The 123,274-nt window shown below is 40.0% G+C and overlaps 2 protein-coding genes across 4 annotated transcripts; one reads left to right on the top strand and one right to left on the bottom strand.

Annotated features, from left to right (window-relative positions):
- Positions 1-15,162: 15,162 nt before the first annotated feature.
- On the bottom strand, positions 15,163-16,011 carry LOC125696674 (basic salivary proline-rich protein 2-like). Its single transcript, XM_048952677.1, has one exon. It carries the CDS (start codon positions 16,009-16,011, stop codon positions 15,163-15,165), a length of 849 nt encoding a protein of 282 aa, XP_048808634.1.
- On the top strand, positions 15,712-118,285 carry BMPR2 (bone morphogenetic protein receptor type 2). 3 transcript variants are annotated; one of them, XM_048953172.1, is made up of 14 exons: positions 15,712-16,265; positions 65,655-65,828; positions 67,073-67,252; positions 92,076-92,186; positions 92,691-92,782; positions 94,630-94,860; positions 98,736-98,850; positions 100,415-100,575; positions 101,998-102,145; positions 103,101-103,237; positions 106,676-106,848; positions 107,950-109,229; positions 110,638-110,718; positions 110,940-111,052. In XM_048953172.1, the coding sequence occupies exons 1-13, from the start codon at positions 16,184-16,186 to the stop codon at positions 110,685-110,687; spliced, it is 2,934 nt and encodes a 977-aa protein (XP_048809129.1). In that variant the 5' UTR covers positions 15,712-16,183; the 3' UTR covers positions 110,688-110,718; positions 110,940-111,052. The 3 variants fall into 3 exon arrangements, with proteins under 3 accessions (XP_048809129.1, XP_048809130.1, XP_048809128.1); XM_048953173.1 differs by having other exon boundaries at positions 110,943-111,034; XM_048953171.1 differs by lacking the exon at positions 110,638-110,718 and having other exon boundaries at positions 15,713-16,265; positions 110,940-118,285.
- Positions 118,286-123,274: the final 4,989 nt, after the last annotated feature.

The raw sequence follows: 123,274 nt of genomic DNA, 5'->3' as shown, positions 1-123,274 counted from the left end.
CTGTTCTCACCTATGTGAGATTCTTTGTACGCTATTTGTTTCTCAGGTGTGAGGTCATGCCTCTCATATACACAAGCATCTCCATATTCAGTGACTGTAATTCCAGTGGTATTAATTTGTGGCAGAAAGTGCAACAGATTCAAAGTGAATGTGGTGCAAAAATGCTCAGTCAGATCAGAGCTGGTTGGGTTTGCCATGTTTAATCTCTACTTTTTGTATTCCCCCTCTGAAAACTGAGCTAATGCTTCCCATCCAGCGAGTGTACAGAACTCACATTGCCTCACTGTTTATGAGACACAGTGAGAGTTCTGAATGGGACCCAATGTGGAAGTGTTGAGGTGAACTGGGAGGAAACCTGTCTGCCAATGCAGTACCTGCAGACAGGGTTGTCCAAGTCCATGATGAAACCCCTGACAGAACCGCAGATGCGTTAAAACCTTTCTCCTAGATGGAGCTGAAACCAGCTGTGTTTGTACACGTAACATCCTCCTGTCACACAGTGTCAAAGCCGAGGTTTGCTCCTGTAATGGTGTAGTATCACTTTGGAAGGTAGTTTGTTAAGACTGGTACTACTTGGTGAGAGAACACTGAAAGCTGAGCTCAGATGTTGTGGCAGTCTGCTGTGAGACCAGAGAGGCTGTGCAGAAGGGCAGCTACTCTGGATGAGAGGCAGACTCTCAGCAGTGCAGCACTCAATGCAACTCCCTGGTGCTGGAGATAGGGATACAAGAAAGATAATGTCCCATTACCCAACCGGTGTTATGCAATATGTTGAAGCAATACCACGCAGTGCTGTGGCAAGGGGATCATGCTTTCCCCTTTGTAGCCAGCCTGCTTGCATGGGGGTGGGCACGGCAGGAAACTGTGGAAACAGTTCTTGCCCTTTATTCATGTTCTGTTTTTTTGCTATGTTGGTAGCAGACAGTGCAGGAAGGGCAAGCGGCTGCCTCACCAGGTAGGGTGGGTACCACCAGCAGGGCTTCCTGTGCTGCTCAGTGTGGTGCTGGCTGCTTTCTCCAAGACCTCACTGTGTGGAGGTGACCCTCGTGCACCTCACAGGAACAGGGCTGATGTGTGGCATGCCGCTGATGTTGTGTCCTCAGGGAGCAGCTTGAGTGCCCATGAGCAGTGGCAGCTGGTTTTCCTTGTGGCTCTGTGCTGTCACTCCCCAACGGGTGCGTCAACACTTGCCTGTGCATTTCTACCCCAGGGGTATGGTACCTTTTGGTGGTAGTAGCTAAATCACCAGAGATGTGTAAACCAGCATGCATTGGATGTGTGAGTCTGTCACAGGTGAAAGAAAAATATAAAAATAGAAATCCCTTTCCCAGGACATCTAGTGTAGCATCTTTTTAAAAATAACAGCAACGACAAGCTGAGAAAGAAACCTTTGTCTAGACGCTTGTTTCCTAATGCTGAATGCCAGAAGTTATTTCTCTTTACCTTGCTGGAGACTTAGTGGCTGGAGAACATTCTCTTTCCAAAGGAAATCCTTTTAACTTTTAGCAGCTTGAGACTCTAATTGGATGAAATAATAGCTTGGCGCTCCCCCAAGTACTATGATTTTTATCTTTTTTGTTGTCTGCAAAAGTCTGGCTTGTTGCAGTGCTGTGAGTCATGGAGGGAATGTGGATGGCAGAGGTGCTGGTGTCCAGGGCCAGGCCCTGGGTGAGGCGGGCATGTGGCGCTCAGAGGGACGTGGCTGTGTCTGCCCCAATGCTGGGGTGGTGCTGCCTTCCCCACGGCCACTGTGGTCCTGATGCTGGCCTGGCTCTGGACAGCTTTGTTCACTTTGATACACAATAGGGATTTTCTTCAGTTGGCTACTGCTCTAGTTTCTCCAGGTGACTCATCTTCTAATAATCATGGATTCGTGCTTTGTCTCTGCTGAACGTTAACTGTTCATCAGCTTCAACTAGCATGTTTTTGGTGGAGCCTTAGATTTGGATGGTTTATTTAGTCCAGAAATAAGCCTGATAGAGTAAACACCAAAGCTTTGAACCCCTCAGGATTAAACAAACTGAAGCATCCAATGCAGCTCTCTCCCTTGCCTCAGAAAAAAAGCCTTAGGCTTTGGGGTGCACTGAATCAGCCATTGCCTTGGCTGTAGCACCTTGCCTTCCTGTGCTCCCAGAACCAGGTTGCCCTGGCCAGGAGGTTCCTGCATATGCCCAAAGCTCAAATGCCAGGGAGGACAACTTGCCTGGTGAGAACGATGCAAGGCACACCGAGCAAAGGTGGCTGAGGTGCAGCAGGAAGCTGCAGGTGATCTCTCAGTTCTCTGCTGACTTATTCATCATCAGATGTCTGAATGCTGGCAGGACTGGGTTGAACCTTCAGCTCTTGGGGCTCTGAAGGTTGGGCTGCACAGGACAAGCCTAAGCTGAACTGAAATGAGAATTGCTGTGTGCCCCCATGCTCTTCGCCAACAAGGAACCACCCATCTCCTGTGCCAGCATTGCTTCCCCGGGTGTTTTTTCCCCTTCTCTGTTTACCATCCTTACAGATTGTTTTCCTTCTGGCAGCTGCCTGCAACAAAGTGCTGGCAGACAATCTTATCTCGTGGCACAATCCGTCCTGCTCTGCTCTCTGCAGCATCGAGGTCCCCATGGGGCACTGCACAGGGGCAGCCGCAGAGCAGCTCGGCTGCAGGCAGGCATGTGGAGAGGTCCACATTGTGTTCACTGTATCTAGGAGGGTGGCAGAGTCTATTTCCCTCCTTCTTATTTGCTTGAGCCTTTTACAGTATGTCTTTTTTTTTTTTTTTTCCTTTGGTTTGTGGGTTTAGTATTTTGGTGGTCAGAATGGTTCTGCCCTGTGGCATCTGGGAGAGGGACTTCTGTGGCTTTCAGGAGAAGAGGCCTTAAAACTCCAGGGAATATAGGTCAAGAATTTTCATTGCTTGTGCTTTGAAGCCAACATGCCTGATCACTGAAAGCACCCAAAGCTATTAACGAAAGTACAAATAGCACGGGAACTGTTGAAAGAAAATGAACCATTTCTTTTGCTGAGTTCCACCTTGCCAACAAGAAAGTATCTCTTCTTATGCAAAAATTGGAAAGAAACAAGCCTGAAAGCCTCATGGCACCTGCTCAACTGCTAGAGCAGTACTGATGTGTTTCATGGAGCTGCTGGTGAAGATTTTTATTCTCCACAGGTTTTTGCTGTCTGTAGGAGGCGGAGAGCTGCTGGGCCTATTGCAGCAAGTGACAGTCTCCCATGTGCTTTCCAAGATGTTCTTCAATGGCCTATAGATGCTGTGTTGATGGGCACGGGCTCAGGATCACTTGTGTTGTAGGGAGGTGAGCTCTATGGTTAGAGTCTTGTTCAGCAGCCAGCCATCTGCGTTGTCAGACTGTTTACTTTGGTTTCCGAAGTCCAACATATGTGCATTGCTTCACTAAGGGCGAGCCTGAGGACCTGTTGTATGCCACTGCTTTTGGCTGGTTCCCCTTCATATGCATTTTGGAGTTTATTTCCTTTCTTTTAGCATAAAGTTGGGAAACTTGCTGACAAAAGCTGAAATGCCAATTTAATCACTTGAGTCTATAGTGCTGTCAAATGTATCAGCATGAAATTTGCAATAATTCTTTGGAACTGCAACGCTGCTGCTGACAGCTGAGCAACTACCATGTGCTGAGGTCACAGCTACAAAAAAGATATTTAAATGTACTTTTAACGTAAAGGAAAAGTCAGTGAAACAGGAGAACTTAGTGATGTTTCTGTGATTTCTCAATCAAATTTGCTCAATGTGTGATGTAAAATCCAAGTTTGCTGTCAGCTGTTGATCCCCTTCCCCTACGAAAGCCCTGACCTTTAGAAATAGCTGCAGCTGGTGGGTTTGTCCACCAGGAGCTGTGCTTCCCTACACCTGGGGAGGAAGGGGAAGAGAGTGTGAGTGTGGAGCCCTGCAGATCTGTTTTTGACCCCACCTGACCCCAGCAGGCACCTCTGCTCCATGCAGAGAGTGGGCTGGCCCCAACCCACGCATTTTTGGCTAGATTGGCTCTGCAAAGCAGAGCATCTGCACATTGCTGAGGAGTGCTGGTGCAAAGGGCTTGTGCAGCTTTGGGGTTGCACAGTCACTCTATGTTAGACATGGCCTTTGCCAGGTGTTGCGAGTCATCACAGGGTGATGCCTGCAGGAAAAAGGGACTAATTTGGTGATTTCTTCCTACAACTGCTGCCTAAAGAGGGACAAAAGTCTGACTTTCTCTGATGCATTTTTGGCTGTTCAGTTTGCACAGAGTAGTAGTTCTGCTGTTTTTCAGACTGTGGAGTCCGCAGTCTGCATCATATATGGAAGATGACATAAACCAAGGAGTACTTTTTTTTACACTCTAGGATGCCTATGGAAACCAACAGTAAAGAAGGCAGAATTGCTGCTGGAGCAGCTCCCCCACCACAAGCCATCCTGCCCAGCTATCACCTGGTGGGGGGGGGTCTCTATTGGGGACCAAGAACTCCAGCTGTGCCCATTTCTGTGGCTGCTGGCTACGTCGGAGCTCAGCTGTGGTAATTCTGGTGATGCAAGCTGCTTCCTCAGCCTTTCCAGACAGGAAGGGAAGGAGTTCTGTCTGATGTGAAAAGCAGAAACATCTGTGAAGGTCGGTCAGTGCTGAGTTCCTTCAGAATAAATCGGAGGATAGCAGTGATGGAGAGGTGTTTTTGGTTTTCATCCATCATTGCTTTCAACTGTGAATTCATTGATAAATATTTAATACTCAGTACGCAATTCCATTTTGATATGAAATCTCCAGGGACGTGTGGTTCTAATACAGAGGGGAAGAAGAACCGAACAAAGTTAAATTACTCCTTGTTCCACTCCAGGTATTCACATCAGTGTTTCCAGGTTCCTGTGGTCTCTTTGCATAGCTGAGGTGCTGCAGAGTGTCCTGCTGTGCTTTGGCAAGGGAGATTGCCACTGAGGTGTGCTGCAGTGCAGCTCTTTGTCTTGCTGAAGCCCCTTCCTGCAGCAATTCTCTATTAAAATATATGAATGTGTTTTCAGGGCATATCTCCCTTACATTCCTTTTCAGTTCTCCTTTTCTTGTTCATCTGAAGTAGCAGCATTACTGTTGTGCTATGGAAAACAAATGTTTGGCCTCAGTATTCTTGAAGCTGCCTGTGCTGCAGCAAACCTTCCAGAGCTGTCATGATGACAGGATGGCTGAACCAAAGGAAAAAGCTCAAGGGGCGTAGCAGCACCTCGTAAGCACGGAGCCAACCCAGGGCTGCTCCAGGCACTGTGGTCTGGGCTGGTGTTAGTTTGACAAAGCTGACAGCCAGGTGTTGTGATGCGCTGCCCTCAGCCATGGTGCATACAAACCTGGTCTGCTGCTGAGACAGAAGTGGCTTTAAGCCTTGTCTATCCATCTATCTCCTCCATCAGGTTTACTTTTGCCAGCTGGCACGAAAGGTGGTTTTATCTGAAACTGTTTCCAGCTATTTCTCCCTTCAGAAACCCCTGAGTGTTTATGTGCCCTGTAAAGAGTTATTCTCAGCATTTTGGCTGGAGAGCATTCCAGCTTCATACTTCATGGCAGGTATTTGAGCACGTTCCCTTTATCATCTTGCACAGGAAGGGCATGTCTCTTCCAAATACCCATTGTTGTCTCTTGTTTTGTTCAACACCCTTTCAGAAGCTACAGGCTGGCAGCATGCAGCTTCTGGTAATGGGCAGGGGCCCCTCATGTGCTCCACTGGTGCTGGGCTGTGGTGAGGAGCTGGGATCTGGCGCCTGCTGTGCTCTGCTCCCCGCCTGCCTGAGAAGCGCTTGGTGTGAAGTCAAGGCCACTGCTGTTGTGCAGTAGTTGGCCTGCTTTGAAAGATAATCTTCACTCTGTGTGTGTGCGGGGGGGAGGGGGGGTCCTTCTTTTCCCCAGATGTAGCAATTTGTGGCCAAATCACACAGTCTCGAGTGTTCTGGCAGAAGAAACTACTTCAGAATTTGACATAACCTAACTTTAAGATAAAAAGCCTTTATGTAATCACTGATTTGCAGTCATGGTTGCTTTGGTTTCTCTCATTGTCTAGAAGTTATTTCTTCATGCTGGGAGTTGGACTTTCCTGGCACTGCATCTGCTTTCAGTGATGTATACACACAACTGCTGACAGCTCGGAGCCTGATCCCATGTTCCTTGACCCTAGCCCTAGCTTGTTTTTGTTGGCATGGTAATAAAGCCTCCCATCTCTACTGATGACCAGTGGTGGCCCTTCAGCTGCCTGGGGAATGCCCAGTGCAGTCTCACAGTGCTCTGGCCTTTCTTGGTAGTGAAAGGGGATGGTCCTATTGCTGTTCATGTAGCAGCCTGCTGCTACGCGCTCCTTCTGTGCCCTCATTCAGCTCTCAGTGTGCTCTCTTTTCCCTGAAGCTTTATCTGAACCTCATGGTTCCGTCACAGCGTTATGGCATCTAGCATGATGCGTGTGTATCCTGTAGAGCTGCTGTGTGCTTTGAAGCACTCAACCTCCTCCATCCTGTGCTTATCTCCCAGGCACAGCATGAGGCTGGGCTTGCTTCTGCTGGCAGGCTGCTTTGAGATCCCTGATGAAAGGATTGCTGTAAACGCAAAGGATCATTGTTGTTGAGCAATCTCTTCTGTTCACAGCGAGCTATCAAGCAAGCTGCAGGACTGCAACATCCTACTAAACTGTGAGCTATGCCTGCTGGCAGCAGGTTGCTGTGCAGAGCAGGACTGGAGCAAGAGGATCACCCACACCCCATGCTCTCCTGCCCTTCACAGCCACCTCTCATAGCAACTCCTGCAGGAGGTGCCGGCCCATTGTTCAGTTGCAGTGTGGAGGAATGGCAGAGAAGTTCTCATATGGATGAGCTGAACTCCTGTCACTCCTTTTGTTTTGTTTAAAAACAAAGCGAGGCGTTGCTTGGAGCAATAGTTGGAGTAAGCAGAGCACACATCTGGCTCAGCTTCACTCAGCTTTTACAACGTTCTGCAGTCACAACAGCCTCATTTTTTTTGGACGTGGGTCACTGCTGCTGTTGGGCTGAATGAACTCAGTCAGGCATGGACCTCTGTGTGCCAGAGCACAGAAGCCCCTCAGTCTGGGGCGGGGGGGGAGTGGGAGGCTGGAGGTGCTGGAGAGACAGGCGGTACGTTTGGATATACACAAGGCAGCTTCTGTTCCCCTTAATTTTGGAACAGTCATTAAATTGTGACCTTCTGCACTCCAGGCAGCAGCCAGCAGTCCAGGGGCCTGCTTGTTTCTGGCCACATCTCGGGCGTGTGATGCCTTTGGCAATGCGGGCCTGCACCAGCCTGGAGACCTGGCTGTGGGGGTGCTTGGTGGCACGCTGCAGGGAGAGGCCTCAGCCTTCCAGGGGTGGGAGACCTGCATGGCTGGCTGCGTTCACTGCTTGCGCCTGTGGAGACCGCAGGAGGAGATCGTGTGGTAGCGGCAGCTGCCCCTGAAATTATTTGTGCACATGTTTAGTTCCAAAGGCTCCTGCACAGCTGGTTGGAGGTCACTGATAAGGATTTGCCAAGCAGTAAGAAGACAGGACAAGGTCAGGGGCTTTTCTGGTAGTGAGGCTGAGCGTGTTTAGCAAACACCATTATCTCCTGAATTGGGGTGAGAGATTTCATTGACAATACAGGGGAGGTCTGGATGCTAGCAGAGGGCAGGAGAAATTTGCTTTACTGCTTTTGGCTGAGTTGAGAGTAATGTGGGAATGGCTGCTTCCTGTAAAACTGAGGTCTTTCTTTGGGGAGCTGAGGGGCTGGGTGCAGAGGAACTGTGGGGCTTTTTCCTCTTGTGTTTGGTGACAGGGCTTCCCCGTCACTCCCAGGCTGTCGCTGATGCTCCGCTGTCCCCTCGCTGTGCAGCTGAAGGCAGCACGTGGCCTTCAGAGCTGTGCCTCACCTGGGAACTGTGACCATCGGTAGAAGCTGAGGGCAGGGCACCCTCGCATCAGACGCAGCTCTGAGTGCTACTTCTAGGAGCTCAGAGGACGGTGTTCCCCAAAATCTTTGTTACGGGACAAAGGGTTCCTGACAGGGACCGTGAGGGGTGCTGTCTCTGTAGTGACCTGTTTCTGCCTCTGGTCTCTGTCTGCCACTGCATGTACTGATCTTTAGTCCTTGCTGGCAGCAGCAACATGCTCACATCTGGGAAGTTCTGGAAGGTTTGAGGTGTTTGCTAATGCTCCGACTTTCAATTCCTGATGGCAGGAGCAGCAAAGCCCCTCACACTCCCTGCCAGGACAGAGATGGGAGCACTTCTGGGGAGGCAAACCAGCACCTCTGTCTGCATAGAGAGAGCAGGTCTGAGGATGCCTGCGTCTCTTCCAGGCCCATGGGTTCCTGCTCTGCTCTGCTCCCAGCTACTTGCACTGCTGGTGGAGCCAGTACTGTGAGCAGTGCATTAACGTGCAGATAGCTGCCTCCAGGCAAAATGCTAATGCCCAGAGAGGTTGTAGATATCAGAGGTCTGAATTTAGTATCACCCTTTTTGTTAAAACCGCAAGTGTAAATTTTGAATTGCTTAACTATTCCCATAACCCTTCCTCCTTCCCCTTCCAGGCTGCTCCCCCTCTTACCCACAGATTTCCTTCCCGTTTTTGCTCTGCTCTCACGTCAGGTGGCTGTGCTTCTATCTGCTCCCACTTTGCACCCCCCCCTCCTTCTACACCTTTGAGGAGGTGGAAGCTCTGGCAGGTCCTGGGGGAATGGTATAGGGACTATTTCTCCTCATGCTGAACACGTCTCTTCCAAGGTTATCAAGATGGCTAAAAGTGAATGAATACAAAAGTTAAACCAAAAAAAGAGGGGAAACCCCGCTTAGGCATAGGTTTTACTGAACTCAGTAAAGAAGAGTAGAAAAATTACTGACTCTTTGCTATAGAAACAGGACTGCCTTCCTTTAGCAGTCCCTGCCCACTTATGCCTCTTTGTACTCATTTATGCTGAGTGCTCTTACTTGTAAATTGCAGGTACAGGAAGAGGTTTTGTAGTGTCCAAGGGCTGCCTGAGTTCTCCAGGCCATACAGGCAGGGCTTGGTCAGCTCATTTTGGTCTGGAGATAACCTCTGGAGGCTGTTCCTCACTGGCAAATACAAGGTTTTTAGCTTTCTGAAGTATGGAATGATGAAGTCAGTCAGATGGGTTTTATTTTTCCTAATAGACCTGTGAGAGGCAGCCAGGCTGTGTAGAGACATTGACCCAGATTTTTGATCTGAAGGAGTGTTCTTTAGAGGTAAAGATGTTTCCAAATTGTGAGGCTGGTTTGCCGTTACAGTACTTCATTTTAAACAGTAAACAATGACTGTATTTTGTAGTCACTCTTTTAGGTGAACGGCTGGTGCTCGTCAAACTGGCATTGGTGTTCAAGGACGACCAGTAACGGACACATACACATTGCTTTCTCCAGGCACTTGCCACAGCAGAGGGAGTGTAGTTCCACCAAGGCTTCATGAGGTGCTCTTGTTTGTTGTCAAGGGGTATTTTTGTTAGCTTTCTGCTAGAAGCACTGCACTGGTCAGAGAAGTACTTTCAGGTCTAGCTGTCTGTGAGAGAATGAAGAGGAGCTGGCCTCTGAAAGCCAACCTGGCACTATCAAGTAGCTCATGTAGTGAGTAATTAAAAAAATAAAAATAAAAGCAGGAATGTTGGAGTAGGAGGAGAGTGTCGGAGATGCCGTGAGTGCTGCTCCTAGCCGCCTGTCGCGAGTGTGAGAAGGCGCAGGTAGCTCTCAGGAATGAAGCCCTGCAAGTCTGTGGCAATGACATACCCCCCTGCTAAGGATGAGAAGATGGTTCTGACAAGACTCCTCGTATCTCTGTTTCTGACTAAGTCCATTGTTGGTTTTAATGAATAAATAAGTTATGTTTCGAACTGATGAACACCCTGCGGTCGGTTTCCCAATTTATTTTGTGATAAGCGTGCTAAGGGATTTGGGCAAGCTGTAAAGGGCCTTCAGTGTACAATTTAAGGCGTAAGTTAAAGTGGGAGGCATTTTTCAGAACTAGCATAAAAGTTTCTCTCACCTCCACCCCCAAAACAGAGATAATGTCTCCACAGACTAAGCAGTGTTATCTCTAAAACAAGACGGTGACTGCTGCAAGCATGGCTGGTAGTTCATTATCACAGTGAGGTAGTGCATATTATGAAACATAAAAATGTCTGTTAACTGTTTCACTGCTAATCCTTCTGGAGACAAAATATTACTTTTGTGTTTGTCTATCCCACAACATACGATTTCCTCCTCCTCTTTGAACACTGAAAGCTTACTTGTCCCATGCCCACCTGCTTACACTTCCAGGCTTCAGCCTTACATCTTTTGTAAAGCAATTATGTGTTATGCAAAGGAGAGCATTTGCTATCCCCCAAATCAGGAAATGTGAGGCCAGCATACAAGAAGAGAAGATCAAGATCAAAATACTTCTTTCCAGGGATTGCCCGTAAAGCAGTGCAATTAATTTTTGTATTAAATTAACTAAAAATCTCCAGTTGAAAGGTAAACAAAATTTATCTACTGATACGGGGTGATGGCAAAGACCTTGGTGAGTTCATTGCAGAGTACGGTTTGTCTTGCAGTAGATGGAGTTGGGTTAAAAAAGGACGGAGTAGAATTAGAAAAATCCAGGACTAAAAGCCCTTATAAACCATCATGCAGAAAAACCTTTTTTTTCCCCCTCAAATACTGGACAGCTATTGCTATTTTCTGTGCTTCAGAGATGCAGAAAAAGGAAGCCGTAGTAGCCTTCAGACGGGCTTTTATGAGTCTAAAGGCCAAAAGTAATGTCTGGCACAGATTATTTCACTGGGCTAAAGGGGAAATAAATTCCCTCTGAGGCAAGGAATTCAATTTACCATTTCCTTAAAGCTCTTGGTGCAATCGTGAGAGTGAGAGCAAGCTCTGGTTTGTGGTGCTACAGAGGCTTTATCAGTCTCAGATCTTGGCAGGACAGACCAGACTGGTTGTCGATTGCAGGGGATAGTGCTTTTCCTGCCCATCAGAAAGAACAGAAAGGAATTGACTTTCCAGCACAAAGGACTTGCCTGAAGTTTCAGTCAGTCTTTTCTCTGTTCAAGTATGCGAGACTTGTGCTGTGATGCTTGTTGTCTATCTTTCCCTCTTTTGTGGAGGGAATGTCCCTCCATTTTCCTAAGATAAAGGTGATTGCTGGTTTCTGCTGGTTTTCCAGAACTCAATTCAGCTGAGATGTGAGTGACTCTGGTAGGTCAAGGGAAGACGTGCGAAGGGCCTCTTGCTGAAGAGAGGTACTTCAGGAGCCTCACTGCTAACATCACCAGAGGACTCACTATTTCTCTTTCTACACATTGTGTGCCCACTTCACTATAACAACGATCTTCCCACAGCTGCTCTCACTATTCTGACCTTTAACTCCTACTGAGCTCATGGGGGTGTATTAATGACTCCGTGTGACACCTCAGGTTTAACACTGATGGGAAAATCTGTAAAATAAGTAACTGAATGCTTCCAATGGTAACAGCTTCTGCATGTGATTACTTGTTTGGCTGCATTGGCAGAAGCTTTAGCTGCTAACTCAGCAGACTGTGAGTAGACAGTATCATCTTTTCAGTTCATTCTGGCTGCAGTTCAGGCTGTTAATAATAATCTAGAGGGCTATGTAAGGCTTGGATCCTGGCTATCAGGAACCTTGACATACAGGTACAGGTCTCTTGACATACAGGTACAGGAGATGAGATCATGGAGATTATCCTGCTGACAGCTCCCTAACGTAGCCATGAGTGGCAGGCATTTGCAGCAGAGACCAATACCAAATCCATTATTTATTAGGGCATTACTTAGGATTCAGAATGGGTGTATTTATTTGGAGTAAAGTGTGAACATCTTGATTACTATTTTAGCATGTTTAGTCATCAGAGTCAATGCTATGGGGATGCTTTGTTTTTAAAATGGGAACAAAATATTCCCTAAAACCTAAACATTGGGCTATGCTGTTATCCTTTTTCCTTAACACTTACGACAGCATTGAGAGAACGGTCTGGCCAAGCCGACAGGCAGCCAAGTATAATTTATGACTTATTTTAAACTGATTTGTTGACTTCTTGAAAGGCTCTGTCAAAAAGAACAGTCCCCCGAGTCCTAACAAATGATAACAGTTGTGTGGCGTCAGTGCTGAAAAACTCTTGGATAACAGTGAACCCGTCCTGAGAAATCCTTTTAAAGTGCCTGAAAATTGTGCTGTCTAAAAATAAATAGGGCTAATGCTATTGTTTGGTAGTTCATTTTGGTTTCCTTAATGCCTTGTACAATTTATTTTCCACTGATAGGAATATTCCCTTAGAAGCATGAAAACAAATCTCCATATGCCCAGTAATAAAAAAAACCACACAGCGTTCACATGAGATGCTGCTAACAAGGACATGTTCTGCCTCATCTATGTGCAATGTTGAATTTGCAAGTGACATCACTATGTCTGCATGTGCATCAGTGTGGCGGACAGCAGGAAAGACCCGAGATGTGTATCAGCTGTACTTCTCATTGCAGTGTCTCACTTAAGTACAGACATAGCATAAAGGGCAGCCTCAGTGCCCCGCCAGGGTCTGCGTCATTCAAAGCTTCCTCGCCCTAGGGCAAGGCAGACATGCCCTGCTGTTCACATTAGGCTGCTGCCTATGAGGAGCTTACAGCCACAGTGCCTTGGCTCTCCTGTCGCTGTCCTTGCACCTGCCCTGCAAATGCTTCCACGCTCATCCTTGTCTTTACTGTGAGAACAGTGAACAACAGCTGTAGAAGAGCATCTGTTTTCTCTCTATTTTTAACAGTAATTTAGTTATATTCAATACTTTTGTTTCACCGAGCTAAGTTTTTCCTGGTGGAAATACAGTGCTTCAGGCAGAATATTTTCCTCTAAAATCTTGGTAAGCTTTATAGGCTTTTTCTTATCTCTCCCTCAGCCTTTTTGGACCAACTTCCCTGATTTAGAGTGCTGCAGCTTTGCAGGTCTTTGTTGTCCTGGATGTTTTCCTGTTGGTCTTATTTGAAATTGCCAAATATTATGCTGGTGAAATTCTAGCTTACAGTTAAACAGATAAAACAATGTCACAGCACGAACTATAAATATGTCCTTGTCTGATCACATAACAATGAGTGAGTCTGTGAGTGACAGTTCAGATCTGGTTTCCTTCCACCACCGTGGGAAAAGGAAGCTGCTCCTGTGGTTGGGCAGCCATGATTGCTTCCTGCATCTGGGTGGTGGAGCAGGGCAAGCCCCTCCTTGGCCCTGCAGCATGGCATGGCTGCAGTGCCAGGGATTTCACACCCTGCCAGCCCCACTGGGCTAGAAGGGACCAGCCCCTGCTCGAGGCTTCTGCAGGATTAAAAATGTGGCAGGGAAGGAGGACAAACTCTTGCAAACTGCTGGGAATGCTTGTCCAGGAGGTCAGTCCAAGGTCCTGATACAAGCTCAAGCAAAGCATCTTCACATCCTTGGGGGTGCTTTTGCAGGCCTCTGTGGCCTTCACAAGGGTGTCTGCCAGAACATGGCTTGGGTATTTGTGAAAATGTGAGGGCATAATAGTATTAGAAACAGCATGACTCTTGTTTCTTCTTTCTAGGAAAAAAAAACCAACTCACCAAAAGAGAAAAAAACTCAACAAAAATCCAGTCCATTTTGATGCAAGAATAAAAGTGTTTTAAGGCAGAATATCTGTTTTATATGAATCCTTGTGGAGAACTCCTGATGTTAACTAATGAGCCAAGACTGGAACCATTAACACAAGCAGGACTTCTGTCATTTACTTCAGGCTGAGCAGGTTTTGATATACGTCATAATTACTGTAATTTTCTTTTACCATCTAAACAGTGAAAGTGCTGTGCAGCCCACACAGTTAGGTTCTTGTTTTCTGTGAGCAAAGCAGCTCCTGCTTATTTTATTGGTAGGTGCAGCTGGGTAGGAAGAATTTTGAGCGGTTAGACTTTACTAAAACAGAAAAAAACAATGGATTTTGGGCCCACAAAGAATAGTTAGTGTTGGTTTGCTTTTTTTTTTTTTTTTTTTCCTTTCCCCCTCTCTTAGAGGTAAAACTATTGTATTTTTTTTTTCTTCTTCTTCTCAGGGCTATTTCTTGTCAGTTCACATTCCACAACTAATAAGGAAGATATTATATTATATGTGTGGCTCTAAGAGAGTGGCAATACAAATTACAGTCTGGGAGTCTATATTTCATTGTCTCTCACCAATACCATGTTAGATCTGCATAGATTGGAAGTAAAAATATTGTAAAAAACTTTGAAAACATTCTTGTCATTACCAGCCCCACAAACTGAACTTGACCTTAGGGATGTCAAACCCTGTTTCTGGCCTAAGCATTTATAATGATAAAAATCCTATTAGAATTTAATGTCTTTTGGTGATGCAAGAATCAGTTCAAAGCTGTTTCACCTGTTACAGCTTGTGGAAGCAATGAAGTAATGTAGAGGCTCTTCATTATCATTAAAAACACTACTCTGATTTGCAGCTGCCATTTTATGGAGGAGTACTCAATACCTGGAGTTGTGGAATTGGGTTTTTGAACACGCATTCCTCCCTTGTTCCCTTATTACTGAAGCTGGCACAGAAGCACAGGCACAGGGAAGCATCTCCCATGACAACCCACTGGAAAAGCAGGGCTAGGAAGGCACTGGGCTCGCAGGGCACCCTCTGCACGCAGGATGTTTTTAAGCACCTTTTTCTAACCCGTACCCGGTTGAACTTGTTTGGAAGAGCCTCGCTGGGCCAGAACAGCAGCCTTCCAGTCAGCTGCTGGCCTTAATTATCTCCTCAGTTCTGCGTCATGTAGCAAAGGTTAAAGCATACCGACAGCTCATCAGATTGACTTTTTAATCTTTGTTTTGAAAACAAAAAATCTCTTTAATTTAAGCGGCAGATAATGGTTTTGTCAGGCGTGAGCGGGGCACATCTCACTCGGGTACCACCGCGCTGCTGGAGCTCGGCGGGGACCGCGGCAGGGCTCGTGGCGAGAGACTGGGCAGATCCGCGAGCGTTTGTTAAAGGGAAAACGTGAGGTTCGAGGCGGACGTAGAGCCTCAGCCCCTCACCGGCCTCACCCCCATCCCAACATGGCGGAGCCCCCAACGGCCCGCGCGCACAGCGCCGCCCCTCCTCGCGGCGGTGCCCCTCTTTACCTTCCCGGAGGCCCGCCTCTATGGTCAGGGGCGCGGCGGGGGCGGGGCGCGAGGGGTGGCGCGCGGCGCCCCGGGCCGGCGGTTGGAGCGAAGTCCCCTTTGTGTCTGGCGCGAGGCGCGGCCGTCAGTGTCGACGGGCGGGAGGGGGCGCGAGCCGCGGCGGGCTCTGCGGCCCTCGGCCGGCGGAGGGCACGGGAAGGAGGCGGCGCGGGACCGCCCCTCGCTGGTCAGCCCGGCGTCGGGGAAGGCGCTGGCGGCGCGGAGGGACCGAGCCGCTCCCCGCCCCGCGGGCACGGCCGCGCCCGGCCCCGCTCGAAGCTGAGAGAGGCCGGCCGGGCCGGTGCTGAGGCGGCTCGCGGAGCGCTGAGGAGAAGGAAGAGGAGGAGAAGAGCCGTTCTCCGGCGCAGGGGAAGAACCTCCGCGGAACGCGGCCGGGCGCCGGGGCCACCGAGGAGGGGCCTCGCTCCCGCCGCCCCGCGCCCCACCTCCGTCAGGGCGGCCGGGGGTGGCGTCGCCGCGGGGGCCGGGCTGCGGAGCCGGCTGGCGGCGGGCGGATGGGCCGGGGGGCGGCCGTAGCCCCCGCGCACGGAGCGCAGCCGGTCTCGTCCCTGGGCGCGTGAAGACGGCGGGGCCCTCCGCCGGGCGGCGGCCGGCTCTGCGCCCGCGGCCCTTGGAGCCGGGCGGCGTGAGGGGCTGCCGCGAGTGACAGCCGTCGCTTCCCGTCTGGATATGTTTCCTTCCCAACCCGGCTGCTTCTTCGATATCGTGAAGCTGCGTGGGAAATAAGCGCGTTCCCGAGGCGGGCGGCGGCGCGACGCCTTTCCCGGAGCCGGGCGGCGGCGGCCGGCGTCCTCCCCGGCGCCGCGGAGCCATGCGGACGGGCCGCCGCGAGGGAGTAGCAGCGCAGCCGGCGCCCCTCACCTGCCGTCCGCCCTCGCGGACCGAGCCGTGAGCCGAGAGCTCGCCGCGGCCGCCGGAAAACGGAGGAAATCGCTCTCGTCGGTGTCTTTATTTCCCGCTCCGCCTCGACCCCCGCGCCCCCAGGATGACGGCCTCGCTGCGGCGCCTCGTGCCGCTGCTCCCGCTCCTGCTCGCCGCCGCCGCCCCGCAGCCCGGCGCTGCGGCCGGTAAGTACCGTGCACGGCGTTCGGGCGCGGCGGGGCGCGGTCCGGCGGCGGCTCCGTGCGGGGTCCGTGCCGGGCACCCGGGGAGGGCCGCGTGTCGGGGCGGCCGGCAGCGTGAATCTGCTTTATTTCTGCTTTATTGTGTAAATGAACCATTCGCGGTAGGGGTGCGCGTTCTGCGCGACTCCGCTTCTCTCGGCTTCTCGCTTCGGTATTTTTCCAAAATTGAAATAATCATCTCGTTTTGCATGCCGCGCCCTCGGTAAGGCAATGCGGGCGTTTTTAATATATATTTTAATCGCCGGCGGAGCTGCGCCGGTTGTGCTGTGAGATCCCTGGGCACAGCCATTTTTAATTTTATCGGCATCGGTGCTCTTAGGGCCTGGAGCGTGTGCTGCAGCCCCGTGACAGACCGATCACTAGGTACGTTTGTTTCCTGGGGGCGATCTGAAGCAAACTGGCTGCTCCTATTGTCACTCGCTGTTGTAGGCCGGCACCACAAAGCGCTGATGAGGAACGCTGGAAGATCTCGAAGAGAACTCTTGTTTTAAACAAGGAGGTGGAAGCGCTGTCCTTAGGCATATTTTTGGGCGCTCGGACCTGTTTTTAACTTTGCTCGGAGGCTTCGTGTTTGATACCTGAGATGTTTAATCCCGATATTGGAAGAGAGGTGCATTGGTCTCCCACTTTTGGCTCTGCCCTGGTGACAGCTGAGCTCCTCAAGTGCTCAGTGGGCACCGACATCAATGCCCTCAGAACCGGTAGTGTCTGTATTTCCCAGCTATTCTGGGGGACTCCTGCAACTTTCCTGTCATTTTACTAATCAGAATCCAATTTTGCAGGGCTCGGTGCTTCTCATGCTGTTTTCATAGCCTGTTTGTAGTTCACAAATGAATCCTTCCTCATAAGAAAATCATGTTGGATAGGCAATTGGTTCATTGCTCTTACTGGACAGCCCCAGATTTCTTTGCTTCCTCTTCTTAAGAGGTCTCTTTCAGAAGGATACTAGCTTGAAAAAACTGATGTTACCAGCATCATCCCTACCTATGACTGTTCTTATTTTAGATTGATCTCTGTAGTGTCTGTGTTAGTTTTTTTGGGAGTGATTTTTCTTCAGGAAGAAGGGACCTCTGAAGGTCAGATGTCTTGGTATTTAAAGCACGCAGGAATCAAGAGTGCCCACTACCTAACCTTTCAAATGTAATAGCAGTGATTGAAAGAAGGGCAGGATTTCCCCCCCCCCTTGTCACGAACGCTTGGGCAGGCTGCTCACTGCTTTGCCGTGGTGAGGAAGAAGGGCGGTGAAGGAGCAAGCACGGCTCTGAGGCAGGCCCAGGGCTGGGCAGGTGCGGTACGAGCCTGTCCGCATGGTTCTGCCGGTTCACCTCCGTCGTTACCTGGCAGCAGTGTTCCTACATTTCAGTTCTGGTCTTGCCTTGTTATGAGGGTATTAACGATGTCCGCTTGTTTGGCTGTTTTTAAATAGAGACCCATTTTCCCATTGTGATTTATTCCTTAATTATGAAATTTTAACAATCCACATTATACAGAGTTCGGTCGTAATCCTCTGTAAGAGTAATTGCACCAATGATTTGAGCTTTACTTAAAGTAACTAATGGTTGATTTTAGGTTTACACTGCATTTCAGGGAAAAAATGTCTATACATGGGGAAGCTACACTAATGTGTAATTCTGCCCTTTTATGTTCATGAAAGAGCCAACATTATTTCTTCTCTTCCCCTCCCCCCGGAGCATGAACTGTATGCTCACATCAATGACAGTGCTGGTTCTGGCCTGGGAACCCTTTATTAATTGGGTCTTCCGATGGGTACCGTATCTTCACAGTACTTGGAACTGAGTGTTTATAAGTGCAAAATCATGACATCAGAAGGAAAGCATTTCTGTAATAGGTTTGTAGCTTTCTGCCTTGAGAAAATGTAGATCTCCTTCGGGAGAGCTTAGTGAAGACCTGAGCTTAGTGTGGTAGTCCTTCCTTCGCACTGCTAGATAAGCATATAATGAAGAAGTAGATTCAGGTGGGGTTCTTTGCTTCTTTTTTTTCCTTTGGATGTTATTAGGAGAAAAATGCTGCTGGCTTTCTCTAGAAAATCCAGATCCTAACAAGCACCTGGTAGCTTTGTATTTAGATTATGTATTTTTCACTGCAGCCATTCTCTTAAAAAGGAATGCATTTTACTTACACTAGTTTTAGATAAAAGACTGAGGGATTTTAAACTATGTTGAGGAAAAAAAAAAAAAAAGAAAGATTTGCACCACTTGATTCTTCATTTATCGAGTTACTTGAAATCCCTCTTTCTAAATCTGTTGTTTAGAGCTGTGAGACTTATTTATGCTCCCTTATATTAAGGAGGGTTTGGATGCATTAATTGTGAGGGTTGTGCCTAAGAGGTGGCTGGTGAACCTTTGAACTGTTCCACAATAGTGCTGAAGAATTTCATCTGGGTGTTCATATGAACTAGATATTAATCTTGTTCCATTTGCTTGCCTTATGTGATACACAGTACTAAACCACTATTCCTTCATTCTACATAGCCACACTAGACAGCATTCCTTTGTCTAATGTGTAAATGACTTGTGGAAAACATGAAGTAAGAATTAAAGCAAGTAGAATGTCTTTTTATCTTTGTGGGTCTTTCCCTTGTGCTTGTATATGTGTGGATCAAGATTTTCAGAGTGAAAAGAATTGCATAGATCGAAGGGGTGGTTTTTTTTTTCCCCGGATGATTGTTTTAATTATTAATTAAAATGAGTGAACCAAAGCTGCTTTATCCTGTTCTGTCTTGCCAGTTGGAGCTACTGTAGTGTATCAACATAATTTGTTTGAAATATGAATTGTGTGACATGAGAAAGAATTCCTTTTGGCCATTCAACTCAGTTACTTTATCAGTGCTTTGAATTAGTAACTGACTTATCTTGCATATTAAACAGTTTTCTTAAATCTATCTGTTCTGCACTGTCTACTTCTTGACTAGTGCTATAGCCATCATTAATGGCTCAGTCAGTTGTAATCTGAAAATCTTATTTACTTTTCTGTTTGGTTTGGGAGTTTTCTCAGAAGTCCTAGCATAGCAGCTGGACATGGGCTGTCAAAGTGAAGGACACAAGTAGTGTGCTTGTTGGAGGCACACAGGCAGAGCCTGTGTGGCAGATTGGGGCTTCATAACTCTCCAGTTGTGTCGCTGTGTAAGCGCGGAATCGTGCGTGAACCCCTTCACCCCTCTGAGAAGAGCCTTTTTTCATTAGGCAAATCAGCCTGCGTGAACCTCTTTGAATATTTCAGCTACGCTGCCTCCAGTTCCTGGTCAAACCTGGGTATTTCTGTACCGTGCTGTGTGGTGTAGGTGTATCCTGTAAGGAAATGGGAGATACGCTGGCCAGATTGCTCAGGAGCCCAAATTTCAAGCCCTGAACCATTACACAAATATTTCAGTGCGGATGTTTTACCCTCAAAGAAACCTTGTGTAAACGCTGGCTGAATTGTCTGCCTGTTCTCTGATGCAGGAGGACAAGCTTTATTTTACAAGGGACAAAGATGGAAGTATTTCCAATAAGAAATACTCTCATAGTGAAGTGGCTGTTTTGATGACCCTTCTTTAGCACATATTGCAAACTTCTCTTTAAAAAAATAATAAAATCATCTGTTGATTTTTACATTGCTTTTTCGTATCTCAGAATGTATTTGTCAGCAGTCTCAGTAGTTGCTGTCATAGTCTTCTTGGCAGATGTTCCCTTCCCTTGCATTTCTCACCAGAGGGAAGAGAGAGGTGATCTGTTAGGTTCTTCACAAATGCTTTATTCCCACCACAGAGTGATGGTTTCCTGTCGCAGGAGTTATATTGTGTTTGGGCTCAAAGTCCAGCCATGCCATGAGCGTGTGCTTTCATTTTCTGAGCAGACTGTGCGTAAGCAGGGCACAAAGTTCCATTCAGGACAGAATGTTTATGTCTGAATAAAACAGTCCTGATGATGCTGTGCATTCACTAGGACAGGAATCTGTGTGTAGCTTGCATGTAGTTGTGTTAATTTTATTAAGCTTGTAGACTTGGTGATGCTACTGACTGCTTCAATTTCAACTGAAAAATAATGCAATCAATTTCAACTGAAAAATAATGCAATAGAAGAACAGTTCTCCAAAGCAGAAGAGCACTTTGAGTACTGAATGTGGTTTAGTTGTTTTTTATGCCTTTGAAATGAGCCCACAGAAGTGTAAGGCTGGAAACAACTCTTGTATCCTACATGGTCTGGATGCATTGGTATAGATAACATTTGTCTAACTAGCATCTTCACTGAAGAGGGATTGCACAGACTGTCTTATTACTGTACTTGGTTGCCACGTGTTTTGTAATGCAACGGTAGTAGTTCCTCTTCCCTGCTCTGATAGAAGATTTTTAAAGATAGGTGATGTACCTGAACCTGCAGCATGCTGTACGCATGCGGGCAGTCAATTGCCAGAGAACAGCAGAGACCTGGTAAGTTGTTCATATGTCAAAGTGTAGTGTCTCAGAGTTAATTCTCATGGTCTGCAGAACTGGGAGCTGGGCTGAGCACTGGTGGGATCTGCTCAGGCAGGTCAGTTGGTGTGAGTGAAAGGAAGGAGCAGGTGGCAGGGCTGCAGAGGTTTGAAAGGATGAAAGGCTGAATTCGTTTTGCAACAGATGAGAACCAAGGTGTATCGGACAGAGATGCCTTGCATCTCTGCATTTGTCAAACTTGCTGGGAGAACGCATGCCTGCAGTTGTGTAGGGGAAGGAAGTTTTTGCCCTGGGGAGAGGGAAAGAAAGCATAGTTGTAGGTAGCAGTTTTGAAGGCTTCTGGTGGCTGTTGAGAGAATGAATGAGACTTAGTCATTTAGATGCTGTCTTTATCCTCTTACCCTTCCCTCAACCTCATAAGCTTGGAAACCACAAGGTGTCTGGGAGGTGATTTTGTTCCAAGTCACTAGGGGCTTTCTGTTTTGTTCATTGCCTCCTTGGGTTTGTAGCAAATCACATGTTGTGTTTGAGTTGTGAAGGTGTCCGTGCTCTGCATCTCTCAGTACTCTGTGTTTTTCTTTTGTCTTTTATTTCTCTGGAGACAGGAAGGGAAAAACTGGCAGTGTAGACACTGAAGACTCCTTTTCACGTCACTGCCATCTGCAGTCCCTTCTATTTCAATCAAACTCCTGAATCTGCTGGCCAGTTTCAACTGTATGTGGAAGACGCAAATAGTCTCTCAAGAGATTAATTTACTCCTGCTTTCACAAAAATTAGGGACTGAATCGAGGAAAGAACTTCAAGACAGAACTTTCCCAAGGGAGAGGTTGGGCAGCACTGAGCCCCTGCAAGTCTGTTTGCTTAAAGTTGGCTGTCCAGTCCAGCGCAGCGATGCCACACACCTGGTGATGCTGTGCTTTGCAGCCGTTGCTGCACGCTTGGTCTTCCCTTGGGGTGCCGCAGGGGGACTGAGGGGCAGCTGGCAGTCGCTTCTGTGGGAGGGGTGCGTTGGGTAAGAAATGTGGAAGAAAGGGCGTGTTTTTAGAAGTTAGATGTCTTTGGTCTACAGCTAGCAGAACGAGTTGTGTTTGGGACACTGTGTACTCAGCACTTTAAGTAAACTTCCAAAACAATGCCCAAATCACTTTACTGCATGATTGTCATCCATTTATGACTTCATGGTGTGTGTGAGTAACTTGCAGTTTATTGTGTGCATTGTTTTTCACCCTTTTAGTACTAGATTTGATTATCCTGTGTATACAGTCCTGTGTATACAGAACCCTTGTTTCAGACATTCCATGCATTAAATGTACTACAGTTTCTTATTATGACATCTTTTCAGTGTTACTGTAATATATTTTTCCTGCAGACCCCTTGGATGCTTTTGTTATGTATTATACTTACTTGAATCTGTGAAGAGCATTAGAAATAGTTGTATTATTTGTGTTAAGCAGATGTACTTGAAAGACATTTAGTGTGACATGCACGATTGGAGTAAATGGCAAATGGTGACAAAACCAGTGGTACTGTGATCCTTTGCTCCAGGGTACTGACTGTCCTGGTCAAGTGGGCTATGTGACGCTAGCACATTGCTGGTGCATTTAGCCGAACACTGGGACTGCATTTATTCTCTCTATTCTATACATGCTTATTCTATTTGAAGTTGCAAGATATTTTTTTTTTTAGATGACTGAAAGTATAATCATAGGTCATATATATTAATTGGGTTCATTAAGTTATATATTAGAGAATGCAGCACTTAATTGGTATTGCGGTGTTGGGGATTGGCAGTGTGGCGGTGTCACCTGAGAAGCTGCTCGTTCTTGGCCTTGAGTGAACTTCAGTCTGCTTGTCATAAAGGTCAGGTTCACCTGGCCTGAGCAGCCTTGGCATAGTTCAGTTACCAGAGGACTGAGTAGACGTGCTCTGTTGCTTCTACTTTATCAGATTCCCTGTTTGACTCTGTTTCTCTTAAAAATAAAACATTCTATTTGTGCCACCAAGGCAGCGTGGGTCTGGATACTTGGAACAAAACTCGTGGACCATTATGGAACCCTAATTAGATTTTCCAATAATTTCCAAGATTTTCCAGAAAATGTAGCTGGTCGTGTTATTGCTCAACTGTTTTATTTATTAATGAATGTATTAAGTAATTCCAATATTAGAGAGTTTTACTTACATATTGTTATAGATACTTTAAAAAAATCTTCTTTTTATGAGTCAAGTTTTTTTTTCTTTTAGGCATCTCAGTTTGGAAGCTCTTGTGTCCTAGTAACTTCTAAGTTGTGATAATCTTGGTGCAGGCCTAGCATGTATCTAGAGCACATACCCTGTGCTGCGAGCCTTACCAGTCATTTATTTAAACCTGAATCCTAGAAGTAACTTCTCTATATCTATTTGCAGACAAGGGACTTCATACTTGAAGGTTATTTATTCATTATTACTGGTTCTCAAATATAAATTTTAATTATATTTAGTTGAGATTTGAAAGATTGGTAGAGCCAGTACTTGTAAGCTGAGGAAAGCTGAGATTGTAGCAGGAGAATTGTAGCACGTATCACTTTAGTTACGCTGTGGCACTGAAATATGTACGCAAAGCAGGCACTTAGACCAGGAGCAATCTTTCCACATTAAAATAATTCTAGTTACAGAGAAGGATAAAAGGAACCCTATAATGAAGCTTGTCTAGATGCCATCACAGTGTGGGTTTCTTCTGCTTGCATGTTTAAAATTTTTTCTTCATTTCCAGCGGTAATCACCCAGGCCAGGGATCTGTAGCTGGAGCAGCTGCCATGATTGAAATAGACATACGTGCTCAGGTCTGCCATCTGAAGCGGGAGCCAAAGGCCTGCTGCCGTGCACGCGCGCCTGCCTCGCAGCGCTCGCTGCTGGGACTTCAGCAGGAGGCAGCTGAGAAGTGGAAGAACGTGTTCCAGTGCTCTGTGCTTCAGGGGCTGGGATGAGAGTCCGTGAATCTCAAGTGAAAAAGATGAGAAAAGAGTTTAATTTCTCTTAAACTGGGGGAAATTGTTTCTGATGCCCTGCGGCAGTATTTGAGTCTCTCTGTAAACTTTTTCTGCACGATGCATAAGAATGGCTGTTGGTAGTGTGTGTTCCCCCTATGCCATGAATGTGCACGTGTGTGTTTAGCATGTGTATATATGTTCTTAAGTACTCCATATGCTGTCAAATTTCCAATCCTCTTCACTGCTCAAAACTAGTAGTTTAATATTAGTAAATCAACTGTTTGCTTGATATTGCTAATTTCCAAAAATTCCTTAAAAGCAGTTTGTTCTGTGTGACTGTCTGGTAAACTTCACACTTAATAATTGCATCCAAGTTCTGTACAAGGGTCTGTTAAATAATTTCTCTTTTACTTCAAAAATGAATCTGGCTTAATTAAGTTTTAGTGAAATTTAGCTTGCAATAGTTAATGATGTTGCAGCTGAGCACAGTTATTTGGCCATGATTGTTTACATTAGTTAATCGTTTAAAATCTCACAGTGAATGTTTTTATTCCTTCATTTTTTTTCTGTACAAATATAGGAATAAGTGAGGAGTAGACTTTCTTCATTCCTATTATTTCCTGTCAGAGAAGTAGTTCTGCTGTTGAAGCTGTCAGCAAATCTTGCTTCCCTTATTGTAAGAAGTAGTGGTGTGGAATGTTGGTGTGCAAAATAAAGAGAATTCTGGTTATTGTTTTATTTCCCTGGCTGCGGACTATATGATACCACTTAAAGTTGAAGATGTAGCCTTAGGGCAGAGGGATATGGAATCCAAACATGACACAACTGACTAAATGAATCTTAAAAACAAGATGTGCAAGATAGAAATAATGGTACAAAAATATGTGAAAAGTTTCATAGTTGCACATTGGGAGTGCACAGATATGTTCTCCTCCCTTACCTGCATGCAAAAAACAAAAAAACAGTGAGATGCTAAAATATTAAGGCACTTCTCATTATGGATATACTGGACTTGCAAGTGTATTTTGAGCAGGAGATGCTTCAATGAAGATATCAGAGGTAATGCGTTACAAGAGATATTGAATTAGATCCCCCAGTCTTCTGGCAATATATTCACACATGATGCAAAATATAAATCAAACAGTGTCAACAGCCTTCAGCAAGGCTCCTATTTAAGCCAGTTAAGGTAATAAGAAATACTGACCTTTACTCTGTCAGCCAGCTTGTCTGATGGATCTGATTACTGAAGGAAAAATGAAAATCTGCATCTGAGTTCTACATTTACTCAGAAATTTATATATATGTTGCTCTTTTTATGCTCTAGTAATGTCAGTTAAGAACCTTTCAACTTTTTTTTTGGACTTTTTTGCGTTCCTGCTGATAAGCAGAATCACTTTGGGACAGTGCAGTTCAGAAACATTGATTTCTGTTTTTGGATGCTGAAGATGCTGAGGTAATCCCACCCACTTTTTCAGGATTGCACTAAATACTTTCCTCGTTTATATTTGCCACTTGTCCTTTGGACTTGAAAGGAGTTTTGGAGACCAGGCACTCTAGTGCAGCTATTAGGAAACTCTGAGAAGTAAAGCTATTGCTGTATCCTTGCTTCTCCAGATAAAACCAGGCATGAGTCCTAACTGGATGTTTAATGGCATTATTCCAGGACAAGGTCCATGGTTTTGATGTTATTTTCCTAAATTTGCCCACTCTTCCCTGCCCCCAGTGTTTTTATTGTCTTTTTGTTTGTTTTTTTTTAAGGTAGATAGAATGAGCATATAGGGGTATATACCTTTATGTTACTGATGTTACTACATTGCAACTAAATAGTTTTAAATAATTTAGGAGTGCCACATGCAAATAGTTACCACTTTGAGCTGAAGTACATAAATGAGAAATGAGTGAGGTATGCAATGGAATCTGATAGTAAATTCCTTTGTGGCAATTACATAAAGCTGTTACTTGCAGCATTTAATTGATAACACCAGAGCTTGCTTCACTTCTGTTGAGGTGTGGGAATACGAGGTACAGAGAGAGGTAACTGCATTCCATCAAGTTTCAGTCTAGACAGGCATGAGGGCATCGTTCATTCTGTACCAAACAAGGAAAAGTAATAACCTTTAAAAAGTGACCTTGCAGCTAAAGAATGTGTGATGGTGGGTATGTGGAAAGGCAAGATTTCTGTGTGATCACCAGAAGTGTTCTTCCTGCAGTTAAGGATCTTGACTTGAAAAGATGATATTTGGATTGTAATCTGTTGGTTTCTTGCCATTTCATAGAGCTGGTGGTTTTTGCAATAAGTGATTTAATGAAGTGCTGCAGAGTTAATTATATTCCATTGAAGGGAAAGGTTGATATCTAGTTGGGTGGCAGGAAGTTCACAGTACAATGTTATAGCTAAAGGTATCAGGAAACAGTATTAGAGATTCATTTCCCTCTTGTAATTGAAGAGTAGTAGAGTGAACTTTGACTTTTTATAACAAGATTTCTAAGGAAATGGCTTTTTTTTTTTTTTTTATAGGATGCATATAAACTTCTAAGACATATCAAAACTGGGAGGTAAGATGTGATGCAGCACAGAGCTGAACCCAGTTTAATTAGTTCTGTTGGACTTGTTAACTTGACTCCTATATAGAACCTATTACTGGGGAGGACTCTTGGGAAAGGAGCGTAGTGGAGCTATGAGGAAAGTGTGGAAAGACATTGCCTGGTGATATTTAGGCATCCAGTGAGCAGCAGATGCCCTGGTCTGGTATTAGATATGGAGGTTGGTGGCTCTGCCTGCTGCAGGGGGGTTGAAGCTTGATGATCTTTGATGAGGTCCCTTCCAACCCAACCCAAGTATGATAACTAAGGAGGCATGAGCTGTGGGATTCACCTTGTCAGTCTGAGAACAAATGTTAAGAGGTTGTGAGCAAAGAGTTGTCAAGGAATGGGATCAGTTAAGATGGAAGCAAAATAATTTGCCAGATGCTTTGCTTTGATCACCTCTGTACACACTCCTGATTTGTAGTACGTGAAAGAAGTTGTAGGTGTGCGTGTGCGAAGTTGCTGCAGAATACTTGATATACTGCAAATACCCACTGGAATTTAATGTTTTATCTTATCTGGTGTGGAACGTATTGTTTGTTCTCCCTTGTCAGTTGTTTTGCTGGAATAAAGGTTATTATATAACAAAGATAATTCCCCTGCAATTTAAGGTGCAAGTGTAGCACTTAAGGAAGGGGAGTGGTAAATACTGTATTTAGAACAGGAAAAACATCACTCTATAGTTTGTTTTCAGTAGCAAAACCTTAATTACTTAGAAGCAGTGCTTTAAAAACAAACGAGCTCAATCATAAAGAAGTAGTTATTAGAACTATCTGTCTAGCCTTAATTCAGCTGCATGATGCGTGTGATACGTTCTATGAAATGTTTTTCTCTATGGGTCCTCTGCCTCATTTGGTGGGAAAAGAAGTAATTTTAGGTTCCTGCAGAGAATTAATGTCTTGTAGTTATAGACCTTGCTTGTCTGTTACCCGTGGATGCTATTTCCCCCAGTTTGGAGGTGATTCTTTACATGTGCTTCTTCCCTGGTATTCTCCTTTCTTCATTTTCACTTATTCCCCTTATTTCAATTATTTTGAAAGACATTTTAAAAATTGAACATTGCTGTTTTATGCTTTTCTTTGCTGCAATGAAAAGAAACAAGCTGTATCATGTTACTAAAAAGAGATCTTTGATAAGTGCTCAGGTCAACAGGGATGCATAAAGGAAGTGCAAAAGACTGAAGTTTGTTCTTCCCCTAAGGAATGCTCAGCTTCCTTGACTCTTCTGGTACGCTTTCTAAAAGTGGGTCATTCTCTTTCTCTGTCTTTTTTTATTATCTAGCAGAGCGCAAACTATGAGAATCTTGATTAGCAGATAACACAGATAACAGATCCTCTGTGAATGCGTTGTTTGCTGGGGGGAGATGCGGTGGGGTGATCTGCAGAAAAGAAGGTAGATGAGAGGCAGCATAGGACAGTCGTTGCCTAAGTTAACTTGGCTCGTATCTTTTGAGAGGTGGCTCATCTACTGAACTTTAAAGGTGCATGTGCTTGAGTAAGTGATTGAGGAAGTGCTCTCAGATGCATATATTTAAGTAATGATTTCAAAAGAATCACGTGAAGCTTAGGTTAGGATTGCAGGAGGAGGAAGGGAGCCAGCTGGGATAAAAATTTTTGAAGCGCTCTTCAGATCATTAGGAATTGTAAGGGTTCTGTGCCATAGAATTCCTAACAATTTCTCCTGCAGTGCATTAATCAGAACATTCAAGGATACTTGAAAGGCAAGCTGATAGTTTTTTTCTGCTATATGTAGGGGAAAAAAAAGTGTTTTTAACAACTGAATATGTGGGAGAAATAGGGTGACAGTTCCAGAAAAAAGAGCGTAATTATCCTGTTTTGGAGATGGTCTACTCGTGAATGAGGTGGCAGATTGAAATGGCACTGGATATCTTTCCTTCATAGTTCTGCTAAAATCATTTTGAGTTCTCATCTTTGTCTTCACATGTGTATTGTGTAAGACTAATGAGATCAAGCTTTGGAAGCTAGCTTAGAACTGGAGCAGCCTTTGCTTGCTCTGCCCTTCCTATCCTTCCGGTTTCTATTCACCAAATGTATACAAATGTGAACACAAAGACCCTCTTCATCTCACAAGTCTTTGTTTGAAGACAAAGATAGAATTCCATAGACATTCTTTCTCCCCTCCATACCTGCCACACACTAGCATTTACCCAGCTCTGTTCAGAAGTGAGGAAAACTTGTTTTAGTTCATGACAATAAAATTTACTGACGCTAAAATAAATGGTCGGCATTAACTAGGTTTCTTGCAATGATATTCACAGAGAAAAGCTTTTGGATTCCTCTTTCATGATGGACAAAATATTTGGCTTTGATTATCAACTGATAAGTCGTATTGCTTATGACTTGTGTATGATGGTGCATACAGATTCTCATGTTTGAGTTGACTTGTCTCAAGTGTAAGAGATCACACCAAGTGGCAATGCTTAGGCAAAGGGTAGAAATGTTTGTGTGAGGTCTGTACCTCCTTTGTTCATACTGGTAGGAGCAGTGGCAGTGTGAGTCTGTCAGGAGCTGACTGGCCTGGTGGTTCATGCTCAGGCCTTCCCTAATTCAGGATTGCTATTTCTGTATGGAACAGAAATAGATGCATTCAAAAGTAAAGCTGACTGCTGCCCTTTAAGGCAGAAGTTGGTTTTCAGGTAGTATTCAGCTTTTGCAATGGGTTGTTGCCAGCAAGCCCAGATTCTTTGTAAAAGCAGAGGGAAAAGGAAATAGTAGCCAGATGAAGAGAGGAAATGGGAGCCTCCCTCAAGTGTAGCCACCAAGCTAAAGAGTTAAAAATAACTTCTTTTATTTTGTAAGCAATTGTCTACGTTACATAAACATTGTTGTTTCTTGGAAGTTGGAGGTGACTCTCCTTCCCTGAATTTTCTTTTCTGAAATGCCAGTTGTGTTTTGAGAACTTGTTCTGCACATACCACCAACTATTGCAGTACAGATATAGGTATGTATTAAGCACTGAGGCTCAACTGTCACTGTAATGAGAAAAAGCAGCAGAGTGCTTAAAAAGAATATGGATAAAGGTGGAAGGAGGAGCACAGTCAGATGAAGTACCTATCTGATAAGCATTCTGCAGGGACATATCTTGGGTTTGCTGGCTACTGCTCCCCTGTCATCTACGTCACCATTTGGGATTTCTTTAATTATGATCCCAAACTGGTGGTTGTTTTTGATACTTCTCATAACTGAAAGTCAATTGTGAAAAATTACTTACTACAACTACAGCTATGGAGAGAAGTGAAAAGCTGTAAAACATTCAACCTCTAGAGATACCAACTTCAAATGAAACTTTGGCTTTAGAGATTTTGCAACCACGCTTATTAATTTCTTACCACTGTTAACTACTCTGTTTCTATTCTATACACATAGTTCAAAACCAGAAAATGTTTTCATTTGAAATATATTGTTTTATGTTACTGCTCTTTGAATTCTGCTGTTAAACTGAAGTTGTCATGATCATTCCTGACCTCTCAATTTTATCTACTTGTAATTCCAAGCAGTCCACAGAATCCAAATATCTGTTGTTTTCTATAATCCATTTATTTTCTGTCAACTGAGCTGTTCCCATGAAGTTTAGTAAACAACTGAACAAATGACCAAGTAGTTTTCTTGGTAGTGTGTGCAGTTGTCCAATTCTGTAACTATATTTAATGATGCAGCAAAAAAGGTGTATATTTGGAAGGCACGTGGTAGATGTTCCTTATTTTAGATGAAAGTGAATTTCTAATATTGAGCTGCTTCTCTTTCTAAATTGGGAAATCTAAGTGTCTGTACTCAGACGTGCTTTCGTTTCTCTGTTCTCAAAGCTACAGTAAGCTGAGAAAGTTACTGTGTATTCTTTTATTTGCTTTCCTTTTGATACTGAGTATCCTTGGTTTTCATTGCAAGTGTAACAAAGAAGGGTAGGGATGTGCACACTTAGCTGAAAATTCATTACTCTTATTTCCTTTCTTCATCTTTTTATATTACCATTATGTTTCTTCCCTTTTTTTCCAGTCAGATGTTCTTCAAGTGCCTGTTCTGTCTGTAGGAGAGTGAAGTGGTAACCTGAGCCTCAGCGTCCTTCAATTATGGTGCTAGAATGTTTTGGTGTCTAATACTGGTACATGTGCAGTATGTCTTCAGTGAAGTTGTTAGGAGATGCCTAGGCACAAACAACTTTTCAACAAGCATACAAAACCCTGAGAACATTTTGTTAAGCTGTTCATTTTTCACATCTGAAGTAGTGAATCGTTTATTGTGTGAGAGTCTGGTGGGCTTCAATGTATATGTTGTAGAACTCATTTGTAAGTATTGGTGTTGTATTACTTAGTGAAAAATATTAATGAAGAACAGCTGTGAACTTGAGGAATCAATGAGATTTTTGTTGCTTGCACTTCTTTTCCTTCCTTCTTTTCTCCCTTAGCTCTTCCCCATTGCTATTCTGCATTGTGTCTGTCCTCTGACAAAGAAAGGTAAGCCCTAGAGACAAGCAGTGTTTCAGTTCAAGGTGGCAGTTAACCAACAGTAAACGGTGAGCTTGTCCTGCTTTTGGAAGAGTCTTGGCATGCATTAGGTATTTCTCCACTTGAAATGCTCTGATTTGCCACACTCCGATGACAGTGCGTAATACCAACTCTCCTTAATGGACCATCTGATACTTAGTAATTTTCTTCTGGTGACTGTGTTAATAAACACACTGTTAACATTTGTTGGGTGAGAATCAATAAAACTAGATTACATGGGTTTACTCAGATTTTGCCATTTTTCATTTGAAAGATAAAGCCCTGCTGAGGATAGGCACTTTATTTTAAAGAAGTGTCTGTAAACTTTTGTCTTCTTTAAAACAAATATTTCTTGCTACTTCTATCCCCGTGAATGCGGAAGAATAGTAAAGTTCTTAGTCTGAATTATTCTGAGTGTCAGACAACTTGCAGTGGTGATATGCCAGTGAGATAGGGCTGTGTTATCTTCTTATTTTTCTGATTAGGAACAAAGGCACAGAAGGTAGCTTGCCTCAAATCACCTTTGGTTGTCTTTGGTGGAACACTGACTTGAGTTCTGTGCTTGTGCTCAACTACTGTAACTATTGGGTAGTTCTTATATTCCTGGGCTCCGCCCAAATGATTTCACTCTATGGGACAAGAATTTCTTTTGGTTCCAGTTTGAAAAATGCTGTTGATCTTGATGGGAGATTGGTTCTGTAAATGTGCACTGCTGGAAACTTCAGAGTCCACGTGCATTTTCACAGCCTTTTTCTCTGCACCTTCTCTGTAATGCTGATTCTCCATAGATCACGTTGAATACTTCATCGGTATCTTTGGATGAATTAGAGGAGCCTTTGAGGTTTTTAAAGTTTTGAGACTTAATACTGCTCAGTACTGAGAAAGAACCCACAAAGGGTCTGAAGGAAGATGAATAAAAATACTATGAAGTCAGTTTTACAGGCTTTCTTTCTTCCAAGTACCATGGTGAGAGCTGCCTTCAATAAGGGTGTGGAAGCAATTAATTTAAAAAGAGTAGGGGGAAAACAAAGAGCCTTATGTTGAAAACTAGCTATCATTAAATGGAAAACAAACAAACAGCAACAAAAAGCTGTCTTGCATGTTTTGAACCTAGCTGTTTATTTCTTACCATTTCTTAATGTAATATTTATTTTATTTACAACATTTATTTTCCTGAGCAGAATGTTATGGCCAGAATCATATCTGTGCCTTCTCTCTTTTTCACTTGCCTCCCTTACTTGAGCCTGCTTCTTTGAGCAGTAGCACCACTGCTGCTTTCTCCCTTGGCTGTCTTCTCTCTGGTTTCCACATATCAGTATTCTTAATGTTTTCGTTTCTTTCTATTTTGTGTGCTTCCTTAGCAAGAGCAAGGAACATAGGAGAGAATCTTGTTTTTATTCCAGTTTTACCAGAGTAGGTGCTTGGCTGTGGGAGGAGGGCCTGAAAGATGAGTTCATCTCATCTTGTTTGTAATGCAGCTGAGCATATTTTTACCTGCTATGGAAGCAGCGTGTGCACAACTGAAAGGCTGTAAAGCATGTCCAGTGCTGCCGGTTTGTGAAAAATTGGGTTTCCAAACTGACAGCATCTTCTGAAGTTTTTCAGAGGCCTATAATTTTGGTACTTGGTGAAGAAAGTGAGCAATCCTCCCTCTGTTCCCCTTCCACTTCCCCCAAAGAAAAAAAGAGCCAGCCACAAACCAACCAGAGGCCACACCCTTGGGATGAGGCGGCCTGTCTGCCACATCTTAAATTCTGCTCCAGCTCTTCCAGTTTTAGAATCTGTCAACAAAATACTTGCAACAAGTATTTTAATACGGACTTCACAAGCTATTTTTTTCTAGCCTTGCTCTAGCAGACGTGACAGAAGCATTTTAACTGAATCTGTTTTGGACTTTTAAGTAAAATAAGAGCAAAACACCTGCTGTGTGCAATCGTTGACCACAATGATAATTTAGTAAATGTCTTAAGCAACTGAAAAATAGAGTTCTTCGAAGATGTGTCAGAAACCTCAATTACAGGTGGAGTTCCAGGCTTGGTTATAATAAATATTCTCCCCTCTCAATTTAAATTTAAAAGTAAGTGAATGTAAATAAAATCAATCCAACTGTCCTTCAATGCCATCGTTAGTTGGCTAATATTAAAAAGATGGTTAATAGCACAATTAGTTTAGAAGAGATGCTAAAACTTGAATTTCAGGTTATGTATACAAACATTCTGAGATGAAATAAAGTGAAGATGAACTGGAACAGGAATACCTGTGGTGATGGTCAGTTTAAGAAAACCAAATCATGATAAAAAACCAACAACAAATCATTTGTTATTGCAAATATTCATAAACTGTTCAACCTGAATGCCTTCTGGTGTTTTGCAGTTTTGGTGAAAACACTCTTTCTGTTCGAATTTGTTTTTGAAATGATATAAAAGTAATTAAAAATACAGCATTTGGTAAAACGATTTCACTGGGATTGCAGGGAAAAATCACTAACTCCTGCAAAGTGTTTGTGAAGATGATGAGCGCTGGCATTACTTAAAGAGGCTGAATTCATGGCACGCTTGCTCTGCAGTTTGCTCCCGCTTTGGACATTCTCAGAAGCTGCTGGCTGGGGACGTTTGTATCCCAGTGGCTGTGCCCCACCTTACTTTCTCCTCTGTAGGCGGAGAGATTTCTACTCTCTGAATGTTTTTAATGGATCCATTCACGTGCAGAGCATGGATTTCTTCAGAGCTGCAGTGCTCTGGGTCTTTGGGGGACACTTTCAAATAACAAAAACTTACATCCCTGTGGAGAGTTTGTATCCTCTCTCTGGAACTGCCCGGATGATACACATTCTGTGTTTGACAAGTAGTTTTGCACATGAAAGATTGTTCCAAAGGCATTGCAGGATGCATGGGATTGCCATCGTTCCTCTTGTGGAGACAATGGTGCAGTTCTTAACTAGTTCAACCAGGTGAGGTGGTACCCTTGGCCAGCTTGAGTGCTTGTCGCTCCACATTCTTAAGACCCTGCATGAGGCAGTTTATTTTAAGGGAGCCAGAAAGAGGCTTTATGCTTATTAATTGACTTTGACTGTTTTTTTCTGAGTATGAGGCATAACAGGTCTTATAAGGAATGTGAGAGACTGGCTCCAAGACACAGAGGTGAAAACCAAACACTATTGTGAACTAAGAGGGGAAAAAAACACCAAAACAAGTGAGAGTGCCTCTCATCCTCTCTTAACCAACATTTGAAGCTTACAGTGGCTGTAAGTTACCCTTCTTGGCATGGTGTTTCATCCCTATGTGTGTTGATGAGCTGATTCGCTGTGGTTCTTTGAAGCCACTGCTGTGGGCTGCTGGTGGGGCTCGGGGCGCCGTTAGGCATGTACTTTGACACTCATATTTGAAATTCCAGAATGCAGTTTCTGTCACTGCATATGATGAAATCATGTAACTAGTAAATGATTTACAGAGGCAGGGCTAGATTGGCAGAGATGCCCTTATTGTGAAGTGAAAGCTCCCTAAAGCAGTGAAACAATAGAGAGTAGAATTAGAGCGGAATTTAAATGAAGGAAAGATTTTGTGGCAGGCAGCCAGAAGGCCAGATCGGGTTGTCTGAGGTACTGCCGGCATTTGTTTCCATGATCTGATGCTGCAGCCCTGGAAGCTTGTGGAGCTTTCTGGTTTTGTTTATAAGGTGGCTGAAATGTATGATTGCCATTGCATCTTCTAATAATTGGTCTGACATTTTTGCTTATCAAGAATGTGCAAGTGATTCACAGATCCTCTCTGGCTGAGTGTTGCCAGCAAGCCTGGCGAGTTGAGGTCGGTTCAAATCAAACTCATTTAGAAAATATGGATATAGATTTTTCTGTTCCACCTCCCTCCTGCTCCTTGCTCTGTATTCCATCCTTTACTTTGTACTCATTCTGAACTCTTCATTAAGCAACTTTAAGTCACTAACCTGACAGAAATGTAAGTAGTGTGTTTGTGGGACTACTGGCCTGTTTTTGCTAGACTTGCAAATTATAACAGCCCGTGGGGCTCCTGCTGTGGTGTGGGTCAGCTTGCTAAACAATGGGAGTGTGCAGCAGCAGGGGAAAGAGGGGCTGGGGGCCAGACATGATTGCTGCTTTGAGGGACACCTTCAGTTTTCTTCTGTAACTCTTGTGTGGGTCTTGACCTAAGCTTCAGCATTCAATGCTTTCAGTATCTTAGTAAAGTACAAGATTTTATGGGATACTTAGCACATGAAACAAAGAAGTTGAAACTGCAATGAAAATTTCAGAGTACCAGAGAGAATTTCTGGTACAGTCAGTGCTGAAGCTTACCTAAAAGCTTTCAGTGTTTGAAGGAAGACGATACTTTGAGCCTAAAAAATTCACGTGATGTGCAATCTGTATAATATCCTGTTTTAACAGGCAATGACTCAACTGGAGACAAATCTGACTCCTACACCTGAAGTTTGTTACAGGCTTAGGACAGCATAACAGCAAGATCTTTTTATTTTGAGCTTAGCTTTGTTGAAAATTGATTTCTTTGGTTGCTAAATTTAACAAAAGTGTACATTAAATGTTACCATTGGTTAGTGTTATCCCACATAGGATTCATTGGCTTTTAGTAACAAAGGAAGCTTCTACCCTGCTTGAGGAACTCTGCACTGTTTCAGGTTTTGTGTGCTATCTGAAGGATTATTACCAATTCAGATATGAAATAGTGCCATGAAATCTACTGTTAGGAATGCTGGCTGTGCTAACAAATTGTGTTGTTCTCGGAAATAAAGATGGGATCTGAATTTATTGCATTGTTGGGAAGAGAGGAAAAAGGATGATGGCACCTTGGTTTTAGTGTTTAAAGGATGCTGACTCTGGTAAAATTTACTGTGGGAAGGAAAAGAAAGTGGTTGCTCTTTCCAGTAAAACAGGAAGTTCGTTAGTTCTGAAGCTGAGCTCTGGCAATTAATGAATTGATACAGTAAAAAAGCCTATATCCCTAATGTTCTTGCTTTAAAAGCTTTAATATTACTGGCAATTATTCTGAGAAGGAAATTTAGTTCTGCCTGCTTGCTGTTTTTCATAGAAACATAGAATGTTTTGCATTGGAAGAGACCTTTGAAGATCACCTAGTCCAACTCCCTGCAATGGGCAGGGACATCCTTCCCCTAGGTCAGATTGCTGCCTCTGTGCTGGCCTGAAACTCCTCCAGGGATGGGGCATCTGCAACAGTTCCACAACAGGGCAACCTGTTCCAGTGCCTCACCACTCTATGAACAAAGAATTTCCTCCTTACATCTCCCCTGTATTTACTCGTGAGCTCCACGATTATTGGTATTAGAACCATATCTGTGCATGTACTTACATTATGTGAGTGGCTAGGTGTCTTAATAATACACATCTGAAACCTGTTTTAAATTTCAAGAGCCTATGACACTTTCCTCTGCAGCAGGATGAATTGCATAACTTAGTTCTCATTCTCAGCCAAAATTTCATAGCTGGCTACCTGAACTTGCACTGTAAAACACAAGTGCTTCAGACTGATGGACATAATTTGAGTCTGTTTTAAAGTGTGATCCTACTGACGAGCTGAACAACTGTAGCATTACAGAATTAGGTGGCAGTATAACAAAGAAGAAATTTAATACTTACGTTGTAGAATAGAGTGTTGTAGAATAATAAAGAATTTGTATGATGTGAAAAATAGTTCATGCGTTATAAGATACCAGAAATGCTTGGTAATGCTTAGTATGACCTGGGTGATTAATTGGTTAAGCTCATAAGATACACATTTTTAAGACTTAACAGGAAAAAGAAGAGTGTAGGTAGCTGTGTATTTTTTCCGGTAGTTGGCCTGTTTGTTTGTTTGTTTTCATATTTTCATAACCATTCACATTATGTAGACTGATTTCAACAATTAACATTATGTTGAGTGATGAAACACATTTTATCTTCTATTGTTGTCAGAATTAATTCCCATAAAACTAGTTTAGACTCCCTTTGTTGCATGATGCTGTAGTAATCTATCTTCATGTGTCAGCTCTGTGTGAAACTCTCCCTCTTTTTACCTTATCTTAGGGGAAGACATGAGATGTTTGCACTGGAATACAGTGCAAACTTGTCTTGAATTTCATGGATGCTTGTGTATAAGGAAAAGTAACACTTGATGTTCTAATACCCACTGGTGTTTGCCCAGATCATTAAGAGTGAAGTTACTTGGGGTCAGTATAAAGAGGAAAGAGACGGATTTACTACTAAGAAATGTCTCGGAAATGCCTTTGCAAGGTAATGGCATGCAGGAAACTCTTTGGAAATAGGAAGTCTGAAAAGGCCAGAACCAAAGAGTTTTAAGATCTGGGGAGAATCCAGACACCTGTTGCTAGCAGGCCCTCTGCTGATTCTTTGAGTGATTATTGCCCAATGATCTAGGTCAGGTTTTTTGTATTTTTTTGTGTGGTTGTTTTATGTTTGTTTGGTTTTTCCCCCTGCAAGTTTTCGGTTTAAAACACAACTGTTTAAGATTTCATTACTTTTTAATTGGTTTCCAAAGGTTTCTAATGGCTTGTCGGAGATGAGCGTGAAATGTTTTTTAGGAAGGAAATAACACTACCAATAAAATAATCCAATTGTATTTCAATACAGAGGTTATATTTCATCTCTTATTTGTCTGGGACAGCTTCTATAATCTGCACTTGCTGAAATGATGACTGTTTTCTCTGTAGTTTATATAAAGGGATCTTCAGAGAACCTCTTTGCATATTTCGTCAAAATATATGCAAACTGACTTCCCCCAGGTCCATTCACTGAGCTATCAGAAATGTATTGAAATAGTTTATATGAGTTGAACCAAGTAAAGATTTTGTGTTGTGAAGTGATATCAGATTCTAACTATTTTCATTTCTTCATAAAAAGGAAATTTGGCATTTCTTCATCTACTGGTGGCTGTACTTAGTAGTGGGTTGCTATAAACAAGGAGGAGTAGACTTTCAACTGGACTGAAGCTGAGAAAGAAGTCCTTTGCATTGTTCTGTACTGAGGTTTTATATTTTATTAGTCCTACAATTCTATACAATGACTACACAATATAGGACAGTATTACAGGTTGAACTTCAATAAGATTCCCATAAAACTACTCTAACATTTGAGTTGATGGATGATTTAAGAATAATTTCCATTAAAAGATGTTCTTCAGAGTTAGTTGAAGTATGCATGACATCACATAGCGGGACACTGAAACAATCAGCTGATGTGTACTGCTCGTTGTTTGCAAACACCTCTTGCAACACTCTCTGGTCAGTGTTTGGTAAGTGCAGGTTTTGATTTTTGTGATCTGACGGGTGACTGTAAGATATTGATTACTTTGCAATTGTAGCACTGCTATACATTGGTTTGCTTTTGAAGGAAGCAGTGAAGATGAGGGTGCACTGCAGTTCTGTGAGAGCTGAAGCTGATCTCAACCTGTGTGCACCTGCCAGATACCACCTTGCTTCCCATCACCTGCTTCCCGTGTGCTCCATAAGTGGTTTGACTCACCTTCTCTCACATGCAGGCATCTGTGCTTCAGTGTGCAGAGCTGACCTTTGAAAACTTAGCTTTCCCTGCTCCTCCAGCTTGTTTTTCCCCAGATCATCTCTGAATTGGTTCACTGTGCAGTTGTATGTCAAGGCTGGCTCAAGAAACAGCAGTAAGTTTGAGGGGGGAGGGGGAGGGAGGAAGGGGGCGAGGGAGACAAAATTGGGCTAATCCCACTTTAGGTTGGTTTAAGAGGCAGCCTAATGGCCCTGAGAGAAAGAGGGTATTATTCTTGGATTACTGAATAACAGGGTTGTCTAGAGTTATTGAACAGTTGATGAGAAAAAATCTTTGTCTAACCAGAGCTGGGTCTGTGCAGTGTGAGACAGTGAGTAGTGTAACACCATATGAAACAATTCAAAACTGCATTGCCTCAATTAGAAGCTCAGTTTTAAGAGCTGATGTTTGGGTAAATTCTTGTCTGAAGATAAAAAGCTCTTTCTTTCATCCTCTGTTCCCATTGGTCTTGTCCTTGATTTATAGGAGGAGGAGGCTCACTTGGGACTTGGCTATATTGTGCCTTGTAGTGAGCTTTGGGGTGGCCCTTCTCTGCAGTGCAAAGGGAGCAGAATGGCTTTGAGCTTGTTGTGTTCGATACACTGACTTTCATTATCTTTTTGAATTTCTGCAGTGATTTATTTATATTTTTAACTCTTTCAGTTACTGCATAAGCAGCAAGTGGTGGGAATGTGTAAGTGGGGAGTTTCTGTTTTTCTTTTACTTGAGAAGCACTGCTTTGTGGTGCTTCCCAGCTCTCCTCTTTTGTTTCATGGGGCCTCTGTAGAATACTTAAATATGTTAATCCCTGGCAGCAGGAGGATAAGAGCATTTTAAACTTTTTGGTTTTGTGTGCCTTTGGTTGCTTAAGATAATAAGAAAATGTAAATAATAAAGATAAGTAAATGATGTGCATAATCATTTGCCAAGAAGCTTATGGCAGACCTCGTTTGCTTTTAAAATACTCCTAGAATAAAGTGGAGGAGATACGAGGATACATTTGAATAGCCAACTTACAAAGCTCTAAGGAACTGCTTCTAGCTCTACTGCTGAATCACATTTGATGTCTTCTAAATTGACAGGTGATGAAAGGAGTTAATACTGTTACAGATTCTTAAAAACAAAACAAAAACACCCTACTTACTTAAAACAAATGATCAATACAATTCTTTGCACTACAAATAAACTGTAAACCTCTATAGATTTCCTACTGATCAATCGATAGGAGGCTTTTTTCCTCCTCCATTTCATCTTTTGTTCCTTCTTGGATTATTTTGCAAGGGGATAACTGCCTAATGGACACAAGCTGCTACTCCAGTTTTGTGTATGTACTGGCTGTGAACATCACACAAAAAAAGAATCTGCAAGTAATTTTTTTTTCTTTTTTTTTTTTACATTTATGGAAAAATAATAGGAGACTGATACAAACAGACAGCTCTGCAGTTTGAGAGATACTAGTGTCAGGGAAATAAAATAAAGGCTTGGTTTTATCACAGTGTATTTGTGATCTGCTGCAGTTGTAATGAATATTAGTTTCAAAATCATAATTCCTTGAGGCACATGCAGTGGTAAATTAATGAATCCATATTATTATGCTCAAAACTGAGAACATAAGGATGTTCTGTTGAATACTGGTTTTGAATGTTAAGCCAAACCAAGACATTTATCTTCTATTCATAATAAGTGGATAATAATAAGGCTTGGATTTACAGCAAGTTGGACTTTTCTTGGTGTTAATTGCTTAATAAAGTAATGTTTTATAACTAGTTTTATACAGTTGGATAATTCTTTTATTATTATTATATTTTTATGTGACCTGGTAAACAAATGTTTTTAGTAGCAAAAGCTTACACATACTGGGGCTGTTTGCTTCTTCCAACCCTAGGGAAAGATGTAAGTCATTTCAAGATTGAAAGAGATCACTGCTAACAAAATGTGGTGTTTTTAATGCAAGCTATTTTATGCCATTTCCTTCCTGAAGAGAAAGCTGATTAATGATATTAAAAAGTACTGAATTGCACTTCAGATCTCACATTTGCATTTCAGCTCAGTAAATGCTGTGAAAAGTAAATCCTTTCATAGTTTTTTTTTCTGTGCAAGTTGTGATTTGATACAGATGGTTTGTTTAAGATACACATGTGCAGAATAGAATACAATGGTAAAAAGGAGAAACATTCAATATATACCTTTTTAAACAAAAAGCTTGGAGATTCCTAAGCTGCAGATGGTTTGAGGCCAGTAAACTACACTGGGAAACATCATATATTTGTGTCTAACATATGAAACCAGTCAGTATTGGAAATCATCCAAAATACATATGCACTGTAAGTTTAGGATTTAAAAAAATACTGTCACTGGCATGGAGCAACTAGCTGGGGGGGAATTAATGTAACAGTCAGCTAGCTCAGATGTCTTTTAGCCAGCTGCATAATAATGCTTGTAAAAGATGTGCATTAGGTAAATAGGAAGAATCTTTGAAAATATTGAAGAAACGGGTCTGTTATCTATGGGAAAATCATTCCTGTTTGTTATGAATGCTGAGGAGTCGGCATCGTGAGATTTTTCCATCTTGTTTGTGTTGGCGCTACGGAAGGGTGGTGGTACAAATAAGTAAGGAGTGCATCTTCCAGAAGCATGCCATCACCTTGTGAAGAGGGAGCGCATGCGGAAGGCCTTCCCCAGCAGTCACTGTGCAGTGCAGCAAGCCCAGCAGGGTCATGTAGGTGCTGGGTGCCCTCCTGCTTCATTGGGCGAGATCCAGACTCTGCAGATCATTGCTCTACTGCTGCTGATCCTGCTGTTTTCTGCTTTGTTACCTTGATGTGTGCATTGCTGGTGCCTTTTCGTTCTCAGGCCCTTGGTCTGATTTAAAGCCTGCTCAAGTTTATCTAAAGGAAAAGGTCTTCCACCTCCTTCTCTCTCAAAATACAGTCTGCATTGCAAATATTAGCTGGTGTGATTATGGAACTGTATTTGACTGCACCGTTACAAGGCAGATTTAAATGAAATCCAGACTAAAATTTTTGTCGAGTTTGGCAAGAAAATATTAAATAGAAAAACAGGTTTTTCATGATAACAGCCTGCTAAATTACAGGTTGCTGTATGTTGTTAAGAAGAGCAAACATTTCCGTCTCCTCCATGCTGTTAATTATGCAGAATTGGTGTCTCTTCTTGGAGATGCTAACTTATAAGTCCTTATTTTTGCATTTCATAGGTGTTCATTTGTATGTATTTTATAGTCTGAAATTACCAAAGTGGCGTGGTGATGTTTGTGCAAACCTTTTCTTCAGTACCTGTAGGTTGCTAATTGAATTTAAAACGAGTGATACCTAATATGTAAAGTCATTATTTTGGTGAAAATGTAGTTTCTTATTTGAGTTGGTAGCAGTGGTGTGCACAAATTGAAGTATGATTTGTGATTGCTATGACAACTTCATTTCTACTTCAGTGGTAGCCAGGGCAGAGCTTTACAATTTATGGGGCAGAAATGGACTTATCTGCCATCTTCTGGCATTTTTTTCTCTTGACCTTTATGCCCTCCCTTCACGTGTCCTTTCCCTTATTTGGTTTTCAGATTTCCCATGCTTTCCCAGCACTTAACTCCTGTATTTAATTAAATGTTTACCTTTGCAGAATTATCCAGGTGTAGAGCTTCCTTGAACAACATGCCATGAAACGCCCTTCATAGGAGGCAAAGCCTTCCTGTCAAGTGTCAGCTGGAGGGGCCTGCACTGCCCTTCCGCCTCTCCCTGCAGCAGGGTGTTGTTAGGTCAAGAGCATTTATTATGACTTGGTTTTGTGCTTATTAAAGCTTATCCTCGTGTTTTATTAGGTACAGTTTCATATTTATGTAATAACAATGTGAAACATAGGAATCTGGTTCCCATGTTCAGTCATACGTGATCAAGCAGTAACCTTCCTCCTTACCTTTGGAAGAACTTGCTCCATCTGAACGGAGCTTGTCTGGGTAGAAAGAGCAAATGTGTCTTGAGGGCAGTGCTGGTCCTAACCCATGTTTTGCTTGGTATGTTCATTAGGCATTGCAAACAGAGTGTGGCTCTGTCTTTTAATGTAAGCTTTGAAGAGCAAGTGCTCTTGCTAAATAATGTATGCTTACTGTATGTATGTAATTTGTATGCGTAAAACAAAGGACTTAGGCTGAGAACTGCTCTCAAAATGAGATACTGGTCGAGTATTGATGGTAGAGGAAGTAAACTTCCTGCATGTTACTTCAGAGCTCAGACAGCACCAGCGCAGAGCCCAAGGAGGCTGGGTTGTCCTGGGTTCTCTGCTGCTGAGGTACTGAGTTACACTTTGCAGCTGGGGCCTGGCTGCCAGTGGGATCTGAACATACGGCTTCATGCAACGTGTCTCTGTGTGAGCAGCCTTCTTGAAAGGAAATGTTCTGGGCTTTGTTAGCAGGGATTTAGCTTATACTCTGTAACGTGATAGCAGGTCAAAACCAATTAAATGATAATTTTAATAAGAGTTTGCAAATTACTGCAGAAAAAAAACTGGTATTTATTTCCAAAGAGTAAATCCCTGACCTAAACAGGAAAAATCTTCAATAACCAGATAAGAGAAAGCACTTTGTGTGCGTGGTTCATAATATCCTTAGTCATTTTTTGAAATCTGAAACTGGATGCTGATGCAGCTGGAACCAAAGAAACTGCTATCTGTGGTATAGCTGGGTTGTGCTGTGAGCTCTCTTTAATCAAACTTGTAGTCAGTCATAAAGGGAGATTATCTAAAATAGGGATAGAAGCATGAATATTAATTATTGTAATTTAACAAGTGGCACTATGAGTGGAGTTTGGAATGAGTTAGATTGGTGTCACTGCTGCTTTGCTTGTTAGCTGAGAAGAACACAACTGGTTTAAGAAAAGAATCTCCTCTATGAAAGGTGGTTTCCATTTCCGCAACTTGCCCTATCAGTCATGCCTACTTTAAAAAATTCATCAGAACTAGTCGAGTTACTTTTTTCTTCTCTTTTTTTCGTTTCAATTATGAAATTTTTTAGTTATGTAGATTCCTAACATTTTAAGTTAGAAAGGTTTTTTTTCTGTCTACTCTGAGTTGACTTGTACAGCACTACTTGCAAATGTTAATTGCTGTAGCGTGTCAGCACCGGCTCGGCCTCCAGAAGTGCTGAGCCAACGTGGTTCCCCTGCTCGGTGGGCAGCCTGTGCCAAGTACGGCTCTGCTGGGAAGGAGAATCCCAGCTGTGGGGTGCAGCTTTGGCATGGTTGGTGCCTGCCTGGGGCTGGCTGCGGTGATACCCGGGAGGCATCTGTAGAGCTGGGAGCTGCAGGCCCTGGGTCAGGCTGCTGGGAGCACAGCCAGCCATTTGGGGCCATGGAGCACTGTGTTCTCTTCTGAGTGAAGAGAAGCCATTCCAAAAGGGAGGGGAAGAAAGAAATGTCTGCTGTGTGTTATTGTGCTAAAAGGGTTACTTCAATTCTTGGAAGTGAGCTTGTCCTGTAACTTTCTCAAGCTGTTGTGAAGTTGAATGCGTTCCCTCCTGTCCCTCTCCTTTTTCCTTTTGCGTTAGTGGGACAATAATTGCAACAGGATGTTCAAAGGTCTTCTGATATTCTTAGTAAAATGAACTTCTCTCGTGCCGTTTTCTGAATTAACTGAGAAACAGTGTATATTAAAGAGGTGAACATTGCTACCGTTGAAAAATAAGGAGACATGAATTGTTACCAGTACTCTAGTTTTCACGGTTCTCATTTATTGCAAGCTACAGATTCTTTCCTAAAAATAGATATTGTAATAAATTCCTGTTCTTAAACTGTGACTCAAATCCTAATTTCTGTAGAGCATAAAGCAAGTTTTTCTAATATTAAAAGGTTATTCTGCATATCAGTCACAAATATGGGGAAAAGCGACACATGATTTGTAACTTTTCTGAAATATTCAGTAAATGATACAAATGCATCTTGAGAGGTAAAAAAAAAGATTGCTTTCTGAAACGAGGTTCTGCAGTCATACCCAAAGGATTTGCAACTTTGCTGCCACTTTTTTTGTTCTGTATTTAACCATGATCTGGGTAAGACATAAGGCTTTCAAAAAACATGGTAGCTCTGGGTGATGCCAAAATAAAATGCTTTTCATTTAAGTACTATGCTGTTGGATGTTTTGAACAACTCAAATACAAAACTGCCCTCAGATATCAGTAGGAAGGCAACCCAGGGTAATTTAGTGTTCCAGTAGCTGAGCCATTATAATGTGAATGGCTTTAGCAGTGGATTGGATGAGTGTGTTACTTGGATGTGTCTGGATCAGTCTCTTTTGTCTCTTTTGTGTTTTTTTTTTTTATATACAAAAGTGCTCCCAAAGATGGGAGAGGAGGTATGGGGAAGCATGAAAATTAGTTACAACGTGGTTGCAGCCAGGACTGTCAGCTGTGTGAGGTACCACTACTTGCTCGTGTCAGCTGACTTGTGCTGCAAATTTGCAGAAAACAACTCTTTTCCAGAGCTCGCTTTAGAAATTAGGCTGTGTGTTGGTTTAATAATTTATCTAGGGAAATGATAGCATTCTCAGATCACATAGGGCAACTTTGTCCTTCAGAAATAAATTGTGACTTTTGTTGTTGGTTGTACCAAGTACATGCCAAAATTCGTAAAGTGTTGTTTTGAGAACAGAACCTGATAATGAGCCTGAATATTCATAAAACTAACACTTGGCTCCTTAAACTCCCCTAGCACTTGCAATTTCAGTCAAAAACCTTCTAGAGGTGCAGCAGAAAGACTGTCATGCACTTAATGAATGGATATTGCAGTTTTCTGTGTCAGGCCTATCTTTTTGCATAGTGAGGAGTATGTCTTGAAGGTGTTCGTAGCTGTTTTTCAGATGTTGGGCTTGTTTAGGCTTATGGAAGTGCTACTGAATGAGATAAATTATAGACAAGGAGCTTGTGGAATGATAAAATACTGCTGTTTATTCAGCTGCAGATCAGTTAATAGAGGCCTGCTGGGTTTTGTTGTTATTTTTTTTAATGCAAAGAACCAGACCAGAAAGGGAATCTGAATAGTCTTATATTGTCTGAAAATTGTGTGTGTCCTTAGCTGGGCTGATTATGGAAGAGAAAACATCCTGTCCCATACTATGCTGTTAATTGTTTTCTGGAAGAGGGGCAATGCAAGTTGCAGTCTTAATGAGTGGTTACAGTTAGTTTTTAAAGCATTTGTTTTTCAGTGCAGACAAATTTTCTGTGTTGTCTGAGAGAAAATGTGCTTCTTGTTCACCTTGTGAAAGCGACTTAGAGTTAGAAGAATTGTAACAAATTGATAGTAAGATTGTAAGAATTGCACAAATTGATTTTGAGTAAATGGAGTGTTACTGTCTTCTGTTCATACATCTTAGGAATATGGGAAGAAATAAGAATATAGAGAGATGTAGAGAGAGAGTATAGAGAGAGTAGTCATATGTCATCAGCATATGATACATTGAGCAGGGGGAATTGATACTGTCCTGTAGAACTAGTTTAATTTTAAGAGAGTTGCCAGCTTTAGAGCAGGAAGCCTGTACTTGTTTTCACAAGAAAAGCTAGTTCTGAAGATATCTAAAACAACATAGGAAAAAGATAAAAATTGGAAATATTGCTAGCCAAGCTGAAAACCTCAATTTTTTCCTCCCAGTCTAAAAAAATATATGCTATTTTGAATATTTACAATGTTAATACCACACAGAAGAAATGTTCAACAGTTATGGATAAAAATTTGTAGGAAAAATATCACTAACTGCAGCAGCTTGTTTACTAATGCTAGAATGGAAGATTGAGGGGAAAGAAGTACTTCACAAAATTTTAACTCACATTGATTGAAAAATGTGATGAAGTGCAGTCCTTTTTAATTGGTTACATCTTTGTCCAATGAATTTGGAATATTTCAAGGCCTGTTTTCCCTAAGAAGATATCTATTTGAATCAGAGTTTCTGATGTCTGTCTGAATTTTATTATAGAGCTAAATATACTCATTTTTTCCAGTATGATTGTTAAAAGCTCCTACGTCCAGATGCATTTTATAATCTGAAGTACAAAAAAAAAATTCAAAACATCCGCAAATTTTTTGGTTCTTCATCTTTTTCATAGCTTCAAAATAACATATATCCCTCGCATTTGATAGTTTAGAAGATTGTGGCTTTCCTTGAAGTTTTAAAGGTTCTGAATAGCTATGATCTGAATCATGTCTAGTTTAAATTAGCCAGACAAGTATATGTAGCATTTTTTTCTCTGCCTTGATGGTATGCCAGAAACATGTAATCAAATTTACATGTCTGGATTTGCATTCAGTAACTAAATTTCCATGTATGTAATTTAGAAAATGTTTTTTGTTTGGATATTTTGATTTAAAAATTTAGACAACATTTTAAGAAATGTTCTTGGTTAGTATTGCTATGAATCAGTCTCTTGTGATTGCTTTCAGATTAGATTTTGCTAATGCTAAGCTGTTTCTCAAACCTGAACTTCACGTTACAGGATATTCATTGGAAATTGCAGAAACATAATGAGTCAACCAAGGTGAATTTCAGTATTGAAGCCCAGAACTCTAGAAGGAAATACGTAGGTGTATTCCATTTAATATTTTTCAACTGTAACCATGATTGTGCTAATTAATTACTTGATCTGTATGATTTCCTCCAATATTTTTTGTACTGCTCCCATTTTTCCTATTCTTGAATTCCTTATTAGGCTTGCCGAGGAAGTTCCAAGTATTTGGGGACGTGCTAGTTAAAAATTTTGCCTCAACTCTAAGTAACTGAACCATCTCAGCTGGAACAGAAATTTGAGATAAGAAGAAAATTTTCCATGAGAAGAACTTATTTCATTTCTGTGAAATAGGGGAGGAAGTGCTGAAACTTCGGAGCATAAACATATTGCTAGCACACAACCATATTCCTATTTGAAAAGTGAGGCTTGCAAAAGTCATGTAAAACTCTGGCATCTGTTCCTGCTGTGAGTGATGGTAGATGGTTCCTCACTCTTCATACCATACTCCCACCACTTAATTCAGGCCGCGTGCTAAAAAGAAAGGAAATTTAAAAAGAAAAAAAGATTTTTTTTAAATTAAACATTTTTTAAAGGTGCATAAATACTAGAAATTCATGTTGGAACTGTGAGATGGCTTCTACAAGCAGAGAACCGAATGTACGTCTTGCTAATTATTTTTCAGGTTAGAATGCCAAGCCATGAAATCGGTCACAAATTTTCATTGTTTTTTTCATGTGTTTTTTGCAGTGGGAGTAAAATGGAGAACTGATGCATTTTGGTGAAGTGCTCGTTTTTACTTGAATATTGTAATAGCAGTTATAGTTTGTAGTAGTACAAAGATCTTTAGGTTGTTCTTGCTCCCATCATACCTAATTTCACTACTTTTTAAGGCTTTGATTCAATGATGCACAGCCATTTCTACAAATTACATCCAAGTAGTTAGGCAGAGCTCATAGGCAGCAGGCATTGTGAAGCACTAGGAAGTATTTAGAAGGCAGTTCTGTGAGTTAGAGAGCTGGGCTACTGCAGAAATTTCATGTGAAGGCTGCAATTCTGGTTCCGTTGAAATATGTGGCAAAACTGCCACTGACTTTAACGAGGTCAGCAACTCTTTGGTTGTAAAGGGACTTGAATAAATACCCTTTGTAATTCTTTCCTTGTTTTAGAGGCACTTCATGCTGGCATTTGGGTGCAAATGTCACGATATTGTATTTTTGTTTCACTACTGTGAAAATAGGTGAATATATTTGAGTCTGTGTGGTCTTTGCAAGAGAAAATTCTGCACCAGCTGTCTCTGCTAGTCTTTGGAGGCTTTGCAGGAGAGAGAGACACCTTATAAAAAGCAAGATAGACATGGCATTTTGTTCCATCTGGAATCTGAGAGCACTGCATCAAGGAGACTTCAAGAGCTAGTTGCTATAGTAATTGCAGTGATGTTTTTCAGAACTTATTTTCTTTGAACACATATTAAAAGTAAAGATTAAGAAAATAAAAGTTGACAGCCTAGGACTCATTTAGCTTTAAACCGTGGCTTGTGTGGAATCTTTTAAATCAATATATGCATATCGGGGAAACTGTATAAAATGGAAAGAATGTTCTGTTTCTCCTGCTGCCAAAAGCAAGTTCTTTTTAATAAAAAAAAAATAAAAATAAAAATCTAGATTCCTTTAAGATACTACTAGTGCTGGAGTAGGATTAGTTTATGCTTCAGAAGAAGGTGTTAGGGGTGTGTGCGTAGATCCCAAGGGAATTCAATTGTTTGTAATGCTTTATAAACAGGCACTGCTACAAGGAGCTTATTTCCTATTTTAGATTACAGCATGGCAAGACATTTCATGCTCTTCTTCTTCCATTTCCTCTCTTGTTCCCCTGTCCAAATGGTCTCTGTTGCAACTCCAGCATGGCTGCTCCAAAAAGGAGCGGAATGTCGCAGTGTTTCCCAGTGTCTGCCCTGACGTTATCTGACTGTAACACTGGTATTTGGCACTTGACTGGAATTAAATAACTTCAGTACGGTCTAAGCTAAGTGTAAATGTTGAAGTGTGTATACTAAAATGTTGTATGGTGAGAAATGTGGATTAAATCTGGTGATGGGAGGAGCTTTGCCAGGGTTCTGTATGGCCTGCTTGCCAGGGCTCCTCTGAAAGCCCTTGTGCTGTACTGAATAGGAGGCACCTAGAGGTAATCTTCCTTTCCCCTGAAGAGTCTCTGCTGTCAGCTGGAGCGGTTGTGCTGCCTTTTACCTTCACTCATTTCTCTTTAGAAATTAGTATCCAGGAGGTCTTAATTTTTTTTGTCAAACAAGTTGAAAATAGCAACTGTGCTATACTTTTCTGTGTGACTGAGCATAAAAAAAGTATTTTTTTCTCTCACCATCTGAGCTACAGAGCAGATATGGTTAAAGAGGGGGTTGTTGCATTTCGGTGCAGGTAGGAACAAACCAATGTGGGAGAAATCTCCATGGGTGGATGTGCAGCACTGTGCTCATTTGGTGAATACTTGCAGGCCCTGATTCTTATCGTACTTTCCCTGATTTTGAAGATACAGAAGTGTTACTCATGAAATGAGAGAACAATAGGGACTGATAAACACTTCTTAGTAATAGGCAATGTAATGATAAAAGGACATTTCTGAACTGTCTCCCATTTTCAGTGCATTCTCATTTGAAACCATGAATTGATCCCTGTCCCAGTTTTTCTACTCAGAGTAATGACCAGGGGCAGTAATGCCCAAATGGGGATGTGAGGTCTCAGGCTGAAGAATGCCAAAGCCACTAACACAGAAGCTGTGTTCAGTTTAACACACATCAGCATGGGGGCTTTGTTGATGCTTTTTCTTTGATGGCTAGAAAAGGGAGTGAACTCATTTCCACATGATAGATATAAGTTGTGGTAGAATTGAATGAAAGGTATCGAGAGACTTGGCGATTTGGCAGTCAGTCTTAGAAACCATACTGTACATGCAGAGAGTGACCTATAAAAGGTGACTTGTGGGAGAAACTGGCAGCTGCTGTCAAATGCATCATAGGGGAACAGTAAGGAAATGACAGATGGAAAAACAAGTGAGAGACTGAATGTGGTAGGGCTTTGAAAGCAAAGATGGAAGTATGATGAAAAAATGAGACCTGTTCAGAAGGAAAATGGTAGATGGCATATTTTGGGGAGACAGAAAAAATGCTATGAGGTAATAATTAATAATAAGATAAGAACTTTTGTTTTGACTGTTTGGATCAAGATGTTCTTTTTCCCATTATGTATGATTGACAAGATGGAGAGGAGACCTTACTGTTCAAAGGCTTTGAAGGCAAAATAGAAGGGAACATAATAATGAACTCTGCACTGGAGAGGAGAATGTACATTTAAATATTATGAGACAGATCCTGCACTCATGTTTTCAGTAGCATTCAAAGTCCAAATACTGCTCTGATGGTATGCTATGAGTGTATTCAGAGATTGCTGAGTTTTGTTGCACTTCATTTATATTGTCTGTATCTTTTCAGTTACAAATCAGTAATTTTGCAAAATCTGTGAGCTGTCATGTTTGGTGAACATTCTTCTGTAATGTTGAAAATATCCTCAAACTTGATTTTGATATAGAAAAATTGATTTTTGTTTAGGACTTTATTTACCTTCTCTCTTTTTTCTCCCCCTCCCCCCCCCTTATTTAGCTTAATAGTGGATTGAGAAGAATTCAGCTGAAGGGAATGGTGGCTTTCTGCTGAAAGACTTTCTGTAGTTTATGTACTCTTTAGCTGTGTAGAGAAATTGCAGCCAGTACTGAACAGAATTCCTTGTGTTTTGTCCATGAGATGCTCCTGTTTCCCTGTAAGTGGCATTCACGCCTTCTGTCACAGATGAGAATGGTTGCACCCTAAACATGACCTATGTTTTTTTTCTTGTTTTGTGTTCTATTCTTCCTTTTACAGAGAACAGATTTACTTGTTTGCCAATATTTTCATTATTTTACTTCCAATTTTGCATCAGCACCCATGTCATACGCACTTCACAGTTCAGTGTTCTCAAAGGGAACTTGCGTCACGCTAATTAGGAAAAAATAATGAAGCTGAGTTTGAGATGCTTTTTCTTCTTTCGGAAATCAAGCTAACTTTGTTGTTGTGAGTTTCTTCATTTCAACTTCTGTTAGTATTTTCTGGTCCCTGAAAAATACAGTGACTAGGTAACATTACAACCCACATGAATCAAATTATTTCCTGTTTACTTGTCTTCATTGTCCTCACTGACATGCAACTATGATTTAGAAGAATAAAAAACAGAAGTAAAATAGCTTATAAAAGTGGAGTTGCTAATGAAGCTCAGAATTAAGTCTTTTGTAGACCCTGTTGGCAATCTTTACTTGTATAGATGGATCAAGACAAAGGGTTCCAAAAGCTTTTACATAGGAGTTTTAAAAAAAAAAAAAAAAATTCAAGCTTGAAAGATTTACCTTTTAAATAGCATAAAGACAACAATAAGACTTAGAGAAATAACTTTTATCCTCAGCTGTTTTTACTTAAAAAAAAAAAAAATAAATCTCTGGTAAGCTTCTTTCGACTACCCTACTTCATTGAGGCAGAGCACTTACAAACTGTGAATGGCAGTTGTTTCATCTCCTGGGAAGATGTTTAAAGACTTTTAAATCTCTAGAAGGTGAGGGAAAGAAGACAAGCTAGAGAAGAAACAAGGAAGGGAAGAATAAGCTATCTAATCTAAGAGATTTCTGGAAAACCATACTTTGAATAAGTAACTGGTGCATATTTATACTCCTGCAGTTACCCAAGGCTGTCAATTTTTTCTCATCTGACTGTGAAATTATGACTTTAGCTGCTTCTTTTGAGATATGAGGGCCATATCCATATCAACAGGTAGAAATATGATCAAGATGACTTTGTTTTTCCCCCTGGAGTCCTAGGATTCAGTATCTCATTCCAAATGATGTAGACCGAGCCAGTGTTAGTCAAAGCAAACCATGCACAGCAAAAAAAATAGCACATTTATATTTCTGATAGCAAGATACAGTTTTATGGTCCATTAAAATTACCTACCGGAGGCATTAATTCAATTGGTTCTTGGTCTTGGGTTTGCTTTGGCATCATCTGAAAGGGGGGAAGTTACCGGACAAATGAATCACTAATGTAATTTCCTTTCACATCTGAATTTTCTTTATAGTTAATAAATTGTAAATTTCCTTTATAGTTATATCAAGTTGGAGTGATGCAATCATTCTGCTATTGCCAGTGTTGCAACTCATAAAGATAATGTTGAAAGAAGATGACACTGAAGCGTAAGATGTTAGCAGGAAATCTAAAGATGTTTCCTGTTTTTTGTTAGCAGTGCTGTAAACACCTGAGTATCTTAAATGCTGGATTCTGCTGCTTTCCTGGTCACCAGCAGCACAGTCTCCTGGCAGAACAATAATTAGTTCTCATAACCTTAAGGGGTGTTTGGGCATTAAGGTGCTGTCGTAGTATTTGAACAGTTCTTAATATTAAAGATACTTCGTTTGTTGAGGGGTACTGGGAGTTTAATTTTTTTTTTTTTTTTTTAATTTTACCATTTTTTCTGCACTTGAACTGAAAAACCATTTGAGAACATTTTGAATACAAATCTGCATCTTCCAAATAGTACAGTTTTAGTCTTTCCATTATTGTATCCTAGAGTCTCCTAGCATGTAGGAGTTTGGCATTGGTTTTATTTTTTGTGAGATTTGGGGAAAAGATTGAGAAGTCAAGCCTTAACTGTGCAGCCTGCCAGTTCAGTATTTCTCTTCGCTTGTTCGTTTTGTCAGCTTTCGCTGTAAATGCAGTTCATAACACTTTCTAAAAGTGCACGTAATTTATATTCTTAAAGTTCCTTTTTTAATGTATAATCAAAGAGTTAGTGTAATATTGTTCTGATGTACCCATTTCTCAACAATGGGGTATTTGTGAAAACACTTTCCAAATGAGGCAGCCATCTATAGTCTATGATAATCAGCTGTGATGGGACGGAGGCAGCTGGTTTCTTAATACTTTGATTGCAGTATTAGTTTGTCTCAGATTCTGAAAACCTGTCTGATCCTGTTAATGTGTTTGGTGAAGTTAGTGGAATAAATTAGTTGTTGTCTTAAGACTCTAAAATGTTCAGGTTATGAGCTGTTTATTTTCACTGTGCTTGTGGATATTTTTTTAATGCCTTGTTCTAAAAATGTAAAAAAAAAAAAAAAAGAAAGGACTTAAATTCATTTAACATTGGAAGGATTTGTAACTTAATCACCAGAAATAGTTCTTATCTGGCTAATCACCATGTCAAGTAACTCAGACTCAGATCAGGATCTATTAGTTAGATGTTGCAAATAGGATTTCCGTTATACAAATGATGCTTATATTAGAGTATTAATGTTTCTTCATAAACAAAATAGTTGAACAGAAAAATACATGTGAAAGCATGTTTTGCCATGTTATGCTCTAATTTTCAGAGTAGAGCCAGCTTGCTCAAAAGAAAGTATAGGAATTAATAAGTCTGATCTGAATTTCTTAAGCTGCTGTTTAAAGGTTTGTTGCAAGTTACATTGCTTTCTAATGTTTTTACTTCAAATTAAATATAAAAGTTTGTCTTACTCAGTTCATAAACTATTAATATTGTTCGTAGTGGCTGACAACATTTTCGATTGTAGTTTTCTTTCTAGAGCCATCTAAACCAAACAAGTAATACTTGTCCAGTGTTCCTGTATACCAGAAGGCTAAGGTCTTTCAAAAAAGCCAAAAGTTTGGAAGCGAAAAATATGTGTTTTTTTCTGTTAGATAAGGTTTGTCTTTGTTGCTTCCTTCTTCTTCCTATAGCCGAGATGCTATTTGTGCTTATTTCCTGCCAGTAGACCACATCTAGTTCAGAACGTGTGTGAACTCCAGAGGTCATGGACAAGTGCTCCCTGTGCAAGTGGCAGGGAGCTGGGCGGTGTGTGGGGCAGCCCCTACGAGGGGTCTCTGTGCTCACCACCTGTGCATTCTGGGCTGTGGCCTCACTTGCTAATGGCCTCAAAAACTTGATGTTTGCTGCTCTTATATCTTGCAAGATGTTTTAACCCATGCTATCTGAGCGGGGTGTGGGCTTAGGATGGTCTTGAGAGCATAATTGTAGTCACCGTTCTCATGTGTGTAATAGAAAATGTGAAACAGATGGATCGCAGCCTTCTCTTTAGGTGTCTGTGTTTTGGAGGACTCTCTCTTCCATGTTACATGCCATTAGCCTGGGAATACTGGTACGGGGGGCAGTTGTGCCAGGCATCAAGCCATCAGCTGAGGGCAAGGACCTTCAAATGGAAGAAAACTGAAATGACAGAACAGTCAACTAGGATCATTGAAAGCAAACTTATCTTTGTGAAAAATTAGTGGCTTTTTTTGTTTTGTTTCCTTCTGCCCTGAAGTTTGTTTCTGTGGTGTGAGCCACAGTACTTCAGTTCCACAGACAGGAAATCCTTGAAATGAGTTTGTTCAGCACTGCTTTGTCTGCATGTACCAGCTGTTCCCTTTTTAACTACATAGCTTTAGAAGCCAGAAATTAAGGAAAAGCTTGTTTTTACTTGATGCTGACTTTTATCTCTGTGGAACGTTTGCTAAAGTTGGCTTTTATCATCCTCTTGGCTGATGTAGTTATTGGTATAAGGAAGATTTAAATATGAAACAATGCATAAAGAAAATACATGAATCTATTTTAAATAGTTTAGTACTGTGGCCATGAATTTCTAACACCATAACGTAACATCAAGAAATATATGAACGATGCCTCTGTTCAGAGGGCTGGTAACTTTGGGGTTTATCAGAGGTCACTGTTTTCTGGTTTTGCCCATTTCAACAAACACATAAAGATACATAAGTATCTTGAGCTCGCAGTTCTTTCCGTACCTCCTGTCAGGTGAGGAAGGTGGTGCAGAAATGTTTGAAGTGGGTCCCAGTTCTTGCAGCAGCCTGCAGCCTTAGTCCTCATTAGTGCTCTGTAAGTCAGCTTTCATCTTACGTTGGCTATGTCTAAGGGACCTGGGGAGTAGTTGTGCTGTATTGTTGGTTTGTGGGATGTTCTGTGGCACACCAACAAATTATCTTGAAGGTAAGGGCTTGAGAGTTTTTGAACTGGCAGGTATATTTTTGTGGAATTCCAAAAAAACTGAGAGCCTTGGCACACTTGGAAAGCAGAGCAGCATGAAAGCTTGTTTCTGCCTTCTGCTCTCTTGTCATTTGTCTCAGGGTTTAAGACTTCAGAGGCAAATAGACTACATTTCTGTAGTCAGCCAAAAGGTAACGTAATGTGTATTACTGAGGACAAAATACAATTACTTTTTTGGATCTTAATTTCATTGTACCTTCAAATCACAGAAAGTTTCCCTGTTTTCAGATGTTTCAATATATCACCAGTAGTGTAAACTTCCTACAAATGCTATAAGGAGAACTTTTGTAACATACTGTGAAGGACAGACAGTAGGGATATTATCTTGCTCCAAATTGAAGATACTGAAAAGTATTCTAGAGAATCTTTGTCATAATATACCCAGAGGAAAAGGCATCTGAGCTTACAAAGAAAGTGAATGTAGCCACATGGCCATAAGCAATACCCAGTAACAGACTTTTTTCAGTGCAATTTGAAATAGACTTTAAAATAATGGATTTTGCTCTGGAAAGTTTGTTACATCTTATTTTGGGGAGAAATACCACATCATTAGTTTGCTTTACTGTTGCTTTTGCTGCAGAGTTTCCTGTGTTATTCCATGCAAATATTTCAGTTTGACAGCCCAGATAAACAGAAGCCAGACACTCATACCCAGAAAAAATCCCTGAACTCCAGTCTAGGGCAAAGATAAAAAATCCAGGCTCTTTCAGCTCTGTGAGTAGACATTGACCAGTGGACAAGATTATGTGTGTCTAAGGCTGTGATGTTTTCTGTTCTGACTTAATTGCTTAACAGAAACATTAATATTCTTACTTTTCTCTGAATACAGACATAGTTATTTAGGAAATGAATAATATTAAAAAGAAAGGAAAAAAGATGAGGAAAAAATGCTAGGTTTGTTTAAATCCTGTAACGTGCTGTTTCACGCTTTCAGAAGATTAATGTAGGCTGGGATTTTTCCAGGAGGCCTGGAGGAGTTGGATGTCTAAAATCCCATGGAGTCAGTGAAAGCCAGCTACTTACTTCCCCATTTTTTCCGCAAATCTAGGCTTAAATGGCCTTGAGTCTGTGTGGTAAGACCTACTTACATAATGTTGAAGTTATGTATTAAAGCTGGCTTACAAAACCTTTTTTTGTTTTTTACTTATACCATTTTCTTTCGACCAACACAGTGAGCGCTTGAGTAGATTCTTTCTGAGCTGATTGATGTACATGCGCAGACTACGATTCCTATCAGCTCATAAGATAAGCAACTGTTTCATCTTGAGATAAGGTGATGGGAGAGCAGAAGGCTGTGCAGATTGGACAATTCGATGTGAAAACATCTGATTTGAACACCTCCCAGCAAATCTGCTTCTTCAAATTCGGTTAAAGCTCTAAGACTGTTGCAAAAAGCAAGCAGTAGGACTCCAGAGCAATTTCTTTTTGTGTTGTCCTCCACTAATATATTTAGTCTCTCTCAGAAGTGAGTGTTAAACTTATTCCCTGATTTGATACTTCCACAGTATCTAATAGCCTAACCATTTAAGTTTTGTAGTTTCCAATATTGTAAGATTTGACAACTTCTCAAAAGGCTGTTTGAGTAGTCTTGGATCCATGCATTGACACACAGGATGTGCTGGCTGAATGTGCTTTAATAGGGAATGAGAAGTTTTTTGGAAATTGTTGTAAGCTGCCTGTAAGTTGCAATCTGAGTATTTTGAGGCAATGAAAGCGAATGTTAACATGTTATGGTTTTTATTTTATTTCTTAAACACTGCAAAAAATAAATAAAAAAAGTATGAAAGAAAAACTGAACAAATACATGCAAATACATGCAAAGCCTCTAAGTGAAAAACTGTGATTGAACGTTGTCAGTATTGTGTCATCATTGAGCCAAGATTGCGTTATCTTTTTTAGCATGCCAGCTTTTCACTGCTAGCCACTGATACACTAGGAATTTCACGTTGGTCAGACTGATGGCATTCCTCCACTACCTGTTTGTTGCATGCACTTCCTTTTCATTGGCTTGTGAAAAAGTGATGGTAAGTTAGCATAGGGAAAGAAGATGGAAGGGGGAACCTACTGAGCTAAACAGACTTACAGTAAAAATGTATGTCCTCAGTGTATACCAGCAGTGCATAACAACAGAAGCTTAAAGAATCATCTAGGACTGTAGCTTCTTGTTCAGACATGTATTTTCTGGAAGAAGTTGTGAAGGGAGGTAGGGCAAAGTAGAGGTAATAGAAGGACACGTTGATAGGGCTGTCATTTAGACTTTAGGATACTTAATTTTAATTCTCTAGTGTATCCTCCTGTGACCCTGGCTGAGTCAATGTGATATCTCTTTGTTAGATTCAGCTTGATCTCGTTCTTGTGCCAAATGAAAAATGCCAAAACCTCATGATGTAAACCACGAACCAGTATTAACTCTGCTGCTGCTTCAAATTTGCTTAAGGTGATTGATTTTTGCCTCATCAGTTTTTGTGCTGGAACACAGGTATCGTTAGCTTTCTTGCGACTGTTGTGTAGGCAGTTTAATCACTGTATCCTGTGTTCATGCTAGGTGGATCAAAACAAATTTTGTGGCAGTTCATGACTCACATGGGGTTTGCACGGCAAAGTGGTCTGGTTGTCCTCTGAAGCATTTAGAAAGTTGAGGAAAAAATGCACTGAAAGAGTGCATGGACAGTAAGCTCAGCTACCTGCTGCTTAAAGTCTGCCGATGTATGTGGACTGCTTAATGTCAGCTGCTAGCAGTAAATCTCTTCTGTCCTGTCTCTCTCCCTCAGGGCTGCTCTCACTTAAGCTGGGATCTTCTAAGGTAGCGCTTCCTTTTAGAGTAAATTTGAGGGAAGGGAGAGCAAGGCCTTCATTGAAGAACTTGAATTATGTACTTTTTGGCCAATCCATGCTTCCCTACTTATGTCAGTTGTAATTCATGAAATCCCTTGTATGGTGAATGCGGGCTGCAAAGAGAATGTGTGTTGGGGGCAGGCTGGCGGTGAGGCTCTTTGCTCTGGGTCAGCCCAGTTCAAGAGGAGGCCACGATTCGTGTGCTGCCGTGATGGTGCCTGAGTGGGAAACAAGCTGTGAAGCTTGTATGCATTATGCTGCCAAGTGACCTGGTTCTGTTTTATTCCTTTAGTCACCTGAAGGCAGCAGACTGCCGGTACTTCTGAATGCAGTTGATACACCAGTTTGTGCAAGGACTGATTAAGAATACAGCAGGGAAAAGTTGGCATCGCTGTTGTTGCTGATAGTGTTTATCAGCAGACAACACTGTGCTAGGAAGCAACTAAAGGGAAAAGAGATTTTAAAATTGCTTACTTTCTTAAAGACTAGATTGAGGAAAATGAAAGACCAAAGTGCAGAAAAAAAGGCACTGGAATTTTCTAGTGTCAAATGATTTTAATAGAAAAGGGTCTTACAACAAGCATAAATGATTTAATCATATGTGTGCTCAGTTACTTCATCACTTGAAAATGGATATCAGTGCTAGCAGTCATTTTAGTTTTGGCACCAGTCCTCAATCAAAGCCTGGCTTCATGTAATTGCCAGCATTTGAAACTGATATGTTGTACAGCAAAAGCAGAGAAAACCAAAATAACTTTTGTCAATGAGGACTAGGAACGTGCAATATTGTGAATAGATTATTCCAGATTCTAACGTTAAGTATAAACTGTCAGGGGTTTGTTGTCATAATGTATTTTTCAGTGTATCTTGAGGTACATACTATGTCCTGTAAGACATTGGAGGAAATTGTAATGATTGTGATGTTTATTTCCTCACATTTTTAGAAGGAGACAAAAGTTTGTAACTGCAAGTGTAACTTTCTGAGGCACCTTTACTTTCCTGCTTCCCTCCTGGGATTTCCTTCTGTATTTTCTCCTCCCAAGTTTCCCTTCTTTCTTACTGCTTCTCTTTAGAATATGAATACAGCATTTGTGTTTATGGAGCCTATGATGAGAGCCTCTAGAACAGATCTTCCCCATAAGTCAGTGGTCTGTGCTTTTCTGGCTGGGTGTTACATGGTGCTGCTTATGACCTCTTACTCAAAAAGTCCCCAGGCCATTTATGTTGGTTTTAGACCTTTACGCTCACATTCCTAGCTCTCAAGCAGGAAACTTGCTTCCCTTCCTGACCAGTCAATCCTGAATTCTATGGCATATTCAGACAAATGTGCTACAAAACAGTATTTTGGAAGCGTTAATTATGGGGAAGATCACAATCAATTCAGTTTTTTTCATCCCAGTTCATGAGTATTAAAGATGGTGTGCAGAAGAACGTCTAGTTTCAAAAGAAGTCTGCATGTGACATTTTCCTGCAAGTGTGTACACGTTCAGATTTATTTGTAGTTAGAGTCTCTCTAAGGAGAAAAAGATGAAAAAGGCATTAGTGAAGAACATGCTTGGTAATGATTTCTTCAAGGTTCTTTTTCTCCCTACATCACATAAGAACACAGCTGTCAGTAGTTGAAAAGACATTCTCAAAGGAGCCTCCTGATATACTTTCAGGTGGTATTTTAATCACCTTTGTTTTGCTAGCTTGCATTCTGAGGACACGTGCTATCTCTTAACCCAGCCTCTAGGGTGAAGATGCTGCCCCGGATTGTACACATAAAAGAACTTCACAGAGAGCTGGCAGGATCGAAATAAAAGAACTTGTATGTCTTGGCCCTTCTGATTAAAATCTCACTAATTACAAGGACAACTTACAGGAAAAAAATCTTAATCATTTCAAAAAATCTGTTGCAGCCTAATGAGGTTCCCAGTTGAATGCATAGTGGCCTATATTTAAAGAAATCCTATTAAAGGCAAGCAAATGTTCAGAATCCTTTTCCTTTTTTTTTTTTTTTTTTTTTTTTTTTGAATTTCCAATTCCACACCTACATGGTCACGACTGCAGTTGGACTTAATTAACAAAATGGCATCTATATGTCTCTGATGGCAGCAAATCTGTTTGCCAAGGTTATGTGCAAATCTATCTGCTGATAACAAGCTCAGATTCTTTAATTCATGATTTCTACATCATGAAATGCATTGGCTGACATTGATTGTAGAGCTGAAAATTCTGGTGTTTATCCTGACAATTAGAACAGAGAGTAAAATAATTCTCTGTAGCATTTCCTTCCTTTCCCCTTCCCTCTACACTTGATGCAAGTTCCATATACAGCACTGAATAGATGTAAGGACAGGAAAGGTTGATTAAATACTAATGGAACCGGCTTCCTATGCTATTAATAAAAACATGAGTCATGTTTCAAGGATTTGCAGTTGGATGCCTGTAACTGTTGGTATTTCTGCTGTAATTGTTTTCAGTAATTATGTTCTCCAAAATCACAGAAGTATGAGCGTATTAGTATATTATAAGCAGTAGCAACATATACATCTGCATAAATTCATTGTAGTGTAGATGAATCATACTCACAGCATGTAAGATTTCTGACACAGTAGATACACTAGTAAATTCATTTTTATTTTATTTTTTCAACTCTTTGCTGTCCAGAATTATGTCCCTCTACAGAACATAGTGGGAGTAAAAGAATGGTCCAGGGAAACTACTGTTAATTCTTACTTCCTTCAGGAACTTAGGGAAATAGTTTAACTTGGTCTGATTCCCCATTCTTCTGTCAGAATATGGCAGTAAGGTTTTGGTGTCTTCGAAAAGTCTGTTACAGTGTGTGTGATCATCAGGTGCAGCAGGAACAACACCAGACAAGAAAGCTGAGTGCACGTAGTGTTCCTTAGGTTACTTACTTGAGCACCTGGTTTAATGCTGCTCATGTTTTAAACATGAAACTTTGAAACTAGCTTTGTGAAGTTCATTTTTGCATGAAATAGAAATGTAAAATGGGCTGGGAAAACCAACTTTTTTCTTTTTTTTTTTTTCCTTTCTGTGATAAGGAGGTAAAGAGCTTGCTCCACTTTTTGGGAATGGTGCCTCTCATTCTTGTTTTGGTTGGAAATCCCTGCTGGATGAGAGAACTGAATTTTGAGCTAACTTCATTATTTTTATTAAATTATTTTGTTATAGTTTGGCACACAAGTTCAAGGAGAATGGAAAACAGGCATTTCAAATCTTTTTTACTAGTTGTTCAAATTTTACTCTTTTGTCCCTTTCATCATTAGCCCCATCTATTTCCAGTTGTCTGAAATGGCAAATTTTTCAGTGGTTTATGACATGTAAGCGCTCCCTTGTCATTTGTTTGAAAATCTCACTGCATGTGTTATTGAAAGTGAATTAGAAAAGATCTGAATGTATGAGTTCTGTGTGACAAAAAAATCACATTTTTTAAATGACAATGAAAGCCTTAAAAATCCTTCTTCTTACATACTTTAAAAAAAGTGTTTTTTTCCCATTTTGGCAGTAGCGTTTAATGTGACTTCTTCCTTTTCTTTGTAATTTCAGAAACATGGAAATTATTACTTTTATTGCATACTGATTGATCAGATAGTTTTGATTTAAGTACAGTGAACGCTCTCCAGAGGACTCTTCCCCGCCACCCCACTTTCTCAACCAAAAAAGGTTGTTCATTTGATCCAGTAGGTGTGGAATCTTTGGAAGAACATACACATAGTTGGCATTTTTTTCTCTGTTATGTTTTAGCCCTAGCGATGAAAGAGTTGTTATAGACTTCCACATTAATTAGAGCAACTGCAGTCCAGATGAATGGTTTTAGTGCAGTTGTTTTCATGATGCTTAGCTTGTGCAGGAACAAAAAGATGAAGGGGGCTGTGACAGGGTTGCTACGGGATATCTCTTAATAAGAGGAGAGCTCTGAAAAATGGCTTCAGCAGTGCTACCGACACCTTGAAAACGTGTTCCACTGCTTGCCCTGGTGCTAGGTGTCGGGTTTGTTAGCAGAGAGCAGTGCTGGGCATTTCCAGTCTGAGGAGATGCTTAGCTTAACCTGTAAATGGCCTCTTTGTTTCACTGGTTTGAAGATGCAGAGAGGTGTCTGAGGCCCAGCTCAGCCTGCACCTGGCTCGACTCTTGGCCCCTGAGCAGACTGAAGCTGACAGAAAAGGTCGGCTACGAGGAGCAGGCCTACAGGCAGAGGAGCAGCAGCTTTGTGCATGAAGACTGAGAGTTCTGTTGAAATACAACTCAGAACAGACACCCCAGCACCCTCGTGTTTTGTCATAGTGGCATCTCCATTTTTGGTGAAGGAAGGTTTTAGGCAAACTCATGTAGGCTAGTGACTGCTTCCAGGGCCTGGCTTCAGGTTTTCCGATACTAAAAGTTTTTGGAACTGACTTGTTCCACTGACTGGCAGAGTGAAACTGTATTACCAGATTCCCAGAGCAGGAATGTGCAGAAACCGTGCAAGGAAATTGAAGTGACTCATCTATTCTGTGGTTCTTCCGGATGGTTTCTCGAGATCTGAATGTCCCACCCAATTCTCCTTGGCATTAGAACTGCAACAATGAACCTACACAGACCATAGAAAAAACTCCTGCTCCCCAGATGTTCCAAGCCATCAGGGAAGGGGCAGAGTTCAGCAGAGTGTTGCTGTGGGTACTGCTCCCATAGGGGCTGTGCTACTCTCAGTTATAATCGATGCATGAATGTGCAGAGGTCAGGGTGAAAACTCTAGTTCTTGGGTATGTAACCTTTATTAGCATTGGAAAAGTTTCCCGCTGAGATCATCTGGCATTAAACTGTGGCAAGTGAACTTGCATTTTTATTGGCATGCTAGAAAACTGATAAAGACAGGCACTTATATGCTGTTGTTTTCTCATGCTTACCTCTTCCTTACCTCTGCAGATGTTGTTGTACATTTTCTTCTAATCAGAAAAACCTTTGGTAGTGATGATTGTTTTCTGTAGTGTGCAGTTGGACAGCATCAAGCACAACTGTTAACAACTTGTGTTTTTACAAGTGGCTTCGGCAAGCCCTTGCCTCTCAAACGTGATGCTAATAGGTAGCTAGAAAAGTGGAAAAGTGAAGAGTCCAGAAAAATAGTAGTTGAAGTGGTCTATGCCTCAGGACATGCTGTACCGTATAAATTTGTTTGTGGAAAATAAAATAATAATAATGATAACAACAGCAATAATTCCCCACTCCCTCCTGCTTAGTTCTGAGACAAAGCCTTTTTTTTTTTTGTTTTTTTCTTTTTTTTTTTTAATCAATTGAGGTATTATGAAACTGGTCTTTTCTTGGAATTCCATGGAGTTTTAGTTTTCCCCCCAAAAAATTATAATTAAAACAAACAAACAAACAAACCCATAAAATAAGACAGATTTTTGATAACCAAATCTGCCTGATTTTGATAATCAAATCTGTTTTGTACATTCAGTTCTTTTTAATCTATTTTTCCCAATAAGGGCAAATCATGGAAGCTCATCCTGTAGCAATTTGAGCAGTCAGTAAACAAGCAACAACACGAGTGACCTTCGTCCCATTCTGCTATTGCACTCAACTGATTTAAAAACCTTCATAGTATCCCTTGGAGCAGATGCATCATGTTTCATAAGAACCTGTGGTTCTGTCCTATTCCCTTCTTGAAAATTATATGTCAATGGTAATCTTTTTCCTTTCTGATTTCCAAAGTTAGACAGCTCCTGTTCTCTTGCAGTAGTGGATTGCTACCCTTTCCTGCATTATTTCTTGTCCAGCCCTGAGTCATGGAGCAGGGAATGTAGGACAGATGCTTCACGCCTGGCATACTCAGCTGTTCCTGAGAATACAAGTACTGCGTGCTACTGGCAAGGGCTGCTTGAGGCAGCACATACTGGATCTTAAAATATGACCTTCTTGTCCTCAGTAACTCAATTAATTCTACTCGTTTAGAAAGAAAGAGTTAGATCTGAAATTTGTGCAACTGAGTTTCTCAATGTACAGCTCCTGCTTTTAATGAATGAATGCCTCAAAGCTCAGGTTGCAGATGTAAAGGATAAATTGTACACTGATCGGTGCATAGGAAGGCAGATGAATAGCGTAGCCTAGGTTAGTGCTGTGTGTGGAGCTGATTGAATTACAGTGGAATTAAGAAGTTCCTGTCACGTCCACTGAGAGTTGTACTGCTACTAAACTGACCTGCTCAACTGATCTTATACACCCCACCAGACCATTAAAAAGCACACTAAGTTGTGCTGTTTTAATTACTGCTGCTGCAGAATGAGCTAGGAGTCGCTGTCAGATGGCTTCTCTCGATAGTATAGCTATTTATAGTTGCCTCAGCAAAAGAGAATATTGAGTTTTGACTCTTCAATGAATAGCAGCAGCTTTACAAGTGAGACGCATATCTGAATCTAGATCTCGTTTTGTCTTTCTGTTACCAAATCATCTGCACCAATAGTACAATGAAACAGCATTTTTGCAGTAAGTCTGCCTTGCTGAAACTCAGCAAGGAGTTTCATCTTTGGAGTTGATGCTGCAAAATGACAAAACAGATTCTCAATGAGGAACTATTTTGCAGGTAGCCAGTACCTTTAGTAATTAACAATAATATTCTACAATTTTATTTGAAGTTCAGAATCACTTTTCCCAAAATACCACTTGTTACCTACTCAACCTTGTATTTTTCTGCTCCCAATGCTTTCACGTGAGTTTACGAGCAGGATGAAGTCTACTCATTGAGATGCATAGTGCATCTGAGATGGGGTCTTTGCAGAGCTGTACTTCTGAATAACATTTATTGTGTTACATCTGATTTTCCAAGCATTTTATAAAATCATATCCTAGTGAAGAATGAAAATAGTCTAAATAACATATTCACTACAAATGTAGGATTTATTTTTTTTGGACTTGTTTTTCTAAAGACTTTGTTATTTGAATGTGTTTTTTCTCCCTAGAGAAAAGATGATAGAGGCCTATCAACTTGGTTGAGTCCTTTACTGAAGGCAACATAAACAAAAATTCCCACAGTAATTTTGTGTAAAACATCTGACTTTTTAGGATACTCAATTTTTGAAGCTTGTCAATCAAATATTCTTAAAATCAGTGTGCTCTCTGTGATTTTTTTTTTTTTTTTAATTAAATAAAAAACTCAGGGATTTTCTCAGGTGATCATGTGTATTAACTTCTGTGCTCTTTTGGTACATAAGGTCTTCCTGCTGGATGTTCTGTGGGGATAGCCTTTGTACAGCTTTGCTCTTACATACACTCAGTGTTCCACAGATTCATTGGTTGGAGTGTATAGATTTCACTCAGCTGTTTGTCTTTCTGCTGGTGGTTATAAATGTTGTGTGAAATAGCCCAAATTAGTGGGCTGCTGAGGAAAAAGAAGTCAGTGCAACAGATGGAAAAAATGTGGGAAAAAAATAGCGATCAGTGAAGGGAGAACATGACACTGTGATAAGGTAGCACTGGGTTGGATGGCACTCTGAACAAGGTTGGCTTAGTTTACAACCTGGGAAGAATTAAGTAACTCGTGTTTGCAGAAGAAACCAGCTAACAGTTGCGTAACTTACTCTTGTGAACAAATGATGCAGGCTGTGCAATGAAATTTTCTTCAAACATTTGCAGATCTATTTTGAAACAGCGTCTGAGGTTTTTCTGACCTCTTTATAGAAGTAACTTCAGGATTTTTATCCTGAAGTTGGAGTACAGTTTAAAGAATGAAAATTTGTAGTCCATGATGTTGTGAAACATAGGTTTCCAGAAGACAGTAGTCTTCCTGTAATTAAAGCTGGAATTTTATGAATGAAGTTAGTGACAAAAAATATTTTTCTTTCTTTGTCTAAAGCTGCGCAGAGTGAGGAGCGGCTGTGTGCATTTAAGGACCCGTATCAGCAGGACCATGGAATCAGTGAGAGCCGAATCTCCCAAGAGAATGGCACCATTTTGTGCATGAAAGGCAGTACCTGCTATGGACTTTGGGAAAAAACACGGGAAGGAGACATACATCTGGTAAAGCAAGGTATGTGACGTTTTGTGGTAAGTGCGCTAGTTTTTGCTACTCTTCAGCTTTTTGTGATGCAGCAAATAAATCTGAGGATGCTCTTCTGCAAAATTGGTTGTTTTGTTTGTGCAATGTAATTAGACTTCCCATTTAGCAATTTTGAAAATGAACAGGAAGTTTTTTGAAATAAGCTATTTCTGAAAGAGATTAAAGAGCACGGTATACAGTTAAAGGAAATAAAACACATATCACTCGTTTAGGACGTCCAGAGGAAGATAACTGTCTTGAGTGTACTTTAATATACTTATTGATATTATGATAAATTCAAAAGTGAATGTCTTTTTAAAAACGTACATTCGGGTTGATTGGATGTTTGTTAACAAAGGGAACTGCAGCTCTAGAACAGAACTGTGCCATACTGTTTCTTAATTCATTATTCTTTTGTTGAGAGCATGATGGCAGGAAGGGGTGGAATGTCATGCAGTTGCTGAAGGTGAGCTTTGATTTCCATTTTCAGGGACTCTGCTAGGTTATTTGGGTACAAGTTAATGTAGTATAACGTATGAACAGAATGAAAACCAGTGACCAAACATGTGCAGTTCAGTTTGGTTGCTTGCTTCTGCCCCTACTCTGCCTTCTTCTGTTCCAGGCACTTGTTCATAAACAATGCTTAACTGTCATTGGCTGTATTTGAGAAGGGACAATTGCTGTAGGAAAACAAAGCCTGCACTAAGCAGGAAATAAGTTGTGGTAGAAGATTCCAGTAAGATTCCAGTTGACAATGAGAAGGACGGAATTGTTAGAAGTTGTGCCAGAAGCACCAAATTATTGATGTGGTCTTGTTTTCTAGCTGTAAGAAGACAACTAAGTTACAGTTTTGTCTTGGCTGTGGATCAGATGGTAGTGGTATTGTCTTGGTATCAGAGAAGTGGGGAATAGGATATATCTGCTTAGAATGCTCAAGAACTCAGGTTTTGTCATACTGGGGTAAACACCTTTAATGTTGATCTGTACCACTGCCTCTGTTTCTTCTCCTTGTCTATCACAGATTCTGAAAGAAATTATCAGTTGTTGTTTTAAAAGATAGTAGTGAAATCATGATACAACTTATGATAACTGTTTCCACTCCATTGCATCATATAATTCAGTATTATATGGTACTGATTTTTATAGGTGTGCTTAAATTGTCCATGAAATAAAATTAATTTAATTAATTTAATGCCCCCTATCCAAGAATAATTATAATTTACCTCTGTTTACAGGATGCTGGTCTCATATAGGAGACCCACAGGAGTGTCACTTTGAGGAGTGCATAGTTACAACCACCCCTTCCTTGATTCAGAATGGAACATATCGGTTCTGCTGTTGTAGCACTGACTTATGTAATGTCAACTTCACTGAAAACTTCCCACCTCCTGACCCAACTGATACAACACCTTACAGTAAGTCAGAGGTTTCAGTTTCTGTCATTTCATGGTTGAAGTCATTTAGAGAATGATTTTTCTTTTATGCACTGTAAAATATGAAACGTGACCTTTCTAACGCAGCAGAAATGCCAAACAGATCTTTTCCATGTGAAGTTTAATGTGTTTATTTATTCCATGGTGCTCTGCAAAGAATGAGTTAAATGCTTACAAGTATTTGTTTAGGAAACTGCTGAATGCATATTATGTTTACTAAAGTGCTCTCTAATCTTGGGTGCTTGGGTGTTTGGGTGCCTAACTGCAGAAGCCTGTGGGAATATTCAGAAGAATTCAGACTTGACTTAAAAACGAGCTAGGAAGTTCATTAAAATTATGGCACATTTGAAAAGTCTGCCACATCTATTCAGTTCTGTTTCATGGAACAGTCCTAAGAGAAAGTGATCAGGCCGCATAGATTCTAAGTCTTACAGTCCTTTGAAATCTGACTTTTCTTTTGTATACCTTGAGATTAACTTTGACTTAACAATCAAAGAGTTCTAGTTTGAGCAATTTAGTTTTCATTCAAATTAGATTATCTATATTTTTATTTATTATAAAGTGAACATAGTGCATTGATCCAAATCAGTATATTATCCAAATCAGTATATTAACCCCGAAACCTCATATTTCAGAATGAGGGTCATGACTTACAGACGCTCTGTGATGCTGCCTTCCAAGCATTAAGAAACACAGTTGTTTAACCTAATGTAAACTTCTGGATAGCCTTTTCTAAATACAAACTGTGAAGGAGAAATTGAATAGTGGCAGGCTTGTAAATGGTAATGCAATTGCTTCAGCATATTGAAAGTTCTTTGTCATAGGAAAGTGGTTTGTGAAATGAAGATGACTTTAATGGGATGGTATTTACAGCAAGAAAAAAGCAGTTTGTATTTAGGAATGATAATTCAAAGAATGTGCATAGTGATGATGTTGATGCCTTCAAAAGTAGATGTAGGATAGAGTTTTTATAAGCAATTTTGGGCAAAATGAGGGCCTGGCATGTTAATGAGAAAAAAAAAGAGAAGTAACCTTTTATTGGGAAAATGCACCAGGTAAAGTGAGCTGGCAAGATGTATGGCACCTTTTGTCTGATAATACTATTTGTACAGTAAGCATCACTGTTTGGAACTTCTGTCAGAGCTCAGTACTGCACAGAACAAGACATTGCTTGACTCTGGTAATAGCTGTGTGATAGAGCTTCTCAAATATGACTGGTGTTACTGCTGTGCAGGAAATTCAGATAGGAAGGAAAAAAAGCATGTAGTTCCTTTTCCCTATCTATTCTCCACAGTAGGGAGATAAAGTTTTTATAAAACAACTTGTGTTTGTGCTTCTCTAAGGGTAAAAATTACGGTCTGAATTAATTTATTTCATGATAACATTTCCAAATAATTTTTAGATTGAACTTCTAATACTAAAAAAAATCTAGCCTGACTTGCAAAGTGAGAGGAAAAACATATTAAATGTGTAACACAGTCCTCAATTCACCCAGCTGCAATTGAGTGTTGCAGCATACGTTTCTGCTGACTGAAACTGTTTTATGTTATTGTGTTGCCTCCCATTTTCATAATATGCAAATTTTGTTTTAGACATAAGCAAAGTAGGTTGCTTTCTGACACAGTTGTTTGCCTGTGTTAGCTGTGCTAGAGATGGAGATTGGCTGTTCCAGCACAAAGGATGGCCTTATTTACTATTCTGATACTTTATTTATAAAACTCTACTGCTGCATTTGTTGGAGACTGGGCTGCTTCTGGCAGTGTAAATTCCATACGCGCTCAGCACTGTGGAGGCAGATGTTCTAAAAAGTTAGAAGTATGAGCAAGGAAAAAGGCTTCCCTATAAACTCCTGCAGTTTCTCTGAACTGGAGTTTGACTGTACCTTTCCCAGCCCTCTTAACTCTTTCTAAAACCCATTTTGATGCTGTCCTCAATACTGAGGACAAAATTATTGCACAAGTCCTATGGAAAATCTTCTCGTTATTTCAGTATAACCTCTGAGTTATACATATTCACCTATATTTCTTTAATAAAATATTAAAAATATTGCATGTGGAAAAGATCTTCAATGACAGAAAATAAGCTTCTTGGACTGATAGAACTGTATTTATCTTGATGATGCTATAAATTTCAAGGCATGTTTGAATAGTATGTGGTTAATTGTATGAAGCCTAATGATTTCAGCCAACAGTCAATCTGTAGGATCTGTGCAAACTGTTAAACTCTTGAGATAAAGCTATCCCCCCAAAAAGAATAAAATACGAATTTGTATGATCACTTGGTTGTTACATAGGACAAATAACAGTAGCTCGTTGAAAGATGTAGCTAGAGTATAGATGTTTCAAGACTAGAAGTTAATTAGAATTTTTAGACATGTTAAATACAACAAACCATTGTTCTCAGAAAATTCACAAAGTCTTCTCACGAAAATTACGCTTAATTTTTATGTCTTTTAGGATATTAAAAAAATTTGTATCATAACCATATCTTCATGGAATGGAGTACGTTCTTTTTGTGTAGGTTAGTTCTCATTTTGTCAGAACACAAATACGGAAGATCCATCCTATCTTGTAAGAAAACACTTATAAACATGACAAATAAGGTCGAGGTCAAACTGGTTTTTGAAGCCTTAATTTTAATCCTTTCCGCTTCTTAATTTGCAGGTGGTAGGCAGTCATACATTTGAGTAGTCATAATATTATTTTGTTCTATCTTAAAAGTAATCTGGAAAGATTCAAGTAGTTATTAGTTGAGTGGCTGTCCCTCCAGATAGAATTTTGCAAATGCTGTAGGATGCTGTGTAGTCTAGAGACCACAGTCTTGAGATATTAAAAATGAAAAGATTCGGTTAGCTGATTCCTGAATTAGCAGAAGCAGCCTGGTATTCATTTCAGATCTGAAGATTTTACCTGTGTAGTTTAGGGCTACTTAAATGCAGAAGTTTCAGAATTAGCTTGCATCCTCAGCTCTCACTTTTCAGTCAGAGTGGGTGGAAGTACTTTCTCGTGCTTTGAGAAATTACCCCAGGTAGATTCATTATTCTTACATCTGTTTTCACAAAAAGAGCTCCACCATCTTACGTTCAGTAAGTATCTGTATATACCCTCTAACTCCATTTTAAAAGGGCCAGCTATTTCTTTGGGTAAATGTTTTGAAATTTATTTACTCTATTGTCTTTGTCCAGCATTTATTTTGAGACTCTTGTAAGCTACCTGCCCCTTGTGTCTACAGAATACTTTCCAAATTCTGAGTTAATTTGAAGGTAACTTCATTCATTTGTAATGACCATTTAAACAGAGGTAAGTGTTCTTCCTCATGGGTCATAGATATATTGTTGTAATTAATCATTGAAGTTAAAATAACATCAGGATCAAACAAACAAAGCCATTTTTAATTATGGTTTCTTTTTTTCCTCAAGGCTGCTTTCCTGGCACTGTGCATAAATTAATCTCACAGCAAGTGGGTGTTAAGTATACATCTTTGCATGGCGAGTAATGCATTTGCAGGATGCATGGGAAAATTCCCTGGCAACAAGAGCTGAGCATTGCTGGTTCATACTGTTGTTGAAACAATGTAGGTGTTTTTTTCCTCTTAACAACAAATGGTGGCTGTGCTTTTAAAGAACCTAAAAACTTATATTAGGTAAGAGCACTGAAATTTGGTTACAAAGAAGCTGCTGCCTCATGCAATAAAAGAAGCTGGTGTTTCTTTATTCTAAACCACTGATAGATTGATTTATCTTCTCACTGTACCATCTTGGCCTTTCTTGGCCAGCTTCTTGCTACATATGTGTCTGGTTTTAAGTGCTCATTGAATTCTGTGGAAATTTAGCTTAGGAAAGCTACCATTTTTAAATCATGTAATTATTAAAGTGCATGACTGGGTCAGGTTAATTAAGGTAGTAATAGAAAGTTTTGATTCAGCTACTACTTTTGAGAGGTAGCAGTTAGACTCATGTTGCTGTGGGCATGTGGCCCAACCTAGCTCTACTGAAGTTGAATTAGATCACGTCATGCTAATTTTGCAAAGTCGTAACACTGTTCTCTCTCAGTTCTTATCTTGGATTGCTTGTTCTGAGAGAGTAACATCCAATATTAATTTGTAGTTGAAATGCCTTTTCTTTCAGCTGGATTTTTCTTGGCAAGTGCAGAGCTTGGTCAGCAAAGTTTTTAGCAGTTGTATGAGCAGTTCTTCCATTTCTGCGTCATGTAAGAAAACACTGTAAATGAACATTCTCCCCTATTTGTGTAATACTTGTCCTTCTGATGATTTTGATCTATGGGAAATGGAAAATTACAAACCCTTGCAATATATCTGACTTTCTATTTTGAAAATGGAGGCAGGAATGATCCACATGAGGAGTAACATTTACACCCTTGAAATAGTGGGAAGTAAATCAAACACATCTTACACAGCTAAGGGTTACAATGCTGTATGTCATCTTTGTATCTTCGCTATGTTATGAGGCAGGGAAATATATGTGGGAAAGTAGCAGTAAATATTAAGGCAGTAGTTAAGGGCCTAGCTTTATTGTGAGTAGGAGGACAATAATATGCCTTCTAGGAAGTTATTTTACTGGGACATTGTAGAAAATGGAGTTACAAGGTGAGAAAAAGTAGAAGTGAGAGTTGCTATGGGAACAAACAAGAAGTATTATAGCAATTAGTAATCTTTCTAGATGGTTATGTAGAATTTCAAGCGAAAGCCTTAGTTTCTGTACAATCAGTAGAAGGTTTCACAAGTCACTCAAGATAACAGGTAATGCTTGTTGAGTAACTTCAGTGATTCTCATTACAAACAGCTATATCAAAAGCAGAATCTCTTACAGATTGCTGTTAGCTGCACTGAATGTTTTAACTTCTAAGACATCATATTCTTTTGAGATTAAACTGGCGTCTTTACTGAATTTAAAATTAAAGCTTTGATGTACAATTGGAACTTGAATATGAAGGCAAAGTCTACTTAGAAAAGCTGTACATGTAAATTTTTTTCTCTTACAGAAGCATTTAATCAGGAAGGTGAAATGGGAATGTTTATGCTGAGATTTAAATATTTTGGAAATGTTTGGAAATGTTGCAAAGCTTTTACTATGCACCACAAAGCTACAAAACACTGAAAACTGTGCTAAATAAATGTTTGTTCTTATTTTAAATTAGAGAAACATTTCAAGTATTATTTTTACTGCCAGAAAACCCATAAGTTTTATACTGTATTTCCTGTTGCTTTATCAGTCTGCACCAGGTAGGAAAGCTGGACAAGGTAACTTCAGAGCTGTGCTAACACAAACCATTTTATGACCAGGAGTTTCAAGAACAAGAGCTTCTGCAAACTTCTTTTAAAAATATGTTAGAAACTAAAAAAACCACAACTTTTATCTTGAAATATTGCAATAATAGTGCATATTACACAATTGTGCTGATGTGTTAGTGAAGTGCTGCACTATAGCTGCACTTTGTTTCAGAGGGCTTAAAGCATTGTACTTCAGAATCCATAGAGAGCTCAACTCTTCAAGTACATGTGGGCATAACTTAAAATCGTCTGAACAGCATTGTAGTCATCTTTGACATTTCCTGTATATTTCTAGTACCACATGGCAAATATTTTATTTGAGTTTCAGACCCAGAATGAAGACAAGAAGCATCAGGTTTTCTGAAGGGTAGCTAGTGATCTTGTGCCTTCTTCAGAATCAGTGAAAGCATGTGTAGTAGACTAGTGTCTGTAAATAGGTGACTCACATTTCTTGCATTGTGCAGTTCTTGAGTTCTTCATTTGCATCTCTACTGGAAATCAGCTGCTTAGAGTTGGTATGTTTTATGCACTTCTCAAAGTTTAAAGATACGCAAATATCTTTGGAATACAAACATTGTAATGTGTTCCAATTTTTTTGAAATGCTGAAATTTTGAAATGCTATTTTCTGACTTCCATATTGATATTAATAATATGACTTAATTAACCTATATCTGTTGTGACAATGCATTTTGGAGCTTTATTGTGAATACTTTATAGATGCAAGATACAAATAGATAAGACTGACAAGAGTGGAACTCAACATGTAAATAACAGAGACTAGAAAAAGGTAGTAGTATTTTTACTTCTCTCTCCTTAAAGTTAGAAGAGGAGCAAGCAAGATTGCTATACTTTTAGTCTTTATTCAGATGCTACAGTATACAGTAAACATAATTCTAAACAAACCATGCACTGCCCGTATGTCTTGAGGGTGAATGAGAGCTCACTGGAAGGTGAATGGACATAGCAGGATTCTTTTTGCAGATGTTTGTGATCGGTGGGTTTTCTGATATAGTAGCAATAGTAGATTTCTAATAAATGCTTTCTCCGCAATGATTAAGTATTAATAATGAATACTTACTGATTTCTAGCTCTTTTATTTCTGCACCCCTAAAATTTTAAGACTGCATGCTGTGAATCTTAAAAGATCAGAATGAGTTACATATGATTATAATTCAGTCAGGAGTAGTCATATCTGGTGTATTTAATGCGAAGGTATGAGATAATTGTTTATTACCTTGAAGTTTGAGTACAAAGCATGAGAAAGCATCAGTGACAAGTTCAGCAGTTTGCTGTTCCAGTCTTCTGTGTTTTTAAGTTGATGACACTGCACTCAGTGAAACGTTACCAGAGTGGGCTGCCCTAGCCAGTTGTATCGACTTAACTAGCAAGATATCGTACTCTGTTGGCATTACTCAGTAAAAGGTTATGTTAGACTGGGTTGCATTCCTCATACTTGATTTATTTATTAATTTCAACCATGGTTCTACTCTGTTGTTCTTTTTTTAAAGGTTGAAATTAATGGAGTTTAGATGAAAAGGAACAAGAGCTCAGCAAAGCTCAGTTACAAAGCATGCTAGGTGCTGCCAGCAGCATCTGATAAATTCCCACCCCCAGTTTTGTCTGCTCCTGATAGATTGCTAGTGAGAAAGGTTTGTGACTGCAGGCTGCTAGAATAGTGGGAGGCAGGCTTGGGAGTGGGAATGTTAAGCACAAAACTGAACATTGCTTATAAATACTAAGTCTATTGTTGGCTGTTCAGTACTAATAAAATTATCTGTGTGGTTTAATATTTCGATCACAAAAAGCCTTCTATGTATTTTTCTTACTCCTTAATTGGACCTTTTCTCTAAGCCTTGCTTATTACTGTACTATATGCTCAGTTGGCTGACAAAAGTATCTAATCCTGTGTCATGGTTCTGTCTAAGACAATTTACACTCTCGATCCTGGAACTGATGCAGTTTTGAAAGAAAGCTTTAGGAGTTTGGCACATGCAGTGTGACTGGAACAGTCCTCTGTGAGCTCAGCTGCCTTGCAGGCTCTCTTGCACTACATGCATACATTGGCACCAGGGAGCTCAGTCCCCTGTGGAGAGACAGGTTTGCAGGGTGGGTACAGGGGGATGTGGGCTCTGCAGAACTGGTCTTTTATCACTGGTCTTTTGTGGGCCTTTTTTGGTCAATTTCTTTATCTGACAAATATGGTGAACCTGAGAATTCTATATGTGTTATTTTCTAGCTCCTGTCTTTATGAAATGATGTGCAGTGACTCTTCAAATGGGAGATTACCAGGAGGTAAACCAGCAGTGGTGTTTTAGAGTCTAGTAAATAAATCCTCTAGGTTTTTAATAACATAGTAAGCTGCTTGTAGGAGCATTTGAATTGTTTTTAGACCAAGTGTTCTTAAAACAGCTTGAATTCAGTCAGTCAGATGTCAGTGGGCTCCTGCAGAGGCAGGCATGGAGCAGGCCGCCTTCCTGCCAGAGGCTGGGGGCACTGTGTCCAGGCCCCCAAAGTCTTCTGTTGGGAGTATAACCAAGGGTAGGAGCTGTATTTCATGGAAGCTAGAGTTTGTCTTCTTCCGTCTTGTCAGGCAAAATCTCTTTATGTGGAAGGATACCGAGAATCAGGATTTTATTCATTTATTTATTTATTCCTTATGAAGAAGGGCTTACATCCTTTTCATTAATGAAGTGAATGGCAAATTCCAGTGAGTGCCTCAGGTACTGAATTGTGAATGAGCGACTGGCTGTACAATTAGAATGTGGAGTTTTATAACTGGGTGTCTAGCTCCTGAAAAGGTGCATGTGTCATCCTGACTACAGGCATCTCCGTTTTGTTCTTAGGAACTGAGCTGTCTGGAATATTCTGAAGACACAGACCTGAGGTGTTCTGTTGCCTTTCTGGCTAACAGGAACCATGGGCTCAAAAGAACAGACAGAAGATCATAGAGCAACCAGGGGAGGCCACACAGACAGGAAAGCATCATGTCAGTGTGCTCCTGAATTTTCAGTTCAGTGCTGTTGTTTTGTTGCTATCTAAACAGGAGATGATGACATTGAAATCTTCACAGAGCACCAGTGGATGCAATTATGCTGTTGAAAGAGATTCAAGATGATAATAAAAACCTATTTGTGTTGGTTTTATAAACAGGAATGCTGACTGTTGCTAGTAGAGTAAATTAGAGTGAAGGAAATTCATTAAAGTGCATGTAGTAGACATGTATGAAATACGAAGAATACAGTTCCTCTATCTGTAATTTTTTCTGTATACTGTATGTGTACTGAAACTTTCTGTGTTCCTTTTGTTTTGAAGTATTTGTGTGCATTACTCTTTCCTGACACATTGCAGTTGGGATGTTACTTCTGTGTTTTTTGAAATCGTTGTTGATATATACTATGCATTATTATCTTCACTGCTTCATATTTAATAAATAAAATGAACAGTGCCCCGTTATAATGGACACTGGTTCCTCAACATGAGGGAATCAACAACTCCTGTTTTAGTGTAATCTGCAACTTTGCTAAGTGTGCATTCGAGTCCTCTATTGAGATCATTTATATAACCACTAGAAAACTGGGCCTAACATGAAGTCAGAGGAACTCAACCAGTGGCTGGCCACCAGCCTGTTGTAGCTCCGTTTATTCTAGTTATTGGAGCCCAGCCCATCATCCAGTTGTTCATCCATCGTGTTGTCTATTTGTCTACATTTTGTCCAGAAGGATTGTGTGAGAAACAGTATTGAAATTCAAAAAGATTTCATCAGCTGGCTTTTCTTGGTTGCCAAAGTGCGTAACCTTGTCATAAAAGGGAATTACATTTGTTAAACAGGGCGTTTCCATTGTGAACCCATGTTGTCAGTGACCAGTGTCTGTGTTGTCTTTCAGGTGTTTTTCAGTAACTCCCACAATAATCCTCTACATAATTTTGGTACACCAAAATGAAATATGTTTCCTCACCCTTGCAGGTGTACCCTATCCATGTAGGTGTTCAAGGTCAGGTTGGATGAGGCTTCAAGCAGCCTAACGTATTGTTTGGTAACCCTACTCGGCTCATGGAAGGGGGGTGTGTGACTAGATGATCGTTAGAGTCCTTCCGCCGCAAGCCATTCTATGATTGCATGTGAGTGGGACGATGGTGTATGTTTGTGTGTGTGAAGCACTTTCCTTTGTTGCAATTCTCATTGTGACTGAATTTCTGAGAGGAGATAAAGTTTTAAATGTCAGCTGTTGGGGGCTGCGGAATGTGTGATTTTGGCTTTCACACTTTCCATGTCAGAATAGGTATGGATCTTTTGAATAGTGAGTGTAATCAGATTTCTGTAGAAAGTTTATATATCTCTTTTGATCGTCTGTGTTTTCATTTGGGACATTAAGATATTTATTCTGCAACATGGGATAGTTTGAACTGAATATGTTAGTCTTAGAATCTAACTTAAATTCTAGTTTATTTCAGTTAATTTGGGTATTACATTTTTGTATGTTAGTTGTGCAGATATGTCTAAAGGAGGGAAGTTAGAAATTCTGTTTGAAAGGGCAAGTGAATTGTGAAGAGGGAAGTGTGAAGACTTAACATTGCTGTAGCTTTTTTATTTTAGCATCAAAGGTGAGATTTGGCATTTTCAGAGGCAAGAGGGAGGTCTTAATTTTCTAAGACATGATACAAAAATGCATTGAGACTGAACTGAAGCATTTAATAATTTTGAATACCTTTGAAGATTCCACTAAGATTGTTTCAGTAGGACTGTTTTATGCATCTTAAAGCTTAATCCTAGTAACTATTGCATGTATCCTTCTTGGTGCCAGAATAGCTATTTCATGAAAATTTCTAAAGTATGTATGGATAATATTACACAGCTTTTTATTTTGGCCTGGATTTTGGCTTCCTTTAGGTTGGTAGCATGAAGCTCATTTAGAAGTGTCTGCAAGCCTGTAAATATTTTCCTAGGCTAGCAAAAAAATTCCTTGTTCCAGACATCTGTATTGACTTTAAACTAAATATACTCTGAGCAAGGGTGAGGGATCATTGCAGACTGCACAAAAGCATATTTCACTATAGTAACACTTGGAACAGAAATAAGAGTGCTAGATGACCCTTTCCTATGCAGAACCAAAATCTTCCCATGTATCACTGAGTGGTGACTCATAGCCATGTATGTTGAAGCAAGATGTGTGTGTCTGAGGAATACATGGTGCTCTAGCTAGCCCTAGCCAGACCTTCTGTGTGGAGCCGTTGAGATCACTGTTGATTTGTCATAGTTCTGTTTCTCCCATTAACGAAGCAACTCACCATAAGAGTAGTTAGAAAAGTAGTTTTAAAACTCAGCAAATTAGTATGAATGTTATAAAACATAAACATAAGCACGAACTTCTGGAAGGTAGTTATCTAAGCTGCAGTGCATGCTAAGTGATTATACTTCAAGTGTTGTTCTTTTTCCCTCCATTTCTGTTCTCCATGGATATAATTGCAGCAAGTAAGGCAAAATGGATGGTGCTGGTTGAGCTATTGTGAATTACATGTAGCAGTGTTCTTCCTCTGAGTGTAGGTTGAGACACTGCTGTCTCCAAGATGGCATGGGGAAGCAGAGAAAGCTTGGTTAAAAAATATTGCAAAATAAAACACAGAAAAACACCAGCAGTCATGGCTAGATGAACACGTAGAAAATATCTTAATTGTTTTTTGAACAAGTTTTTTAATGACTCTGCAGAGTAACTCAAGCTTCCCTGCCTTTGCGGACACTGACAGCAGATCAATCACACACTTGCAAGCAGTGCAAATGGGAAACATTCACCACCACGTGTAGGTTTGGGTGTGTGGAACACTGCACACACCCACATTGGACACTCCCAGCTGCAGAGCCATTCATAGCATCTTCGGAGCAAACTAAAAATGTGTGTGGGTGAAATAAATACACATTGTAAACCAGAAGTGTTGCGCATCTCCTGAAAGCGGTGCCAGGAGCTCGGGGAGGCATGCTGTCCTCAGGCCTTGCAGCTCTTGCAGAGTTCTTGTACAGGCACACTCAGTGACAGGGTGCCGTGAAAGACGTGCTCAGCTTTGGAAATAGGAGGCTTCTTACATCCTGCCCTAAATAGAGAGTACTTAGTGTGTAATGGCAGTAGGAGAGTCTGCATCAAGGAATTGTTTTTACACTTGAGATTTTCTGTAGCTCAGACGTTTGTTTTTCTTATTTTGATACAGATCAGTTAGATGTGATTTTTAATTTTTTTTGTTTTTACAGAGACCACCAAGCTCTGCTGAGGGGAGGAAGTTTTCATAGTAGGCTCAGAGTGTTAAATATCTGTTACAAAGACAGTAATGTTTAAATTTTGCTACTGGAGGAAAACTCATCAATTGTAAATCGTATATATTTTACTGACTGTTCCAGAATAGACAAGTGAGTTAAGGTACCAAGATATGTCTGTACAGCGACTCCCAACTTTGCTGGACTTGGTCCAGCACTGAATTATTGTGTGGTTTTAGAGGCTGTAGTAGACTCTGCAGAGCAGGGAACAGAAGCGTGTACAGTCCTGCATTCAGTAAGAGTCCAGCTGGGTGGTCATCACGTTATACATGCTAAGGAATAGAAGTTTCCAATAGCAGGGGATGTGCTGAGCTAAATATTTAATTAGCGTGCTAGGATCATTTATGTGTTTATCAAAGTCATGCTCATTTTATGACTGCTTGCTTGCTTGCTAACTTGTCAGATGGAAGGCGAGCATAAACTGCTAAGTTTTGAGATTTTTTTAGCAGTCTGTGTAAGAATTCAAGAATCCATGTAGTTTAGTGATTTACAGTTGTTACTCAAGCAGGACTTAAAGCATATCCACTATCACAGTGATGTCAAAAGCACACCATGTGATTGTTCTCTGTGATATTGGTATTTGTAATTGCTGTTGTGTTATGTCAGTAGCAGTGTCTTATTCCCAAAAGTGCTATTGATACAGTGAAGTTCTGTTATGATGGAGCTCTTGAATTTGATAGGTAAGCTTTTCCATTCTTTCAAGATTATGATACAGCCAAACAGTAACAAGTGCTGCTAACTGCAATTTTTTACTTATTGTGAAGCAAATATAATGACTTTTGAAGTTTCGGTGTCTACTTACTGCTGAAATGTAGCTATATTTGTTTTGTTTAGAACATAGTCTCTATACATGTTCTTGGTAGCTAGCCAGTTATACAACGTAGAAACAGTAACTTCCCTAACTTCAAAGGACATTATAGCAGCGCTCTTAGATTTCTCACAAACCTGTGGATTTGAAGTTTGAAGCAAAGAGTTGTTTTAGAAAGAAAAATAAATAAATAAATAAAGTGCAAGCTGAAAGTGTGAAGTCTATTAAAGTCCCCCGTTTCAATTGACAGTCAGTTAGTGGGGATTATAGAGTTACATATTGCTAAATCTGATTTAAGACTAGTGTGAGAATGGTGGGCAAAAAAAATTTACAAGCCTATTGTCTTAATTTTGGGTGACAAATACGTATTAAAAGTGGGCAAATTTCATAGTGACTTTGAAATCTGAAAGTCCTTTGGTGCCCAGCTGGGAACCAAATGAGTCATATCAAAACCTTGGCTATGGCTGCTTGTGATGTGTTAAAGCAAGCACACCTGTCAGGAAGGAGTCATTCTCAAGTTTAAATTAGTTTTGTTTGACAAAAAAGATTTCTATTCATTTTGTGGGACTTCAGTTTTTTGCCATTCATTTAACAGGATTTCATGGTATGTTCAGGACTTGAGTAAATTAGATTGACAGAAGCCTGCTTTATATTCATTTTTAAAGAGGCTGTTTCCCATTCTAATTTCTACCGTTTGAAGCAAGCATTTGTATAAACATATCTTCTGAAGTTACCAATCTTAAAATTTAATTGTACAATGTCATTAAAACAGTTAAAATCTGTATACAGGGCTGTGTCAACATCAGGGTTTGATTTAAGAATTCTTTTAATTGCATTGAAAGCATATTTAAAACAGAAGAGCTACAGATACGGTATAGTTCAGTATGCAGAAGGGTTTTGTTCGGTCTCTGAAAAGAATCTAGAAATCACACAGATTCCAACACTGCTAAAAAAAAAAAAATCAGTTCCATAGGATAGTTCAGTATCTCCACATTACCTATTTGAATTTGTGTTGAAATATTTATTGCTGGTTTGAAACAAGCTTGTTACTGTGGGGCAGACGGAGCATGTTATACAAGTAAGGCCAGCTGTATTTCTCATATGCCCACGGTGTAACACAAATTGATGGTTTTGATAGCCGCCTTCGCACTGGATTGATGTGCATTTGCTTTGGCAGGGGTGCTGCCTTCCAGATATTCCTTCCATCCAGCTCCTCATGATCTCCCTGCTGGCTTTCTCACCCAGCTCACTGCTTAACATAACTGTGGTTGTGCTGTGCAGCTGGTGGCACTGCTGGGGTGGAACATGCACCTGGAGCAGGAGGCAGGGAGCAAAGCTTGAGCTGGCACTCATGCTGGAAGAAATGAACATCAAACAATGTCTGCATTTCATCTGAAGTCAAGTACCTAGATCTGTAGAAGAATTTTTGCATAAGTGCAAACTAAAGATTGCTATTTATCATTATGGCCTTTTTCATCTTCATGTTATTTTAAAATAATCAGAATGTCCTTTGAAGTTAGGGAAGTTACTGTTTCTACGTTGTATAACTGGCTAAACTAAAGCACAGAGAAACAAAGTAACCTACCTAAGATCAGGTTATTCAGTATCAAAACCAGCTTTATAGTTCAAGTTCTGGAAAGTGCTTCCTTCCTTGAAGAGGAAAAAATTGCATTGACAAATACATAACGTGCACTTGTGTGCCCTCTTATGAGCTGTAGTTATGTATTTGAAGGAGGACACTTCAGCCAACACCTTGGAAACAGAAGCTGAGTGTCAGTGGAGACTACTGATGTTGCTGGGGTCTGCCTGAGGGAAAGGCCGTTCCTTCACTGTGTCCTTGTACCCATTGCCTTTTTGCCCGCTGTTTGGTGGATATGCCTTTGCCTAGTTCTGCCATGCTCTGTTGTGTTTGCAGGTTTCCGCATCCTCTTCTGTTCTTCTCTTAGTTTCCTTCTACTTAAGGATGTCCCCAAATACCTGTCATCTCTTGTATGTGAAATGTCTTTGAGAAGGTGGTTCTTTCTGACAGGAGTTGGCTGAATTTCAGTGTTAACCAAAGGTGGGATTGGAGGGAAATAGCCCTTGTGAAGGTCTCTTAGCTGGGGAAAATACATCCTTCAGCAGTAACTTCGGAGGTTCAGTGGGTCGTTGGCCACAGGCACACAGGCGTAGACATGGATGATGCCAGTGTCTGGATGACAGCAGAATGAGGAATGGGAATAAAAGAGGGATGAAGAATGTACTGATGCTGACTGAGAATGCCTATGTCTCAAGTAAAGGAGGAGAAGAGAATGTTCATTGCATTTCTCAAGGATCTTAGAACAAGGAGGAGAGGGAGTTGGGGCTTTCTGTTTCGTTGCTCAATAGCTTCCAAAAGGAATTTCATCTGGGAAACATGAAAGGGAATCTGGTGAATATTAGGAATTATTTGGCCCTACAGAGAAGACAACGGGGAAAAACAGGGAGTATGAGTAAGGATTAGGGGGAAGACGGAGCACACGCTTTCCTCTAGACTTTGTCCTCCTACGTCATGATAGGAGAAGCTGGAGCAGATGCATGCTATGAAATACCATGTGGCGTTTGGGTTGGCATTAGCCAGACAAACGCTATCTTTAGTAACTGTTGCTGAAATATCAGACAGGTTTACCTCACTCCTTTTGACAGGTACTTCAGAATCTAAAGTTACAGAACCATGTGCACACAAAAATGTGCACTGTACCAAAAGTACAGAAAAATGTTCTGGAGTCAGAAGATCTAAGTTTTAATACCAAAATACTGACTAAACTTAAGGATTACAACATTAAGCTGATTTAGGACACTAATTCCAAAAGACTGGGGCAGAAACCAGAAGTGTTATGAAGGGTTTTGTCAAACTTATTATCATATCATTTTGTGTAGATCTTGGTTTTTCTGTTGAACAGATTAGCTGCCTACAATTGTGCCCTAATTAAGATTTTGGTGCACGGTTGGGGCAGTGATTTTTGAAACACCACACCACGCAGTCATGTCTGACAAATCGGTTCAGTTCCCATTGTGTGTTACAAAAGCTGACAGAGGAAAAACATCCCGACTCCTCGCTCAGTGGTGCCCAGCTCCAGTACCAGGCCGGGAGCCCCACAAGCAGGGCAGGAGCAGCTGCGCAAGCAGCACGGCCTTGCTCTCAGTGGCAGCCCCAGACAAAGCAAGCATTGCACGGAAGCAGACAGTGTGCCTCCAGCCTCCGCCGCGGCCTGGCTCCACGCTCTGTAAACAGCAACATCCGAGGCTCCGGCGTGGCAGGCAGTGGCTGCCTGACTGGTGTGCATGCAGGAAGCGCCTGCTTGTACAGGCCCGGCTACTCTGCTCAGCCCTGGCACGGCCCTCCTGCCAGCAGCCCCAGGCTGACGGAGCAAGGCAGCACCTCCAGCTCGGGGATGGCCATCCTGTGCTCACAGCAATCAAAGACGCAGAACGTGCGGGCGTGCTGGATTGCAGCTGCCTCCTTTAAAGGAATTTGTGGTTTTGGGTTCACATGCTCATATGAAAATACACATTCAGTGTTTTGATGTCATTTTTGTGCTTTATTTTTAGTAGAGCAATATGCTTGGGAACATTAAGAATATGAAATATGTAGCTATTGAGCCAGCTGGATTTCAAATAACTTTAAAGAGAGTTTATGAAGCACGCTTTTTTCTCTGTTGCAGCACATGCGTTTTTTTGTTCCAGTTTCTACAGACCGTGGCTCAGTGCCATTATGTTGCTGCCACTGTTAGCACATGATGTGATGAGGAGGAAGGCTGTCAGGTTCACAAGTCTTAGAAGGGGATAATGTAGATGTTTTTTCAGCCATTTTATTATTGAAAAAAATCACGGCTATTTTATTTTTTTTCATGGAGGATGTTTCTAGTACATGATTTATTGTCCAAGTCAGCATTTGGTTAAGCTTGAATGCAGGGTTCAGATCTGTAGTGAAGTGCCTTTTGCTTGAAGTAAGATATTTCTTTTCTTTCTTTAGTTAGTGAATGCTTAACTGTGTCTAGGACACTACAGAAAGGTAATCTGAATCTGGGATTGGTTTTGAATTGCTATTAAATCTACCTACGTCATTATTCAAAGAGTATTCAAGCAGTGTTAGAAATGGCACTGAAAACTCATGGAAGAAAACACAAAGAAGTTGGGTTGAGTTTTTATCTACTCAGGAGTTATTTCTCCAGGAAGGTGACAGGCTGTTAATTTGTGTCTCTGTATCTACTCATCAAAGGAAGAGCCGTTAGAGATTGCATAACCCACTTCTCTGCCAAAGAAATTACCACACATACTTAATTCTTAAATTTCATGTATCTGTGCAGCCCTCAGTTTTCAAAACAAAGACAATGAATCCAATATGTGCTGCCTGGACTGTTAGATGCTCCTGCAGAAGAGGATGGGGACTCGGGAAGGGAATCTACCTTTGACCACTCAGGTACAGGGAGCTCCCTTTGAGAAAAGGCTCAGGGAACTCCCATCTGACCTGCAGACTGACCGCAGGTTTCCAAAGATGTCTGCCTGACTTTAGCTTTAGCCGACTTCCTTTGGAGCATGCTATGGAAAATTATACAGCTTAAGCTGTAAATTCTGTATGTTCAGGCATTCTCTGAGGAGCTCAGGGGATCTGTGATGCGTTGTTGCCAGGTCAGGATATTACTGCGGCACTTATAGGGATCTGGTGATTACTGAAAGCCCAGGGAGTGGATGTCTGATTCTGTTCACCTCTGAAATACAAATAGAAATGTTAGGTATCCAGAGTGGAGAAAAACACAAAAAGATGCCGTAATGGACACTTCATAACAGTATAATGATGATTTTATATAAAAATATGATATTGAATGCAAACTGGAAAGATACTGGTGACTGCTTAAACATTTTCTTCAAATAATGAGATGACTGGAAATAGTGCAAACTTTATGCTCTAACTGAGCTTTTCAGTCTGCAGTAGAAACCAAGTTTCTCAAGTGCTCTTGAGTCTGGGCGAGTAACATTCATTTTCAGTTTTGAAATAAAATCGCCTTAGGTTTACTGCTGGGCAGGGTTGTTTTGCTAAGGAATTTCGCACCATCTCACACAAAAATACTCTTCCCATTGTGCTTTTCATCTGTGCCAGCACCACATGCTCACTCATCTTCCACAGAAGTTTCTTTGCTAACCTCAGCCATTGTGTACTCAGACACTTGGATATAAAATAGTGCTTCCTGCTTGAATCTTGCTTTGATTTTTGATGGCGGTCACGGTGATTTGTATTATATGTTTTATTATATTTTACACTGTCTTAGATTATTATGGTTATTATATTGATGTTATATACTATATTGATGGTTATATATATATTGACTTAATTTTATTAATAATTTGTCAAGTGCATACAGAAGGATACTGTCTCACCTCAAATTTACAGATGCTTAAAACAGAAATAAGGTAATAGTTGTTTTAAAGCATGTACCTGTAAAAGTTTAGGTGCATGGCAAAAATTTGTAGGGAAAGAAAAGCTTAGGAAATGCTGTTATTTTTCCTTTGATTATTCACAGCCGGCCATATGGGCAGCAAGGTTTGCCTTGGGGGACCCAGCCTGTGGCAGGTGGGTTGGAACTTCCAATCTCAGCTGTTCTGTGATTGGATATTTTTATGGAAAACTGGAAATAGCTCCTGCTGGAGTTCAGTGTGGAGATCTGTGGAGAGTGACTTAAGAGAAGTATTGAAGCCTTGTGGTATCAGCTTAACTGAGAATGTGGGTTTGAATGCATTTAGTTGTGTGACTGGGTTTCTTCTTTGTGTGTTGAAAAGCCTACCATAATATCTAAAAGGCCACTAATGTATGTTTCTTTCTTACAAGTTCTCTGCTTAATTTTTTTTCTTCTACATGTTCTTCCCTGAACTAAATTTAAGATTCACTTAAGTAATTTGAGTCGTTTTGATATGTTGTTTATATCGGAGGTTTTCTTGTTATTTACTCTGACATGCTGAAGACTGAGCTCTCACATTGCAGGATGGTGGATCAGCAATGAGGTGGTGCTCGGTGAAAAATGGTTGGCCTGGCTTGCGTAGTAAGGTCCATTTCATATAACTATATGTAGGCTGAGCAGACAAACAGATCATTCTTTATACATTATGCACAGAAATTTTGTAAGCAACCACAAAGTATTTAAATTATTAAAAAAATTGATAATCATGTAAGTACAAATAAGTATTTTTTTCTTTTTTTTAATACAGAAAGTGGGAAATAAAGCATGTTTGCCAAGACATTTTTAACCTGGCAGAAAATACAAAGAAATTTAAACCTATGTGCTTTTGGAATAGTTGATAATTGTATGCTTTTTCAAAAAGCTGAGACTTTGTTGTCATAAAAGTTATACACAGCGACTGAGAGAAAAAATGAAACTTGAAACACAAGTAGAATTAATCATGCTTAGAGTCCCTTTTGCAATTTGCAGAGTAAGTTTGCAGTCATCTGCAGCCAAAGGCCATACTGTCTACATGCTTCAGCCTTTCCTCGTGGGTTGTGTTTATGATTTAAATGTAAGGCTTCCTTCATGCTTCTGATCTCATCCTTAATATCATTATCATTCCTAAATAGAAAAGCAACTTCTGTAACAGACTGGCAATGAACATACTGAATTGATCACATCAAAGAAATAGTTGTAGGATGGCGTTAAGCCTCCACTTCTTTTTAAAGCGATTTGCATGGGCAGATCTCCGAGTCCCTGTGTAATTGTGCTGACTTTGATCAGAGCCCAGGCAGCTGGAGTTGTTTTGAAGAATCAGATGTTACAATGCTGTGAAGGTTGAAGGATGGTGTTCTCCTTATATTTTGGTGACTACCAGAACTTGGTAATTACTTGGTGTTAAGATAGTTTAATATTTTGGTACCAACTGGAATGCTACTTGGCCTCTGCAGCGTGTTGATACCAGAAATTCAGTGGGAACACAGGTAAATTTTTAAAAACTGGTTTTCATTATAGACAGTAATTGTAGTGTTTCTCTAACATGCTGTTACATAATACTTATCTAAACTTACACACATGTATTTACTAGAATTATTTACTACGATGTGACAAACACACAGCTGTGAGTCATTTACTTGAAAAGTGGGCAGCTGATTTTTAAAAATTTGAATGAAAAACTTTAATAGCAATACAAGGGTCTGGCAGAAAGTGGTTTCATGTGCAACCATCGTGTATTATGTGGAAACCTCCATTTCCAAATTACAGTTACCAGAATAAAAATTTCTCCAGGTATTTGGGGTTGTTTTCATACTACATATGTAGATACTCATATATAGTGTACGTGTGTGTGTACATCTCTATACTTAACGTGCAAAAATTTCAAAGTCTAGAGTTTTATATTCAATCATCTAAAGAGTAGGAAACAATGTAATTGCTTTTGTCGTTCTAAGGGCATCTCCTTGTTTAGCTTTGTGTGATTCAGTCTTATTTACATAACCAAATATTTCCCCATGGGATTCCTGGCTTTTGAACATGGCAAACACTTGCTGTTCTTATAGCTTCCTGAAGATTTCTTATCCTAACAGCGATCTCTGCTGTGTCCCAGGTTTGATGTCCAGGGGATGAAGATCTTGCAGAAAGCAACAGCGAGCCCTTGGGCTACAGTGCTGTAGCAGCTTTGGTGCTTTCTTCTCCTGATTTTCCACTTGATATCTTGCACTTTCAGTAGTAGTTTTAGAGCCTGATGCACTATGAATTGGGAAATGTGGCAATTCTGTGTGGATTCCCGTGGTCCCAACCAAGACTGGAATGTTTTACCTTCGCACAGCACGGACTATGGCACTTGAACTGACAGTAACACAGACTGTGGTGGATAACGAAGGCTTTGTCATAGAAATGCTGGATTGTTTGAGTTGGAAGAGTCCCTTAAAGAGCATCTGGTCCAACTCCCCTGTACTGAACATGGACGCCTACAGCTAGATCAGGTTGCTCAGAACCCCATGCCTAAAGGGACGGGGCATCCACTGCCTCTTTGGGCACCCTGCTCCAGTGCCTCACTACCCTTAGTGTAATAAACTTCTTCTATATATCTGATCAATTTATCTGGAGGGATGGGCAAGGGCAGGGAGGGGACAGATGGCCAGAGGTGTCATGGTGTTTGCTGATGGGAAGGGAAGGCACAGGAATCCTGCACCTTTTTTCTGGCTCCAAAGGAAGGCTGCTGTGATGTTTACAGGCTCTTTTGCCACTGGCCATCATTACCTGATTTTGTCCCCATTTCCTTTTTTTCCTCAGAATGTTCTTTGGTAATATGATAAATGCTGATTTTTAAAATATGGAAACAGAAAGCATACAGAAGAGGCTTTCATTTTTGAAAGTTAAATTACAGAAAAATAAAAGAAGAAGCAATTTCAACCACAGACACATAGATCGCAATACTCCAGTACTGATTAATATTACAAGCTTATGTTTATAGTGGAAAAATTAATTGGAAGGAAAAATATTATTCCTCATGACGTCATTAGCACTGTCGGCATTTTTCTTTCATTGTCATTTCTGAGGAAAGCTAGGAAAGCAGCAGTAGGAAAATTGTGTGTGGCAATATGGAAGCTTAATTTTAAAATCTAATTTACCAAGGATATTGTAGCAGCGTTTGGCAGCTATTATGGCAGACATGTCTTAGGGAAGAAAGAGAAATGCCTAATGTGGTAGCAGTGCGCATAGGGAGTATCAGAAGTGCAGGGCCAGGTTCAGCCTAGCGACTCGTTTCTGACCAAGCACTGGAAGCACTGCTGAAATGCCTTATTGGTGAGTGCCTTTGACGAAATTCTCTCCCTACACAGGGTCTGTTGTATTTGGGGTTTGGAACACAGAAACAAGCTCTGTGCTGCTGGCAGGGTCGGCACACTGCTGGGAGCAGCGCTCTGCGGGTTACCAGCTGCTCCCCAGCCAGGAGGAGGGCATCTCTATTTTAATCACTTGTGCTGCTCCTTTTTTATTTTTTATTTTTTTGAAGGCTGCTGATACTATTTGCCATGATATTTCTTCATGATGTAATTGGTGCACTTCAGAAAATATTACATCAGAGTTACTGGTAGAATTTTTTCAAGACAGAAGAGCTGGATGCCTTCTAAGTAGCATAGGCATTGGTCACACTTTGTTTCTTTAAGCTGCTGCTTGAAGTCGCCCTGTTCTCCCTTTCCCACCCAAACAGGTTGGCTCTGGTGTCTTGGGCCTTACCGCAGCTTTTGGTGACTTATTCTTGTTTCAAGCAGTTCTGTTTTAGATTGGAAGCTGAAATAGGAATTTTTTCATTCTCTATAAAGAATGCTCAGTAGAAACAAAAATTTCACAATGAAGAAGCACTTGAGGGAGTTTTGCTGATATTTTGTGTACAAGTGTGGGTAGACTTGTGCTCCGTAATCAACTCTGCAGTCATTACATTTCCTACAGACTGCAGTTCATCCTCTCAGCATATCATCCTATAAACTTGGACTGTCATTTTTTTAAGCAATACAATGGTTTGGGAATAATATTGGGATATCAATATTCTTGGTCTGAAATTTGAAGATAGTGTCAAAAAAGTTGATGCAGTTCCTTCCGTTTATCACTGAAGAAATACCCAAATATCGATGATGATCCCGAAAGATTGAATCAGATTATTGAGCAGCAGTTATGCATGTTCAAAGCAGTGTTTTACCCACCCGTATTAAGTTGAACTGCATATTACTAATCAGTTGAAATGTTTGGTTACCATCATTAAGAAATTTAAGGATAATTTGTAAAAGGTGCTTGACAGCCCAGCAGTAGTAATTCCTACTGTAGGACTGACTGTGACTACATGAATAGTTGACAACGTTGTTTTAAAGTGTTTATAAGAAGTAAAAACTGGTTCAGGATAAGCCAGTTTTGTGTTTTGTTAAGAAACAACTCTGCTTTAAAAAAAAAAAAAAAGTTTATTTTCCTGTTGAGCTGCAGGAAAGTTCTTTACAGTTATTTGGCAAATGCAGAGATACCACTGAAGATAAAAAGTTTCCAGAGGGAATGGTCCATCAAGGACCAAGAATGCTGTGATCATTTTTCTCAACATGTTTTTCTACTACTGATCTCCACAAAACTGTTACTTGGGACTTTTTGTTGCTGCCAGGCCCCATAATACATTTACTCACATGCTTCTAATGAGAGAAAGCCAGTGCAGAAATGCTGCCAAACTCTCTAAGTAGTTGGTGCAGCTGAGAATAGCCTTCTCTGGCCTATGCTAGGAGTGGAGGAACAGCAAAATCCTGTTCCAGAAGGCAGCAGGATGGTGGATAGGGTTCTGCTGTCAGCCCTTGCATTGTAAGAGTGGCAAGAATGGAGCAATCAGACTTGGGCATTGGATAACGTTCAGGAAACAGTTGTGGACATGACTACTATATAGGCAGTAGGAAGTCTGTAAATGACTACACACCGATTATGTGGTCCAGGAAATACAGCAGAGGTTACAGCAGGAACCTCAGCCCCTCAAAACCTGCACTTTCTTAATATCAAGATGGTATCTAGCACCATCTTGGACTGATATAAAAGAAACCAAACAACATTATGTATATGCAAATATATGTGTGTGTTGGTGTCTGTATTTTTCTAGATAAGCAAAAAACATTGATTAAGCTATTCTATTCAAAAAATAGAATAGTCAAAATTACGATTTTCCTGCCAACAGTTACACATTTTCATACACTTATACAGTATTTTATATTGCTTTGTGTCATGTAAGGTTCTTTTATGCTGTGTTTTTTTAAATATATAGTATGTGATTGGGTGTGTATAGGTACATAGCTAGAATTCATAATCTAGGTGAAAACTGGAATCTCAGGTTTTTAGTCTCCAAATGATAGAAATCCCAACTATGATCGCATAGCACAACGCTCTGTGGCAGTAGTTTATTTTCCCTGTGAAACTCTCACCAAAACCATTGGTGGTGGTATTTCTTTTGACAGAACAACTTGAAATTTGATAGTGTCATGAGTACCATTTGAAGGCTTTCTCTGATATGTGCTGCATGTTATTTTTGAGGGGTAATTTTTCAGGTAAATAATCACATCTCAAATGCTTTTTTGTTTGCTTGTTTTGTTGTTTTGTTTGTTTTACCAACTTTTTAGTAGTTCTGCTTACCACTACAATTGTGTAAAAATGGAAGCTGATGTCTTTCACACTTGATTTCTTTCCTTATCTTTTTCTCCAGTGTTCATCCATGCTGGGAACTGGAATAAATGAATCGTGTTTAACTTACTGTAAATGCAGTTTGAGCAGTGAATTTGTCTGTTTATTCAGTTAGTGTAGACTGGGATAAATTTTATTTCAGTCTCACCTAAGAATTTACCCAATGTTTAAGCCTTGTGTGCATTATATGTTTTGTGGTTTTAGAATAGTTAGGTCTTGTTATGAGTCTTTTAAGGAGTACTTTTAGCAGTATATGAGACAAGTTTAAACATAGTTTGCAAACTTGGTTTTAAAGCCAAGGTAAATGAGGTCTTGTAATGCCACATTCCAGTGATTCTGACATCAGAGGAATATCTGCAGTAAGAAATTTCTCTGCTAAAGTGGCTGAATATTTACATACCTGAAAGAAACAAGATTGGGATCTGATGTGGAAAAGCAGTAAGGTAACCACTGAAGACAATAACAAACGTTTACATTAAAACTCTTTCCCCCTTCCTCAGAAAGCAGTGAGATGCATTTAAACCAAATTTGATTTTTGTTAAGAAAAAAAGTTTTTAAAAGGCTAAATTAAACCAGTCATTTAGTTTTCAGTGTTTTACTGTTGTTTCAAGTTGTTCGATGTTCCGCTGTTGTTTTTGGAAACATCAGTCTGGTTTACATAGTGAGAATCATGATAAAACTGATCTGAGCACTGACACAAATCAGAAAAAACAAAAGCACTTTGAAGCCCTAGCACAAAAGATCTTGCATCTAACGTACATATGGATGTTTGAATACAAAAGATTAATTATTCATCACATTGCAACATTATTGACCTTTTATTTTACTTTTTTACTGAGATTTTCATTCCAGTGTTGGAATAATAATAATAAAAAATAAGGTTAAGTTTATAAGCCTGATTTGTAACAGGAAACTTGATTAAGAAATTGTCTGCTGAGCAGGAGTGCATTAGTTTCACCTTGGATGCCTGTGCTGAGCTTTTGCAGATAGAAAGGAGATTCACTTTAAGGTTTCAGTGCCTCTCTGTTGTGCCCTTTGATGGCACTGAAGGAGTAGGAAAAGCTGCAAATCAGCTGGGCTTGAGATGATCGGCTACCCTGTCATCCTTTGATTTTAAGAAGAAAAAGAGTTTAGTGTAATGTCTTACAATCAAGTGTATGTTGGGTTTTTTTCCTCATTGTAATAACATGTTTTTACGAATGTGACTTTTTCAAATTTACAATTAGAGTCTTCATCTTGTTTTCTTTCAGATTCTTCTCATTCTTTTCATCGGGATGAGACGATAGTTATTGCCCTTGCATCTGTGTCTGTACTAGCTGTCTTGATTGCTGCTCTGTTCTTTGGATACAGAATGCTTGCAGGTAGAGTTGGCTGACCCTTTTTTTTAATGTTGTTCTTACTGTTAATACTGTTTCTCAAAATTATGCTTATGTTTAGTTTTCTTCCCTAGTCTCTCTTACAAGTTTGTATGTAATGCTCCCCTTTATCCTCTCCAGCATTTTTTGGTGATATTCCTTTCATAACAGTTCAGAGAGATTTATGATTCGTTTTCCAAGTTGGCATTTTGGGGCCTGCTTTTCCTCGACATATCCTCTACTCAGCACATAAGTGTTGTTGTAAACGTGTTTGACAGCTGCTACCAATGATATTTAATTATCAAAACAGTGTGTAGCAGGTTGCTTTAAGGTTGTAGCTGTCAGCACCTTCGCTGCTGATTTTACTAACTCAGAAGAATTCAGAGGGTTCCCTTCTATTTACCTACATTATGTGTTAGTGCCAAGTTCAAGGCAAGTTTGCATTTTCACTTACAGTTATGTCACAAAATCAGAAAGTGTCTGATTTCCTTTCCATCCCTTTCTGTACAGGAGACCGTAAACAAGGATTGCATAGTATGAACATGATGGAGGCAGCAGCATCAGAGCCCTCATTGGATCTAGACAATCTTAAGTTACTGGAGGTAAATGTTCAACTGTTTCTTAATCTTCTTTTTTTTCCAATGTAAGAAAAAAAATATGTTACAGCAGTTTTATTTTGCCTGGTTTTGTTAGCAGTATTGTATTAGCTAGAGCACATTCTATCTTGAAAAGAAAATATTAAACACTGGAAAATGATTAATGGGGATGAAGAGAATTTAAATGTGCTGCATTTCAGCACTGCATCAAACTCCTTTTCTTTAACTCAACTCTGGTCACTTTAAGTACAATATCCTACAATAGTCACTTGAAATGCTTTAGTAACACCTATTGGAGTATAGAATTTACTGCAGATAGGGCCATGTATTTCCATTGTAGTGCTTTTATGTATTGTCATTAATCACAGTGGAGCACTCTATTTCCATGGCAACTAGGGGCTAACTAGAACCTTCCACTGAGCTTAGTGTCAATGCATCGTCAGAAACCTGAAAAAGATTATACTTTCAATTGATATACTTAGTAGAACTTGTATAGAATTTGTAAAAGCTTTTTGCTAGAAAAATCAGTATAGTGGCTGTGAAAGAGATAGAGAGAGGTACTTTTCTTCCTGTTGCCCATCAGAAATCACAGTCAGAGATGCTGGCTGCAGGCATGGTATTCTCACTGCAGTGTGCTCCGGGCAATGGGGAAGCTAACCAGCAAAGAAACTTGGGTGCCCTCTGCCAACAAAAAGTATTGGAGGCAGAATTCACGAGAGTTCAAAGGCACGTATTGTAAAGGTGCGTAAAGCCTCAGATGAAATACTCATACTGATAGGTAGTCTTGTAAAAAGCATCAGCTTTGTTGGAGAAATCTACTGCAGGGTCTTCTGTCTTCTTTCTCAAGCATTAAGGAGTTGACATCTCACTTTCAGTCATAGGGTGTCACAGAACAAATTGTCTTCACCTGTGTTTGCTTTTCCACATCTCTGGTAGGGATGTGAACATACTGTGTGTTTGTACCTTGAACTGACTTTACAGTCCACTATGAGGACTCTCTGACGTTGGAGGACTGAGAAATGGAAAGTATTATCTGTTAAAAGATACTTTCTGCTAGACAATATTATCATTTTTAGAATCATTAGATTATAATGTATGTACTTCTAACAGTGAGAAGATACTTGCCTACCTGTAAACTATTTGAATGCAATAGACTTAAATTCTTATGTAGTTAGAGTGTTTTGAGCTTTACAAACTAGAACTCTTTTTGAAGGTGGTCCAGTGCTCTGGTTTAGAGCAGAGATTGCATCTTTCTTCAGTTGCCATGGAGATGGAAAAGGCTTTTCTGTAAAGGCAGTCTAACATTGTGGGAGCTAGAATAAAGATTTACAGGTAGCACAGAGTTGATTATGTCTTCCTATTAAAACCTGTTTATCTCCTTTGGAATCTGTGTTGCACTGCAAATGCATGTAGAGCATTATTAACCTAAAATGTACAGCTTGTAAAGCTATCCTAAAGGTAAAATGTATAGCTGGAGTTAATTAGAATTGATCATATAAAAGCTATAAACGTTTAGTAGTCAAAAGTTTAATCGGAGAATTATCAGCATAATGCGCTGGATTTATTAATGTTCTATATAAAATGGCTGAATAGGTTATTTACAATTTATTTAATGGGTATGCAGACTATAGGTCAATATAGTAATATAGATCTAAATAGGCCTATCCTAAGATTTCCAGCTTAAAAATGTTTTATGACAGTGTTCTAATTCTGGTCTTCAGTACAAAATATTTGCTATTTCCCACAGTGTAATTGAGTATTAAAGTTGGTATATAATCTTTGTTGAGTGAGAACTCTGATTTTTGCCTTTACTTATTTTTGAATGAACTAATTCTTTCCTGGTTTTTTTGCAGTTGATTGGCCGGGGACGATACGGAGCAGTGTACAAAGGCTCCTTGGATGAACGCCCCGTTGCTGTGAAAGTATTTTCTTTTGCTAATCGTCAGAACTTTGTCAATGAGAGGAACATTTACAGGATTCCACTGATGGAACACGACAATATTGCCCGCTTCATTGTGGGAGATGAGAGATTCACTGCAGATGGGCGTATGGAATATTTATTGGTGATGGAGTATTATCCCAATGTAAGTGCTTCAGAGAAATCAATTGGATTTGTTTAGATTCCTAAGAATAGCCACATAAAAAGGATGTACTTCAGCCTCTGATGATTCTTGCACAGTAGTCACCTTTGACTGGTGTAATGTAAAAATGATCCATATCATTTTTAATGAATTTTTAATGGTACAATTTTAATGAACCATAGTATGGTTTGGTTTCCTGTAGTACCCTTTAAGGTTGCCCAGTTACTGCTACCAAATGTAGTCTTACGAACTCTTGGCTGTAATATTTTGCTCTTGGTTATATTGCAGTTTTTTTAAATCAGCTGTGGAATAATCAAGGGCAATATTTGAAGAATTGTTTTTACTTAAAAAATTATCAGTAAACGTAAAAGTACTTGATGTTAAAAACATTAGACCTCCATCAAGGTCCTTGCAACGTCACTCTATAGCTGCAAATGGCAAGGGTTTTCTACAAGAAAACATAAGGCATCCAGTATTACTGTTTGTGGCACTATAAATCATGAGGTGTTTTTATGCTGCTACTTTCTTTAAAGCTTCCTGTGGCATACCCTGTTTGTTTTGTTATACTGTACATTGATACTGAAGAAGTCTTAAAGCAGTGTTGCTTTGCAGAACCATATCTTCAGTTCTCCTGAGCTGTGTGCTACATCCCTCAAACTCATTGCTCTGAGTTCAGTACTGTGTGTGTGTGTATACATATATGTGTACGTGGAACAAAAGTATGTTGAAAATGTACAACACAAAATGTGAGCTGCTTATCATGAAAAATCATAAAATGTAACATATGAGGCATTGTTTTCCTGTTGTATAGAAAAGGACTTTAACTGTTCAATTAAACCATACTTCAGTGAGCTTTTTGGTCTCAAGTAAACAAAGGCATTGTATTTATTCCAGTGTGTAAAGGTGATGACTGCAGGTTGATTTGTTATGGGGACAGTAGGACAAAAGCAGCTTATTAAGTAGCAAAAAGAAATAGAACAGCAATAAATAAAAGTAATGATGCTTCTCTATTAAGATGTTTCAGGTACTATATATATGTTTGTGTTGAAAGTTAAATGCATGCATGTATATAAATATCTAAATATATATGCAAATTTGAGGAGACAACATATCATTTCACAAATATAGAAAGAGTGTCCTGACTGAAACTCTTAAAGTGAGAACACACTTGATTCTGTCAGTTCATAAGGATTGAAAATCTAAGAAGAGATTGCAGAGATGAGAAATGACTGCAGGAAAGCTCAGGCATGTCTATACCACGTGTACGACCTACTGTGACAGAGCAGGCTTACTTTCAACTAAGTTAAGTGAAGTCAAGAAAGAATTCTGTTCCTGAGAGGGCACAGCATAATCGTCTTAACAGGCAATCTGGTTTTGCTGTTTTCTTGAATGAAAGATATTTGGTTGACATGTAATTTGATTGGAAATTGTTTTGTGTCTTCTATAAGCAGGATCTGTTAACAATCTACTTGAATGCACAGATGAGGCTTACAACATATTATCGGATACTTTCCCGATATGGTGTTGAAAACAGCAATATTACCCTGAAATCAATCCACTGGTGATTTGGAAGTCATTGGAAAAAGTGCTCAGCAGGTGTAATTAATGCACAGTACCGTCCTTAATTCAGTGAGCAGATGTTCTGCTGTGTGCTGAGCTAACAGCAGGGAAGGAACCCTGCTGTGGAAGTGCTACTAGAAGGGAATGGCGCCATTCAAACTGTAGTCATAAAACTTGCTTCAGTAAGAGGTAACCCATGCAAGACGTGCAGCTGAAATATTCCCCATCCAAAACATCTGAGAAAGAAAATTTCCTTCTTGGAAGTGGAAATACACAAAACAGAACATTTTAACATAGAAAATTGTTTTTGGCATTGCTTGGGTGAAAGCAAGACAGTTTAAATTACACCAAATCACTATATTATCCGAATACCAGACAGATGAATGTATGGGAGCAAGTAATAAAATGGGGGATATATGTGTTGGCTCAAGTATAAATCTCCCTCTCAAAATCTTAACTGAAACTTTTCCTAGTTGTCATTTATACTGAACTTGACTAAGAGCATAAAATCACAGCTCTCAGCCAGCTTAAAAATAAGTGGTAGTTAGAAAGCTCTGAGATCATTATATGGTGTTTCCCACTTAGGCCACAACAACAGTCTCGTTATCTTTATTAGAATGGGCTGGCATTAGGGATAAAGTGGAAATTTATATATCAGAATAAGATATGTGATCCATATTGGACTGTGCAGTTTACCTTCATAAAATTTAAGTCTATAGATAAGCAAACCATTTCAGTTGTGTATTTCACATTTTACAATTTTGTCTTATCACATGTGGACTCCATCACATGTGGAGAGGACTGCACCTGACACTTAGGCCTGGCGTAGTGACAGGAATTTTTGTGAACCTCTTGTTTTGGATTTGGGATTTATTGCTGTAGTAGAACTGACAGGAAGTTAGTAGGAGTCCTTCTTGTAAATAATTGTGCATTTTTCTTACTGTTTACAGCTTTGTAACTCACTTGTAAATGAATTCTCAGATTGTTTTTACCAAAATCTATTGGAAGTTTGTAGGACAGTATTTTAAACAGCTTAAAAAAAAAAATCTCATTGAAGTTTACAAGTTGCATAGTGATGTTTGGTCTGTTTTTACCAAGGAGGTTGTCTGTTTATGGATTCCTTATTCCATACAGTCTAAATTTGAAAAGCTGCAACACTTCTGTAATTTTATTAAGGAATGTCAATAATTGGCTTTTAGTTTTAGCACTGAATTTAAAAAAATAGTCTTCGATCATTTTAAATGTTGGCTATCTGTGTGCATCCATCTGAGCTGTGCATGTATTAACCGAATACTGACTCCAAATGGACTCAAATGGCAAATATCTGCAGTTATTTTTTAACCAAATGTTACTTAACAGATATGTCATTCAAGTGTTTTTATTTGCAGCTATGATAGTAAGACGTTACATGTTAGTGCATCTTTATGATTAAAAATTTAAACAGGCAAAAGATGGTAGACATAGTCATGAATAACCACTATAGTGTGTATGCAGAGAAGCCTGGACCTCTTGTTCTTTATGCTTGGGGATTTGCTTTGTTTAAACCAAGGATATTGTTACTGAAGACTGTGCATAAAAATGCACAAAGACATGATAGTTGTGGATCTGTCCCTTTTGTCATTTTGTCTGTGTTTCTAGAATATTTCACTGTCATAATTGACACTCTTCCTTTGTTTTTAAGATTTCACTGCAAAAGATAATTATTTCTTAAAAAGAAAAGAAAAGAAAAAAAAAAAAGAACCAGCATTTTATTCATGTTTAAATTCTCTATTTAAAAAAAGTATGAAATTCTTTTTTCCCATTTCTTCAATGTGTGTTGACTCGCTCCTATTCTGAGCCTTCTTTGGGCTTTTTTGTTTCAATGACTGAACTAATCACAGCAGGTGAGATGCCAGTGAGAGATGTGCAGTGTTCTTCTGTAAATGCAAAAGGTTCAAAGTCCACTAGTTAGTAATCCCAGCTGTTATGTCTGCAGGTACCCTTCTTCTGTTATTCAGTAACAACTTTATAAGAATAAAAGAAAACGGTATTTTGCTTTTGTTTGTAATACTTTACTCATAAAGGCAATATTTATCATTATGTATATTACATTTCCTTTTCAGTTTCCTTACGTAAACTAAATGGCACCACTAAAAATTAATGAAACTTTGATCCAGTCTTGTGTTTTATAATGTCTGGGTACACACAGAAGCAGTTGCAGGAATATGACTTTCAAGAGCAAGGGATAAAACTATCTTTCTTCAAGATTTTGACTTGATTGTTCATTTTGCTACTTGGTAATAATTTTAATCTAGTATTTATTATTTCATTTTCGATAGGGTTCACTGTGCAAATACCTGAGTCTCCACACAAGTGACTGGGTGAGCTCTTGCCGGCTGGCACATTCTATAACCAGGGGCTTGGCGTACCTGCACACGGAGCTACCTCGAGGAGGTAAGGCCAAGAAGGGATGTCAGAGTGTTCAAGATGTTGCCATTTCTGTCAGGTAGAAGATTGCTGCCTTTATTTTTCATTTGTGACAGTACAGTCAGTAGGAAATGCTTAATCCAAGTACAGATTCCTCACAACTTCTGATATGCTTTCCCTTTTGAGCAGTTCCCTGTCATGGGCTGCGCCAGTGACGCTTGCACAAAAACAGGGAGTAAGAGCCAGCAGTGTCCCAGAGACAGACAAGAGGAGCAGGCAGAGCTGTGCAGTGCTGCTGTATCATGGCAACAGATTACTGGAGACCTGAAGCACTGGTGTCTGTCTAATAGAGAGCGAGCAGATGGAGTGTTCTGTTTGTTTACTGCAGTTCCGACACAAACCAGCAAAGCAATTTTTAGTTTGTGTGTGAACTGTGTATGTGAAAAATAACTACATTTCTTAACTCCACTGCAGTTTTATCCATATCTCTTGATTTTTGTCGAAGGGTGAGATCCCTGGATTTTTTAGTGATTTATTAGAGCTCTGGATCTGACAACATGTTGATGTATCTATTTTATCTCTGCTCATTTGCTTCAGCCCACCATTTCAGCCAGTGAAGTATCACAATTATATAACAGGTATTCTGTGCTATAACAGGCTGCAGAATGTGGCCTGGCATTGAAGCATTAGCTTTTTGGCAAAAAAAAAAAAAAAAAAAAGACGATATTAATTCTAAATGAAGGTGCTAATGTTGAGATTAAAGTCCTAAACCATGTATCTCAAATGTTAAGAGTGGAAACCAATGATACTCTTAAAAGTGTGAGGCTGAAAATACCTAAATCAGTATTCCTACATGTGATTGAAACTGCAGCTATCATCTTAACATCATCGCTTAGAAATGTGCAGACAAGTGTGTGCGTTAGCAGCCAGAAAATGTGTAAGCCCTCTATCATAAAGGAGAGACAGCCATAGACTGAATTATATGAGCTCACGGAAGTAGAATAAACTGCATAGTTTAACTGGTTCTGTAGTGCTTGTTGTTTTACTAGGTAAATTGCATATAAATGAAGAACAACTGAGATTACTCTTTGGAAAAGATCAAATCCCTTGCAGGAATAACATGTACAGATTCTCTGGAATAATATTGTCTACATATCTTCTGAATTGGTGCCAATCCCAATTATAATTTCAGTAGCTGATATTGAACTTAACAGGAGACTGTGCATATGAGAAAGAACGTTTGGAAGAGCTGTCAGGGCTGTGGCAGCGGGTCTGTGCTTAAGTACGTAATGTCTTCCCTGCCAAACTCATGCTGCAATATCCTTTGGAAAGAAGCTTACTGGCAAACACTGAAGATGTATGTAATGGTAACCCAGTATAATGTTTAAAGGCAGTGAAGCTGTGAGTGACAGTCAGTTTTCTGTAGATAGCATACTGCAGAGCTCCTTATAAAGAAGCAAATATACTAGCTTTCTACAAGGTAAGTTGGTTTTCTGTTTATAATAGGTGAGCAGACTTAATGAGGTTCTCTCATTTTGTCAAACAGTAGAACTGCTCAAATAATAACAAGCACTTTCATATGTCCAAATAGACCATTACAAACCTGCAATATCCCATCGTGACTTGAACAGCCGCAATGTACTGGTAAAGAATGATGGAACATGTGTAATTAGCGATTTTGGGCTCTCCATGAAGTTAACTGGAAACAGGCTGGTGCGCCCAGGCGAGGAAGATAATGCAGCCATTAGTGAGGTAAGTACGAATAAAGATAAGCCAGCATGTAAAGGATGAAAAACTAGTGTGGGAATAACATTGAGAAATAGTTGTTTTAAGATTAATGTTATGGTGGTACAATTCTTTTGATGGGGAATTGCTGCAGTAGAGAAGCAGCCTTAGAGGTGGAAGCTTTGTATGTGAGAGATGAAGTATGCAAGGTGTGTATGGTTGCAGAGGTTACAAAGATGTGGGTGCAAGCCCCATGAGTCTTCTACTGCAAACATTACTTAAGCCCAAACAGTCTTTGGAAGCTGAGGTAGTTAAATTTTTCTTTCTTTTTTTTTTTTTTCTTTTTTTTCCCCCCCTCCCCTTCCATGTCCTACAACCACTTATTTCTCTGTGTGTCATCTGTAATTTGGTGGATTTTAAATAGTTACGACAGGGAAAATAAACGTGTGTAGAAAGGCATGGAACAATTGAGAATGAAAAATGAGGGAAGCTTGAAAGAGTAACCTATGAGAAGAGATTGAAATAATTAAAGTTGTTTAGTCTAGTGAAGTAAAGATGGACGCAAGTCTTCAAATATATAAACAAGTGCTACAAAGAGAAAGGAACAAACTGTTTGCATTCAGCTTAGATAGGAAGAAAGGTAATGGGATTATTTTGCAGGTGGGAAAGTTTAGGTTAGTTGTGAAGAAATCTTTTGAATCTGCAGAATTCAGGGACTACCAGGGAAGATTATAGAATTTGCATCCTGTGATTTTAAGGAACACAGTGGAAGAACATCTGCTAGGAATGGATTAGAATGGTTTCTGGGCAGGAAGAGGAAACTGAGTTCTTAAGCTTTGTTTTCGATGATGCAATGATTCGGAAAATGTTTGCTTTTTCTTATTAAAAAAATAAGTGTAAATGTGCAGACATCTGAACATAGGCTGCTCAAAAAATAGTTTAAACGAAGACTGAAAGCCCCCTACTGCCTTAGGATAATTGTCATCTGTGCTTTTACAGTCTTTACATTTCATTCACAGAATGTTTCACAGTGCTAATCAGCATCCTTGTGCACAAATGCTTTTTTTAGATGCCCTGGTGCTGAACAAAGGAATGGGGAAACCACCATTTAAAATACAGGCATGTGCAATAGTCCTTTGACAAAATACTGTCACATAAGGACTGATGAATGACTGCTCTAATCTAACGTATGTTTTAGTAAGACTAGACCACCAGTAAGAGTAGCAGCTGAGGGGACTGATTAGAAGAGAATTGCATTTTCTATCTTAACTTCTAGAAAACAGTGAAGTAAATTAAAAACAAGACAAAACAAACAAACAAAAAAACGACGACAACAAAACCACACCATGTATGCACCAAAAAGAAATTGCTGAAGAACTCGAAACCTTTATAATAAAATTGAATTTGGAAATTACTTCTTGATTTAAAGCTTTGATTTTGACTTTCCAGGTCGGTACGATCCGCTACATGGCCCCAGAAGTGCTAGAAGGAGCGGTGAACTTAAGGGACTGTGAATCTGCTTTGAAACAAGTAGATATGTATGCACTAGGCCTCATCTACTGGGAGATATTTATGCGATGTACAGACCTCTTCCCAGGTAACTAAAGGAACTAGAAGAAACAAAAATAGAGGAAATGTTAGTCCCTAGTCATGGCTTTTTAAAGTGAAGAAGGGAAGTAATTTAGCATTAGTTTTTTGCTGTTAACCTGGTGCCATCTAGCGTTTGAGATGGTTATTGTTAACAATACGCTGTGTTAGTGGGGCAGCGAGGATCATGCTGGCAGACTTCAGGTTGCCTGTTAAAGCATTTTGTAGGCCACATGGCAGTGCTGTTTGAGCACTGCTGTTATTGTCCAGAGCTCACGATCACTGGTAGTTGGGTTGGTGGCAAAGGCAGTACTTTCAGTGCTTAGACTTGATGATATAGTGCCCAAAATATCTTTCAGACCTTCCTCATGAACAAGTGGATGGAAAAGTGCTGTAATTTAATGAGGTGTTTAGCCATTCATACTTTTATTTATGATAGTGACATGAAAAATTCAGATAACTTGAATCTTTTAAAATAAAACTAGAGGAAATAAACTGTTAACAAGCAAAAAACGTATAGTGACCTCCATCTTCTTCCTGAGCTGTAGCATGCAGAGTTAAGCTGACATGCAGTATTCCCTCTGTAGTTAAACAGCTGCACAGTACATGCAGTGGCTTGTAGTCTGTTTGGATTTTCTCCTGAAGTATGCTTAATGTTGACATTTCACAGACATCAGATGTCATCCTCAGGCTCCAGGACATTCTGAAGGTGCCCCTCAGTCAGTAAAATTTGAAAATGTTTTGAGAGGTTTTCAAACAAGACTTAATTCATTTGTGGTTAATTCAGTGTTTCTGGGGAGAGGGAGGGAAGCGGAAGAGTGTGGGTTTGAGGGTGGAGTCAGAATATCTTGATAGGCAACAACTTTGATGCTACCTTTCATCACTTGAAAGCCCTTGCCCTGCCTTCTTTTTTTTTTTCCTACCCCCAAATCTGTGACTTTCTTCATTCTTTCTTGTGCTAACAGGGGAATCTGTGCCAGAGTACCAGATGGCTTTCCAGACAGAAGTCGGAAACCATCCCACTTTTGAAGATATGCAAGTCTTGGTGTCCAGGGAAAAGCAAAGACCAAAATTCCCAGAAGCATGGAAAGAGAACAGCCTGGTGAGATAGTACTAAGTACTGTGTACTAAGAAACAAACGAGCTGGCTATACGGTGGTATCATTTCTTAAAAGCAATCTTTGTACTTGCATCAAGTGCCCACATTTCCTCTGGATGCTGGATGAGAAACATTTTATGCCTTTTAAATCTTACAGACTAGTAGCACACTTAGTAGGCAAAATGTAATCCTCCAATACTGACATTTCATAAGCTTTCATAAGCATATACTTCAGAAGTATAGTCTTCAGAATTTGTAGTGGCTACAGTTTATAGCAATTATAACTACATTCAAAAATTTACGTGGCTTCATTTGATCTACAGTTTTTATTTGCAAAAGTAACAGCAGAATAATTCTGTTTGTTGTTTTGAATTAGTATTGCTACAGCTTAGAACCTTGCTTGCTGCTGCAGGCTGACAAGTTACTGCAAGTCAGCTGAACTCTGGTAAGACTCTGTGTGCTTGCTTTCATCTGCAGCAAAGGTGAGGTAATTATGACTCCCCATAGCATAGTGGAGGTTGTTTCTTATAGTACAAGCAAAGTGAAATGTCAACAGTTTCTGGGTTCTGTCTGATAGCATGATGGCTTATTTAAGCAAGCATGGAAGTTGACATATTTGACTCATCTAAAAAGATAGTTTTTAGGAATTCACTTTCTGTGAAATTAAGCCTTTTAATCTTCAGAGACTTTGCTAGTTGATAAGTATGTAGCTACTGTGCAGATAATGGGGAGCCTAAGGCCTCATCTCTGCTGGTACTTGTAAATATGTATGAAACCATTTTCAGAGAGGAGCATAGCCTCTGGTATTACAGTGCTTTAAAACGTGTTGCAACTGAGTTGGGAGTTTCATAGAGAGCTTCTCTTACTGCACAATTTGCGCCAGTCTTAACAAAAGCTAAAAAGTAAAAATCCACACCCAAACTGTACAGCAAATCAAGCAGCAACTGTTTTAGCTACAGCCATGTTGGCAAATGTGGTGTTGGAAGAACCTGAGCTTAATAGCTATTTTTGAAGGCAGTTGAAACAAGCATTTTAAGGTTTGTTTTGTTTTGCAGGCTACCATTTTAAATGCCAATTGTGTTCTTATAAATTGATAGATTCCAATATTAGTAGATACTGACCTAGTATTATGATCCCTGTATTTAAACTGTTTAACACATTTTTTGTGGTGTTACTAACATTTTTTTACTAACCCAAAATAATGATAAAATGTTCAGCTTTAAGGATGGATGTATATCATCACTTTACAAGAGAAGAAATAAAAAACAGTAACCTGCAGTTCTCTAATAGGTATTAAAAAACAAGCTCCACCCAATGCTAGTCTAGGATAATATCTCAGTAAGCACTCTAGAAGAGATGTCTTAAAAAAATAATCTCACCCTGGACCCAGGGCCTTACCTCCTGTACCTTACGCATAAGATGTAAGGTACACATGGAGATAAAAGGCTTCTCTCCATTATTTAAAGCTGTGTTGACATGTTAGATTAAAACACTTCCATGCGTATTGATCTATTAGAGAAATGTATATACCCTTTTCCTTCTAGAGATACAAATAAAAAAATTGTTTAGGTCACATAATGAGGGCATTCTAAAGATGTGGAATCCCCATTTTATGATTACATATGCAGTCTCAGTGTGCTTCTTGAAAACTTGTTATGATACAGACCTTGACTAGTGGTATTGTTTTCCACGGTATGAATCAATAATATGAGCAGACGATGTGCATAAGATAATCTCAGGGCTATAAAGTGAGTTGGGATGTTACCAGCATTTCTGTTTTACTTGCCAACCCCAAACCAGGGACTACGCTTGATTTCAAATGTTGTAATGGAAATATATCAGTAGAATAAGAATAATGCAACTTGCTATCTTTCATCTTTTTTATGAATTGTAGGATTTCTCAATCATGAATTTTAAAGTAGATCCCTTTGAACCTGAAATTGATAGAAAATACATTACTGTGATAAATGTGAAGCTTTAGAACTTCAGTCTTGGTCACTATCTGTACTACGTTGTCTGCATTAACTATCTGTCATCGCTGTTCCTTTCAGTATCCTTCAAACATTAAAAGAAGAAGATTTGCTGGACGAGAGTCTAGTAAATTTAATAATGATTACATTTACAGCTGGTGAAACCTGTAGGGGAGAGCTTTACATAGGGGCAAGAAATGAGATTAGGGTGTCCACTAACTTAAAGATGCAACTAGATGGCAATTAACTGAAATACTAAAAACTGATTGAAGAGAACTGATTTGGTGGAGAAACTGATTTGGTAGAGAAAACATATCCCCTATTCTATCCTGGCATTGTCCCTGACGGTGTTTTCAAACTTGCGTCCCTCAGCTGCAAGTGATTTAACTGCTTAGCCTCTCTGATTGATTGTGGAAAGGGAGTTAGAAGATTTCCTTGTGTGGGAGCTCATCCCCACCTGTGCAGCCATAGCTGCATCACTGAGCAGCAGTGACTTGCCAGATGCAAGTGATGCCAGAAGCCTGCTCTGTGGGTGAGGAGCTCTTCACTAGCAGGCAGAGCCACTACTCCTGGCTTTTCCTGCCAGAAGCGAACAAGGCAGTTCTGGCACAGAAACAATCAGCAGGCCCCACTGAATGCCTTAGTGCCCAGCTGGGACTGTTCACAGTCACTGGTGCAGGAGAGATTAAAGCTGAGCTGAGATGTGAGACATCCTGGCAAACGGTGGCCCGTCAACGGGCAGCAGGGGCCCATAAACGTCTGCCTGTTTTCTGTGCTCAGTATCTGTAGAAGTACAAATGTTCAGTGCTCATAATTTCAGTTGTCTACTCTCCAGGTCTTTGACCATATGGCAGCATGATTTGATAGTCTTGAACTCTAATCCTGACTGCCCTATTCACCCCATAGTGTGATCCCAGGAAAGTGTGTCTGTTTCCATTTCTCCGTCTGTTAAACAAGGGCAGCAATAATCTCCTCTCATAGTGCAGACAAATTCACTGATATTTATGAGGTATTTGAATGTTACATTAGTGGACAGAAAATGAAAAGCCTGATGAACTGGGCAAGGCTGTGTCAATTGCATACAGTGCAGGGCGGCAAAGCAGGGACCATCAGCTGAATTGGGAGGATGCCAGTGACAGGGTTTCCAGAGCCACCGTCAATCCTTTGTACAGGACTTTCACAAAGCAGGGAGAATGAGCATATGTACATCAGCAATGGCAGGCAGAAGGTTGCATGAACAACTCGAATTTTTCCTAAATAATTATTTTTTCAGTTTGTGCATATGAGTTATGATAATACTAGTCCTGTACCACTATTGTTAGTAGCATAAACTAGCATTGAGAGAAATTGTGTTGTGTGTCTTCCATTTCTTTTTTCATCTATGCAGAATGCTGTCATAGAACAGTAAATTAGAAGCACAGTATAAAGGGAAAATAATTTAAGAAAATGTGTTTTTGTCTGTCTCCCGGCAGGCTGTGAGGTCACTTAAAGAAACAATCGAAGACTGTTGGGATCAAGATGCTGAAGCTCGATTAACTGCCCAATGTGCTGAGGAGAGAATGGCAGAACTCATGATGATTTGGGAGAGAAACAAATCAGTTAGTCCAACAGTCAATCCAATGTCAACTGCCATGCAAAATGAGCGGTAAGAAGAGAAAAACTTGATTTAGTTGGCAATGAATGTCCAATGCTTAGCTCACTCCAGGAAGGAAGCTAGAGCACACTATTCACTTAATGTTTCTGCGTAATGTTTAAATGTGTTTTGGGAGCTAGTCTGCATATGGGTTCTGTGTAAGATCCTGATTGTTTTGTGTTGCATGAGTCCACAAAATAAGCATTTTTATGGCACTGGATTCTTACAATTTACAGAATTCAGGCTCCTTGTATGTGAACAATTGTTTTTATCACAGTGAGGCCTGTTAAGCTGAGTTTAGACAAACTATCCAAACAAGTTTAAAAAGATATGAAGTGACTATCAATTGTGTTTAAAGACTCTTTTCTAAGTGATGTGTTGAACTTCTGTTTAAAATGTTCTGCTATAAGCTATGAGTTCAGGCAGTAAGAGTTCAGGAAATCACCAGGACTCGAATTTATGGCTGTTCAGTTTAAGAACTACAGAGCCCTTGTTAAAGTCATTGTTATTTTGGTCCAGTGAGATGGACCAAAGTGATGGGCACATCCCTTTTCTGATTATAAATGATGCAAGAGTGAGAATTTGCAGAACTGACATTAGTGCTAAAATAATACACACCAGAGATCTGGATTTGAAAAGCAGGGTAGCGTTGGCACATTGTCATGAAAAATTTCCGTTTAAAGCATGGAACGCATAAATTGTTAACATTATTATACATTTTTCACGGCTTAGGAGCTTGTGACTCTTTCCTAGCATCATTTTCTGCATCCTATGCTCTTAAGTATAGTTCTTGTTTGCCTTCTTCAGCATCATTTGCAACTAGAGCAGTATCTTATCAGTGAACTGCACAAATACAAGTATTGGACAAATAGAAGAAAATTACTGTTACGTGATGTACTTGTATACATAACGTTTGTGACAAAAATGCTGTCCTAGTAAAATGATGTTCTGCTTCCCAGGATTTTTCAAAGAGGATCAGTTTTTTTAATTGTATCTGTCCTTAGTTTATGCATGAAAAGGAATAGACATTCAGCTCTTTTAAATTAGAGGCTTTATGATATACAGCAATATTTACTTATATGATCTTAATATCACTGATTTTTTTTCTTAAAGGAACCTCTCACATCATAGACGAGTGTCAAAAATAAGGCCATATCCAGATTACTCCTCTTCTTCCTACATTGAAGATTCAATCCACCACACTGACAGCATAGTGAAGAACATTTCGTCTGAACATTCAATGTCCACTACACCTCTGACTTCAGGGGAAAAGAATAGAAACTCCATTAATTATGAGCGGCAACAAGCACAAGCTCGCATCCCTAGTCCTGAGACAAGTGTCACCAGTTTGTCCACCAATACTACTACCACCAATACAACTGGCCTCACTCCTAGCACTGGCATGACCACCATATCTGAAATACCTTATTCAGATGAAACAAACGTACATACTACAAACGTCATGCAGCCAGGTGGGCCCACGCCAGTTTGTCTGCAGCTAACAGAGGAGGATCTAGAGACAAATAAACTGGATCCAAAAGAAGTAGATAAGAACCTGAAAGAAAGTTCTGATGAGAATCTGATGGAACATTCACTCAAGCAGTTTAGTGGGCCAGATCCACTCAGCAGCACTAGTTCCAGCTTGCTTTATCCACTGATAAAACTTGCAGTAGAGGTGACAGGACAACAGGATTTCACGCAAGCTAGCAATGGTCAAGCATGTTTGATTCCAGATGTCCCATCTGCTCAGGTCTATCCTTTACCCAAGCAGCAGAACCTTCCAAAGAGGCCTACTAGCCTCCCTCTAAACACCAAAAATTCAACAAAGGAGCCACGGTTAAAATTTGGTGGCAAGCACAAATCAAACTTGAAGCAAGTTGAAACAGGTGTTGCCAAGATGAACACTATCAATGCCGCAGAACCTCATGTGGTGACCGTTACCATGAATGGAGTGGCTGGTAGAACCCACGGCATAAACTCTCATACTGGCACGACCCAGTATGCCAATGGGGCAGTGCCGTCTGGCCAGACAGCCAGTTCAGTAGCACAGAGGGCCCAGGAAATGCTTCAGAACCAGTTCAGTGGAGAGGATAGTCGTCTGAATATTAATTCAAGCCCTGATGAGCATGAGCCCTTGTTGAGGCGGGAGCAGCAGGTTGGCCATGATGAAGGTGTTCTGGACCGCCTAGTAGACAGGAGAGAGCGACAACTTGATAATGGCCGAACAAATGTTAATAACAATAACAGTAATCCGTGTCCAGTGCAAGACACAGCTACACTCACTATCCAGAATGTAGCCAGAAATCCTGGGCAGACTCAGACTAGAAGAGCACAGAGGCCTAATTCGCTGGATCTATCTGCCACAAATAGTTTGGATAGCAGTAGTATGCAGTGTAAGTGCCAGCAGAACTTGAACAAATTTCTCTGATGCGTTTTTTTGCTGAATAGCTGTGTATATCTGCTTGAAAATACTCCTGTGTCCCCTTTCACTCCTCAAAGTATGCCTACTAATCTCATATACATTCAATTTCTATCAGAACTATTTCAGTCTTCTCAATAAAGTCCTGCGTTCTGTTCTCATCAGCTCCATAATGTCTTAGGTCACTATCTGCTTTCCACATACATGGAAAAAATCTGTCCCTTTCTATTCTGTCTACTTTGATTCAGGGAAGGGAGCAATTTCTACTCTTGTTATTTGTTGTGAGGCAGTGGCAAAGGTTATTGAAATGTCTCCTGTTTCTTTCTTCAGGGACACATTGTGTCTTCTTTTCCATATTTTTCATCATTCATAAGAGTAACTGGCTCTAAGATGCATTGGTTCAAATTATTTTTATTATACACTTACGATATGTCTTCGTAACTTTTAAAGCAACTGATATTGCTGTATTAGTCCAGCCTAGATGGGCCGTCAGGCATTCTCTAGCTTGCTCTCTGAGCTTCAACAGATAAAGCAATCCTTTGTCAGTTTACCACTTACATAATAAAAAAAAACCAAAGTAGTTAGAGAATGAATTTTAGTAGACTCCCTCAGAAAAACTTAGATTTTTAAGCCTAAAAATGTAAGAGGTTACAATGAGAATCTCCTTAGTAAGAATGCAGTTATAGTTGAGTACATAAAATGTTTCTTTGGAGTCCATGAGCTATTGGAGAGACTTCCTAGATAATGTGCTCCAGAATACACTGTCATCATCAAAAGATTCTTGCAAACTTCTGACTATGTTTAGGTAGAACCTGTCATACTAACAAATTAACCTGGGGTGCCAGGTGTTGCATGCATGGAAAGAAAAAGTTTATAAATGAGCTAGAACAGATCTTTCAAGAAATGTAGTTGAGTATTCAGCAATTGAATGTTTAAGCTTTCCTTTTAAGTAGGAAACCTTATTTTTTGTCTTTACTCATTAACATGAGTTGAAATTTTATTGAATTTATTGAATTTATTGAAAAAAAAAAAAAAAAAAGATCACAGTAACTTTCTTTAATTGAAAGTTAAGAAGAAAATAAAATATTTGAAGGTTAAGATCAGATTTCTACTGCTGAATTTTTATCATGTTTGAAGTTGACAAGCGTTTTTTCCAGTTTTGCAGCGCAATATCCCAAATCCTGATTCAGGATCCTAATAGAGAAAATGGACTGTTAGCCTCCTGGCAAAGGCCTGAGCTCTGCCTGGGGTTTTGTATGTAAAGAACTGCTTTGTGAGGCCAAGCAGGATTAAGAAATCTGCGATTTAATTGTGCTATTAAATGTTTAGCCTTTGGTGTCCTGTAGTAGCTACATTTTTTTTCTTTGTACCTTCCATTACAGGTAATGTAAGATACTATGATTGCAAAAGCCCCTCAAATATCAAATGCTGATTCTGCTGTTTGATGCCAATGTGCATTCAAGGTAACACAAATTACTTCACTGAAGTAATTTCTGACAGAGAACAGAATCTGCCCCCTTGTTTTAGTGACAGCACTATCCGCTGCCATGTCTCTGCCATACAGCTGCTTAACTTAGTAGGATTTTCTGCTTTTTCTTCTGTTCTGCATGAGTAACAACCCTGGATTCTCCAGTCTATTCTTTCCTGTAATACTATTTTTCTACTTTTTGTTATTGTTGTTCAGTAGGTGACTCCTCACAGGACAGCAAATCGGGCTCAGGAGAAAAGATCAAGAAACGTGTGAAAACTCCTTACTCGCTGAAGCGATGGCGTCCTTCCACATGGGTCATCTCCACTGAGCCACTGCACTGCGAGGTCAACAATAACGGCGGTGACCGGGCAGTGCACTCCAAATCCAGCACTGCTGTTTACCTTGCAGAAGGAGGCACTGCCACCACAATGGTATCTAAGGACGCAGGAGTGAACTGCCTGTGAAATACTTTAAAAGCCGACAAGTGACTTTTTTCTTTTCTTTTCTTTTCTTTTTTTCCATTATTTGAAACAAACATACAGAAGACATTTTAAAAAACTGCTTTCTCCTCCTGTCAGCAACCCCTATCAAGGACTCGCTTTAAATAGATTTCAGCTATGCAGAAAATTTTTAGCTTATGCTTCCATATTTTTTTATTTTGATTTATTTTTCGAACATTTTTGCACTTTTATTTAGTATCGCTAAAGTTAAGTCTGTCTGTTTTGACCACGGAATATATATATGTGTATCAAAAATGTGGTCTCAAAATATTTTTTTAAAAAAACAAAAAGTATTGCTGATAATCAGTTTGGACCAGTTTCTTAAGGTCACTAAGATCATAAGCAGACTATAAGACAGGTTTGACTGCGGTGGTGTCTTGTAACCATGTTTTGATTTCTGTGCGCGAGCTAGTCTGTATATTTCTATGTTACAAAGTGTATTCTCTTTTGCCCCTCCATTTTTCTTGTGTCATGTTGAAATGTGCAATAGTCTATAGTTCACAGTATGCTTTATTGAGAAAGTGTTTCTAAAACTGCCACATGTTCCCGTTTTTGTCTTTATTATGTTTTCCCTGACAGTTGAGCAGTCAGCCAGTTGTGACAATGAACTTTGCACACCGTAGCCAGCTCAAAGCTGCTGCCTATATCACATCGTGCTCTGAGGTGACAATGTATGAACTTTCCCCAGCTTGAAAGGGCTCTTTAAAAGGAACAAAAATTGAGTTCAGTACCTTTCCTCTGATCCTTCTCAACCGAAGTGAGTTTCGTTAATGGTGGTAGATGCCAGCCTGTCAAGTTCTGAGTAACCAATTGTTGAACAAATGTAAGGAAACAATGTCAGCCACTTTTGTACTTTATTTTGTGTACAGTTTCACCCTTTGTATTTATGTAAAACCAGATCACTACTAGTGTAGTTGAAAAATGCAACTCAAACAGAAACCTAAGTAACTGTCATTCGTAAGAGCTTTAGTGAAGATAGGTTGTGAACATTTTTTATTAACAAAGAGGAACAAGTATGAATCTTATCTGGCACAAATCTTTCCTGACTGAACACCTTCCAGACAGTCTGGGTAAAATCAGCCTGATGACCTTTGCAAGAAGGTGCGTCCTGACTGGTTGCTGCTGCTGAGCTGAAACGTTTCTTCCCCTCAGGTTTTCAAAGCCCTTCATTCGTCTTGGTAGAATCTACTGCATGCTTTTAAAATTCATGGGTATGAGTGTTTGGCTGGGAAGGTTGTTTTTTTTCTGGTTAAACACTTCTTTCAGTTTGTATGTAACACTCCATACACTGATTTTAGCTGTCAGTGAATGTGAATCTAATATGTATTGAGATTATTTTTTTCACCATCTTATATAGATCTTTTCTTAGAATAATCATTTTTACTGTCTACTGAAAGCAAACTAATTTCCTTACTGGCCAGGCCTTCCTTTCACTTAAGAATTATTCATCCACCTGAGAAGTACTCTGATGGAAAATACTTCAGTAAAAACTATTTAAATTCAATATATATATCTGTGTGTGTGTGTGTGTGTGTGTGTAACACATGTCAGTCTTTGGTAATGAGGTCAAGTTTTACTTCAGAAAACTGGTGATGTTCAAAAAATAAAATAAATTCTATGTAGCCATCCTGCCAAACTCCTGTGGTAGGATACTGGCAGCAGTCACTTGCCTCTCCCAACCTACCTTCTTGTGGCAGCCAGAAAAAGGAGCTCTGTGCTCTCAAGCTTGTTTGTTTCCTTGCTGTTGTATTATTTTTCCCCATGAGGTAAAATTGCTAGGTCTGTTTTGTACATCTGATATAACTGGTATAATATATACCTTGCTACATCTGATTCTTGCTATTTCTCAAACTCTTGCTTGTGCTTTACGATTTTCTCCTTCAATGGTTCTACATTTTTCTTATATTCTTGTACGTATCTCCAAGAGATAACTCTAAATCCAAATTTTTGATTCAGTGTAGTTGTGGAAATACAAGCTATGAGATATAGTTTGGGCTCCCTGTGCTCTTTAAGCACCAGCTTGAATAATAACTCTGAGGTGCAGTTCTGTTATCATGATGTATAAATAGATAGCTATTCTTTCCGTCTTCAGAAAATACAGCCTTTCTCTGGTTTTACTTTTAATTCACTCCCCTACTTCCCATCTGCTACAATCTTGCATCCCAGATGTTGAAAACCTGCCAGTTGCTCAGCTGGGTTTCAAGACCTCAATCAGAATTTTTGGCATTCTGTTCATAATGTTGGCCACGTTTTTCATCTCTTTTGGACTTCTTCAAATCTGCATTTGATGTACTGTATGTTGACTTGGGATGATTACTGTATCATGCATATTGAAGACTCTTCACTCATTTTCCAGTGACTTTCTGGTTTGCCTTACATATGTATCATCCATCAGCATTTCAGAATGTGGGCTGAAAAGCATATTTAGGACACTTATCTAACGTGACAGACTCTGGGGATAGAAAAGTTATTTGCTCTGACTAGTTCTTTCTGCTAAGACAGGTTTGCTGTGAAATTCTAGCCTTTCTTTTCAGACCAATCCTTTGTATGAAACCCAACTTTTGTTATGCTTAATGCAATCAAAATAATTTTGATACCAGATGAAGATTCTTGTGCAGTTTTTGTTGAACATTTTTTAAGCATGCATAAAAATTTCATTTCCTCTATCTTTTTTCTGTCACTTCCTGGAAAACCTTTTGGGGATGAATTTTAATTAGTAAAAGGTATTGGATTTGTAACCTACCATGGATAAATATTATTTGTAGCACAACAGAAATGTGTACTGTATCACAGAATATCCTATAGATGACGTAGAGAAAAAGTATTTATTTGTAAAGGTCAGTCAAAACAAACTCTTAAGTGCACAACAAAATATTGTAATTCTGCACAGCTAGATGAGATCAGATTATTAGTTTGTTTTTAATGCTTATTTTATTAATGTCCAATTTTATTTTTTACTTACAGTGCGTAATCCAGTCTCCGCAGAACACTTTCTCTGTAAATTAAATGATATTGAATCTCATCTCGTGTCCTGGGGAATCATCCTTAACCAAATAAAATGCATGTAAGAGAGAATTCTACAGATCAGACACGTGGAGATAGGTGGTAAATGTACAGCAATCAAGGGACACAAATGGTTCTGTTTGTTTGTTTTAGGATAATGATGACAGTTGATAATATTCTATCAACATCTCATGTATATTGCAGATAAGCTAAAAGTAGAAAAAATGAAAAAAAGACTGATAGTGTAAATACCTATGAGTTGTGCCACTGTCAAATAGGCAACAGTAGAATATTTGCTATGGTAATTTATAATGTATAATTCAAGTAAAATATTATAGCAAACATTTGTGATGTTTGTATATATAACCAAAATCCAAAAGCTTATTGGTTTTTTAAAGAAAAGACATGCTAGTAGAAGTTAAATGAGTTAGTTAGGTATCTCTTTTTCTGCTTCCTATGTTTCCTCACCAATATTACGTGGTTTTTAGAATGTGAATTCTAACCATTCGAACAGACATGCAAGCATAGTCAATTGTATTCTCTTCTAAATTGGAAATTTGCAAGTAAAGTTATCTGAAACATTTCCCTGACTTTGCTTATAAAGCTTGATAGTTTCATGTGCTAAACATTTATTGTGTCTTTCTTCTAACTCTGAGATGCACTTAAATTGCACAGCTAAAAGATAAAGAAATTCCTAATTTAAAGGAAGACCAGTTAATATCATCATGTTTAGAATATTCTCTGAAATTTGTTTAGAAATGTTTAGAAATTCTCTGACATTTTTTCTATATTGTGCTTTCTTACTTTTATTCATGTCAGTCTTGTTTCCGTTTACAAAATAATCTCATTTCCACAGGCAATCAAGATATTTTTTTTCCCAGTACAGGGTACAAAAAGCAATACAAGATGGATGCTGTCAGGCTTCTGGAAAAAAAAATCAAACAAAAACCCTTATAAATCCGCTTATGAAGTGTGTATCTTTCCATCTGTCAACTCTCTTAAAACTCATTCATTAATTCTGCCTGCCTCAGAAAGGAAAATAAGGATGTCCTGTATTTGTTCGGAATGGATTATTGGGCAAAATTTAACAATAATGAATTGCTACGTAGAAAATACATATACAGTGTACACCAGTATATGCCATAATTTCAGTATGCAGTCATCCTGTATTTTTCTTTTCTGATATCTCTGAAGTATTTGTAAGTATTTGAAACAGCAACAGAAGACCACTATAATACTGCTGAGTCAATGTTCAGGTGATAATTTTCTTCCTTTAAAAAAATATTCAACAGATCATAGCCATTCTGCCACTGAAACATCATAATGGAAAGTTCCAGCCCGATTAAGGATTTTTTTAAAATTCACATTGCAGTTAATGTGGGAAAAATTATATCATGCTGTAGTTTTTACTTGTATGAAAATGATGAAGTTCTCAATGCTGAAAATTAGCTTTTTTAAAGTCATAAAAATAATAATTACCTAGCACAGTAGTATATATGCATGACCAAGTATATATGAAAGTTGGGGCAGCTTACTAAAGATTGAAATAGGTTTGATTAGTCTATGAAAGTTGGGTTATAGAGTGGATGACTTTGTATTTTGCATAAATTTGCATTATTTGAACTTTTCTCAACAGTCTCCCACTATGCATTTTGCCAGGTAAATATATTAACCTCATTTTTTTTTTTTTTTAATGTTCTTACTAATTTTTGTTCAACTTTATTCCTTTCTTCAAAGAAAAATCTATTGCAGCGGAGCCAAATATATCTATTTTTATGTAAACTCTGTCTGTATTTAGATGCATACGTATGTCATGCAGAAATTCCAGGATTAACTTCTTGAGTTAGGGCATCAGATGGTAGCACTGGTAGCAAATATAATGGTCTTTTTCAGATACCATTCTTAAATTGTCTTTATAATAAAATTGGGCTCAGGCTGTGACATAATCCAGCAGCGTAAGATCCCTCATGACATTCTTGTCACTTTGTCACCGATTTAAGATTTCTCCTTTCAAGTTGGAAAAAAAAAAAACAACAAACCAACCCTCATCATTTTTAATCCACTATAATTTTTGCAAGGCTTTTTTATGCAGTAGCTGCTGTAGTGAAGTCTGTGGTAACCCTTTGATTGTGGGGGGGAGGTTTAGGCCATTAAATCCAATTGCATTTTAGGCTTCTATGTTATCCTAGAAAAACTCAAGCTGTAGACATGCATCCATTTCATTGTTTTTATTTATTCTTTTCCCCTAATTATGTTCAGTTTTGATGTGAAATAGTAAGAAACCAGATTTCTCATTTTTAGGTTTCTTTTGAACTGACTGAAACTGTTAGTGGAACTTCTGCTTCTGCAGAAGAGATTTAGGCCCTCCTTTGAATCGCAATGGGAGTCCCATGTGGCACAAACTTATCCAGGGAAATCAATGCATCACAAACATGGACGCCACAAACAAGCTGGTGCTTGAGCCAAATGCTATTGAAATGAGAGAGGTGTCTGCCATCAGTTAGGAGCAAAGAAGAGCTGGCGCTGGTTTGAAAACCTAGGATTAGCTGTGGGAAAGCCAGTGTGGAACGCTGGGCCTCGTGGGCTAACCCTGACTGCTGGTATTCTTAGGGCTGCTACCTGGTGACTTGGTTCAGGCTTCCACAGCAGGTCAGTACCAGTTCAGCTGTGGTTATTGTTGAGAAATGGGACTGCACCAGTGGGAGGGCAGTGCCAGGTTTTCAGGTAAATCCTCATTCACACCAAACCCCTTTGATGTTCATCTGGGCTTAACGCAGGTCTGATTTAGTGGCTGTTACGGTGTGGTGGTAATATAGAATTACTTTTTATGGCCAATTCTATTTATTTCACTATGGTTTAGTTACATGTGTGCATAACAGTCAAGAACTAATTGGAGTTACGCTAATTTGTAGTGTAGTAGTCAGATTGTTTTAAAAGCCCTACTAATCAGTAATTGTGTGAAGTTGCAGGTCGTTCAGTTGGTTAACTTCAGTGCACAGGTCACACCCTACTGTCACAGCAAGGAAGGATTTCTTCAAAGCTCTTACAGGCTTCTGCAGATAGATTACCTCTGTCAGGACCACAGATCTTGCCTGGTAACTATTTTAAAGCAAAAATAACTACCCTTATCATTTACTGGTTTTTAGATCCCCCAAAAGTAATTTTTTTTAAATCATTCACTAGTTTTTAAAGCAACAAAAATGCGTGAGGTTTATATTTCTAGAGCACTTGATTCACTTTTTTCTTTTGTGCTTCAGAACTGTATCATGAAGTATCACACTTCCATCTTGTTTATTCAAATGGAAAGAAAATAATAGATGTTTCTGTAATCTTTAGGTCAAAAGAACACAAAGAAACAGGCAAATCCATGTTACTGCTTTCATTGGTCGCTTTTGAATTTCTTGATTTTTGTGACTCCTCTTTCACGATGTTGAAATGTATTTAAAAAGGTTTGTCTATAATGTTTCTTGTCTGCTTTTTGTCTCTAGAGAAGAGTGTGCTCTATTCACATTTATATAAGCTGGAATCATACTTTACAATTGCTGCCGATTATTTTTCCCCCAAATGCAGAGGAAAATGAACACAGCAGAAACAAATTTCTAGGGTTTGGTCTTCTGTAGAAGCTGAAATAAGGATATGTGAAACTGACATTTTCCTTATGATGGATGGTAAAGAGAGCATTAATTTCTGAGCGAGCTTTTCTGGGGAAGAGGGGGAGAAACCCTAGAATATGGATTCTCATCAGAACCCTTTTGTTAACGGGTATTTTTGTTTTTTCTCTCAAATGATTGAGTAAATATCATGTATGAATTTATAAATAATTGCTTTCAGTTATTTCTTTTGTATAAGCTGCCCAGTACCCTTGCTATGCTGTATAAGTTGTGTTTCATGGAACAGTGTGAGTATGAAATAAAAGCTAATTTTTGTTTTTTAATCATCTGTGGATGCCACTATGAAAGCTGACATTGTTAAAGCCACTACAGAGTTTTCTATGAATACTTGTAAGAATTGCTTTGTTATATATAAACCTAAATAAAGAGATTGTATTGATACAGAGACATGGGATAAGAACATTTAAAAGGCTATTCTTTAGGTCTAAAAGAAAAGGCTTGCTGTAAAATGGTGCATTATTCCATTTATTAAAGATCATATTAATGACAAAAAGCATAGTCTTTTGTGGGTTTCTGTGGTGTTACTGGCCGTGAGTAATAAGACACACTCCCAGGATTGGAGGAGTGGAACTATTGCAGTTCTGTTTTGTTGGTGGATGGAAGGATGAGGAACTACATCATCACTGGGAGCTGAACAAGACCTTGGGCATGTGACAGATGGTACTTTGCACTGTTATCAGATGACTGTGAAATAACCAAAGCTTGCCTTTGCTACATTAATGCAGTGTCTCTTCTTGCTGTTTTGACCATTCTCACTGGTCAGCAATTAAGATGCTTGCATTGGCAACTAAATAGCATTTGTGTGCATTTGAGAGCACTGCATCAGGCATCTTGCACCTTACAGCACCAAGCACTGTATGGTGAGACCTCGCTGGCTTTAGCTCTTCCTGTTAGACACAGATTGGTGGGGCCCATCCTGCACACCTCAGTTGCTTTGGTGTTTACATTTCCTTACTTAATTCCTGTCAATTTATTTTTCTGTACCCACAGTGATAATGTTTTTTCAAGCAAACGAGACGGTGTTGCAAGTTTGACACTTCCTTGGCCAGAGGACTACCTCCAAAATGCAAATGAAAGAGACAGCATGAATAGCTTTCTTGCCATCGTAAATAAGGATGAAGTAACAAACTGAGGCAAGTAGTGCACAGGTTGAACTCCTGCCTATACTGTAAATCAACACAGTATCACAAATGAATTCATGAACCCCTGGCTATAGGGAGGGACCATTACAAGCCTCACCTCTCCTGGGAGCAGGAAGCAGCCTCAGCCTCCCACGATGTTCCAGGCTGGATCTGCAGCTCCCTGGGGGGTTTCTGCATGAAAAGGATTAGGAGATTAGAACAGTTATTGACAAGGAGAAGGTCCCTCCTTGAAAGACAGCACTGTGCTTGCATGCAGTGGCTTGCTCTTGGCTCAAGATAACTGAGCAATCCCAGATCACAGGAGAAGAGAGGCTAGCAAACCAGATTTTATTACTTATGTTTAAAGCTTTAAGGACAGGCTCACAAGGCTCGTTTTCTTATCCAGATGTCTTGGTGACAGTGATGGGAGCTTGAGCTCTTTTAAGTCCTCTCAGGGTGAGCTCCAAGAAATTGACATTTTCCCATCAGGCTGTAGTCAGGAAGAGTCATTGTAGGCTGGGGCCACCTGGAGCTCTCATATGTTGGGAAGCACACACAGCTCCTTTCCTGTTGCAGGCAGCTCCCTTCCCTCTCCTTCTGGCATGAGGGAGATGTTGGTGGCAGCTCTACAGCAAGTTGGGGGAATGCTGATTGTCAGCAAAACCAGGAATTGTGTGTTAGTACCAGGAATAGTGTGCTAGTACCCTGGAAAGCTGGACTGTTGCTCCCAAGAAAGGCTGGGAACCTGTGTGTGGGGCAGCTGCGTGTAAAGTAGTAGATGCCCTCCACCCCCTCAGCTATTATCACTCCTTGCAGACAGCAAGAGCAGCCAAGTCCTGCCCTAACCCAGCAGGTGTGGCGGAGTCTTATCCTCGGGGCATCCGAGAACCCTTGAGTCAGCTCTGCAATAACAACGTGTTACTGGTGAATTTTACTGATCTGTTTTTTACTGGGCGTGTGAGCTATTCAGTGCTAAGGAATATTCTCCTCAGAGATTTCCCTGCAGGACCTCATGTGCATGCTTGAGCCAGCTCTCCTGCAAAAATAACCACTGTCATTCAGCTTTTGCTTTGCTGCTGGGAAATGAAAGTAAAACAACAATAATTATATTCCCCTTTGTTCCAGAGCAGCGATGCAGCTGCTGAACGTACTTTGTGGAACACAGCCACATCAGTCTTCCACTTGTTTCCATTCAGGTTCCCCCTCCCCACTTACTTCTTGCTAATTCTGATGTTATGTAAATTCTCCGTGTGCAAGAGATTATAGACATCTGCTCTCTGGCATGATACAAAGCACATTCTATTGGATAAGAAGGTTAATTTTACACGGATGGGAAAAATCCAGCATAACAAAATATTTGCATGTGTATAAAAATCACCTTTTCATATTAGCCCAAAAGGTTGTCGTTCCCCTTCAGTGAGTTAAAATGTTTTAATTTCTGGAATTTAAATGGTACTCTTAAGCCTTTTACTTTTATGTCAGAGGATGTTCCTCTCTTCAGATTCCAGTACTATAGGGAAAGTCTGGGAGAGATGCACAAATGCGGTCCTGAGTGGCTAACTCTGCCTGAATGCAGCTGGTAGGCTCTGGGAAAGCCCTGTCTGCGGGGAGGGAGCCATGGAAGATGATTAAGGAAAGCATGTCTCTATTTACTGGGCAGCATCTGAGTAAGCAGCATTTCTAGATGGGGGGATCACAGGAGCACGGGGCAAAATTCAAGGAAGCAAATAATGAGAAAGTCTGGAAACAACAGATCTAGATGCATTTCAATTCCTATGAGAAGGGCAGCATCTTCCTAAGGCAGTTCATCACAGCCCAAGCACGTTTTTAGAATGAGCACACAAACTTTAAATGGAGCTTGTCTGATTTTGGCTGCGTGTTGGATGAGGGGCTACTAGCTGCACTGGGGACATGGAGCTTTATCTAGCTTGGCTTTATTTTCTTCTTCTCAAAGACCATGATCTCTCTCTGGCCATCCTTGAGGCAAAGTCAGGCTGAATGCAAGGTGTGATGCATGAGGATGGGATCGCACAGAGACACACTGATAGATGTGACCAGGCTAATTAAAACCTCCCATACTTCTCAGGGCTCAATGCAAGGAGGCTTCAGAGCACTACTTGATCCTTGTTCTCTGAATAGGTATTTTCTCAGTTCAGAGTCCCATGCCCCCACCGCATCACACACTCTGCTAAAGTAAATTAAACGAGCAACAGCAAGGTTACTATATGTATGTGGAGAGAGAAGTCATGTTATTTCACCTCTCCTTCATAGTGAACCAATAAACCATGCTGCTAGAATGCTTTTCACAACTTCTTGGGCTTTTATAAATGCTATGAAAACAAACAGAAGCAAGTCAAGTTTGTAGATATGAATGAGAAGAACCTTTCTGTCTCCTAGGTTCTCTTAAGTGAATAGCATTTATAGATCTGTGCCTATTAATCACATATACGGAATGTTTATCATTCTGTAACATGGCCATAAAACATTCATTATTGAAATATTTCCATTTATCTAGTTAATTGATAATTTTGATGATTGAAATAAACACTTTACTAACAGTAACACATTATACTCATAGAATAGAGTAGAAATTGTGTCTGTGGCTTGTGAGAACAGTGTTCGATATTCTTAGGCCAAGAGTTTTCTTCTACAGTTTATATGCATTGTTCTGCCTATGGACTAGGAATACAGAAATGTTACATCTCTATACATAATACAAATGCACACAAACCTTTGTATTATTTTGCAAGCTCTGTGCTTTTGTGCTATAAATAATAAGGTTTTGAAGCATACTTTTTAAAGAACTACCACCTAAAGGGAAGGAAATCTTTGTTGTTGGAAGGAAGGAGTTATGTGCAACGTACTATTTTAATGCCAGTGAGGGATTGACACCTCACCATATTACTTTTCTTAAAGAGTGTAACCTTGTAACATGTGGCATGTATATTTTGCTTTGAGTTGCCTTTTACTTACTACATGAAGCTTGACTTATGTCCTAGACCCCATCTGTTGTTTTTATTGTTTTAATCTTAATACCTTATTTTCAATCTGCCTGCTTTCCCAGATCCCCCCCAAATATTCTGCAGTATTAAGTGGAATCTTAAAGGCTTTGTGAGAAGCAAATTCCATTATATTTGTCCTACCTCAAAATGTCTTTTTCCCTTGTTGCTGTTGAACTCTCAGACAAACAAAGCTAACCCACTCTGCAGGGGAGAGATGGGAAATGCAGCAAAATATCCTGGGGCATAATTTACTGTTTAGATTAGACTCCTGGAGTCTTTAATCTTTCAACCCTCAACATTACTTGCAACTACTGTAGCTGTAACAATTATAGGCAGAAGAGCTCTCCTTTATGTGTGCTGCTTTGCATTTATTTAACTTCAGAATAAGACAAGAACACATTTGAAGCTAGTTGGAGTGCATTTGTTTTCCATCAGGTTTGCTCGTTCTGATATTTTTAACAGTAGGTTTTTCATATACATTATTATGAGCAGTGAGTGATTCTACTAATAAACCTTCGGTCCTCAGGACAGCAAGGTTCCTTAAGTGTTAGTTTTCTTTGTAGAGAGTACATTGGGACTGGGGCTTATGAACTTAGTTATACCTCCCCGGCCCTTGTTTGACTGATGAAAGGGCTGGTTTGGGAGATGATGGAAGAAGGCTCACAGCCTTTGTGACAATCATTTTCATTTGTTTTTTTATTTGGATTCCTGTTGGCACCATCACATCAGGTGTTATGGGCAGAGTAAGAGCCACTGATGGGACGAATGCACAGCCTACAGGTGCTGCATGAAGCTGAATGAAATGTGTGGAGCGGAGCCCGGGCACCATCCAGCAGGTCAGAATGTGGGAAGCTGTGTGACGGCTGGGATAAATCCAAGTGTGGGGAGATGTGCACTGCCAGCAGGGGGGGACGTCTGGATGCAAACCACTGCGGGGGGGCATTACTTTGACTTTTGTGTTATTAAGAACGTTTCTGAACTACTCGCAAGTAATTCATAATACTGCTTTAGCTGTTTCTTTTATTTCCATAGGGTGTAGGAGTAAGATCCTGTTGCAACACATTTGTTAGTTTAAGCAAATGAATGTATGAAGCACACACAGTCTGATTCGGTCTGAGTACACGATTTTACATGTCGAATGTTCATCTCTAACGCACGCAAAGCGACAAGGCTGCTGAGAAACAGCACATGTAAATGCTTTGCTTTATACAGAACTGTGCATGGCAGTGCCATGTTTGCAGTTGTGACAAG

The sequence above is a fragment of the Lagopus muta genome, chromosome 8 (genome assembly GCF_023343835.1).
Source record: "Lagopus muta isolate bLagMut1 chromosome 8, bLagMut1 primary, whole genome shotgun sequence".
NCBI lineage: Eukaryota > Metazoa > Chordata > Aves > Galliformes > Phasianidae > Lagopus > Lagopus muta.
The sequence above is the reverse complement of the archived record's forward strand: the minus strand, read 5'-3'. Positions and strand labels throughout refer to the sequence as shown.

Coding starts and splice junctions, on each gene's coding strand:
- LOC125696674 (XM_048952677.1), bottom strand. CDS start 16,011: ATGGCTCCGCGGCGCCGGGGAGGACGCCGGCCGCCGCCGCCCGGCTCC.
- BMPR2 (XM_048953171.1), top strand. CDS start 16,184: ATGACGGCCTCGCTGCGGCGCCTCGTGCCGCTGCTCCCGCTCCTGCTC. Junction 98,851..100,414: donor CACGGAGCTACCTCGAGGAG/GTAAGGCCAAGA, acceptor ATGTCCAAATAG/ACCATTACAAACCTGCAATA. Junction 106,849..107,949: donor ACTGCCATGCAAAATGAGCG/GTAAGAAGAGAA, acceptor TTTTTCTTAAAG/GAACCTCTCACATCATAGAC.